The sequence below is a fragment of the Hyperolius riggenbachi genome, chromosome 9, assembly GCF_040937935.1.
Source record: "Hyperolius riggenbachi isolate aHypRig1 chromosome 9, aHypRig1.pri, whole genome shotgun sequence".
Taxonomy (NCBI): Eukaryota; Metazoa; Chordata; class Amphibia; order Anura; family Hyperoliidae; genus Hyperolius; species Hyperolius riggenbachi.
In genome coordinates this window covers 261,661,425-261,805,603 of record NC_090654.1, presented here as the reverse complement: position 1 = coordinate 261,805,603, position 144,179 = coordinate 261,661,425, and the positions used below count along the sequence as shown (strand labels likewise).

Here is a 144,179-nt window from a genome sequence, read left to right as displayed (position 1 = left end):
ATTAACTAATGTGGAAGTTCTTATTCATTACAAAAGTTTAATACAATATTAAAAGCTCCTATTCATTACTATGGATAAATATCAATATCAGCTTCTGTGGTAATTAAATGTAATGTAACGATCATTTAAAGTGTAATGAAACTCAGCATTTCCTCTTTGCTGTAAAAGATTAGTTACAGGCAAAAATCTACTACCATTAAAAAAACAGAACAGCATCAAATATTTCAACACAGCAATTTGTTGTTCAATGGAAAGCTCCTTGCTTCAGTGGGCAGCTTCTGGCCACATCTGAAGAGGTGATAACATTATCTTTTGTTTACATTCCTTTGTCAGATACATTTAGTAAACATTGAAACTGAGATGTACTGAGCTGAGAAGCAGAAAGAGCTGAGAAGTGATCACTAGACAGGTTTTACTATAAAAATACAGCAGCTATGCAATAAAAAAGCAATGGCAGCTTTCAGAGCAGATACGCTGTACTTTGGGAACTTTTAATTTGTAAACAGACAATATTACTTGTGCGCAAAAGCAAATATGATAACTGTATAGGTAATACAAAGTAGAAAAACACATTTTATTGAATGTTGTGTAAGAGTTTTATCCCACTTTAAAACTGTTTTAATGGGGAGACTAAATCATTTGAATACAAAAATATGCATGAATCAACATTTCTAGAAAATATTTACAAAAAAAATAATAATAACTTAATATAAAGAAGATAGCTGATATGTTGGTCACTGCTGAAAGCCAAGGATCCCTCCATGGAGAAGTGCTTTGTACTCTGTACTTAAAGCGGAATATAACCCTGCATTTCAACTTTGCTCTAAAACATTATTTACAGTATATTATATGCAACCAGCATTTTTTTTTTTACTAGACCAGCATTGGAAGGGTTACACAGGGCTTTAAAGTCCCTAGAGATTTCTGCAACCGAATCCGAACTTGAGTTAGATACTTTTTGTTTACAAATATGTGTTTATTATGACTCATCTCTCTCACTGAGAAGGAGCTTGGAGGACAGCCAAAGAGATGTATCTATTGATAAACAGTTACACACTAACTAAATAGAATGTAACCATCTGAATGTCTGCACGGAACTTAAAACCTCTGTGTTTAACCCTTCCAATGCTGGTCTAGTAAAAAAAAAAATGCTTTTTGCATATAATATGCTGTAAATAATGTTTTAGAGCAAAGTTGAAATGCAGGGTTATATTCCGCTTTAAGTTCAATCAGGCTATAATCAGGAGATTATTATAATTACTAGAGATGATCAATAAGAAGCCATTTTTTAATGACTTGCATGAGATATTATGAAAATTGTATGCAGTTTGGAATAGGGCCAGTCAAAAGCACTTCCTATGGATATGGATTGGCCCAATTAAAAAACTGCATACGATTTGTATAAAGTTGGCATGTGAGCCAAAATTATTGACATATTGGCCCATATGCAATTCATTTTTTCACCTGAGTGATCTCCTAGGAGATAATTTTCAACTTCTCTATATACTGCATCTTTAGCATTGTACAATTGAAAAAGTACCCAACAGTTGGTGAAAAAGTACTATCAAAATAATGTTGAGTATTTTCTTGCTTGCTGGTGACTTAAGGCCTCTTTCACAGTGCGACGTTAAAGTCGCACGTTAGAAAATTTTATAACGCAGACTAACGCACAGCAATACAAAGTCTGTGCGACATTCACAATGCACACGTTGCGTTTGTGTGTAACGTGTAGCAATATTTAGGAAGTGCTGCATGCTGTGCGTTTAGCAACACATTTGCTGCGTTATGTGTGTTGCACATGCTCAGTAAGTTTTTTTTTTAATGTAACGCATGCTCAGTTTTTGTTCCATCAGTATGCAACAAAAACGGCACACCTAGAGACATATAACACAGTGCAAAATAACGTCCAATTTCATAACCTACATGCGCTGTGTTAGGGGCACGTTGTGCGACTTTAACGCCGCATCAAACACAACGTCCCATTGTGAAAGAGGCCTAAAAGACTTTTTATGACAAGTTGTAAAAATATCACCTAGGAGAAAACTCAGGAGAAAGAGTTAATTGCATTTGGCCCCTTAATTGCCATTTCTAATCATGACATTATCACACTTTGAGAACTTTGTAAATAAGTGACTCATTATTTTTTTTTTTGCTAAATAACGTTTTTTTTTCTTTTCAAAAAGTATGAGACATAAATGAAAAAAAAAATCAAAATCAATAAGGCTCTAAAACTGATTATTCAGGTTTGTGAAGTTGCATCACAAATATACCAAAGGGAACAACAATCTATATACTAAGTAGAAGGACATTTCTTTTTTTTCCTTTCTGTCTTCATTAAAGAGGGCCATAATCCTGGCCAGCGCAGCTGATTACCAGAATTGGCCATTGGCAGCTGCAACGCTATGTGTGCGGAGTGGCAAGGTAGTCATTGTCTGTGCATTGTCAGACGAATGAATGACTTTCTCGAAAGGTTGCTCTTGGACTCTGCCTTTAAACAGGTCTGTTGTAAAGGCCCTCTATGCAAGTTTTTTTCCCCTCTATGGCCTTTTCTTGTTTAAGTTCTTGCTAGACGGACCCAGACATCTTGTTACAAAATGTGTGTTTTCAATGAAAATAAAAAGCACAATTTTGAGTTTTTTCAATATTTGCCCCCTTTCCCAGCGGGGATGCGCTTTGAGTGGCAGGAGACAAAAAAGTGTGTCTTCAACAAGCCGAATTTAAAAAAGAACATCATTTTCATTATGTAGTCAATCTCAATTACAAGCTAATGTTTTCTCTGTTGAGACTTTTCCCTTTTCAGGGCTTTGTGCGGGGCTCCTTTGTGGGTTGAGAGAAAGGATCAGTGGTCAATAGGGAGCAGAGTGTTGTGTACAGTGGATTTTTGTATCCTTCAGTCTACTACATAATGCTTTTTGTCAGGAGAGCAGCCCAACATCCTGAGCAGATTTGCTGAATTAAACAGCACAGCGGGGATAGGAAACTTGTTGCTAGGTGACTGACAACTGCTGCATGTCCGTGTCTCTAGGCTGGAGGTTATTCTGGCCTTTTCTCCCCACTGCTCAGTCTTGCTTTGTTAGTATTTTTTTTTTTAATCTGCATCTTTAATTGACTCTGTTAATTCCAGGCATTGATTTTTTTTTCTTCTTGGCAGCCAGGATTAAGCAATAATTCAGTGCTGCGTATTGTGGAGCATCTGTCCATAGAGGGCTTTGTCTTGTTGATCCCGGCAAAACAAACAGAACAAACAGCGATGTTTATTTTACATTCAGGTATCTCACGATGTTAGGACACCAGCCATTCCTCTTGGCAGCCAGTAGGCAAAGCGGAGGAGCTGTGTTGGAATTTCATCAGGCTAAAAGGTGCCTTGCTTTTGCTGTTTCCATAAACCAAGTCAATTAGTTCTGTTTCTTTTACAGAGAAAGGCCAGAGATTGTCACAAAGTACCTGAACCCAGAGACTCCTTTTGAGAAGTAAACTTCTAGGTGAGCTGTCCTCACTAAGACGATTCCATCTTTTGCTTTCACCGCAATGCCTTCTTTCAGAAGAATGTTATATCTTTCACTGTGGAGTCTCTTTGTGAGTCTGTGTGAAGTTGACAGCACTGTCAGCACAGCACAAGTGTGAAGTTGCAAATACTTTTTGAATCTTCTATGCCCTTCTTGCTGATCATCTGCCTCTAATACCTTTAGCCATAGACCCTAAATAAGCATGCAGTTCGGATGTTTCTGACCAGGTTTGACTGGATTTGTAAATTGCAAAAAGATCAGCACCAACTGGTATTGTTTAAAAGGAAATAAATATGGCAGCCTCCATATCCCTCTTAGTTTAAGTGTCCTTTAACATGGCACACTACTAATGGTTATGCTTGCGAGCAGTCAAAATTTAAGGTTCACTCTTGGAGTGCATGGAGTGCAAATTGCAAAAATGTGATAGCCGCACCTACAATGGAAGTTAATGGACATTCACATTCCTGTTAAAAATTACCAAAATTGCATTCCCATTTTCGTCTGCATGAAAAAAAAGTACATCTTTCTGCATGAAGTCGCACACCCCTTGCAATTGTGTCATTGATTATCACTAGGAAATAACATGTGCGAAAAATTGCAGACAAACATGCATGGTTTAGAAAGGTTAAAGTAGATATGGGCGATAATACAGCTCGATATCATTTCTAACATTTTACAAGCCAATACATGCCAAGATTCAGCTGAATATAGATAGTGACATTAAAGTGGAATATAACCCAGTATTTCTTCTTTGCTCTAATAGATTATTTACAGCACATAATATACTAACACAATGGTTTTTTTTTTTAGTAAAACAGCATTGAAAGGGTTACATCACAGGACTGACTTTTTCTCCTGCAGGGGCTGCTGCATCCGAACTGGTGATTAGCTTATCTTCTGTATACATTCTTTACTTGATACAATTAAGTAAACATTCTCTGGCTGTGCAGAAACGTATGCTAATGAATCCTGGAGTGAAACACGTCAGAAATCACTGATGGCTGCATTTAAAACAGAATTACAACAGTTATGAATAAAATGCACTAGCAGCTTTCAAAGTAATTAAACTGAACTTTGGGACATTATAATTTATAAATGAATTATAATACTTGTGCACAAAAGCAAATATGATAATTGTATGGGTTATAAAAAGTAGGAAAACACATTTTTGTTGAAAATTTTGTCAGAGTTTTAAACCGCTTTAAACAAAGTGTTACATGTCAAAATGTACATTGCAATAGAGATAGTAACAATAAGCAGTGTATTTACACTGAGTGGCCAAAACATAAGAGGCACCCTCTAATAAGGAGTTGGTCCACCTTTAGCTCTCTTTTTTTTTTTCCTTCAAACTCAGCTCCCATCCGGGTTATATCCTGACTAGTTTTAAGGAATGCTTGAAATCAAGCTCCTCATTTTAGGTTATGTTTGCATCATAGTTTGATAGTTATTTATTTATTTTTCCCATAAAGAAACAGACAGATAATTATACGCCTTACATCTTACAAATAAGTATTATCAACAGTGCTGTATATAAATAACCCGTATCCACTCAAAAGAGTAACCCCCCCACCCTCAGATTTACATACCGCCCTACAACCACACCACACATACTTCTGCCTTCCCAATCACGATCACATCCAACTCACATTCCCCAGGTAGGCTAGTTTACTTGTTGCTGACATGACTAGCTACATAACTGTCATCTAGTCGTGATTGAAACTCTCCCTGATTCCTGAGACGATACCGAGACCAAAGCCAAACACACCTCATAATAATGGTGGAGCGTGTGGCACAGCACAAAAAAAGAAGGCAGGGCATCGGCGGCAAAGAGTACAACCCAATACCTTCTCTAGAGCATCCTCAGCTTTGCCTAGCCCTCTAGCTGAGCCTCGGAGTGGAGCCTACAGCTACATACATAACTTCCACATCTCTACTCAAAGTCATTCAGCAATAGAGGGTGTCCTCCTTGCCACCCTCGCTCCACCGATCACCACCTTTAGCCTTTTTCACTGGTCCACCTTTAGCTCTGATCACAGCCTATATTCTTCTTGGCATGGGCTCAGCCAGATGCTGATATCGTTGCAGAGGAATGATGGCCCATGCTGACATAATTGCAGCTCTAAGTTGGGTCAGAGTTGACGGTAGTGTCTCCACGCTTTGAAGTGATCTTTCAACTTCATCCCACAAATGCTCCATAGGGTTGAAATCAGGGGACAGAGCTGACCATGGAAGCAGGTTAAACTCTGACTGATGTTCCTCAAAACCAATCTGAGGCCGATCGAACATGGTGGCAAGATGCATTGTCTTCGTTCCTGGGCCCACAACAGCGCGTCTTTTCCTATTTTTCTGTAATACCAAAGGCACTCTTGATGGTCTCCTGCTGCTAAAGCCCATCCTTTGCAAAGTCCATCTTGTTGTGTGTTGGCATATGCATTGTGATGCATCAGCATTGTATTCAGCTGTAATTTGTTGTGTTGTTGCCCTTCTGTTGCTGCGGACAATGCCTGCTACTCGCCTTTCACCTCTCTAGTTCACCAGCCTTTTTTGACCAGAATAGTTCTCATCTCATGAAGTTTTTTTCTCTCAATTGCCACTCTCTAAACACCTGAGATACTGTTGAGCGAGAAAATCCTAAAAGAGTCATCCTTTCTGAGATTGTGGAGTGGTGAGGGAGGAGAAAACACAAATAGATCTGGGAGCCCAATCTGGTGCAATATTGTTAGTTGATCGGGGTAATTTCTAAAACAATTAAGGTTATACTCACAAAAGTGTGTTGCAGCAGAGGCAACCACTCACAGTCGCAGGTGGGGAGAAACCGTCCGCACTCGGCCTTTAGGTTCCTAGATGTCGGTGATTCAAAAAATGATTTGTCAGTCGAGGTCTCTCGACTCAATCACCCTTAGTACATAAGGGATATCAACTATGTTTAGAACAGGTTGGAGGCGCCCGGTCTATGTTTCTGGTCGCTGCTATAATGCTAGATTCATTTCTATATACATTTCTATGCGATTGGATACAACAATAGCAAGGTAGTAGTCGTCCTACCTTGTAGATGTGTGACACGGACTTTGGCGCCCAGATACTCGGACTACCTACACTACAGGCATTTTTTACTGACCTGAGGAAGTGGCTGACGGCTGTGAAACGTGTTGTCTAGTGCACCAATAAAATTGATTTCTTAATCTGAACTTCTACTTGTGTCCATACCGTGTCAAACATCTACAAGGTAGGACGACTTTACCTTGCTATTGTTGTATCCTATCGCATAGAAATGTATATAGAAATTAATCTAGCATTATAGCGGCCACCAGAAACCTAGACCGGGCGCCTCCTACCTGGTCTGAACATCCTATCAGAGATGCTAGCGCCAGCTTTTCTGGCACCGACAATCATCCCTCGTTTGATGCTAAGTACACACCATACAATTTTCAGGCAGATTTACCTGCCAGATCAATTATTTTCAACATGTCTAATCTGAATTTTGATCGAGTTTCCAATTTTTGTTTAGTTGTTTTTTTATCGATATTTGTTCAGTTCCATGAAAATGGAATCAAAAAATAGAAAAAAAACGATAAAAAAAATTGGAAAATCGAAAAATCCAACTATATTCAGATTGGACATGTTGTAAATAATCGATCTGGCAGGTAAATCTGCCAGAAAATTGTATGGTGTGTACCTGGTATGAAGTCACTTAAATTTTTCGTCTCCATGATAACTATGTCATCCGAAGCTGAGGGTTCCTTATATGAGCAACTCTGCATTGTTATGTGTATTAGGTGACACATAGATGACTATACAGTGACTGCAGCGTACTAGAGGTCATAAAACAATATCATAACTGCATTGTATGCCATACAGACATGTACATTATTAATAACACAGTGACTGAGTTTACCCAGCAAAGAATGAACTCAGAATTATGGCTAACATATGATGGTGATAAGGGGAGAGCCACTGATAATAGGAAGATAACCCAGAAATATTGGGCATGTTCCTGCATTTATTTTCATTCTATCATCCATTTATATGTCTGTGTGGGATACAATGTACCAATTAAATTGTTTTGTGACCTTGTACTCTGTATTCAATACATAGTGATCTATGTGTCACCTAAAGGTAGCCACACAAAGTCCAACAAAGAGCACGACCAACACCACAGCAGGACCGACTCCACAGCAAACCATTTACAAGACTTGTATTTTCCATGCACCAACCAACTGAACGACTGACTCATGAACATGCTGCGTGCGCAAGCAAAACGACGGACTGCACAACATAGCCACCTTCGTTCAAACAACGTTGTAAACGTGGCCAACTGCACAGCAGAGACACATCTGACGGGCTGGCCTGGATAGCACAATTCAGTGGGGAATCGCTATGTTTAGCTTGAGCAAGTGTGCTGGATGCAGAGTAGGGAAACCAAGTGTAGTATGTACTGGTAGTTGAAATGAAGTATGATAGAGTAATAAGCAATACAAAGCAGGGTTACAGGCAACCACTGTATAGGCAGGTGGGGAGATTAGACCTGACCCCACTCAGGATTAAGAAGTTGCTCTCCGTAGATGAGGGGAAAAGGGAGTAACACCCCTCCACCAAGGGTGGACTTGATATAGCGCAGTATGGATAGAGGCGCCAAAAGGATAAAAGTATTTAAAAAGTTTAAAGCATGAGGAGGCCGTGGTGGACTTACCTCCTCCAAGCAGACACAAAAATTGCCAATGTGTTTGTCATATACAACAAGTTTATTTACATACTCCGGGGGACAATGCAATGCATTTCGCAAGTTTGATCCTGCTTCATCAGGCAATAACAAAGGACCAATGGCATATGTGGTCAGTAGAAGAGCCAGGCACCTCTGTGCGTGTGCTGGATGCACAGCTGCTCGCTGGTGCGCTCAGAAGCTGGAAAGTCAAGGCCCGATTTATAATTTTTCCGTCCCCAGACCAAGTATGTTGGGGCTCCCTTCGATGTGCAGCAGCGCCCCTCCCATTCCAAATGTAGCCCCCTACATCCATGTACTGCAGCCCCTTTCTAACATGTACAGCTTCCTTGGGCATTAGCTTCTCTTTTTAATATACTGCATTCCTCCCCATTTGCAGTTTTCACTTTTATATGTAGCAACCCCTATTTCCCGTCCAGATGACTCTCTGCGCTGCAGCCACTCAAGACCCGGGCCTTTGTGGCGTTTCCAGAAATTTGGCCCTGTGGAAAGTCTGCCAGCAGAAAGGGAGGAGCTCCGGAAGCAATGGGAGGCTGCGATGACCCTCCACTTTGGTACCATGCCCCTTTTTAAAAGGGAAGGTGGGCGTTCTCATTTCCCCCTGCATTCCACACAGCTGAAAAGATTCAGCACCATGGAGAGCAAGTTAGCTCAGCTAGCCACGTAGCGAGAGGTCCTTAGTCACGAGTGAAGATTTGAAGAGGAACTGCAGTGAAAATAACGTAATGAACAAAAGTGCTTAATTTTTACAATAATTATGTATAAATGATTTAGTCAGTGTGTGCTTATTGTAAAATCTTTCCTCTCCCTGATTTACATTCAGACATTTATCACATGGTGACATTTTTACTGCTGGCAGGTGATGTCTGTGGAAGGAGATGCTGCTTGCTTTTATGGCCGTTGTAAACAGCTGCTATTTCCCACAATGCAGCAACGCTCCCACAGTGTGATCTCAGTACCATGGTCCTGACATCACACTGTGGGAGGGGTTTCACCACAATATCAGCCATACAGAGCCCCCTGACGATCCGTTTGAGAAAAGGTAAAGATTTTTCATGGGAAAGGGGGTATCAGCTACTGATTGGGATGAAGTTCTTGGACACGGTTTCTCTTTAAATTAGCATAGCAGAGGCTACGACTACCACGGGGCCACTGGACCAGAGGGACCCTTGCACCAAGGCCACTGGACAAGAGGGATTCACTTGCTGCCCTCCTTGAACCGCTGTATTAGCTTTTCATTGGTGCTATGCTGGTATTGGTGCCATTGAGCAAAAACAATAAAACAGTAAAAACCTAAAAAGTAGACTTAAATATAAAATAAAACTGTGGAATATCTTAAAAGGTCATTTTTAGGAGTAGGAAGATAGATACAATTGTTTATTTCATTCGTTTATTTTCACCTCGGGTGTCCTTTAAAAGGGCCCAGATGGATCTGGTTATAAAGCTGACAGAGCCGTCCAGTCCACAAGAGGTTAAACCCGTCTACATGATCAATGCTACTCTTTGTTTATAGTAAAGGTATGGAAAAGAAAATATATCAAAAACAGAACAAAGACTTCCTATAAAAACTGAAAAAACAAACAAACAGAAATCCTCCTCATTGAAAGCCACATCAATCATATATTTTATACATACTTACAAACTATGCAGGTCTGAATAAAAATGCATGCGTATGAAATAGACTACACGCATGGAAGATGCATAAGAATAGACTGTTAGAGATGTATTGTTGTCGGGTTTTACCACATGTTTTTATTCACCATTCAGACAGACAGAAGAGTTTCTCTAAAATAGTGAATTGTTCGTGTGGTTCACAAACACTATAATAGCACGTTTGTTTCATCACCGGTGACCTTTACTGAGAGATCGGTGATTCACTGTTCATAATACTATGCCGTAATGGGATGAAGGAACTGATCTGCAGCCTTTAGACCTGAAATCCTTCAAACAAGCTGCCCTTGGAATCTGCACATGTGAAGAAATGCTGGCTGAACCCTAAGCAACATGAGGCCTATTTTACACACTGACCTTCCATACCAAAGGCCCATTGTATACGATGTACCCAATTGCATTATAGAGCTAAAAAAAAGCAAGAAGACAGAGAAAGCAACTATGTTTTTTATTATTCTTTTGAATATTTAGAAATAATTTTATATTGCTTTTAAATATTTTTTTTTAACAATAAATGTGAATAAAACATGTTTATTACTAAAAAAATCCTGGCAATGGAAGGTGTTACATGAAATAAAGAGGACAGGGGCCCAACGTTTGTTGCAGTGTGTGTCAAGGAGAGATTCCTGCATGAGGGAGGTTTTTTGTTTGTGGAACTGCAGTGAAAATAACATCATGAATGAAATTGCTTATTTTTTACAATATTCATTTATAGATTATTTAGTCGGTGTTTGCCCATTGTAAAATCTTTCCTCTCCCTGATTTACATTCTGAAATGTATCGCTGGTGGGGGACATCTTTAGTTCTGCCCGGTGATCTGTATGGAATTTTTGTTACCGAGAGTTCTATGCACAGCGAGAGATATTGCTTGCTTGGCAGTTGGAAAAAAAGCTGTTATTTCCCACAATGCAACAAGGTTCACAGACAGCAAACTGTCAGGACCATGGCCATGACATCACACTGAGGGAGGGATTTCACCACAATATCAGCCATACAGAGCCCCCTGATGATCTATTAGAGAAAATGAAAAGATTTCTTACGGGGAAGGGGGTATCAGCTACTGATTGGAATGAACTTCAATCCTTGGTTAAAGTTCCTCTTTAATTAATTGTATTATGTATACATTTTTTTTATAACAAATGTTGCAGATTTAGCAAAATGAAAAAGGAAATACTAGATACATTAATTCAAAGATTCTCATCTCCTGCTCAGCAACATACAGCTGCTGACTTATTCCCCAAACCGATGCGAACAACATCGAACAAAAATGCCAGAGGCGCTATTCGTGACCTTGAGACTATACTGTGTAGTGTGCTCCTATCTGTTTATTGCCTGAGGAAGCGGGAACATACCCGTGAAACGCGTTGCACTGTTTGTTTTGGAGTATATTAATAAACCTGTTGTCATAAAACTGACGGTATCTTGTCTGCTTTGGGGAGGCGAGTCCACCACCACCTCCTGAGGGATTTTAAGCCTTTTAGAACCTTTTATTCTGCTGGCCTCTGTTCACTCTTACATTACCAATATCCACCCCTGGTGGAGGGGTTGATCCCCATTTTTTCCTTATCTACAGAGAGTGACTTTTAATCCTGAGTGAGGACAGGTCTAATCTCCTCACCTGCTTATACAGTGGTTACCTAGGCGGTAACCCACGTTTGTGAGTATATACATTATATACTTTTCATTTCCAACTCCTTGTTTTGCATACTACACTATATTGGGCTCTTGGTGTTTCTTTTGTCTTTATCGTAACATCGAAGAAAAGGAATCTCTGTTTTTAACACATTTCCATTGGATTGCACGTTTTTAAATTATTATTTGTATTATTTATTTTATTTATAAAGCACCCACATAACAGTGCTGCAGAATAGATAAATGGGTTTACATACATGGTAGGACATTCTAGAAGCTCACAAAAAAACCAGATCATGCAAATGATTTGATAACAGTTAGTTCAGTGTCTTTGGTCAAAATAGAGTCTATGTTGGTCCGCAAGAAGGGTGTCATGCCTAGTACACACCATACAATTTTCTGTTAGATTTTTTTGTTAGATTTTCTATTAGATTATTTTCTGTAAAGTACTGGTAGAGCTTGGTCATTATCTCTGGTGCATTGTCTTCTGGTTATCTCCTGCTGAGTAGAACAATGCCTAATTGCTAGGCAGATAGATGGTTAGATAGATAATTTCCAACATGTTGGAAATTATCGATCTGGCAGGTAAATCTCATGCTAGGAATACACGGTACGTCTTGTACCGCTGAATCGAGCCGCTGATGGCTCGATTGATAAAATCCGACATGCCCGATCACCCGCCGGATCGATTCCGCGCTCGATACCGCGGGCAGGACAATGGAAGAAAACGAGCAGAAGATAAGAAGCGCCCGCGGGGACGAGCGGGAATCGATCCAGGCGCCCGCGGGGACACGCCAGAATCGATCCAGCATAATAAACGTACCGTGTATTCCTAGCATAACAGAAAATCTAATGCTGGGAATACACGGTTCATTTTTTAGCTGATTAGATGGTTAGATTTCCGACATGTCCGATCTCCCTTTCGATTCTTTTGCCGCTCGATTGCTGATACAAATTAATGGAAAAACATAAGAAAAACGAGCGGAAGATAATAGAATCCAATGTAGAATTGAGTGGCAAAAATGAGTGAGAGCAGAAACGCTCGGCAGAAACGAACAGTGTACTCCCAGCATAACAGAAAATTGTATGGTATGTACCTAGCATCAGACAATGAGAGTGCGTAATCAAGCTAGAAACACTAGGGGGGAGCTCCCTGCCAGAGGCTTATCATCTAAAGGGTGTGGGTAGAGACACTAGGTACTGGTACTGATGCAGGGGGGTAGGTGAGCATGAAAAGGTGAGTATTGAAGACTCGTTTGAAGGTATTAAAGGTAAGGGCGAGTCTTATCGCTGGTGGGAGCATGTTCCAGAGAGTGGGGGCAGCCCTAGTGAAGTCCTGCCGTCGTGCATGGGAGTGAGATATGTGCTATGCAAACAGGAACAGAGGGGGCTGGCCGGTATGTGCCTGTGGACAAGATCAGAGATGTAGGTTGGGCAACTCAAAACTATTTTTAATGTATATTATATGCCCTTAACAACAGCCGAGGCATCCCTCACACATTTGATAGACTGTCAGTGCATGAGTATACACGCCAGATGTTTCTTGGCTGAGGCAGCTGCTTCTTCTGAGAATCTGGTGTGTGTATAACCAACCCGCCCCCCACCCCTGATGGGTTGGAGAGCAATCTGTCTGGAGGGTTGAAATCGCTGCATTGCTACCGGCACTGTTGGCTCTCCTACCCCCTCCAGCACAACAAAATGCATTACTAAAAAAGAAAAAAAGGATTTTTAACTGTGATTGGTCTTATACATTTACATATTTATCTCATCATGCCACATCACTTCAGGTACCTTTTAAAGTCCCAGGAAATCTCCCACATAAATTTCTGTCCCTCCACTGATTAAAGGGGAATTGTACTGAAAATAATGTAATTAATAAAACTGCTTATTTTGACATTCTTCACTTAGGCGTGTACTCACTTGTTTTTAGCTACTGTAGCTTTGTTTTTTGCTTTTTTACATTTTGTCCTGTGTTCCCCTTTAACAATCGATTAATAATACCTGGAGAGGGGAAATAGTTCAGGCCCATTTTCTGAGATCAGGGTTTGGACTTTAAAAGGGGTATTCTATATTAGATACAGGGCCTGCTCTATCCATCTTATACAAGGGCTGTTCTATACTACCATGCTGAATACATAAGTTATTATCTTCTGCAGTGCTAGTTTGCAAATCACTCTAAACACACAGAATTAAACATCCTGCCATGTTCGGCGGTTATCTGCTCCTGGAACAAAGCAGTAATCAAGCCGTATCCGTACTGGACTATCTTATGTTTTCCTCATCAAAGTGATTATTGATTGGCTTAAAACAAATCTGGTGGCCGACCATATGGGGATATCTCTTATCCTATTGGATTAGCACTAGAATCCAACTATCCTTTATCTGAAGGACTTTAGAATCAATACCTTAACAAGGAGATGAGTGTCAGGCTAGAATTATTAGCTTGAGACTGAGATTTGTTTGCTGGTCCTCTCTGTTGCTGAGGGATGAGGAATAACCCCACACTTGTGGTGCAGAGGCTTTGAGTACAAGACTTGCCCGTTTATAGTGCACAGAGTTACGTTATTTAGATTCAGACAATAATGCTGTTCTCTTTGTTGACCTATTAGAAGAGGTTGACTGATCTTGGTAAATACAGTAAAGGACATGCTACTAAAATGTTTTATAGTGCCCATAATCAGATAATCTGGACTTTCTTTTTAACAAATCTCCTTCAGTGCCCTTTTCCACTAGCGCGCTTGCGCTGGCTGAATCGGAAAGTCGCAAACCGCTAGCGATTATACAATCGCTATGGTTTGCTTTTTAACATAGGAATCGCGGTAGGTCATTTCCACTACCGCGATTCGTTTTTTACAGGAACGCAAAGCGGAGCGATATTTGCCGCGATTTTGCTATGCAGTGCATAGCATAGCAAAATCGCGGCCGCAAACGTCGGGAAATCGCCGGTAATTTTTTAGCTTTTCGATTCAGCAATCGCTAGCGTTCAGCGTGAACGCTAGCGACTGCTAGTGGAAAAGGGCCCTTACTTTAGGATGTGCTAAATAATACTATTTCCTATGTTATATGCATAATTGCATTTAAAGACATGTGGAAGCTGACAAATGTATTTCCTTTTAAACAATGCACATTGCCTGGCTGTCCTGTCGATCCACTGGCTCTGATACGTTTAGCCATAGACCCTGAACAAGCATGCAGATCAGGTATTTGACAAAAATCTTAAAATTTAAGTATAGGATTCAGTGTTCTCCCCAGGCTCTTTTAGCCGGGTGCTCCACCCGGCTGATTTTGGTGAGCACCCGGCTGTCTTCAGCTTGCCTCCTCATATGCTGTAAGCAGAGTTGCACCGGCCCTGCATTCCACCCTCGCACGCCACCCGGCTGCTTTTTCATGCCACCCGGCTGGAAAAAAATTCTGGGGAGAACACTGGGATTACTGCAAAATCGCTGGTTCAGAACCATTGACTCCAGGACCACCAGTCGCAGGCGCACTTTCTTCCCCCAGACAGTCCTCTTACTGAACTCTGAACTCTAACTCCCCCTGCCTGGCCGCAACACTTTAGCCCTTGGGAAGCAACTCCGCAAACGGCACCTAGACTGTATCTGTTGCCCACTCTGAACCATGAACTGTATCATGGACTGTACCTGTTGCCCACCCTGATCTCTGAACCATGAACTCTTATGCAGACCTCCCCCTACACCCTAAATTGATTCACAGATTTGTATATTGTATGTTCTGTATTGCATTGTATCTATTACATAGGTAGTTTGGTTGAAAAAAGACATTCATCCATCAAGTCCAACCAAAAATAAATAAATAAATAAAAAAAATAAAACACCATCCTGAACCTGCACATATCCCAGTCGATCCAGGGGAAGGCAAAAAAACTTTTGTATTGGCTTCTGACGTACTTATACATGTTAATCAGGTCGCCTTCTTTCCAAGCTAAATAAGCCCAGTTTGTCCAACCTTTCTTGGTAAGTGAGATCTTCCATCCCTCTTATTAATTTAGTTGCCCGTCTTTGTACCTGTTCCAGAAGGTCAATGTCCTTTCTATAGTTTGTACCATGTATATTCTCATGTTTACTCTCATGCCGACTATGCCTTGTCTTCTGCCCTTGACATGTGCACCACATACGATTCCGGGTACGCTATCCGGCGTACTTGGCAAAATAAAGATGATTCTGAAAATCATTTTGCAATTACTGTACAAAAGCAATTTTTCCAGAGATTTTACTACCTAAACCCCCTAAACAAAATGAAATTGCTATCCCTTTTGCAATCGCTACAAATGCTGCTGAAATGGCTTTACAAACGCTAGGAAAAATGTTGAGCGATTGCGACCAGCGATCTGTAGTGTGTCCCAGGCCTGAATTCCCCACTTTCAGACTCGTGTGCAAGAGGCCTAAATTATGGCCTAAATTACCGTAATGTTCTCCGAGCGTGAGGAATATTCTGGGAGGATGTCAATTTACAGCACAGTAGGGAGAAAGGCTTAAAAAAGAAACTATTAATTTTCTCCTTTTGTTTAATTTTGTAAAACAAAATGCTGGTGTCACGGCAGTACATTTCTGTTGTTCTCGAGAGTACAAAAGTACAGATTTTGTTTATTTCTTTCTGTTTTGTTTTCACGTGACGTTCAGTGTCTGAATGTAAACATATGTTGTTCTAGGCAGGGCAGAATCGCAGTAATGACTTTCTGATGTGAGAAAAACAGTCTGGGATTACTAATCCCTATTACTGAGAGCAGATGTTGATTGTCCTATTAATCAAAGCAAATCATTAGACATTTAATTACAGTTTTGAAGCCGTCATCGGACGTTTAATTGCTCCGTTCACCTCAAATCTTGTTTCAAGTGAAGCCGGATATAATAGGTAAACGGCAACATCGAGTGCTGGAAGTCATTACTGATCTTTAGTGACTGACTTCTGAAAATAAAAAAGATTAACTGGATCAGAACTGTAATTAAGGGGTTGACTTACCAAGATGGAGAACAGGGCAAAACACTAGAGAATACAAGTGACCAGCAAACCTGGACTTTGTAACTGACAGCTACTAGGTGACCAAATTGGCAACTAGATAGTCATTGTCATGCGTTTTTGTCTTGCATAGACTTGTATGTAACTATAATGCAAATTATATTCAGTTTGGAACTTGACCAATCAAACGTATTTCCTAATGATTTTGGACTGGCCCAATTTAAAGCTACATAAAATTGGCATGTGAGTTATAAAAAATTAGCATCTCAATCCTACAATATAATCTTGTTACAGTAAACTCGGATACATTAGCACTTTGGGTGTAACAAACAAATAAACATATGGGTGTAATGTTGGGCATACCGGTAGTAAACCCGGATATAATATAACTTCGGTTATAGTGAACCTGTTTTTGGCCCCTGCGGTATTTTGTATTCGGCTATAGTGGAAAGTGGGCAGGCACATGTATACAGCTATAGTGGAAAGTGGGCGGGTGCATGCATCATACGTCAGTCAGAGATCCATGAGCGGTGGTCAGGCTGGCAGCCACTTGTAGTCTGCTCGCTATCTGCACACTACTCTGGGCCCACGTGAATTATTATTATTATTATTATCTATTAGATTTATATAGCGCCAACATATTACGCAGCGCTTGTACAATGTACAAAATTACCAGTTCCAAATTCTGGGTAAAGTGCACAGTCAAGTATGATACACAAGGGGGGAGGGCCCTGCCAAAGGCTTACAATCTAGAGGGAGGGGCTGGTGACACAAAAGGAGGGGGTGCATCAAGAAGTTATTGGCAGAAAGGATTAGGGTAGTGTTGAGTTGATGTAGGCCTCCTTGAAGAAGTGAGTTTTGAGTGCTTTTTTGAAGGTGTTGAAGGTGGGAGCGAGCCTGATGGGTAGTGGGAGAGAGTTCCACAGGATAGGGGCAGCTCTAGTGAAGTCCTGCAGTCGTGCATGGGAGTGCGAGATGCGTGGGGTGGTTAAGAGAAGGTCGTTGGAGGAGCGAAGTGGGCGGCCAGGTGTATATCTGCTGACCAGGTCAGAGATGTAGGTTGGGCAGGACTTGTGTAAGGATTTGTATGCCAAACATAGGATCTTGAAGCTGATTCTGAAGTGAATTGGAAGCCAATGAAGGGATTTGCGTAGGGGAGTTGTGGAGACAGAGCGGTGGGAGGAGTAGATGAGTCTGGCTGCTGTGTTCATGATGGATTTTAGGGGGGCGATGCGGTTTTGAGGAAGGCCTGACAAGAGGGAGTTGCAGTAGTCCAGGCGGGAGATGATGAGGGCATGGACAAGGAGTTTGGTAGTGTCTGGGGTCAGGAAAGGCCGGATCTTGGAGATGTTGCGTAAGTGGAAATAGCAGGCTCTAGCTACGGTTTGGATGTGGGAGGTGAAGGAGAGGGCAGAGTCCAGGGTGACACCCAGGCAGCGGGCTTGTGTGGTTGGAATGATTGTGCCGAATTACCTCAAAAGCACTGGTCAGTTCATGAGCTAAAGACTGCAAGCTGCATCTACTGGTGAGACCTATGCTTCCTGTATAAGCTGCTGCCTGATCACTGAAGGAATTGCCTGCCATCTGTGACTTGCTTGTGTATGGCTGCAATGCTACAGCATTATCCAGGCTGAAAAGAGGAGCTCACTATCTGTATTGCACCTGCATTAACTGGTGAGACCTATGCTTCCTGTGCCAGCTGTTGCATGAGTATTGCATGCAAATCCCTGCATATTGAGCACTGTGCATTTTGATCTAACTTAAGGTGGCCACACACCATACAATTTTTTAAATATCTGTTCAATTTAAGAATTGCAATACATTTTTCTGACTGATTGTAACATTTCAAAAATATGACCAATGTACCACACACATATGTTCAATTTTACCCCAGGTATGATACAAATGATTGGAAATTCTGACAAAATTGCTAGGTTGTGTATATTAATAAATTCACAATCTAACACACACCATACAATCTTTAGAAAGTTGGAAGAAAAATATCTGGCATTTCGGATCGATAAAAATTGTAGAAAACGGGAAATCCGATCGGATTTTTCAGTCGAATGAAAAAAAAAAAGCTTTCGATTTTTTCAGGAGATCCGATCGTTTTTATCGAATTACTGTAAAATCGGATAATTTTATTGTATCGTGTGTGCCCACCTTTAGACACTGTTAATGCTGATGTATTGAAAAGAGAAAAAAAATTCTAAATATTGACTGAATTAAGAAGTTCTTTAGTATGACAATTTCTGATATAGTAAACTTTTTGATTCACTGGAGTTTACTAAGAAAGGATACTACTGTGTTTATAACTCTCAATTGGGTCATATCAGAACATAGTAGTGATTGCTGAAAAAGTTATGGTGGCCATTCACTGTGCAACAGCAGCCCAATTTAATATGACCGATTTACTACTTTGCACCACATGACTTCACTGCATACTCTGCATAAAGAGGAACAGTGGTGGTAGAGGCAGGGGGAGATGCTCCGCTGCTAAACTGGCAGCATGTGCAGTATAGGACAGCAGACCAGTGGCTGGAGGTCTGGGGAAAACCACACAGAGGATGGGACTAGTGGGCGGGAGAGAGGGGGGATGGAGCTAGAATGTTGGCGGGAGTGACAGTGGGGTAAAGGTCTCCCATTCTTACATGTGCTTCCTCTATTCTTATATTTGACTATATACAATATGTTTTGTACATGTCTTCAAATAAACAAAAAAACATGCTTAAAAGTGAACCTCCAGACTAAAAAATCTACTCAGCAGCACTGAAAAGGCTTGGTGTTTCTTTAACAGTTTCACAGCATTAGAACTTTGTTTTTCTTACCCAAGCCTCATTTATAGCTGCACAGAAGCGCGTGCAGCTGGGAGGGGTGATCAGGACACAGGCCAGTTGGAACTGTGTCTCATGCTCCCTGTCACCTCCTTTCAACCAAAAAGATAGCTGCCCTAAGTGAAATCACAAACAATTGCCTGTTCTTGTAAAACAGGGTGGGTAAGAGATTATATTACCTATCTATTTTAATTAACATAACTAATGTAACTTAATGACAGTATGTTTGTTTAGGCTGAAGTTCCCCTTTAAGGCTAGAACACATGTCACAATTTTTACAGTGATTTTTCACATCATTTAACAAATAACAATGTTACAAGATGTAGACTCCCGCAGCGATCACTTGTCTTTAAACAACCATCATCACAGTTCCGATCGCAAACGATTGTTCTATGCATTGCAAACAGATAAAGATTCCAGGAGCAATACACCGAATACTTTATACAAAAAGCCACATCTTTAATCTTCAAACTTCATAAAAGGCAATCTTGATATATAAAAAAACACATATACTTATCGGCACATGAAGTATACCAGGAGGTTTGGAGATAGGTGTAAGATTCTTAGAGGGTCTTGCAAGGTATGGCCCTTATTATAGCCAAAGTGAACCTGTGTTTCAGTCGAAGATTATGTGCAGAGTTCTCTTGCTATACAGATTCTAGAAGGCCAGGCAGAGAGTGGAATAGAAGAGAACATTACAGGGAACAGTAAAAGGTCAGAACGCAGCATTATCTATGGGACGTGCAGACTAGCTGTCTGAGCCTGGGATGCCCAGGGCCAAACAATGCCTGGTGTTTCTAAACACCAGTTTCTGAGTATTTAGGGTACAGGGCATCGGCTTCGCGCTTGCGCACTAGACGGATGTCAATCACAGAGTTCTGGATGTCAATCACAGAGTTCTATAGGCCAATAGCAAGCGTTTAATAGGGGTGAAATCTGGAACCCGCCCATATCCCACCTTCGGGGGCGTGTGGTTAGTTAACACTTGTGGGTCTGGAGGTTTTTCCATTTATAAGGTAGATCCGTATAGGTCTGGGGCTAGCGCGCTCATATTAATCAGCTTTGCTCAATATCCGTATTATTACCTGCTGATGTTTGCTTTGCTTCATATGTTTTTCAATATAAGTTTGTAACCAAGATTATACCGAGTATCCCGGTTGGATACAATAAAGATTCTCTTAACTGCTCTGGCGATCAAGTTCTGTGAAAAGTCTGCTAACGGCTGTATACTTTCCGAAGGTGATAAGGACCAGCACTAAGGCTGTCAGGTAGTCACACACAGAGACTAAATATTTGATTATTACAATAGGTCCACAATCGTTTCGCCCTGGGATCTGGGCTTTATCAAGACCATATGAAATAAACGATTGTTCTGATTGCCATAGACTTCCGCCAAAAGTACAGCGATAGCGTCACATCTATCGTGTGCTGCCATTTGTACCCACTGCAGAAGATGGATAAGGGAACAAGCGTTCATCAGATCGCGGTCGCTGGAAGTTCCCCGGCCTATCTTCTGCAGTCTTCACATGGGTACCTAGCTTTAGAGAGGTTCTCTAAAGGTCAGGAATCTTTTTGTCTGAGAGAGCCATAAATGCCCTATATTTTAAAAAGTAATTCCATGAGAGCCATACAATATGTTTCACACTGGGACAGTAGGGCTCACGTTCCCCGTTGCCATGGTGATGTGTATACAGTTGATCCACCGGGCAGTGGATGTGTCAGACACGTCTTCAACTTCTCTTGGGTTTCAGCAACATCAGCAATTTCCCCGAGAGCCAGACAGGAGAAATACCGACTAACAGCTTGTACAATTAGCTAGCTGACTTGGAGGTTGATTCAATTTGTAGGATGAGATCCCCGCACTTTGGCCCAATAGGCTGCCTGTCAAGTGACAGGCAGCCTATTGAGCCAATCAAAGTGCAGGGATCTCGTTCTACAAAGTCACTGGACCTGATAGGGTCCAGAGTGGGACAATTGGAGCAGCCGTTCGTTTTGGGGTAGTGAGAGTAAGTTAGTAGTGCATGATACAGCAGTAACTTTTTACTTCTGCCACACTAAGCTGCGCTGCTTGAGCAGTATAGCAATTCCAAATCCAAAAAAGCTTTATTGGCAGGACCAAATAAATTTAGCATTGCCAAAGCAAAACAAAGCATTAACTTGGGGAGGGGGTTGTGGGAATAAGGGAAGGGTATAGGGGGTTGGGGTATGTAGTCCTTCGGGTGTGGAGGAGTTAAGGGATGAGATATATGGTCCATGGGGGGTATACAGTCCATGTGGTATCCTGTTCCTCTCAGTTGGTGGCAGGCTGTGACATATCGGGTAGCTATTTGCACGGTTGTTTCCTCCTCCCCCAGTAGGATGTAGAGTTTCCTCTCCTCATCTGGGGAGATAAAATCCTGGATCTGGTTTGAGAGTCTCTGGAAGTGGATAGTCCTCACAGGTGCGTATTTGCTGCAGTGTAGCAGAAAGTGGGCCTCATCCTTCAAGACTTCCTGGTCACATTGTCCGCACAGTCTCTCCTCCCGGGGCTTCAATGTCTGTCTGTGCCATCCTGTCTCTACCTCCAGGCTGTGGGCACTCAGATGGTACAGACTCAGGGTCTGTCTGTCTTTGTGGTGGTGTAGTCTCTCCAGATATGGAGCCATTTTGTACTCCCTCTGTAGTGATTGGTAGACAGTGAGTTTCTGGGAATTCTTTATGTCACTTCTCCATTCCTCTATGTATCGTTCCTTGCAGCTTTCTATAGTCCCTTTTATTTGGGCTTTTGTCAGCCTGTGTTAGTGGTCTTGGCTGGGCTGGCTGCTGATGCTTTGCGTGGGGGCGCATGGTATGGCCTCACCCCCCTGGCTCAGTGAGGCTTTATGGTGGTAAGTGCTGGGTTTGCTGCTCTGTATCTGCACCCAGTATGAGAGTGCCCTCTGCTGAATAGTCAACCATAGTAGGAATCTACCTAGCTCTGCCCGACAGGCTGAGTTCGAAGTGCTGTGAAGGACTTGGAGAAGATACAGTACTTGCAGAACTCTAGATGGAAGATTTCTGTCGAGCTGGAGCCCCATTTTGATTGGTCAGGGTAGGTGACCGGACCCCATACCTCACTGCTATAGAGCAGGATTAGGGTGATGATGCTGTTGAATATCTTTATCCGCACTCTCACTGGTGGTTTTAGGTGGTAAAGCTGTCTTCTGATGGCTGCTCCCACTCAACAGCCATGCTTTTGGTGTATATGCAGAGCTTCTGTTTGGGTTCAAGGTGCGTTTGTAGTTCCTAGGGGGGGCTCGGCACATCTCTGATGGAGGCCATTCGGAGGCGGCCTGGTGTTGCGCTGATCCACCTTTTGCGCAATTTTCAATTTCACTTGATTAGCCGCACCCAGGCTATGCATATACATAGGTTAGGATTTAGTTAGTGTTAGGCCCCTCCCATGGAGGATCGACTTCTTCGCAGTGGGAGGGACAAGTACTTAATAGGTTGCATGCAAGCTGTTACAGGAAACCAACATCCTCCAGTGGTAGACAGGTTATGTGTATGCTCGGTGTGTATTATATCCCACAAGTGGAGCTTGCACTCTTTTGCAGGTAGGCACTTGCCTGTTTTTAAGTAGCGCTGTTCATTTCCTTGCTATGATGGCATAAAATGTTCTGCAGGCTTTTTCTTTCAGGACCTTTACTGCTGGTTTAAAGCTCCCTGATTAGTTGATCTCCAGCCCCAGGTAGGTGTAGCTGTTGGTGGACACCAGTGGGGAGCCATTTAATATAAGGAGGAGGTGGGGTTTTTATTCCCATTCTTCCTCTGGAACACCATCACTTTCATGTTCCTTGGGTTGATGGGCAGGGCCCATGTGGTGCAGAAACTCTCCAATACTGCCAGGCTATCCTGTAGCCCTTTCTGTGTTGGGGAGAGCAGCACAAGGTCATCTGCATACAGCAGGAACTGCACCTCACGGTCATGCAGGAGGAGGCCTGGTGCTGGGGAGGATTCCTGGGCTACAGCCAGTTGGTTAATGTATATGTTAAAGAGCGTTGGGCTCGGACTGCAGCCCTGCCTGACTCCTCGACCCTGCTTGAAGAACACACTTCTCTTCCCATCCACTTTCACACTGCATTGATTCCCAGTATATGAACTCTTTAGGAAAAGGCCTGGGTGCCACACCGAGTCAAATGCCTTCTTAAAATCCAGCTGTGGACATGGGTCTTGATGAGGCTGTGCAGTGTGTACATGTGGTCGGTTGTGCGGTGGTTTGGCATGAACCCGGCTTGGCTTTTGCTGAGTACGTCCTGCTGTGTGAGGAAGGAGAGGATCCTTTTATTGATGATGCTGTTAAACAGTTTCCCCAGTGTGCTGCTGACACAGATTCCTCTGTAGTTTGCTGGATCATATCTGTCCCCATTCTTGTTGATGGGTGTTATGAGGCCTTCACTCCAGGCCTGAGGAAAGAAGCCTGCACTCAGGATGAGGTTGAATAGTCTTGCGAGTGCCTCCTGTATGTCTGGGGGGCTGTATTTGATCATCTCTGGCAGGATGCTATCTGTACCGCTGGCCTTCTTACATTTTATCAGCTTTGTTCTTTCTCTTATTTCCTGCACCGTGATTGGTGTATCCAGAGGGTTTTGAAAGTCCTTGATTGTCTCCTCCATGTCCTTCAGTTTTGCGGCTATTTGTTTCTGTTCCAGGGTTTGGGCATTTCCTGGGATGTCTTTGTAGAGGTCCCTGAAGTAGTGGAGCCAGATGTGGCCATTTTGGATATGAAGAGGGCTTTTTTTAGGCTTTGTGCTGATATGGTTCCAGGTCTCCCAGAATGAGTTGTCCTGGAGGGCTCTGTTTTTTCCGCCTGACTGAGGGTGTCTTTGTATTGTCTCTGTAGGTGGTCATGGGCTTCCCTTAGGTCCTGGTTGTTGGGATCTCTGTGCTTTTGGTTAGAGGCTGCCCTTAGCAAATTACGTAGAGCTTTGCATTCACTGTCAAACCATTTTTGGGACTGTTTATTTGTGGATTTCTTGAGGTTGGTCTGCTTGAGTCCTGCTAGTACTGCCATAGTATATAAGATGTTACTGAAGTCCTTCACTGCATGGCTGACACCCTGTTGGTTTGGTTCATATGGGTTGTTATAAAAGTTTGTCAGCAGTTCTTGGATTTTGGCAGTTTTGGTCATGTTGGTATATTCAATGGCAGACTGTTTGGGCCATTTGAAGGGTGGTGGCAGCTTGTAGAGACCGTTCTGTGGAGGCTGCTTTGCGGTTGGTTTATCAGTGGATTTCAGGTACAGAAAGATTTGGTTGTGGTCTGACAGGTGTGTTTCAGGGGTGACTATGAGGGCATTGATATTTATGGGGTCTACCACACTGCTGCCTACGTGTGAGTTCATAGTAAATCTCCCAAGAGAGTCACCCCTGGTTCACCCATTCATTATGTGTAGGCCGAGGCTCCGGCAAAGGTTCAAAAGGGCTTTCCCACTTTTGTTTACTGCCTTGTCATAACTATTTCTTATTGTTTGCATTGGTTCCTGGTAGTAGCTCTCTCCTCCAAGTATGTATGTGTTTCCCTCAGAGGTCAGATAGTCCTTCTCTGTGCCTGTTCTGGCATTAAGGTCTCCATAGATGAGTACTCTGCCCTGAGACTGGAAGTGGCTGGCTTCTCCTTGTAGGATCTCATAGATATCAGGTTTGTAGTAAGGGGACTCTGTTGGGGAGATATATGCTGCACACAGGTACATGTCGGACTGAGAGGTGAGGATGGAGCTGTTTATTTTGATCCAGATGTCAGTTGGCTGTCTCCTCGTTTGATTGCTTTAATGTGCTCTGTAAGCTCCTACTTGTACCATATTAGCATGCCTCCTGAACAACGACCCTGTTTAACGTTCTTGTTTTTCTGTGAAGATACAGAAAATTCCCTGTATCCCATGGGTGCAAGAGATTCATCCTCTGCCCGGGTCCATGTCTCCAGGAGGATTTGAATATCAGTGTTTTCAAGTCTCTTTTTAAAGTCTGGATCATTTGTTTTGGATCAAAATGTTGAGGCATTCAGCCCTTGAAAGAGGGATCGAATTTTGCCCATACACTGCACACAGGTTTGAATCAATTTCAGCATGAAATCAATTCAAAACCTGTGGAGCCGCCGCTTGCCTTCGCTGTCCCCAGGCCTCCCCCCATTCGGGCTCCCACTGCCAGCAGCAATACATCACCTGTCCAGCCGGTGCGAGTCCCTGGGATCCGTGCTGTCTTACTGCTTCCCCTCTTCTCTTCCTGTTTTGTCCTGTGACTAGTGGAAGTTCATACAGTAGAGGGCGCTCTACTGTTTGAACTTCGGCTTGTCACAGAACGTGACAGGAAGTGAAGAGGAGATGAGAAGAAGGCCAGCGGGAAGTGAGACTGCACGTATTCTGGGGACTCGCACCGACCGCACAGGTGATATCATTGCTGCAGCTATGCGTCGGTCGTTGCTGAATCGAATGCCGCTTGCTCCCGACCCGCCGGCGATCAAGCAAAATTTTTCTTTGGGATCGGTTGATTGAATCGACCGATGTCGGATGGCAATCGGTCGATCGGTCAGTGTTTGCCATTAACGATTTCTCAGCAGGTTCGATCACAGTGATTGAATCTGATGTGCATCGGTGGGAATTCGATTCAGTGTATGGGTACCTTTAGTGGTTCCTAAGAACTAGTTTGAGTGGTACTAGTCTAACTCATTCGGGAGAAGGACTGTAATCTGTTATGGTCTTGTGCTGAGCACTGTTTGCCAGGAAGATGTACTTGCCATAATCTCTGTTGCTGTGGGGCAGCTGTTGCTGAGGGAGAATGGAAAACTTTCATCTTGGTTTAGTATTTATGGTCTGGAAACAAATGAACAACAATGGCTAAGCTGACTTTTCTACGTTGATAGGCTCTCAGTGATTGCGACTCCTAAATTGAAAAGAGCATCTGGAACAGAGGACAGGCAAATCCTGTAACTGTGAAGAAAACATAGGGCAGGATCGTACAAATGATTTATTAAGCAGCCAAGGGACACTTGTGCCTAAGATTATCTTTACATAAAAAACCCCACGTCTGAAAGATTCCAGTTCACAAACAGATGTGAGATAAAGAACATTGCAAACTTATGGGCATTTTTTTAATAAGCTTTTGATTTTATTGCCGTCGTCTGCAGCTTCCCTGACTGTTGTCAGCAGCTGTTCTTTGGGTGATTTTAAGAACTGAAGATTGCTCTGCGTAAAGTGATCAGAACTGACTCCCCACTTATTTTGGACTATTCTGCACCATGCAAAGCTCAGTAAACAATGATGCGGTGAGGTGGTCCCAGCAATTCCCTGCTCAGGTCACCATAGAAAAGAGCAGCCAGAGAGACCGCAGTCAGCCGCCAAACACCTGTGCCTGCAGTACTTTGAGGTCTTTCAGGATGTCCCAGCGGCAGACCATCATTATCTGTACACATACATCTCAACGGTCTGACATAAGAAAAAAGGGACACCTTTAACTTCTTCACACAAACTGGACGTATATGAGCATCCAGTTTGTGCTTGTGCGCAACAAATAGGATGTTTAGGCGCTTCCTGTCATTCTGGGGCTGAGCACACCCGGCGGCCGCGAAAGAGGGGATTTGTGAAGGGGAATAAGCGTTCCCCCGAGCCAATTGAAGTGCTGATAATGAATAAACATGCCTTGAATCACGAGGCATGTTCATTCATCAAAGTAAAAGCAACGTACCTGGTAAAAAAAATAACACTTCCTGTTAACTTCCAGGAGAGTGTTTACCGCTATCTAGTGGTCAAAAGTATAGTTAAAGTAAAAAATAAATAAGTTTAATTATTATTAAACCTTATTAACACCCACTTTTCCATGTACTTACAAAACATAAACACTTAAAAAAAGTGACAATTAAAACAGTTACTTTTTGATCTGAACTTTTTTTAAATATATACGATGGAAACTGTTATTTTAGCAACTATAGACTTGTAATTATTGATGGGTACAAAAAAACACACAACAGAAAAAATACACCTTTATTTCCAAATAAGATACTGTCGCCATACTTTGTACTAGGTACATAATTTAAATGTTGTAATAACCAGGAAAATGTGCAAATAAAATGTGTGGGTTTTTATTACAGTAGGATTGTTTATTTTAAAACGTGGGCGTGGAATCGGAGAAATAGTGTATTTTTTATTTTTCCCCCGTTTTACCCTACAAAATGCATAGAAAATAAAGTAATTGCTGAAAACAAGCATTGCCCACAAAAAGCCCAATTTGTGTCGAAAAAAAACAAGACATAGATCATTTAGGTGTGATAAGCAGTAATAAAGATATTGCCAACTAAATGGTAGGAGCGCTGACAGGGGAAAATGTCTCTTGGTGATAAGGGTAAAGTAGCCTGTGGCATGAAGTAGTTTAGACACCCCCCTGTCACACCTCCAGTCACGCCCCCACCTTCCCCTTTAGTCACGCATAGGACAAAAAATTCATAAGCAAAAGACATAGGGCTTGATTCACTAAGACAAATAGCATGCCTTATCAGAGTTAACACGCCTTATCAAAGTTAATGCGCCTTATCCGAGTTAACGTGCCTTATTAGAGTTAACGCGCCTTATCAGAGTAGCATAGCGAGCGCTACAGCACTGGTCTTTCTATCATCATTAATTTTTCTTCCTAATATCAATTGAAAATAAGAAATACAGTAAATTTATTTAAAGGAAGGGAATAAAGTTCAGAGTCATTTTAACACATTTTTCCATAGAAAAATAAATGTATTTACATAGATCGGTACATCAGTCCTGAAAGACAGAAGGATTTGGTTAACAAAACGGGACTGTCCCTCCAAAAAAGGGACAACTGAAAGCAATGTATACATAGGCCTCGATTCATAAAGTATTCCCGCATGCGGAAATGCTGAAAACGGCTCACTTTACCGACCACACAGCAAAATGTGTATTCATAAAGGCTTTTTCCGCATGAAAAGCCGACATTCGCGAGCAGAGTGATAAATCACCGCCTTGCGCGGTGATTATCATAACAAAAGTAACAAATGTCAATTCATAAAGATTAGAGGTAGCGGTATGCAGACGGGGATTACCGCTACCTCTGATGTGGCGAGAAGCATGCGGAATACATTGCAGTGAATGGGACGGACCTCCCAAGCAGCTGCAGCAGAGAACACCGCACGGAGGGACTCGGCCAGCTTCTCCTGTTTCCGCATGCCTACCGACAGCCTAACGCCAGCCTACAGCGGAATATCTCCGCACGCCTATCACAACTAGCAAAATTTTTATGAATTACCACCCTGAAGGCTGAAATACCGACAGTGGTGTTTCCCCGCTCGACTTTACCTTACCAACAGCACTTTTATGAATCGAGGCCATACAGTGATATTATTTATTGAACAGGGCCAGTAAAAATCCTAACAATATGGCTACCAATTTTTACTAAGCTTTCCTGATACTTATGTGGAATACCTAAAAACACAATAGTCCTTATCCTCTACACTTTCATCGTTGAGTGGAATAATGCTGAATAACCAGTCTTATGGGGGCATCCTCCTGTTCGCTTGCATGGCTAACCTGGGATAACAGCAAAATTGTGTCGTTTCCACCAGTGCTAGAGGGGATGTGGTGCTGCTGTTATGATGGCCGATCAAGGGGGCATAGCAAACCAGACATGGATGTTTCTGCCAATGTGCCAAGTGAAGGGGCATGATGCCATTACTCAAAGTGCCAATCAAGGGAGCGTGATTATTCTGTACTCCAAGATCAGAAAATGTGATTTCAGTTTGTGAACATTGCAGATTAAAATACAATTTCCTTGAATTAACCATTCAAGAAAATGATAAATTATGTCAATTCAATCTTATTGACTTGCCATGACATAAACAAGTTGTCGATGTACCTAACCCATGCATTTACATGGGTGCAGTACAACAGGTACCCCATGGTCTCTTCCAGGTATTGGACAAAGAAGTTAGCGTACGCAGGGGCAGACAAACTGCAAATGGCGGTGCCCCTTGTCTGTCTTTACCATGGACATTTGAATCTAAAACTATTTTCACTCAAGACAATTAAGTCAATTTTCAGTCAAGTACTGGTGAACGTTTGCTAAGTTCCTCATGAGTATCATCATAAAATAAAAAATGTCTCACCGTTTCAAGGCAAGCCTCATTCAGGATGTAGGTATACAGAGAGGAAATGTCTCACCGTTTCGAGGTAAGCCTCATTCAGGATGTAGGTATACAAAGAGGAAATGTCTCACCGTTTCAAGGCAAGCCTCATTCGGGATGTAGGTATACAGAGAGGAAATGTCCATCGTCAAGAGTATGATATCCTCTCGGATGGGGTAGTATTTGCTGAGTTTGTCAAGTGAGTCACCACTGTCCTTAAACACTTCAGCCTACAGGGTTGAGATTTTTTTTACATCTGAGCAACTTTCACCTCCCATTCATTTGCCAATAACTTAAGCACTACTCATCACAATGAATTGATCTATATCTTGTTTTTTCCGCCACCAATTAGGCTTTCTGTGGGTGATACATTTTGCTGAGAATTAATTTATTCTAAATCCATTTTAACAGGAATATTAAGAAAGAAATGGAAAAAAATCATGATTGCTCAGCTTTTGGCCATTATAGTTTGAAATTAATACATGCTACCATAATTAAAACCTATGTACTTTATTTACCAATTTGTCCCGCTTATTACACCATTTAAATTATGTCCCTATCACAATGTATGGCGCCGATATTTAATTTGGAAATAAAAGTGCATTTTTTCAATTTGCGTCCATCACTATTTAGAAGTCCATAATTTAATAAATCGTATTGATATACTCCTTTGACATGAATATTTAAAAAGTTCAGACCCTTAGGCAACTATTTATGTTTTTTTTTTATTATTGTAATTTTTATTTTTATTTTCTATTAAAACTTGTATGTGGGTATTTTTTGGTGTGGGAGGTAAACGGGGGATTTTAAATGTTTAAAAATGTATTCATTCAATACAAAGTGTTTTTTGGTGTAGTTTGCTATTTGGCCACAAGATGGCCACGGTCAAAAAGTCCTGGGAGCGACCGATCTCGCTCCCAGGAAGAAGTATGAAGGCGGGGAACTTTTTGATCTCAGAAAAGCCGCAGTGTCTGAAGAGACGCTGTCGGCTTTTCTCCGGGGGGGTCCGATCAGTGAAAGGTATTTATAATCCCTTTCATTGATGACTGGGCTAACGGCCGGCAGCGGGAGCGCACACGGGGGGGCCAGCGGGAGCAAGCGCGACCCGCGGGAGTGCGCGCACCCTAACTGGACATAAATTTTCGTCCAGTTAGGGTGAAGTGGTTAAAATGAAACTAAACTTAGAACTTCCTCTCTGCTCTAAAACATTAGCCACAGGCAGCATGATAAACTTTTTTAGGAATTCATTACAATTTATGGAAATCATAAAAACAGCTGAAACTATACTTGGTTTCACTTCTGCAGCAGGCACTGAAAGCGTTAAGCCTCAGTGTTTACTAAATTGAGAGCTGCCTCTACAGAGCTCTCCTGCAGTCTATTCACAGTTGCTGATAAGAACTAATTAGACACGTTAATCCGTCCGGTGGGGGGGGGGGGTATACTGACAACCTCTGAAAACGTTTGAAACAAAATAGGCAGCATTGCCACAGGTAACAGACACTTCTTTTTCATTCTGATTATTTACTGTTTTCAATTTCACTTCAAACATGTTCTGACAGTTTCCATAATGCACTCCAATCTTGCAAGACTGAATTTCACCTTTAACCGACATCTTACTTTTGTAAATTAGGATTCATGTTGTTCTGTATTAAGTCAATGGAGATTTTTTTTAACAAAATAAATGTATTTGATTTGATAAAATGTTCAATGTTTATATTAAGTCTTCTGATTTTAGCCAGCTCTTGATAGTGTATTGGCCAGTAGCTGTCACTGCTCATATGATGTTATGCACAAATACCGTAACCAGTTCTGAAGCCCCGGAAGAAATTCCTATGCTACCAGCAATCCCTTGTCAAAATCATCAGAGTAACTGACAAACTAGGTAACAAACCAACGACAGATCACACATAGGGAGACCAATCTTGCAATGTGCCAATAGGTATGATAGCATGATTCCTGCATGGCTGTCGCCAACTCACATGTTCTCTGCATTAGATAAAGTGCAAATGTGCTATAACTGAGCTTGTATTTCAGATTGACAACATCTGCACTGGGTTTAAAACACATACAGTGGTGTGAAAAACTATTTGCCCCCTTCCTGATTTCTTATTCTTTTGCATGTTTGTCACACTTAAATGTTTCTGCTCATCAAAAACCGTTAACCATTCGTTAAAGATAACATAATTGAACACAAAATGCAGTTTTAAATGATTGTTTTTATTATTTAGTGAGAAAAAAAACTCAAAACCTACATGGTCCTGTGTGAAAAAGAAATTGCCCCCTGAACCTAATAACTGGTTGGGCCACCCTTAGCAGCAATAACTGCAATCAAGCGTTTGCGATAACTTGCAACAAGTCTTTTACAGCGCTCTGGAGGAATTTTGGCCCACTCATCTTTGCAGAATTGTTGTAATTCAGCTTTATTTGAGGGTTTTCTAGCATGAACTGCCTTTTTAAGGTCATGCCACAACATCTCAATAGAATTCAGGTCAGGGCTTTGACTAGGCCACTCCAAAGTCTTCATTTTGTTTTTCTTCAGCCATTCAGAGGTAGATTTGCTGGTGTCTTTTGGGTCATTGTCCTGCTGCAGCACCCAAGATCGCTTCAGCTTGAGTTGACGAACAGATGGCCGGACATTCTCCTTCAGGATTTTTTGGTAGACAGTAGAATTCATGGTTCCTTCTATCACAGCAAGCCTTCCAGGTCCTGAAGCAGCAAAACAACCCCAGACCATCACACTACCACCACCATATTTTACTGTTGGTATGATGTTCTTTTGCTGAAATGCTGTGTTACTTCTACGACAGATTTAACAGGACATGCACCTTCCGAAAAGTTCAACTTTTGTCTCGGCTGTCCACAAGGTATTTTCCCAAAAGTCTTGGCAATCATTGAGATGTTTTTTAGCAGAATTGAGACGAGCCTTAATGTTCTTTTTGCTTAAAAGTGGTTTGCGCCTTGGATATCTGCCATGCAGGCCGTTTTCGCCCAGTCTCTTTCTTATGGTGGAGTTGTGAACACTGACCTTAATTGAGGCAAGTGAGGCCTGCAGTTCTTTAAATGTTGTCCTGGGGCCTTTTGTGGCCTCTCGGATGAGTTTTCTCTGCGCTCTTGGGGTAATTTTGGTCTGCCAGCCACTCCTGGGAAGGTTCATCACTGTTCCATGTTTTTGCCATTTGTGGATAATGGCTCTGACTGTGGTTCGCTGGAGTCCCAAAGCTTTAGAAATGGCTTTATAACCTTTACCAGACTGATAGATCTCAATTACAGTACTTTTGTTCTCATTTGTTCCTGAATTTCTTTGGATCTTGGCATGATGTCTAGCTTTTGAGGTGCTTTTGGTCTACTTCTCTGTGTCAGATAGCTCCTATTTAAGTGATTTCTTGATTGAAACAGGTGTGGCAGTAATCAGGCCTGGGGGTGACTACAGAAATTGAACTCAGGTGATAAACCACAGTTAAGTTATTTTTTAACAAGGGGGGCAATCACTTTTTCACACAGGGCCATGTAGATTTGGAGGTTTTTTTTCCTCACTAAATAATAAAAACCATCATTTAAAACTGCATTTTGTGTTCAATTATGTTATCTTTGACTAATAGTTAACGTTTTTTGATGAGCAGAAACATTTAAGTGTGACAAACATGCAAAAGAATAAGAAATCAGGAAGGGGGCAAATAGTTTTTCACACCACTGTATGTAAGATTCAGATCAAGTTATTTATTTTACGTTTCCTTAAAATATATTTCTAAATGGCTTGTTTCCAAATAAACTATGAATGTTTGTTATAGAATTAACTCCAAACATTAGAAGCTTAAAGCAGGATTGTCAACCACAAAATTAAATTCCATTTATCCACTGCTCTGTGTTTATTATGTGGTCTACATGCAAGCTGCATTGCAAGCATTCCAATATAATCATACGTTTCCAATATAATCATACGCCTCAGTCAGACTGGCTCTATTCCGGTGCATTACAGGGGAGAGGGAAGCTTGTTATCTCCCCTCCCACATTCCTGCTCCTCAATTATTGGCTGAGGGCAGTTCAGTGTGACTGGTGGCTGAGAAGGAAAATACACCTTGCCCCTCTGCAGAAGCTGCTAAAATACAATGGGCTTGATTCACAAAACGGTGCTAACTGTTAGCACGGCTGTTAGCATGGCTAATAGGGTTAGCATGGCAGGTTTCGCGAGAAAAACGGTTATCGTGCGCAAAAAAATCACGTTCGCGCGTTAACGCAATTTTTTCACGCGCTACCGTTCGCATTCGCACAATAACACTAATTTATTGTGCGAACGCTAGCGTTAATGCGCGAACGCGAATTTTTGCACACAATAACCATTGTCACGCAAAATTTCGCGCAAAGCACTTTTCCCAGCGTGCTAACAGTTAGCACCGTTTTGTGAATCAAGCCCAATCTATGCTGTGTTCACATGTGTTTACAAAGCAAGCTAGAAAAGACAGTGCAGTTTCTAGGAGAAAACAAAAAAGAGTAAGGGAGAAAATGACATCAGGTTTGGCTTCAGTCAGAGGCAGTGAAGATGGAACAGTTTTCTCTTTATTTACTATATAAAATTCACTGAAATCAAAACGTGGACAGTACAACACATATGTTATGTAAGTAGAACAAGTATTTATCTACTTATAAATGTGTGTTTTTCCCCGGGGTAGTATGTCTGTCTCTGCTGCTTTAAAGGGGTTCTGTGGGGGTTGTGCAAGAGAAAAACGGACACTTACCTTGGGCTTCTATCAGCCCCATGCAGCGGTAATGTCCCACGCCGTCCTCCTCCCATCTGCCGTTCTCCGCCGCCGGCCCCGGTCTAAGCGGCATGGGATCCAACTGCGGCTGCGCTAGAGTGGCCGCGCACCCGCTCGCTTCCGCCTGCGTCATCGGAAGCTTACTGCGCAAGCGCAGTACAAGGCTCCGTTGTACTGCGCCTGCGCAGTAAGCCTCAGATGACGCGAGCGGAGGCACGGCAACGCGCATTATTCGTCTGTATGTCAGACGAATAATAGCCCGGTGCCGGCTGCGGTGAACGGCGGATGGGAGCAGGACGGCGTGGGACATTACCGCTGCACGGGGCTGATAGAAGCCCAAGGTAAGTGTCAGTTTTTCTCTTCCACAACCCCCACAGAACCCCTTTAAAGGCCAAATAACTACAGGTTTTGCTGCTAATCTGAGCACATATATCAGTAGTCAAAAATATTGCCAATGTCCCAATTGTCTTTCTTACTGACGTAGTCTGACTCTTAAAGGGGTTCTGTGAGGGTTTGGTAAGGATAAAAACCGCCACTTACCTGGGGCTTCTATCTGCCCCCTGTAGCAATAATGTCCCACATCGTCCTTCTCCAATCAGCTGTTCTGGCATCACCGAATAATTCACGCTGCCGTTCGCGTCCTCGGAAGCTTACTGCGCAGGCGCAGTACGAGGTTTTATTGTACTGCTCCTGCGCAGTAAGCTTCCGATAACGCGGGTGGAAGCGAGCAGGCCGCAGCCACGGCCGCACAGACGCAGTTGGACGGCGTGACGCGCTAGACTGAGGCCGGCGGCGGGGAACGGCGGATCGGAGGAGAACGGCGTGGGACATTACTGCTACATGTGGCAGATAGCAGCCCCAGGTAAGTGGCGGTCTTTATCCTTAGGTTCCCCCACAGAACCCCTTTAAGCCTGGTACACACCATGCAATTTCCTGTCAGATAGATGGGTCAAATACATAATTTCCGACAGGTCCGATCTGACTTCTGATTGTTTTTCTGATAGATTTGCACAGAAGTGATCAGAAAATCGATCAGAAATCCGAACAGATCTGTCGAAAATGATCTATCGACCCATCTAACTGATGGAAGTTGCATGGTGTGTACCAGACATTAAGCCTCTTTCAGACAAGAGGCAGAACTGCATGCTTGCCAAGCAGTTCAGTGCCCCATTTGCCGAACTGCATTGGTAGTTACACCATGCATGTTAAGCACTGACACGCTGTGGAGTTACAGGGCGGCAGAGGACAGCAACATGTTGAGCCTGAGTGCGGCTGTGGCTACACTGAGATCTGACTCTATGGGGGGCGCCTGTCTAGCGCTGGTACCGAGCGATAACAAGGGCCCTGCCATTGCAAGGAGAGTAGCTGACAGGCAGTGAAATCACTGCCTGTCAGTTGCCCGTCTGAATGATGCCTCATAATTCTCAACACTAACCTTAAACCCTTACCTGTCCTTTTTTTTAAGTTTTAAGTGGTAATGTTCTTATACTCAAGCGCTTAAAGTAACATAATATGAGGCTCTGATCAGCAATGTAATATACATTTATTACTGATTTTACTTCTTTTCCAAGATGCACTTTGTGGCGAACATTACGGAAAGTCGTGCGCAATCGCTAACGATTTTCGTATGGTCCTGCACAACTACTGTCAGTCCTGGGTAGAATAAAACACAAATATCTTTCCTTTGCTCTCTTCCACTGACAGCACAGCCCCTCACCCCCACATCCTGTGTCAGGTCAGGAAAGAATTTCACACGTGGCCAACCCCCTGGGCAGAGCCATTTGGCTACACAGCTCATGTCCCAGAAACTAGCTCAAACAAAGAGAACTTCATACGGTCAAACAAAGAGAACTTTAATTTATTAATAATTCAAAATAGGTTTGGCACAGCAAGACAAAAATTACATTTCCTGATACCTAAAAATCAGTTCTATCATTCACCTGAATTACTATTTTCTAGCTATCAGGAATCAGTAGAGAAACCACTTTATCTGGCCTGCGTAGAGCGAATGCAATAGAATAGGCATGTATAGCCTCGTTTAATACAGGGTCGCAGACCGCTTATGAATATAGTCTCGGATTTGCGATGCGCCAATCTGGGGCGGAGTCACACAGATTATTAATAATTGGCACATTTCTTGCTCTGAGTCTGGGGGTGGCAACCTGGCTGCCAGGAGATAACCCTGCCTTAAACCTACTTTCCAGGTAGTGACAGCCCCAAAACTCAGGTCCTATAAAAGTGGGGCGGGACCAAACCTGCCCAGTTCTCCAAATTCCATCGACCAGGAAAGTCCAGGCATGCGTTCCAAGGAGAACCGACGCATGCTGTGTTCAAGGACTCTTAACATGAATGCCTACTTTTAAACTGGACTCTGTTTCTGCCATAACTAAGTAATCAGCCATAACTAAGTAAGAATTTTCTGATTTTATTCCTTTTTATTTTTAAGCTCTGTGTGTATATGTTAATTGGTGTATATAACTGTATGTAATGCATTTTTGTTATTAAACGTTTTAAAAATCGTTTAGCAGTTATGACCTGTTGCTGAACATACACAATCGTACCTAATCTCCTGAAATCGCTACCCTGTGTTTAATAGACGTATACATTTATAACCCGTATGCGTGAATCCGGCTCAGATAGTCCGATCTGACCCAGATTCCTGCATACCGCAAAGGGTTAACAGAGTGTTCTCAAAGTCCTAGTATAATTACAGTAGCGGGCTGTGTAACTCGCTTGGTGGCAGATCTTTGAATTGTATGTGTGAGGTGAATCCGTTGGCATCCAAACGCTCCCTTCGCGAGTCAGTTCATCAAATTGCGAACTCGGGTTACCCTTCGTGATGAACAAAATGACCGTGTGAGAGGATTTCTGATGCTGATCGATTGACCCCAGCCGGTCTGCGACACACTTTATCTACTGCTGCTGTTAACATTGCACTCAGCAGCAGCTGATTTTCTGTACCCACTATTCACAGGGGTTATCAGCACTTGAATAGAGAGGCAATGGAGAGTTTGAGGCAGATTACTCGAGCAGAAACCAGCATAAGTTGTAGCTTGTTTACTATTAGTATAAGCACAATATAACAACTCAGACTGCAAATACTGAAGCAGGTAAGCACCCTGGTAAAAACGTCAATTCTAATAGCTGCGATTTGCAGCAATTCTATTAGCCATGATTAGCGACTATGGGCTTGATCCATCAAGCTGCGCTGCTAAAGCAGTGCAGCTTAATGAGAGCAGCGTAAGCTCAGCACACGCTATGCTCAGGTAGAGCAGCATAGTGACATGTGCTGGTAACTTCTTGTACAGGCCGCTTCAGTCAACCTGCCGAGCCCCGGCATGTCCAGTGGCTTTGTAGGACCTGATTCCGGCGCTTTGATTGGCCCAATAGGCTGCCTGTCACTTGACAGGCAGCCGATAGGGCCAATGGACGTGTGGGGATCACATCCTATACAGCCACTGGACCCACTGGGGCTCAGGGCAGGACGAGTGGAGTGCACTATCGCAGCATAGCATGAGATGAGCTTGCGCTCCTCTCATTAAGCTGTACTGCTTTAGCAGCGCAGCGCCTATCTGAGAAGGGCTTTTGGTTTCCCTGATCTTCACCAATCACCTCAGGCAGCAGGTTTCAGAATGAGTGCTGTATATATACGTAGCATGCACATACATCTTTGTGAGCAACACCTCGGCCTCAAACTCATGATCCACCTCTGACTGCCAGTGAGAACTGGTGCTACAGCTTTTATGGCATTTGTGGTAAGACAAAAAGGAAAAATAGAGAGCCCTTGATAGTGTTACATATTACGATTAGATAAAGCAGTGCTTTATATGGTATAATACTCACAAACCAGGGTTACCACTAAGGCAGGTGGGGAGCCTGACCCTAATCAGGTTAAGAAGTTGCTCTCTGTAGAACGGAAAATAAAGGGACAACACCCCTCCACCAAGAGTGGACAAATTTGCAGATAATAGTAGAACAGGAGTGCCACAGCAGGAAAATATACACTAACAACCTAGTGCCTCTGTTAACTCTGAGTTAGTTTCCGTTGCTCCTTATTTTGCCTGATGAAGCGGGTCACATCTGCGAAATACGTTGCACTGTGGAGTATGTAATAAAGTCTTCTTCTTTTTTTTTTTTTTACCTTAAAGGGAACCTTAACTAAGAGGGATATGAATGTTTCCTTTTAAACAATACCAGTTGCCTGGCTGTGCTGCTGATCACTTTGGCTGCAGTAGTGGCTGAATCACACACCTGAAACAAGCATGCAGCTAATCCAGTCTGACTACAGTCAGAGCACCTGATCTGCATGCTTGTTGAGGGGCTGTAGCTAAAAGTATTAGAGACACAGGATCAGCAGGAGAGTCAGGCAACTGGTATTATTTTAAAAGGAAAAATCCATATCCTTCTCAGTTTAGGTTCCCTTAAATGTGACAAAATCGGGAGGTAACTCCAACACTGTTTTTCTTATTTATCATCCTGTTTTGGCGCCTCTCGTCTACTATTATCTGCAGCTTTTGCGGCATTGTTTCTTCTAGCCATTTCGAGTGCATCATCCTAGTACCCGTGATTGATGGAAAAACATGATACAGAACTTGTTGGCTTCTAAAACTCAATGTTCTTCTCCAGGAATCTGTTAGTAAAGATGTGTCCCTTGCTCATCCAGCCAGATGAACAGCATGTCCATGTTGGGCAAAAAAAAAGAGTTACTCTTCTTACATGAGCATTACAAAACTACAGCATGAAAATAGATCCTTGTTGTGCGAAGAATTAAAATAACAGTTTTAGCCCTCCTTGAGAAGAATTAGAACATAAAGCTTTTAGTCTGAAAGCCAAGCTGCTAATCTAGCAGCAACCTGGGTGTGAGTCAGAATTAAGAGGTCACAGCCCCGTATTCCAAAAATATCAGCTTGATTTCTCATGGCTGATGTGGCTTGTACGCCTTGTGAGACAATGAAATCAACCTGCAAATGCAGGATGGAGGTTTTTTAAATGCTCTTGGCTCTAAGGGCTGGTTCACACTTGGAATGCAAAGCGTAAATTTTGCAGCACAGCATTTTTGACACAATTTCTGATTCCTGTTCAAGAGAACAAGAATCACATCCCAATCACCCACAAAATGCTGCATGTAGCACGTTTGCGATTTACGCAAATTGCAAATGCTGCATCGAGAAATGATCCCTAAGGCACAGAATCCAGACACCATTACACTTTCCTGGGGGGAAAAAATATGTTTGAGACTTGATATTTGGGGGGGGGGGGGGGGGTCCCTGACCCTCTGGTTTGATCCCCCCTCCCCCCTAACTTAAAGTGGTCTGAAACTCAGCAATTCTTCTTTCCTCTAAAGATTCCTTACAGTTTTAAAGCTAAAATTTGTAGCAGAACATCATTCAATACGTTAAAGAGACACTGAAGCGAGTAAAAAACTCACTTCTTCTCTTATATTCAGCCCATGCCCCTGCTAAACCGCCACACAACGGGGGTCTCTTACCCCCCAATTCCCCCCCTGCAAAATCAACGACCAAATTGGTCGTAGATTTTGCTGCTCCTAGAGGCAGGGCTAACGGCTGCAGCCCTGCTTCACAGCGCGTCTATCAGCGGTGCATCGCCGCCTCTCCTCCGCCCCTCTCAGTGAAGGAAGACTGAGAGGGGCGGGGGAGAGGCGGAGATACGCGCTGACAGACGCGCGTGAGGCAGGGCTATAGTCGTTAGCCATGCCTCAATGCGGAAGAGATCCCCGGCGAGGACGGAGGGGATTTGAGGGGTAAGGGACCCCCGTTGTGCGGCGCGATAGCGGCGGTTTAGCAGGGGCACACATGCCCCTGCTGAATATAAGAGAAGATTCTCTTTAAACACAGCACTTTGTCCTGTCATGGAAAGCCTGTTCAGCTTAGGATCCGATCCAAAGTGGAGATAACAGTATCATTTGTTCACATTCCTCACTTGTTACATTGTTTGTAAACAACTGAAAAGGAGCTCTCTGTGAAGCTTTATCTGCTTCAAGCATGCTCACAGTTCAGAACAGCTCACTATAAGATTTTAATATAAAAATAAAAGGCACCTTGAATAAAATGCAATGGCAGCTTTCAGAGCAGATAAACTGTACTTTGGGAACTTGTAACTTGTAAACAGACAATATTACTTGTGCACAAAAAGCAAATATGGTAACTGAATGGGTAATAAAAAGTAGAAAAACATATTTGTTTTTGAATGTTACATAAGAGTTTCAGACTCCTTTAATCTAAACACAGGTACAGCTCCGTCCATGATCATGTAACAGCTAATCTGGTGAATAAGCATGCAGTGCTTAACATGGTATCTTGTTGCTGTAAGGAGGAACCAAATCACCTGTTCAGACTCATTAGTGTCTATGAGGTTTTAATGACCTACTCAGTAGCAGTAAATGAAAAACTAATCCTTATTTTATTTCATTGGCCGAAGAGGATTAACTAATTCGTACCAATGTGCAATCAACCATGTAGTGGGGGAGATTACAATTTCTAATGCAGTAAGTCTTTCACATTTCAATCTGCTATGGTAAGTAGCATTTAAGATTTATTTTCCTGCAATGCTTAAGCGCATTAAAACAGTATTTTTTTTTTTTCACTATTGTTACAAAAAAAAGAGGGATTACAGCTTTGGCATCTCTTTAAAATATCACTATAATCAGATAACTAAAATAAACAGATTTCTATGTATCATGCATGTGCCACATGGAACTCATTAGGTAAGCTAGCATAGCCATAGACATCAAGAAGACAGTTGGACATGCAGGCATAGTCCTCCGACTATCTGAAGACATCCTTAGAGGCAGACATGAAAAGACATCCGAGTTGCCGCAGGTTCTATGTTTATAGTATTAAATGTGAAACTCCAGACTAAAAATCTACTCAGCAGCACTGAAAAGGCTTGGTGATACTTTAACAGTTTCACGGCATCAGAACTTTGTTTTTCTTACCCAAGCCTCATTTTTAACTGCACAGAAGAAAACTGCCCGGGCATTTTTCCCCTGACGCTATGCAAAGCATGATGGGTTTTCTGATGTTGTTGCTCTCGTTCTGCTGTTTTGGTGCAAATGTTATTTTTTTTTTATTTTGAATTTGAGATTTCAAGCCTAGCGCGCGCAGCTGGGAGGGGTGATCAGGACACAGGACAGTCGGAGCTGTGTCTCATGCTCCCTGTCCCCTCCTTTCAACCAAAAAGATGGCTGTCCCCATGAAAAAGATGACACACACACACACACGCACATGCACACGCACACGCACACACACACTATTAGCATGCATGGACACACACAAAAACATTAAATACATATTCGGTACTTATCCGTTAGCCGGGCGCATCCAGCAGGTGGCGCTGTTGATGTTAATTCCAATCATAATTACTTCACGTAAACCTGTTAATGTAAACGCCGGATGCGCCCGGCTTAACAGATCAAGCCGCCGGCTTGCTTCGTGTCTTGCTCTCCTCCCCCTCTTGCCCTCTCTCGTATGAGCCTTGGGGAGGGGACATGCGTGTCCCCCCAGAGTCGTTCGTCGCGGCATTGCGACGAACGACTCTGGGGGGACACACATGTCCCCTCCCCAGTGTTCTATAGGAGAGAGGGCAAGGGGGGAGGAGAGCGAGACACGAAGCAAGCCGGCGGCTTGATCTGTTAAGCCGGGCGCATCCGGCGTTTACATTCACAGGTTTACGTAAAGTAATTATGATTGGAATTAACATCAACAGCGCCACCTGCCGGATGCGCCCAGCTAACGGATAAGTACCACATATTCTTATATGCATGTGACAAGTATCTTAAAGCCATTTTGGGACATAGTTTGCAATATTGTTAAACAGTGGGCTTTATAAAGGTTTCAGCATAAGTTACTTATGTATGGTATTGTGTATTTCCTTTTTTTCTCAGCAGCATGAGCAAATATTAATATATACAAAGGGAAATTGCCCATATTCTTTGATAACTCAGATCTTGCTTACTATTGCCTATTACTTATTACAGAATGCCCAACAGAGTGGGCAGGTGTTGGGCGTCAGAGATTGACAACACTGCCCCATGGAACAACACATAACAAAAGATATTATTCAGTAAGAAATAAAAATGCAGAAAATTAAAACATAGCCTAAGAAGAAAATGAAAGGAATACATTAAATGTAAACTTTTTATTATGATCTTAATAATAAGTAAATGTTCAAAGAATGCAACAGCTCATAATGTATTTAATGACAAAGTTACATTGAGTTTGTAGTTTTACTTCTGGCGTGTATTTGTAAAGCACTTTGCAAGTTTTTGGGTTTTGAATGACACACTGCAGGGCATGCGTATACTAGGCATCACGCTGCTCTAAAGATCTCATGAAAATTCAAACTTGCATTTTAGATCCTTCCAATATGTTCAATAAACACAAAAGCTGAAAAGCCCATGCACACAAACCCTTACATTAAAGGGGCAGTTTAGTGAAAATTATTATTTACCATTAATCACATATCAGTTATTTAATATAGAGAGCATATGTTTCTCCATAGACCTTGAGCTAAAAAAAAAAAAAGTATATGATATCACTTAATTCTGGTTTCGCAGAGAGCTGAGCTGCTTAATAAGCATACTATGCGACGGACGGACTTCACTGAAAGCAGACACTCCAGCTGATTTATAATGCTGGCTAACTCACTACAGAGAGCTGCTGTTCTCACATGCAACTAGCTAAGTAAATAGCAGGCTGCTAATTAGTTACTTATGTAGCAGCCTGTTTGTTTATTTACTTAAATAGTTACAGAGAACAGCACGGATCTCTGTAGTGTGTGGGTCAGCTTTATAATCAGCTGGAGTGTCTGGTATCAGTGAAGTCCGTCGCATAGTATGTTAATGAAGCAGCTCAGCTCTCTGCTAAACCAGAATTAAGTGATATCATCTACTTTTTTTAAAACAAGGTCTATGGATAAACAGTTGCTCTCCATATTAAATAACTGATATGTGATTAATGGTAAATAATAATTTTCACTAAACTGCCCCTTTAAACAATGCTTACAGCAATCTGCCATAGTAATCAACTAGACTTTGGGTACAGTCAATGCAATATAATCAGACCGAAGACAAGATATTGAAAAGTTCCTACCGACTATTGAACTGTACATGTAAGAAGACGTGGATTCGTAAATAAGTAATGGGTTTTAAGAAAAACAGCAACATGAAATAAACACAACATAATGCAGAGGTATGGCGAACTGATCATTTGCAGGCTCATTCACACCAGGAGGTTGATTCACAAAAGTATGCTGTGAGAGCAGTTATCACGCTTTCATGAATCAACCTCCATGGGTGATTGGTGGCTGTGGACTGTAAATGGAATACGTGGCCACCATGTGTATAGGATAGTGCTGCGCTTCACAGCAAATTGCATACTGCAGTGCACAACACATAGCCGTACAATACATGTGAGTGTGCCCGGCCTCTTATATAGGATATATGAGGCCAAAACCAAGTCTTCTGAGGTCCCCAGCCGCCTTGGAGGAGACCACAGAAGACTTGTTGACTGCAGAGCTGTGGCAAGGGACACACAGACTTCTAGGGGCTGGAAGAAGCCCTAAGTCAGTAAAAATGTAATTATGGTTTTGGCCTTATGTATCATATGCAGGGTCGTATGCATAGCGCCACCCCCCGCACTTCACCTAGTGATGTACTCTTCACTTAACAAGAAGTACGTCACTGGGATTCCCGGGTTCGCTGTCGTATTTCACCGCGTTACACGCATGTGCACGGCTGTCGACAACAAATTGAACATTTCTGCATCGTGCATTGACTTCAAAGCATTCCACCGGTGCTACGGCACTGTGGAAGTCGCACAGTAGTTCGCTGTTGACTTTGCTGCGGGTCGACGGTAAGTTGAAAGCTTCCGGCACTGCGTGACGCTGACGTGGTAAGTGTACTGGGCCCCATACACTTTCATTGCTGTTGTATTACTCTGCATGCAGAAAGGGTAATGCAACGTAAAAAAAGTGTATACATTTAAAAGGGGCCTCAACCATCCTTGTATATTGCACTACGGAGTTCATTCACAAGGGGCTGGTAAAATGTGCATGTGCAGATTTTACAAGGCCTTAACCAAAATACACAACTCACATAAGGTAATGTGCGCAACACGTTACACACACATCATGCGTGTTGCTTGATATCTTGTAATAAGTTATGCAAATAGCATAATGCGTCATATACAGTCAATATAGGTGCATAGGAAATAACGTGCATTACGCAAACTACTTTACATGCGTTATGTAATTTGCATAATGAATGCAAAAAATGTATGCGTGCTATCTGTGCTGTCTAGTGTCATGTAAAATGCTACGCATGGTGTGAAGGAGGCCTCAGCAGTTTGCAATGCTATAAACAAAAGCCCTGTAATGTAAATGTACCTAGGGATTACTTTCAGAAAACATTTCACATAAATCAGATAATGCCAATGCTGGTCAGCAATAATTAAATATAAACAGTGAATAAAATTAAACAGCAAGCAAAATTTATAAAGTTTAACTCTGAGCAAAAACTAAAATTCTCAAGCAGACAGTACTCTGTATCAAAGACCCCTTTCTTCCCTGCCTATCTTGTTTGAAAGGTGGAAGCAAGTGGTTCATATTGCCAACTCACATTTTTTGAGAGTGAAAGAGCTGTGAGGAATGTGAAAATGCATAGGAAGCACGAGTGCAGAATCACCCTATAGGCTAATATGAACTCCCCACAGAATCTCTTTGCCTGTGTCTTCGTTCTTCCCCCTCGTTTTCTGCTGAAGTGACACAGCTGTTGTCAGGGTGACGTGTCTATTCATCAGAGGGAGCAGAATCAAGACAGGCAGAGAATGTCTCCTGGCCGGCAATTAATACATTTGCCGATTAGCCAGGGATAAGCAATCCTGTACTGCTCTCTGCAGTGAAAGTAAACACACAGGGAATGCTTGGGAATGTTTCCAAATGTTCTTTTATGTATGTAAAAGTAGTTCTTGAAATTTTAATTTTGGCACTATAATCCCACGTTAAATGTAAGGCGTGGTAATGACAAAATTGGTAAATTACAGGTGACCTCAGGTAGCGGTAGGAGGTTATTTACAATTCATGAGTCCTTTCTTCTTGACCCTGTTAGTATTAGGCTAGTGCTCCACAAGTGAATTAACTATCATCCTTACATCTAACAGGTTGAAAAGAAGTTGATCCAGATTCAACACCAGCCTCCTCCTCTTGACTGACATAAATCCTGCCCACTTTTCCTCGCTATGCAATCTTACAGGTTATCGAGGGGAGCATGGGTGGGTTAGCTCTGACCGAGAGCTTAGATTACAGCGAGAGATACCACTGTACTACTACCAAACATGAGAGAAAAGACCTCAAAGATCATAAGTACCCTTAAACATCTAATAACAAATAATTATTTGGAAGTTACTGTGTAAAACGTTTGGGCGATGAATTCAACTTGTGGACAGCATGGCATAGAAACATGAGTTAAAATAAAGTGAATTTGAGTTTACTTTGTGATGGTTCTTTGGCTGGCTTTGAATTTTGTCCAAAAGGTAACATAAACCCAAAGCCATCGTCTTCATCAGGAATCGACGCAGGCTTTGACGCAAACGAAAACGTAAACGCGTCATCATCTCCTTCCATTGCACCAAATATGCTTCCTGAAAAATATTAACAGAAAAAGTAAATATACCATACTTTTCTCTAAGTAACTACTGTGCCTTACATGGTGATAAAATAACTATAGTTATACTATGTTAGCAAGCCACCATGCGAGAAAGGCTGAGTCATTAAAATGCATAACAATCAAGGGATTCCTTCTCCTAGTGAGATCTTGCTGTCTATGGAGAAAGTAGTGTGTACCATAATGACATATTGTATAAAAGAATGTAATAAATTATTCAGGATATAACCATTATCCTGATTTCAGCATCACTAGCACTTCATATATATATTGATGTATATTTGTATGTAATTACACCTTCACAGTTGTTTGTTTAGCCTGTGATGTTTAATCTGGGCTACGATGTCATGAAGCCTTCTCCTCGCAGTGCACTCTGGAAGTATGGCTGTTGTTTCTGCTCACTTTGGAACACACAACAAACTATAACTGGAGTCCTTGAAAAACAATAAAACATGTTTAAAAAAAAAAATTAAAGGACAACTGTAGCAAGAGGGTTGTGGAGGCTGCCATATTTATTTCCTTTGAAGCAATACCAGTTACCCTGCTGAACCTCTGCCTCTAATACTTTTAGCCATAGACCCTGAACAAGCATGCAACAGATGAGGTGTTTCTGACATTAATGTCAGAGCTGAGAAGATTGGCTGCATGCTTGTTTCTGGTGTTATTCAGACACTGCTGCAGCCAAATAGATCAGCAGGGCTGCCAGGCAACTGATACTGCTTTATAGATAATAAACATTTTGCATGCATAATTAATTCCAAATAATGTATTTTTTTAAATGGGACCCCCCGCAATAAATAAATAAACTGAACCTCAGCTAGGGCTTTAGCAAAAAGCTGAATCATGAAAATGCTACTAAAATTCAATAGACTGGAATGAAATATTTCTGACTGAAGACTCGGTTCCAGTTATAAGACATGTTTATCGTTTATTTTTTTGTATCAGTATTTACTACTTAATGCAGAATGAAGGAATAATCAGGAGTTTGCCTTGCATATTTTGCTCAATAGTATTATGGCTGGCATTTTTCCACCAGGCTTTCTTTTCTATTTTTTATCAATTACATATTTATACTGTCTGCTCAAAAGAAAATGAATAGTAAAGCTGTACGGAACAAATGTTATAATATAATACTAACCAAAGCTTTTTACAGTCGGAGATGTATTTGTATCCGCTGAAGAATAGCTTCCATGCTGAGTATAATGAGTATAAAAAAGATAATTATTAACAAATAAAACACAGTTAAATGAGGGACAGAAAGAATGTTTTTTTTCCCATCCATTTCAAGTTAACAAGCCAACCTACAACTTCATCTGTATACACACAGGCATATGTATATAAACATATATATCCTTACCCAAAGAAAAATATATTTTTACCATTACAAGTATCTATAATTCTCAACAGGTCAAAACAGTTGAAGAACATAACTAGACAATTACCGTATATACTCGGATATAAGTCGACTTCGTGTATAAGCCGACCCCAATATTTGACCCTCTTAAGTTGGAAATGTTTTAATTACTCAAATATAAGTCTATCCAGCAAAGTTTATGGCTGTACTTGAGGACCAGAAGGAGTTAATGTCTGCACTTCATAAAATATTGTAACTATTTACCGCTCCTAGTACCCAAGTGCAACCAATAACTCCTCCAGGCCCCATATGCAGCCATTAACCCTATCCTCTTTTGAACCTCCTCCCACCCACCACTACCTAAAGGGGTGCTGCTGCCCCCCACAGTGCCAGTTTGCCTAATCCTCCTCCCAACACCTAAAGTGGTTCTGCATCTCTTTGCCACCCCCCCCCCCCGTAAACCCCCCACCCCACAACACTGAAGCTGTTAGCTTCCTTGGCTCCTTTCTCCCACCCACCACAACAATGGATGTCCTGTCACTCACCACTTTAGCTCTGCATCCTCTTAATCCCCTTAATCCCCTACGTAATACAATGTAATGCGGACGAACACGGAAGTCCCGTCCCTCACTATAGCGCTGCATCCTCTCACATAATACAATGTAATGCAGATGAACACGGAAGTCCCGTCCCTCACTATTCTAGCGCTGCATCCTCTCACGTATTACAATGTAATGCGGACGAACACGGAAGTCCCGTCCCTCACTACTCTAGCGGTGCATCCTCTTGTATCCTCTGCTCACGCTGGACTGCATGGCATACCTTCCATTCCTGATGTCATGTGGCATCGACGTACACTATGCAGACCATCGTGAGAAGAGGATTCCAGGGGCTGCAGAGCTAGCGTGGTGAGGGACGGGACTTCCATGCTCGGGTGCACTACATTGTATTACGCAGGAGGAAGCAGCGCTAGAGTGGTGAGGGATGGGAATGATGTTTGGGCGCACTACATTGTATTACCGGGGGAGGGGGAAATGGAGACAGAGACACACTATTTAGGTTTTGGTGGGTGGGAGGACAGAGACAAAGAAGGTTACAGATTCAACGCTGCTGGGAGGGGGAGAAAGGGAGGCAGCCCCCCAATACTGGCTGTAAGTGGAGAGATTTAGGACGGACTCGTGTATAAGGCGACCCCCCCCACTTTTAACCTGTGAGTCAGTCCTAAATTTCTCGACTTATAGCCGAGTATATACGGTACTGTATATATACTTGAATACAAGTCGACCTCGTGTATAAATCAATTCCAATATTCAACCCTCTTAAGCTGGATTTTTTCTTTGAGTCAAGTATAAGTCTACCCAGCAAAGTTAATGGCTGCACTTGGGGACCAGGAGGGGTTAATGATGACTGTAATGCATACAGTATTGCTACCATTACCCTTCCTGTCCCTTTGAAAAACACTGAAAAATTTGCAGTGCAATAATATTGTACATGATCGCAACCTTGAAACTGAAACTCTTCAGAAGCGGACGGCGTCCCGCTAGATGCACTAAGGCCTGGGTCTGGGGTGTTCGTCCTCTCTCTTGTCATCTTATCAGTAAGCTCAGCGTGTCTTATACCTTGCACTTTATCTTCTTCTATTCTCGTGCCCTTACTGCACTTTTTTCCTTACAAGGTTGCGATCATGTACAATATTATTGCACTGCTTGCACTTTAAACTTTTCAATGTTGATGCACCTTAGCTTGTATATTTATTCATTGTCAATTGGTCACTTTGTATTGAGAAGTCTTATCGCTTATATCCACATATATTTTTGGCCCCTGTTGCATAATAGCATCATATCAATTTACATTTTTTGCACATTGTGCTTATTATTATTTTTTTTTACTATTTTTGACATGCTGTGACCAGTACCTTGTTTACATTTATATCCGATTATTCTTTGGCATTGAGAGAATATTCTACATGTATTAGTATCATTGCATCCCATTTTGATTGGTATATCATAATATATTATAGTCACAATTGTGGACCCCAGACCCTTCACGTTTTTACATGTTTTTACTCTTTTGATGTTTAAAGGGAACCAGAGAGGAATGATTTTGTAAAATAGAAAAAAAGATTTTATACATACCTGGGGCTTCTTCCAGCCCCATAAGCCTGGATCGCTCCCACGCCGCCATCCTCCGCTTCCTGGATCCGGGCCCGTCACTTCCGGCGGACGCGGTCAATTGTCCGCATCACAGGGGCTCCCTCCATACCTGTATGCATGCGGCTGCGCAGTAAGCAGCCACACGCGTACCTGTATGGCTGGAGCCCCTGTGATGCGGTCAATTCTGGATAGTGAAGTGAAGCATTAATATTGAACACTATTATTTGTTTTACACATTTACAAATGTTACAAAGGAAGGTGACTGTAGTATTTCAGATTTGCTTTACAGTCCAATAAGCTTGAGGACTGGAGATAACTACAGTTTGGTGGACTGAAAAAGCTCATATTGAGGTTGATTCATCAAGCTGCGTCAATATTACTGCACACACAGAGAGCGCGGTAATATTACTCAGCAAGTAGTTATATTACTGTAGTGTACAAGCATAAAGTGATGTGAAAAACTATTTGCCCTCTTCCTGATTTCTTATTCTTTTGCATGTTTGTCACACTTAAATGTTTCTGCTCATCAAAAACCGTTAACTATTAGTCAAAGATAACATAATTGAACACAAAATGCAGTTTTAAATGATGGGTTTTATTATTTAGTGAGGAAAAAAACTCCAAATCTACATGGCCCTGTGTAAAAAAGTGATTGCCCCCCCTTGTTAAAAAATAACTTAACTGTGGTTTATCACACCTGAGTTCAATTTCTGTAGTCACCCCCAGGCCTGATTACTGCCACACCTGTTTCAATCAAGAAATCACTTAAATAGGAGCTATCTGACACAGAGAAGTAGACCAAAAGCACCCCAAAAGCTAGACATCATGCGCAGTAGAGCACGGAGGACGTCCGATGACGTCAGAGCGCCGGCGTGGGACGCAGAAGTTCCGGGCCTTGGAGCGCAGAAGAGCCCGACCTGGCAGCCGGCCTGGCCAGGTCGGGCGCGCCACCGGAGACCACCGGGAGCCTGCGGAGCGGCGGCGAGGGCACCTCCTGCCTGCCACGGGCTGGAGGAAGCCCCAGGTAAGTGGAATTTGATTTTTATTTTTTACCCACCCTCCCTGAACCTTCCCTTTAAGTGTGACAAACATGCAAAAGAATAAGAAATCAGGAAGGGGGCAAATAGTTTTTCACATCACTGTAACTACAGCACGATACGCTCATAGCGCAATAGGGCACGTTACTGTAGTCATGGCCGTACTACTGGAGTATCGTGGTCACACTACGAGAGCATTGCGCAGAAGTTATGCACGTTCGCTATGGTAAAATTACCACACGCTGTGTAATATTACTGTGCGCAGTGATATTAACACAGTTTGATGAATCAGTCCCATTAGTAGTTACAATCAACTATCTTTTGTTATCAGAGCAAAAAATCTTTCTTGCCAAACACTTGAGTCTTCGGGACAGATTCCTTTGACCAAACACTGGAGGAGTTTTGTATATGGCACCCGCCCTACATGAATGGAGAAAACCACTGGACATTTGTCAGCTGAAACATGGCTAATAACAAACAAGTGAAGGACGGGGAGCTCCACAGTGGGAACATAGACTATAGCACTAGGTGAGACTAAAAGAAATCCTTTAGTGCTCCATCCACATCTAAAAGAAGTTTTGACTTTGGACATTTAACATAATCTATTAGTCAGTTTTTTTTACTGTGTTTGCTAAAGAAATATATCCATTACCTGATCTGGAAATTTCACACAAAATGGAGAGTCAAATGGACCAAACTTGGGTGTCTTGGGTGTTGAAGTCTTGACTAGATTAAAGTAAGATGGTTGTTCTGTTTGATCCATGGGTGATGAAGGCCTGCAACAAATAACCCTGCTTAATCAAGAACTGAATGAAGAACAAAATCTGTCCAGAAAGGTATCATTCATTTGTCTAACCCAGAGCTGCTTGAGTATTCTGTTATCTAACCATTTAAATTGTGTGAAGGATAATACTAGGATAATGTCTAAAAAGTAAGTTCAGTTTTAAAGGGACTCCGAGCAGTGCAGAAACTATGGAAAGATGCATATCATTTTAAAGCTCTCTTTCTCCTCTTTCCAATGATATATAAACCACCGCCCTACGCCTTTTAGTTTTCGTTATTTTCGCGATCAAAATTGCTGCGGCCGAGACTTCGATTGCGAAAATAGAGAAAACTAAAAGGCGTAGAGCGACGATTTAGGTGTCGCCAGAAAGAGGAGAAAGAGAGCTTTAAAATGATATCCATTTTTGCATAGTTATATTGTATTACAGAGGGCGACTTTTTCTCAAAGTCAGCAGCTGCATTCTGCAGAAAAAGTCGCCCTGTGTAATACAATGTAACTATGGAAAGATGGATATCATTTTAAAGCTCTCTTTCTCCTCTTTCTGGTGACACCTAAATCGTCGCCCTACGCCTTTTAGTTTTCTCTATTTTCGCGATCTAAGTCGCGGTCGTGGCAATTTCCATCGCGGAAATAGCGAAAACTAAAAGGCGTAGGGTGGTGGTTTATATATCATTGGAAAGAGGAGAAAGAGAGCTTTAAAATGATATGCATCTTTCCATAGTTTCTGCACTGCTCGGAGTCCCTTTAACTCTTCATTTAAAACATCCGCTTTTCACTTACTTTCTCGGTACTTTTTCAGTTACAGACTACAGAAAAGTTATTTTAAACAGACAATAAAAAATGATCTCAGAGGAGAAAACCTATGAGAAAAAGTGAATATAATATTTTATTTTCTGGTTGAACTCAATGGACGTAGGTCTTTTTTGCACCCAAATAACTATGTAACTCTGAATAAAGGTCGCAAAAGTGACAGTTCGAGTGTATTAAAAAAAAAATAAAACTCTCGCACTGTGATCCTCTGAATAAGACTGAAATCACCTAACTGTTAATTAACTAATCTTTCAGCACTCACCACTGTGACAGGTTAGGGACTCAATCATTATCGCCTAGCAGCAGATTTATTGATTTTTAAATTCAGTCAAGGTTTGTTGAATCAATTGTAACATCCCCACTGGGGTACCTTACTAAATAAGGGCAATATCTTCATAAGTTATTTTAACCAAATCCTGCAAAATGGACATTTTAAAAGGTCTGATTTTCCACTTTTTAGTGCAAAACAGATGTTTTAAAACGATCTGTTGTGCAGGCAGAGGATAGGCATGCAGCCCCAGGTGCCGCAAGCGCAACCACTTTACGCCACCTATGGGCGGGGGTTAAGTGGTTAACCACTTCAGCCCGCGGGTTGGTTTCACTTTATGGACGAGAGGAATTTTCACATTTCAGCACTTCTCCCTTTCAAACCCCAATAACTTAATCACTACTTATCACAACGAAATGATCTATAATTTTTTTCTTCTTCACCAATTAGGCTTTCTTTGGGTGGTCCATTATGCTAAGTATTATTTTATTCTGAATGCATTTTAATGGAAATAATAAGAAAAAATTAAAAAAATTAATTATTTCTCAGTTTTCAGCCCATTATAGTTTTAAAATAAAACGTAAAACTGTGGATAAAAAGCCACATATTTTATTTGCCCATTTGTCCCGGTAATTGCAACATTTAAATTATAGCCCTAGTACAATGTATGGTGACAATATTTTATTTGGAAATAAAGGTACATTTTTTCAGTTTTACATCCATCACTGATTTTAAGAACATAATTTATTAATAATATACCCTCTTGACATAAAAATTAAAAACATTTTAGTCCCTAATGTCTAAAGGTGTAATTTTACTATTTGGCCACAAGCTGTACTTGCACATATTTTCTATTGCGTACAATAAGTACGCTAAATAGGAGGTAACGCATGGCTGTGTTACTTGAGAAGTGACGCAGGCATCTTATTGATGCCGGTGATCACAGGGGCCTGGAGGGGAGATGAATAATTGGGAACAAAGTTCCCATTTATTAATCTAACGATCGGTAGTGGGAGTGACGGGAACGAGCGAGCGGGAGGGAGCATGTCAGCACCATTTGAGAATGATCACTGTTTTTAAACAAGCTTTGTCGACCCAGGGAGGAATGGGCTGCCTCTGTTGTAATGAATACAATTTATGCACGCCCCCTGCAGGTTCTGTGTGCTTTGTTTACTCCTCACTCTGCTCTCAGTTTGATTTCAGCTTGTGCAATTTGTGAGGCTGAGGGGGGAAGGGAGCTGCCTGTCACATGATGAGAATCCCTGACTGGAGTGCAGATAATTCACTTTGTAATAAAAACTTGTAGTACTGTACATATATATATATATACTGTATATACATACACACATATTAGTGTATGTGTGTGTAATATATATATATATATATATATATACATATATATATATATACTGTATATACATGCACATATATGAGTGTGTGTGTGTAATATATATATATATATATATATATATATATATATATATATATATATATACACATACATACACACTCATACACACACAAACATCACTTCCTGGTTAGCGGCCATGTTTTTTGTTTGTAAACACTGCTTAAATACTGGCGATTAAAAGCTAGGATCGTGGCGGGGAGCGGCCGAAACTGCAAAAAGGGATCCAGGAGATCACAGTGACTCAATTGGTATATTTTTTTATTGTACAAGTCGGACAGTACAGATTCTCTTTAACTAGATACCTACGATTCAAATGAAGATTTTAAGACATTCTGTATTTTCACATCCAAGTTAAATCCCCGACTTTTGACAGCTGTGATTGGAGCAGGAGAAGGAGAGGCTTCGGGTATGGCAAAAGTATGGGCTGACTTTGATGGTACATAGTCTTCAGGCTCAGATACTTTCCCATGAGACTGATCTCCAGTCCCCTCATAATTTCCAGAGTCAGCCTGTAAATTTAAACAAACCATTCATATGATTATCTAAATTGCTGTTCTTTATGTTCTTTTAGTGTAATTTATTATTTAACTCAAAGAGGTGCCATAACAAAATATATAGTAAAATGTACTGCAAGACATACCTAGTTTTACATTAATTAACCCGGTTTCAGCATCACTTCCTATATCTATATATTGCTGTACACAGGTATGTAGCCCCCCCCCAGTGATATTTAGCCTAGGCTATGTCACAAAGACTACTCCTCCCAGTGCACTCTGGAAGAGCAGGTGTTTCTGCTCACTTCAGAACACACAACATACAAACATTTTGCAGTGATTCTCCTTGCCAGCAGTAAATATGTCACCACCTATGATAAATTTCAAGAGGAACTTTAACCCATCAGAAATCTTAACCATTTCTCAAATAGATCATCAGGGAAATATGTACGGTTGATATTGTGGTGAAATCCCTCCCACAGTGTGATGTCAGGGCCATGGCCCTGACAAATTCCTGTCTGTGAACCTTGTTGCATTGTGGGAAAGAACGGCTATTTCCAACTGCTAAACACCCAGTATCACCTAAGAGCATAGTGCTCTTAGTAAACAAACATTCCGCAGAGATCACCTGGCAGGACTAAAGATGTCATCACCAGTGATAAATTTCAGATTGTAAACCGAGGTGTGGAAAGATTTTACAATAGTCAGTAACTGAGTAAATCATCTATCAATGAATACTGTAAAAATAAGTAATGTTATTAATAATGTTATTTTCACTACAGTTTCTCTTTAAGAATGTAAATCAGGGTGAGGAAAGATTTTACAATGGGCAAACAGTTATAAATATTTATAAGTTAATATTGTAAAATATAAGCAAATTTTAATTATTAAACCTGAAGATGTTTTTTTTTCTTAAAAAGTTTCACTTACCTGGGGAATTTGCCGCCCCTTTGCAGTCATCCTGTCCAGCGGCGGTCCTCAATGATCCTCCGTTCCCTCACTGCAGCGCAGTTTTGGTGTTATCGACTTACAAGCGGACGGCCGCTGCGCTTGAGAGGCCCTGGGCGTGTGATCCTGGTGCCTGGAGCGTCGAGAAAATCTATACGAGAATACGAGAAAATCTCTACTGAGCCTGTGGAAGACACCCCCAGTGATAGGAGCGCAAACAAGGACACGTGCGGCCAGGGCCATGCAGGCGCACTGGACGGCAACCCTACAAACCGAAATGGCGGCGCGACAGAGGAATGGAGGATCGTTGAGGACCGACGCTGGACAGGACGGCTGCAGGGGGTTGGCAGAAGTGAAACTCTTTTTTTTTTTTAAAAAACATCTTCAGGTTCGCTTTAAGTTCCTAAAGAGAACCGTTAGATTGATAAAAAGAACTAAGGGCAAATGAGAGGCAACAAGCAACCTATGACACTTACAGTACAACGTGAAAAACTGCACCAGCCAAATAAGTCCTTAAAGAGGAAGTGTCGCGGAAATCTTAAAATGTAAAACACATATAAATAAGAGGTGCATTTCTTCCAGAGTAAAATTAGCCATAAATTACTTTTCTCCCATGTTGCTGTCATTACAGCAGGTAGTAGAAATCTGACATTACCGACATGTTTTGGGCTAGTCCATCTCTCCATAGGGGATTCTCAGCATGGCCTTTATTCTTTATAAAGACATTCTCTGAAAAAGATTTACATAAAGATGCTGGCCAGCTTCCCTGCTCGCTGTACACTATTTTGGCAGTTCGACAGAGCAACTGACATTCACTAAGTGCTTTTAAAAATAAAGAAAAGCCTTAGAACCCCCCTATGAGAAGATGGGCTAGTCCAAAATCTGTCAGTTATGTTAGATTTCTACTACTTACTGTAAGTGACAGCAACATAGGAGAAAAGTAATTTATGGCTCATTTTGCTCAGGAAGAAATGTACTTCTTATTTGTATGTATTTTAAATTTTAAGAGTTTCGCGACAGTACCTCTTTAAAGAGACACTGAAGCGAAAAAAGAAATGATGATATATTGAATTGGTTGTGTAATACGGATAATTACTAGAATTTTAGTAGCAAAGAAAATATTCTAATATTTTTATTTTCTGTTATATAGTGTTTTTTATAACATTGGATCATTCTCTAATATTTGCAGTTTAGACACTACTCAGCATTCTAAATGGGTTCAAAAGTTCACTGCTCTGTAAAATCTTCCCTGCCAAGGGAAAGAAAGATACATTAATATTGGCCTCAATTCACTAAGCTTAACTCCTGTCTTTAATAACTCTTCTGAGCTTTTTACAGTTATCACCATGGTGATATAATTGTGATAACTGTAAAATAGCTCAGAAGAGATATTAAAGACAGGAGTTAAGCTTAGTGAATTGAGGCCTTGTCTTTTAAAGCTTATCTCAAGTGTCTGGCAGAGTTCTCAGAGACTGTGAAAGTCTTGGAGCTCAATGGCTAATTTGCATAGATAACAACTGGAGTTTCTTAGCTCTTCCTTTAGGGCCCTTTTACACTTACACTCCGGGCGGATCGTTTAGAAACAGCCGTATCAGTCCGCCGACAGTGCGTACACACGCCGGACTGTCGTTGGAACGCCCACCCAGCGGGAGGTGACGACGGAACCTTCGTTGCCTCCAGTCCGGCGTGTGTACGGACCTTAAATCAGTTGCTCTCAGTTAAAACGGAAAGAAAACTGATTTTCAAAGTAATGCCCATGTTTTCCTATGGCACCTTTCACACTTAAAGGGAACCTTAACCGGCGGGCAAAAATAAATTCACTTACCTGGGGGCTTTCCCAAGCCTCCTGCAGCCGTCCTGTGCCCGGGCCGGTCCTTCGGTGCCCTCCGGTCTCCCTCCGCCGCTAAGTTTCGTTTTCGGCCGACTGCAAGTCGTCCTCCAGCAAAGCGCCCTCTTCTTCCGCATTCCCCGTCGTAAAGAGCCGTAAAGCGTGTCCGCATGACGCCAAACGCGTCATGCGGACGCGCTTTACGGCTCTTTACGACGAGGAATACGGAAGAAGAGGACGCTTTGCCGGAGGACGACTGGCGGTCGGCCGAAAACGAAACTTAGCGGCGGAGGAAGACCGGAGGGCACCGAAGGACCGGCGCGGGCACAGGACGGCTGCAGGAGGCTTGGGAAAGCCCCCAGGTAAGTGAATTTATTTTTGCCCGCTGGTTAAGGTTCCCTTTAATGCGTTTTAACTGAAATCTTCTTCCCAATGCACTGCTATGGAAAAAACGCATACCAACGTGCACTAACGCGTACTAACGCATACCAACTGATTAAGCGTAAACGGGGCCTTACTGGAAACAACATTAGACTTGTGTCTCTGCTGCTAATGGTTTTTTTTCTTAGCTGTACTACACATACAAATCATATCATAATTTTTTTTTTTTCGCTTCAGGTGGGATTGCATATACAGCACATTAGTTTTAGGGATTGATGAATAAACAATGTCTTTGTTATGCTCTCCACACAGACAGATCCTAAAATGATAGATCAAACATAGCGTGATACTGTCACAGAAAAATCTTAACCACAATAGCAGTGAATCACCCAGTGACGTGTGAACAACCAGTGTTAGAGACATTGCAAATTGAGACCAAGCTATCCACCTCCAACAATAGAGGCTCAGCAAATTGTAGCCACCTCAGACAACAGGTGGATCTATCGTTTGTGGGTTTGGGAAATCCTCCATGGCAATTACTTCCAGCACCGCCGTAACAATTTTCAACTTTTAATCCAGCTTACAATAAAAACACAAATAAAACATAGTCATGCTCTGTAGTCATTTGGAAGTGTAAGTGCAATTTGAGCAGTGAGAACTGCCCTGTTTTTACATATTACGCTATGGTCTGTGGGTAATTTGCTGCTATTGTGGTTAACCTTTTTTTTCTGTGACAGCACCATGCTAGGTTAGATCTATCGTGTTAGGATCTGTCTGTGTGGAGAGCGGAACAAAGACATTGTTTATTCATTATTCAACGCATGACACTTGATTAAATAGTAATATTCCTGTAAAAATGTCAGAAAGCACACTGATATCTTCTGTATTTGCAGCAATAGCCTTACATAAAATTATTCAGCAGTCAAAGCACTGCACAGATGAATTCAGCTTCACAGCGGTATCATAATATAACTTCACTTTCTCTTTAGAAATAAAATATGACACATCTTAGGTAATTAATTTTGAAACCTTAACATGTATTGTTATCTTGGCAATCAATATCCTTTTAAGATTTTTTTCCTTAGCACCTACACAACCTAGAATATAGCTCACGCTTTTCTCTTTATTTGTACTATTTCTTGGTTTGAAACCTCAGTTAATAGTGTTTTGTGACATGTCTACTACAATATCAGACTCAGTACATCAGATCCAATTTAATTATCTGTAAGTTTGATATAATATTCACTACATGAGTAAAAATAAGCATTTTTTTAAGAAAATTCATATGATTTTGACATTAATTAGATTGTTTTTCTTGTAAATGAACTTCATTAATATTATGGAAGTTTAAAAATGTTCAGATACAAAACACGTATACAAACACGTATCGCAAAAACGTCCATGGAAGGAAACAAAAACTGCAGAAACATACATATGGAAAACTGCATGCTTTTTCTGCAAGGACAAGTGTGAATGGTTCTTTAAACCCCCTTTAAAGGACCATTCACACTTGTCCTTGCAGAAAAAGTATCCATGTAAACCCTTACTAAAATAGGTCCCTATATGTCCCCCAGATTCATATTCTTTTTACCTGGTCTGTGTGCGTTTGCCAAGCTGCAGGAACTGTGCAGTGCCAGTGGGACTGTGGGAACTTTTTTTGAAAGCAAATAACAGAAAGCTCCCCATTTCAGATAAGTCAGAGGCGTAGCTAGGGTTTTCAGCGCCCGGGGACAAAGACTATTAATGCGCCCCCTAAGGTGAAGGGTCGTGACCAAATGTGGGCGTGGTTATGGGTGCTCCACATTTGGTCACGCCCCTTCAAATGTACATGGAGGTTAGCAGGCTCACGCTCACCCACCCTCCCTCAGTATGTACCTTCCAGCATGTTCCAAGACAAATTCAGCAATCATGAGCCCCCCCCATCAAGACAAATTCCGCAATCATGAGTAAACATGAGGCCCCCAACATGACCAACTCAGCAATCATGAGGCCCCCAACAAGACAAATTTAGCAATCCTGAGGCCCCCAACAAGACAAATTCAGCAATCATGAGGCCCCTAACAAGACAAATTCAGCAATCATGAGGCCCCTAACAAGACAAATTCAGCGATCTTGAGGCCCCCAACAAATCATGAGGCCCCCAACAAGACAAATTCAGTAACCATGAGGCCCCCAACAAGACAAATTCAGCAGTAATGAGGCACATGAATAGACAGCATTTCACATAAATAGGCAGAATGCCCCCTTAATATGGTAGACACCTCTCACCTGGCAGCAGTTCCCCAAAATACACTCAATCTGACAGCAGTGCTTCCCCAAAAATAGGTAGCCCCAGGTCTATAGGTGTCCCCAGAATAGGTGGCCAGCAGTATAGATGTCCCCAGAACAGGTAGTCAGGGGTAGAGATGTCCACAGAACAGGTAGCCAGGGGTATATGTGCCCAGTATATGTAGGCAGGGGTATGTGTCCCCAGTATATGTAGCCAGAGGTATATGTGCCCAGTATATGTAGCCAGGGGTATATATGCCCAGTATATGTAGCCAGGGGTATATATGCCCAGTATATGTAGCCAGGGGTATATGTACCCAGTATATGTAGTTAGGGGTATATGTGCCCAGTATATGTAGGCAGGGGTATATGTGCCCAGAGTAGGTAGCCAGGGGTATATGCCCAGTATATGTAGGCAGGGGTATATGTGCCCAGAGTAGGTAGCCAGGGGTATGTGCCCAGAGTAGGTAGCCAGGGGAATATGTGCCCAGAGTAGGTAGCCAGAGGTATATGTGCCCTGTGTAGGTAGCCAGGGGTATATGTGCCCAGAGTAGGTAGCCAGGGGTATATGCCCAGTATATGTAGGCAGGGGTATATGTGCCCTGAGTAGGTAGCCAGGGGTATATGAGCCCAGAGTAGGTAGCCAGGGGTATATGCCCAGTATATGTAGGCAGGGGTATATGTGCCAAGAGTAGGTAGCCAGGGGTATATGTGCCCAGAGTAGGTAGCCAGGGGTATATGTGCCCAGAGTAGGTAGCCAGGGGTATATGCCCAGTATATGTAGGCAGGGGTATATGTGCCCAGAGTAGGTAGCCAGGGGTATATGTGCCCAGAGTAGGTAGCCAGGGGTATATATGCCCAGAGTAGGTAGCCAGGGGTATATGTGCCCAGAGTAGGTAGCCAGGGGTATATGTGCCCAGAGTAGGTAGCCAGGGGTATATGTGCCCAGAGTAGGTAGCCAGGGGTATATATGCCCAGAGTAGGTAGCCAGGGGTATTTGTGCCCAGAGTAGGTAGCCAGGGGTATATGTGCCCAGAGTAGGTAGCCAGGGGTATATGTGCCCAGAGTAGGTAGCCAGGGGTATATGTGCCAAGAGTAGGTAGCCAGGGGTATATGTGCCCAGAGTATGTAGCCAGGGGTATATGTGCCCAGAGTAGGTAGCCAGGGGTATATGTGCCCAGAGTAGGTAGCCAGGGGTATATGCCCAGTATATGTAGGCAGGGGTATATGTGCCCAGAGTAGGTAGCCAGGGGTATATGTGCCCAGAGTAGGTAGCCAGGGGTATATATGCCCAGAGTAGGTAGCCAGGGGTATATGTGCCCAGAGTAGGTAGCCAGGGGTATATGTGCCCAGAGTAGGTAGCCAGGGGTATATATGCCCAGAGTAGGTAGCCAGGGGTATATGTGCCCAGAGTAGGTAGCCAGGGGTATATGTGCCCAGAGTAGGTAGCCAGGGGTATATGTGCCCAGAGTAGGTAGCCAGGGGTATATGTGCCCAGAGTAGGTAGCCAGGGATATAAGTCCAGTATATGTAGGCAGGGGTATATGTGCCCAGAGTAGGTAGCCAGGTCAGGTGTCCCCCTCCCCAGCAAGAGGGGAGCAGCGCAGAGAAGAGCTGCTCTCCCTTCCTCGCTGTCCCCTCCAATGTCCGGGTGGCTGGCAGCGGCGGGCGGAACTTACCTCCGTCTCGTCGCAGCGCCGGATGGATCTGCCACTACTCCGGTCTGGTCCAGACCAGAGCAGCGGCTGTGCACCCGAACTTCCGCCCGGCGCTGGAGCGAGACGGAGGTGAGTTCCGCCCGCCGCTGCCAGCCAAGAGCCACCCGGACATTGGAGAGGACAGCGAGGGAGGGAGAGAGCACCTAAGGTGAGGGAAGGAGGGGGGATATGGCCCCCCTTCCCCACCGTCCGCACAGCTCTCCCTCTTCTCTGCGCTGCTCCCCTCACCCGCCAAAAAAAAAAAAACAAATAAAAAAAACCCCCGCAGCAACATTTTTACTGCTTGCAGGGGATGTCTGTGGAAGGAGATGTGGTTTTTTTTTTTGGGCAATTGAAAACAGCTGTTATTTCCCACAATGCAACAAGGCTCCTACAGTGTGATGTCAGACATCACACTGTGGGAGGGGTTTCACCACAATATCAGCCATACAGACCATCCCCGATGATCCATTTAAGAAAAGGAAAGGATTTCTCATGGTAAAGGGGGTATCGGCTACTGATTGGAATGAAGTTCAATCCTTGGCTACGGTTTCTCCTTAACACTGTTATGTCTGCTACATTTCTTAATAATATACTAGTAAGTATAAAATATTCAGTGTATCTTCTCAGTTTTATTACGGAAGCATGTATTGTGCACGGCATACACAGACGATTATACCTGGGAACAGTAGCCTGAATCCTTAGATGTGTCGGGAATGGTGATGGTTTGTTCTTTTCTGATGTCTCCTAATAATGAAAAATTGGTTAGAATAGTATTTTACTGTTAATAAGAGTTATCCATACATTCACACATCTAGGTGTATGCCCTGTAAAGTGTATCTCTGAAAAAATACAGCTTTCAATTTAGCGCAGATTAAATCTGCTAAAACGGTTATCAGTAGCTTAAATCCCTCTTGGGTTCTCTGTTCCCTGAACACAGTTTTCTTTGGGAAGTTCTCTGAATGGAACAAGTCAAGTGAACTGTCCATGCTTTATTATCTGTCTCTGCTTTAATCTCCTGACATGTTTGCCTACTGAACAGGAGTGACCGCATGTACATAACCGGCTGGGTTAAGGTGGCCACACGCACATAGATTGCTACCCAATGTGGCAAGCAGATCGATCCCTCTCTGATCTGAACCTGATCATAGAGGGTTTGGATCCTTCCACCCACTGCACATAGATTTTCAATACATCTCAGCATGAATTCCATTGAAAATCTCTCTAACCGCAGCGGTTGCATCGATGCAGTGCAATGGTATGGGCCATCGTTCTTCTGCCTCCCCCAATCAATGAAGATTTCCGTCTGGTCCGAATTATAATTTCAATAGATTTTCTGCACAAATTGATCAAAATTACAATATATGTAACATATTGTGTTATAGATTCCCAGAATTCACCAGGACAATCGATGCATGTTTGAGCCGTTTTACCTTAAAAAAACTAAACAGTCAACAAGGAAGGGTAAAGCGGAATTTGAACTTGAACCATGAAAGGGAACCAAGCACCACTTATTTTTTTCCTGGTTTCAAATAGCTATAGGAGCTGCCACCTACCCCCCCCCCCCCCCCCTTTCCCTTGTAGCTGCCCATTATTTATCCAGGGAAATGTGTGAAAATAGCATCTGTGACTTCTCTAAACTCTTTGGCGCAAAGTCTCCTATCTAAAAAGCTGATGAAAGCTTTTGTATGCTCTTTGCTAATGTGTGCAATAAAATAATTACATCAGTCCTTATTTGACTGAAACTTCTGAGGCCTTGGAAGTAGCGTAATAAAACTCTCTGCTAAACTTTAAAATGTAAAAAGAAGAGGTAAAATTGAAGGATTTTGTATTATTAACGAGCCACATTGTTGACATGCATATTTCAAACCAGTTCAGGACCACGGCTTACACTCTCCTAGTGACCAGGCTATTTTTTACAATTTAGTGCTCTGCAGCTTTAACTGTTCGTTGCAGAGCCATACCACTAAGCACGCAAGTGAATCCCCCGCCCCCCTTTTTTTGCCCACCAACATTTTTAAATAAAATTCTCTATTTTTTTATTTCTCACCTCCCTCCCCCCGACAGCCAATCACGGCGATCCTCTCTGATAGGCATCATCCTATGAAAGGGAATCGCGATTGGAGCCTCTCCGGGGGACAGCTGAGTGACACGGCTGTCCCCAGTACAGTGCTGCAGTAGATCACAGCGCTGTACAATGTAAATAGACGCCATCTAACAGTCTGCTAGTGGCGATGGCCGCTAGTAGACTGAGGACAGAGCGGAGCTCCATCACTCAAGCAGGGATGCGCGCGCATCGGCACAGGCGCTCCCCTGTAAAACCCCACCCCAGGACTTGACGCTTTTCAGCGTTAGATGGTCCTGGGGCTTCCACCTTCCCGACGCCTATAGGCGTTACACGTTCGGGAAGGGATTAATGTGCAATTGAGATGCCCTGGGTGCTAAAGATGGCACTTCACTGAAGATCTTTCCACGCAAAAAACTTGTCTGGCTTTTCTAAAGTCACAGAATATGTTTTGGGTGCAAAGTAAAGGTAAAGATATTTGGGATATGTTTTCTTCTCTCAGATATGCTATATTGTGCTATAATTATCTTATTCAGGGGATCAGGGGTGAAAAAACCTGAGGTGCGCATGCTAAAGAATTCCCTCAGAAACTCGGTCTTGCATCTGCCCAGTAGTCAGTGTTATCCTTCCAGAGTTTCTTCCTTTTAACTTCTCTCCTGCCTTCAGCACCTCTCAGCACTCCTCTCACCACTATTGGTTTGCCCTCTTGACCTTTTTTTTTTAATCTACCCTCTTCTTTATTACACATCACCGTTTCTGGTTCCTCTTTTCCTGCGCATTGTATTTATTTGCCCTTTCCATCAGTCTCTGTGCTTGGTTAGCTATACTCTGCCTCTTCTCTCTCTGTGTAAGTAGTGCTGAAACACTGGCTGTCTAAGAATTGCTATAGTAACGACTCCGCTGCTGAGTTCAGATGCTTGGGAATAGCTTGAAGTGGCATCAGCTCTCCGTCTCTGCAGCAAAATGATATTACAAGCTGAATCAGCTGTTACTGTACAGTGCAATTCTATTTTAAAGCTCCACTCCAGGTACAAATGTAGCTGAAGCCTTATGTAGGCACTCAACTGCACAGCCCCTTATTATGAGCTTCTAAATTAGTTGGTGCCAGATAAGTTCCTTTAAAAGGGGTTTGTAACTTCCAAAAATAAAAAATTGCCGAAACAATTGTGTCTGAAAATATATGTAAACCCCCCCCCCTTTTTTTTTTTTTTTTTTAGAAAAAAGGTCCCTACTATATGAAGCCTGTTTTTTTTCCTTTTTACCTAGTCTGGCTGAATTTGCCTAACTGCAGGAACTGTGCAGTGCCAGCAGAATTTTGGGAGTTTTTTTCTAGCTTATCTCAGCATGCAAATTGCAGAAAGCTTCCTGTGTCAGATAAGATAAGTGTAACGATCGGTGAGCACAGAGAGGATCTGATTACCGGTGATCTGCAGTATCACGGGGAATACAGATGTATACCAGATTATACGTGATCTGCAGTATCACCGATAATCCGATATACCAGCTAACCTCTGTTCACCTGAGTAGAGTGTAGTGTTTGGTGTAACAGTAACACAGAGGACTAAGCCTCAATGCAGCAAGGAGTACTGCACAGATTCCTTCCGCAGACCTGAGCTCTCCAAGACGGGAGGAGTCAGACTGACAGTAGGAAGGCTGATCTGAAAGTGACACTCTAGAGAAGGTGTCACTGACAGGACGGGGAACCGCCTCCAACAGTGAGGTCGGTTCTCGAGGTCGGACAAGCCAGGTCGTACACACACGGACAGATAACGTACAGTATCGTAAAGCAAAGGCGGAGTCAAGGTACAGGCAGGGTTCGGCAACAGGGTATCAGAAATATCGAGGTACAAGATCAGGAGGCAGAAACAGAGTCTAAGGATGAGCCGGGGTTCGGCAACAGAGTGACAGAAATATCGAGGTACAGGATCAAAGTTTCAGGAGGATAGTCAGGCAGGCAAATAGGTCATAACAGATAATCACAATCAAACTAGTACTTTAGCTATCAAAAGAATCTAGCTAAGTGTAGGATTACAGCTCCAGCTGGTCTCGGCACACTTGCGGATCTGACTACGGATCTGGGTGCTTCCACGTATGTGATCGCAACGCCAGACAAGGAGCAAGTGAACAGCCAGCAGTATATATACACAAGGACCTTTCCAGGACCTCCCTAATTGCTGGACCAATGGGAGCAGAGGAATTTGTCAGCTGACCCCGCTGGTCAGCTGACTCCCTTCTGACTGTTATTTAAACTCTGCCTCTGTGCGCACGCGCGTGTAACTCTGAATCCAGGTGGACTATGAGTCCCAGCCACACCAGAACTGTTTAGCAAAGTCTTGAGTGCGGGAGCCGCCTCTGATGCGGATTCCGCCGTTACCAATGCGGATTCCGACGTTACTAATGCGGATTCCGCCGTACTGCCTATGTGGCATGCGGCGTTTTTTCCGCGTTGTGACGCCATGCTGGACGCGGAAACAGCCGCCTCACCTTGAGAGACGGCGGCTTTTCCGCGTTTCCTTACAGTATCCCCCCCCAGGAGTGGACTCCAGACAACTCCTACCAGGTTTCTCGGGGTGTAAGGCATGAAACTCCCTCCTTAACTCGTCTGCATGCATGCGTGAGCCCGGTACCCATTGCCTCTCCTCAATGCCGTACCCTTTCCAATGTACGAGGTACTGTACCGAGTTTTGTACCGTGCGTGAATCTAAAAAATTTTCCACTTCATATTCGGGTTGGGCATCTACTAATACAGGAGGAGGAGGAGTGGGGCCCACCTGGACTGCTGGTGTAAGAAGAGACACGTGGAAGGACCTTACCCCCCGCATGCTGGTGGGAAGGTCAACGGTATAAGTAACATCGTTGATCCTCCTGACTACCGGGAATGGTCCCACAAACCTGGGACCAAGCTTGTCAGAAGGTTGTCTCAAGGTCAGGTGACGGGTTGACACCCAAACCAAATCTCCTGGTTGAAATTTCCACTCTAACGAGCGTTTTTTGTCAGCCTGACCTTTCTGACTCTGAAATGCTTTTACCAGATTATTCTTAATGGTCCACCACATGTCCTTAAATGATCTTTGCCAAACCTCCAAGGCTGGAAATGGAGTTTACGCAATTGGCAACGGAGAGAATTTAGGTAGTTTACCGGTTACTATCTGAAATGGACAGAAACCTGAGGAAGAACTCTTTAAGTTGTTGTGGGCAAATTCTGCATAAGGTAAAAATTTAACCCAATCACTCTGCGCCTCGGCAACGTAACATCTCAGAAATTGCTCTAACGATTGGTTGACCCTCTCCGTCTGGCCATTTGTCTGTGGGTGGTAACCCGAGGAAAACGACAGTTTCATGCCCATTTGGTGACAGAATGCCCTCCAAAATTTTGTAACAAACTGGACTCCCCGATCGGATACTATGTCTTCTGGAATGCCATGCAGTCGGAAGACATGGGTGATAAATAAATCGGCCAGTTCCTGGGCCGAGGGGAGTCCCTTCAGGGGCACGAAGTGGGCCATTTTACTGAAACGGTCGACCACCACCCAGATGACCGACATGCCTTCAGACCTAGGAAGCTCTCCCACAAAATCCATGGACAAGTGGGTCCATGGTTCACTCGGGGTGGGCAAAGGCTGCAGTGTACCTACAGATGCCAGCCGGGAGGGCTTGCTTTTTGCGCACACCGCACATTCCCTGACAAACTCTTTGCAGTCAGCTGCTAGCGAAGGCCACCATGCACATCTGGCCATGAGATCTTGCGTTCTAGACGCCCCAGGATGTCCCGCATTTTTATGAGAGTGGACCATCCCCAAGATCTGGAGACGGAATGGTAACGGGATAAACAACACCCCGTCTGGTTTCCCTTCCGGGATATCCTGCTGGAAAGGACTCAAAGTCTCCTTCCAGTCCTCCCAAGTCTCAGTAGCGGCTAACACCACTCTTCGTGGGACAATGGTCTCGGAAACAGAGGGCTGTGCTGTCTCCGGCTCGAAACACCTAGAGAGTGCATCTGCCTTGGTATTCTTACTACCTGGCGTGTACGTAATCAAGAATGTAAACCTCGAGAAAAATAGAGACCATCGAGCCTGCCGAGGGCTTAACCTTTTAGCCCCCTCGATGTATTCCAGATTCTTGTGGTCGGTATAAACCGTGATAGTGTGCTCAGCTCCCTCTAGCCAATGACGCCACTCTTCGAAGGCCAATTTGATGGCTAGGAGCTCCCTGTTGCCTATATCGTAGTTTCTCTCTGCCGGAGAGAACCTCCGGGAAAAATAGACACACGGGTGTAATCTACCCTGGAGACCAGAACGCTGAGACAGCACAGCCCCCACCCCGACCTCCGAGGCGTCTACCTCAACAATAAACGGGAAGGAAGTGTCCACGTGTCTCAGTATGGGCGCTGAGCAGAACAACCCTTTTAAAGTAGAAAATGCATGTAAGGCCTCGGGAGGCCAATGAGTGGTGTCTGCCCCTTTTTTAGTAAGGCTAGTGAGGGGTGCGACTACTGTGGAGTACCCCTTTATAAACCTTCTATAATAGTTCGCAAACCCCAAGAACCGTTGTAACGACTTTAACCCCACCGGCTGCGGCCACTCCAGGGCCGCGGAGACCTTGGCAGGGTCCATAGACAGACCTGAGGTGGAGATTATATATCCCAGAAAGGCAACCGACGTAACCTCAAAAATACACTTCTCGAGTTTAGCGTATAACATATTCTGCCTCAGTTTGTCTAATACAATCCTGACATGGGTTCTGTGTTCAGAGAGGTTGTTAGAAAAGATGAGAATGTCGTCTAAGTAGACTAAAACGAACTTCCCTAACACCTCCCTAAAAACCTCATTGATGAGTTCCTGGAAGACGGCCGGGGCATTACATAACCCGAAGGGCATCACCCTGTACTCGTAATGCCCGTCAGGGGTATTGAAGGCCGTCTTCCACTCGTCGCCCTTTCTTATACGCACCAGATTGTATGCCCCCCGTAAATCTAGTTTTGAAAATATCCTAGCCTCCGTGACCTGTGTGAATAAATCGTCTATAAGTGGCAACGGGTAGCGATTCTTCACTGTGATTTTGTTAAGGCCACGATAATCGATACAAGGCCGTAAGCCCCCGTCTTTCTTCTTAACAAAAAAGAAACCTGCCCCAGCGGGTGACCGGGACGGCCGAATGAAGCCCTTGGCCAAGTTCTCTCGGATATACTCCTGCATGGCTAGTTTTTTGGGGCCAGATAAATTATACAAATGGCCTCGAGGAGGCATACAACCAGAACGAAGGTCAATAGGACAGTCAAACGGGCGATGCGGGGGCAATTTATCCGCAGCCTTGGGACAGAACACATCAGCATAATCCGAGTACTGTTCCGGTACACCTTCCACCTGTACCCTGGTTTGACCTAATGTCAGCCTCCCCAAACATTGCTGGAAACAATGAGGTGACCATGCTGTTAACTGCCCTGTGGCCCAGTCTATCTGCGGAGAATGAATTTGTAACCACGGCATGCCTAGGATAATGGTGGAGGTTGAAATGTGTAACACAAAAAATTGTAACTGTTCCCCATGCAATACCCCTATGGTGAGCTTCACCAGCGGAGTCTGTGACAGGGCACGATTCCATTGCAAAGGGGAATCGTCCACTGCCGTGACCTGAATGGGGGGTCTCAAGAGAGTGAGTGGTAGACCCAACTCCTGAGCAAATTCGAAGTTCATAAAATTAGCCGCTGAGCCGGAGTCGATAAAAGCTTCAGTGGCTACAGACTTATCATCCCATGTGACAGTACAAGGGAGAAGCAATTTTCTTTCTTTAAGGGGTGAGGATTGTGTGCCCAGGGTGTCACCCCCCACTACTCCTAGGCAGACCCGTTTCCCGACCTGTTAGGGCAGTTTCGCACCCTATGCCCTGCTGCAGCACAGTACAGGCACAACTGTTCCGTCTTTCTCCGCCTTCGCTCCACCTGGGTCAGTTTCGATCGATCAATCTGCATTGGTTCGGGCGGAGGCAAGGCCAGAGAGGGTGAGACAGGTGGAGATGGTGCTACTAGGGGTGTAGCAGATGGTGCCGCATAAGATGTCACCCTGACACGGTGACTGCCCCTAGTCTGCCTCTGATGGCGTAGCCTACGATCAACTCGAATGGCTGATGATATGGCCTCATCGACTGTCTTAGGCTCGGGTACAGTTAACATTAGGTCGGAAACCTCCTCCGACAACCCGGACAAGAAGTAATCCATCAGGGCAAAATTGTCGAATCTGGCGGTGACTGACCATCTACGAAATTCTGCCGCATAATCCTCGACCGAACCTCTGCCTTGCCGCAAAAGTTTGAGCTTCCGCTCAGAGGACGCAGCAAGGTCAGGGTCATTGTAAATTACGGCCATGGCCTTAAAGAATTCCTCTACCGAGGTCAGAGCAGTATCGGTAGGAGGTAGGTTGTACGCCCATGACTGGGAGTCACCAGTCAGCAAAGTTTTAATAAAGGTGACCCGTTGGGTCTCAGTCCCCGAGGATCGGGGTCTCAACTCAAAGTACGATAACACTCTACTCTTAAAATTCCGGAAGTCAGACTTGTGGCCGGAAAATTTATCAGGTACAGGCATGCGAATGTCGTCACTAGGAGGGGATCGCACTGAATCAACTGACGTCTGGAGGGTTCGCACTGAGCCTGATAGGGCATCGATTAAGGCTTTGTGCTGGCCCAGTGCTTGATGGATACTGTCCACCGAAGTGGCAAGCACAGTCAGAGGATCAGCGCGTGTTTCCATCTGTTTTTTGGTCTGGCGTTCTGTAACGATCGGTGAGCACAGAGAGGATCTGATTACCGGTGATCTGCAGTATCTCGGGGAATACAGATGTATACCAGATTATACGTGATCTGCAGTATCACCGATAATCCGATATACCAGCTAACCTCTGTTCACCTGGGTAGAGTGTAGTGTTTGGTGTAACAGTAACACAGAGGACTAAGACTCAGTGCAGCAAGGAGTACTGCACAGATTCCTTCCGCAGACCTGAGCTCTCCAAGACGGGAGGAGTCAGACTGACAGTAGGAAGGCTGATCTGAAAGTGACACTCTAGAGAAGGTGTCACTGACAGGACGGGGAACCGCCTCCAACAGTGAGGTCGGTTCTCGAGGTCGGACAAGCCAGGTCGTACACACACGGACAGATAACGTACAGTATCGTAAAGCAAAGGCGGAGTCAAGGTACAGGCAGGGTTCGGCAACAGGGTATCAGAAATATCGAGGTACAAGATCAGGAGGCAGAAACAGAGTCTAAGGATGAGCCGGGGTTCGGCAACAGAGTGACAGAAATATCGAGGTACAGGATCAAAGTTTCAGGAGGATAGTCAGGCAGGCAAATAGGTCATAACAGATAATCACAATCAAACTAGTACTTTAGCTATCAAAAGAATCTAGCTAAGTGTAGGATTACAGCTCCAGCTGGTCCCGGCACACTTGCGGATCTGACTACGGATCTGGGTGCTTCCACGTATGTGATCGCAACGCCAGACAAGGAGCAAGTGAACAGCCAGCAGTATATATACACAAGGACCTTTCCAGGACCTCCCTAATTGCTGGACCAATGGGAGCAGAGGAATTTGTCAGCTGACCCCGCTGGTCAGCTGACTCCCTTCTGACTGTTATTTAAACTCTGCCTCTGTGCGCGCGCGCGTGTAACTCTGAATCCAGGTGGACTATGAGTCCCAGCCACACCAGAACCGTTTAGCAAAGTCTCGAGTGCGGGAGCCGCCTCTGATGCGGATTCCGCCGTTACCAATGCGGATTCCGCCGTTACTAATGCGGATTCCGCCGTACTGCCTATGCGGCATGCAGCGTTTTTTCCGCGTTGTGATGCCATGCTGGACGCGGAAACAGCCGCCTCACCTTGAGAGACGGCGGCTTTTCCGCGTTTCCTTACAATAAGTTAATAACATGCCCACCAGCAAGCAAGAAAATAGTGGTTGTTCAAATACTTTTTGGTACTTTTTTTAACTATGTTGGCCTCAATTCACTAAAGGAAATTCTGTAAAATCATTTTAGTCAGTAATATACCGCCATTGTTCTCCCCAGGATCTTTTAGCCTGGTGCTCCACCCGGCTTTTTTGGTGAGCACCCGGCTGTCAGCGGCTCACTGCCTCCTATGCTGTAAGCAGAGTTGCGCACAGAAGGACAGGCCCTGCATTCTCTCATCACGCCCCACCCGGCTAATTTTTCATGCCACCCGGCTACTATTTAATGCCACCTGGCTGGAAAAAATTTCTGGGGAGAACATTGACCGCATTCAGTATTTTACACTTTTTTCCAAATTCACTAAAGATTTTCCGCATGAGGTAGAGTTTGGTAATTTACCAAACAAACATGCTTTAATTCACTAAGCCCTGCAAGTCACACTTACTAGCTGTGGAGCCGCTCAGCGGTGAGGCAGGGACCTGTGTGTATGAGTCTTGGTTTTCTGTCTGCTGCATCCCCGACATCCCTTTAGATGTGCTGCAGCCACTAGGGGAGCTCCTCTATATAACAGTATACAGATTTCCACATCTAAAGAGATGCAGAAAAGCCTCATAAAATGTCACCTTCCCCTGCTCTGCTACAGTGAAAACTTGCCTTCCACCGTGTCGGATCAAATCAGGATAAGAAGCAGGGCTGTGTGGCTCTCCCTATTGGCTGCCTGGCTCTCCCTATTGGACGTCTGTCAATGTGTTACCGCATGGGTAAGAGCTGAGGAAAATATTGAACACTTTTTCCTTATTTACTGAATGCGTAAATCTTTGTGAATTGCAATTTCTTGACATTTCTTGAGGCATTTACCCCACAAGTTGGTAATTTACCTCACTCGTGGTAATTCTAATTTTCTGTGCGGTAATAGGTTTAGCGAATTGGAATTTGGGAAGGTGATCAGTAAAATCAACTGTTTTCAGCATTACCGAATGCGTTAATACTTTGTGAATTGAGGACAAAGTGCTGAAAGGTTATTTTAAAGAGAAAATGAAAAATTATCTCCTAGGAGAAAACTCAGGAGAAAGTTTTTCTCTTAAAGGAAACCAGAGACCAAAAATAATAAAAGATTTATACATACCTGGGGCTTCCTCCAGCCATGGAGAGGTACGTAGAGAGCGCATTTTCTCTTGCGCAGACTGGCTGCGACTGGCTGAAGTAACGGGACCTGATACCAGAGCTGGAGAAGGCAGAGGATGGCGGCGTAGGAGCGCATGGGGCTGGAGGAAGCCCCAGTATGTATAAATCTTTTATTAATTTTTGATCGCTGGTACACTTTTAAGTTTTCTCCTAGAAGATAATTTTTAATCCCCTGTTTAAAACAACTTTTCAGCACTCTGCAATTGAAAAAATACCAAAAAAGTAGGTGAAAAGGTACTGTCAAAGTTATTCTCGTTATTTTCTTGCTTGCTAGTGGCTTAAAAGTGTTGATCCTTACTGATGTTTTCTGTGTACCCTATCCTACCTGTATCCTGTATGTGCCAAGACCAATTTCGGGCACGACCCAGTCGTGCTTGGCGAAAATAAAGATTCTGATTCTGAAAAGGCATCTTATTAATAAGTAGGGATGGCCCAGCCTTGGAGAACTCATGGAGAAGCACATGATCAGTTTGATCAGCTGATAGATTTGTAAGGCTCTGATTTGCTAGTCATGATCATGTGCTAAACCAGGAAGTCATCACAGCAAATCAGAGGCTTACAAATCTATCAGCTGATCAAACTGATCATGTGCTGCTCCATGAGTTCTCCAGGGCTGGGCCTCTCTATTAATAAGGTGTACAAATATTACCTAGGAGAAACTTAGGAGAAAAATAAGACCCCTCGGACCATATGCAACTAACTTTTTCTCTAACATTATCTGCCAGGATATAACTTTTCCATGTATTTTTAAAATAACTATTTAGCACTTTGCAACTGAAAAAATGGCCAAAAAGTAGATGAAAAAGTTCTGTCAAAAGTATGTTGAGTATTTTCTTGCTTCCTGGGGGCTTACAGGGCATTTTATTGGCAAGGTGCAAAAATATCATCTAAGAGAAAAATTAGGAGAGAAAGTAAATTGCATATGGGCCCTTGTCATTAAAACGCCTTTTAAACCATCAACAAGCAAGAAAAATACTCAAAATAATTTAGCACTTTTTCACCTACTTTCGGTACTTTATAAATTGCAAAGTGCTGAAAAGTTATCTTAAAGAATAGATGCAAAATTATCTCCTAGGAGAAAAAGTTAATTGCATATGGGTCATTGTGTTTTTACTTACCCCGCCCAAGCTTTGCAGGGAGAACAATTTAGAGGCAGAACTGCAGCTGTATTGTGTCACCCAGCAAGTGAGTGAGCTGCTCTACAGCCACATTGGATACTCACCAGCGGACAGCTCTTGCTCAAGTGAGGGGATTAAAGGGGAACCTCAGCCTAACCAAACATACTGTCATTAAGTTACATTAGTTATGTTAATTAAAATCGATAGATAATATAATCTCTTACCAACCCTGTTTTAAAAGAACCGGCAAATGTTTGTGATTTCATGAGGGCAGCCATCTTTTTGGCTGAAAGGAGGTGACAGGGAGCATGAGACACAGTTCCAACTATCCTCTGTCCTGATCACCACTCCCAGTTGCTAGGCAACTAGAACAACATCAGAAATCCCATCATGCTTTGCACAGCATCAGGGAAAAAATGCCCGGGCAGTTTTCTTTGATGGGGCGGAGCTTAGCTAAAATGCAGCTAAAAATGATGCTTTGATAAGAAAAAACAAAGTTCTGATGCTGTGAAACTGTTAAAGAAACACCAAGCCTTTTCAGTGCTGCTGAGTAGATTTTTAGTCTGGAGGTTCACTTTAAGCAATATTTTAACATTTACTCTTTAAAGGGATACTTAAGCCTGGAATAAAAAAAATCAGTTTTACTCACCTGGGGCTTCTACCAGCCCCCTGCAGCTGTCCTGTGCCCTCGCAATCACTCACGGTTGCTGCTGTCCCCAGTCGCCAGCTAGTTTAGTTTTCGGCTGACAGGCTCACTGCGCAGGCCTGGCCACGTGTCTCCTTCTTCGCGTTCCCATCCGCAATAGCGCCCTGCACAGACGCTATTGTGGATGGGAACGCAAAGAAGGCTTTGCGTGGCCAGATCTGTTGGTGAAACAAAACTAGCTGGCGGCAGGGGAACGGAGGATCTGTGAGTGATTGCAAAGGCACAGGACAGCTGCAGGGGGCTGGTAGAAGCCCCAGGTGAGTAAAACTGATTTTTTATTCCAGGCTTAAGTATCCCTTTAAGTGTTTCAGGCTCATAATACCTAAAGAATTGAATATGTTTATTATTTAAAAGCCCTTTTATTCAACAATACTACCCCTTTAACAGTGGGACATGTATAAAATAAAAGACCTCACAGCTTAGCAGCTATGAAACTGACAGACGCTTATTACACCTCTAACATAAACAAACATTTGACAAGACCACATATAAATGAAGCCAGCAGATACTAGAGAGGTGCAATGTGTATGGCCAGGCTTCACACAAGTTGAGCTGGATATCTTTTAATTTTGCCTTGCGTTTGTTTGCCTCTCCCAGTGAGCTCTTCACATGCAAGTTATAAGCCTGATTGATGGAAGTACCATATTTTTTCTCACTGCAGTATGTGCACGTCACTCAGAGGCCAACGAGCAGCTTGCCAACAGCTTTCCTGCATAGCTCAGCTTTTAGTTTCCAATGACATACCGAACAAAGCAATAGAAACCTCACTCCATTATGCCACCAATGTTGTCCCCTTGCTGGGCCTCCAACTAGTTCTCGGGGCAAGAAATTCAATTTGCTTCTTAGTACATCCAGCCCTGACTGACGAACAACTGTACTGTTATGTATACTGTAAGGATTAGCTGGAAAAATTGGCTAACAATTAAAGGAAAAAAAGTGTATGGAAACTAAAAGAGCTAACATATAAGCAAGTTGCTGCATCTCCACATATTCCACACCTAGACTTGCACTTACATTAGCTAGGGCCTAAGTTAATAAATCCATTGCAAAGCTGGGGATCTTAAATGAATACCGTAGGGGGGGGGGGGAATTAGTTGAACTTACCTGGGGCTTGTAATGGTCCCCTGCAGACATCCTGTGCCGGCGCAGCCACTCACCGATGCTCCGGCCCCGCCTCCAGTTCACTTCTGGAATTTCAGACTTTACAGTCTGAAAACCACTGTGCCTGCGTTGCCGTGTCCTCACTCCCACTGACGTCACCAGGAGTGTATAGCACAAGCCCAGTATGGTCTGTGTCTGCACAGTAAGGTCCTGGTGACATCAGCAGGAGCGAGGACACGGCAACGCAGGCGCAGTGGTTTTCAGACTTTAAAGTCTGAAATTCCAGAAGTGAACTGGAGGCGGGGCCGGAGCATCAGTGAGTGGCTGCGCGGGTACAGGATGTCTGCGGGGGACCATTAGAAGCCCCAGGTAACTTCAACTCATTTTCCCCCGACCCCCCTACAGTATTTCTTTAAGTGATCCTTCAAAACAGACATGCATTTATAAAAACTGTCTGCAAGGACATGTGATTTGGCTTAGGTCTGATCAGACCATACTGAGGGTAACTGAAAGTGTAGTAATTTAGTGTGGGATTAAGACTGCATGCAAGCTCCTGAACTGAGAATTGTTTTTGACTGTTAGTTTAAATTTAAACTCCTTTATTTATATTCAATATACCTGAAGGGAAAAAAGTACCCCTCGGGGGTACTTACCTCAGAAGGGGGAAGTCTCTGGATCCTAAAGAGGCTTCCCCCATCCTCCTCAGTAGACGCGATACAGCACTGGGACCCCGGAAAGTCTGCTTGACGGCCACTGCATGCAGGCGCAATAGCAGCTTACCACTCCGGCAGAAGTAGCTGAGCCCTATTGGTTATTTCCCCCTGAGCCCGAGCGGAAAGCTGCTAGTGTCATTATTATTATTTTGGTTAGTTCGGGGTTGCCAGAGCTGGATCGGGATAGCTGAGGAGGAAGTGGGAAGCCTCATTAGGATCCAGAGGGTTCCCCCTCCGTAGGTAAGTATCTGTTTTTTGTAAATTGAATTTGTTAATTGTATGGTCAATACATTTTATATAATAGTTATAGCTCTGTGCTCTCTTAACCTTGTTTTAGAAAGATCTGTTTTTTATTTATTATTAGAGATTCCCTTTAACCTTTTGGGCACCGCGTGTAGTAAATCCTACACCGCACTTGTGGCTGCCTAAGCCTGGTGCGGTGTAGGATGTATGCCCCATGCCATTTGCCCTCACGACGCGAACGTGCGCTCCCGAGAGGGGAGGTTAAGCTGTTATATGACAGCTGACATTTCCCCTCAGTGATGAGGAGCCATCGCGATTGGCTCCTGATCACTACGATCGCTGGTGGATCCTAGTTATCACATTTGGCAGTGGTGGTCTGAGGGGAAGAAGAGGACGGGATCTCATCTTCCTGATGTTCCCCCAGCGATCGTCGCTCCCCTCCACTCTAGCTAGATGTCATCAAGCCGCGACCCGGAACAGGGATGCCAGCCAGAGCGAAGGGGGCTAGAGCTGTTCATCGCTGAAGCCTGGGAGGTGAGTAAAGGCTGCTGGCAATATAGGGGGGGGGGGGGGGGGGACACCTGGCCACATAGGCGACACCATACCTAGCTAACTATACTGGTCACAATGTAAGTCCAGGCTCGCACACCAAGTTCAAGATGCAATGGTCTTCTTTATTGCTTCATCAGCACAAAAATGTGACTAGTCATTAGTCATTACATTGTGACCGTTATGCTATTAGTGCTCTGGCTTGGCACTCCCAGGCTCTGCACCCACCACTTGGGTAAGGTGTGCTACCTCTACCTGTTTCTTAGCTAACTATACTGGGGATTCGGCTGTATGACCCCCCCCCCCCACGTGCGCCCCCCCCCCGCATGTAAAATGGCCTGGTCCTTAAGGGGGGGGAGGTTCGGCCGCAGGTCCCCAAAGGGTTAAAAAAAGCAAAAGAAACAAACAAAACCCTCTGCAGTCTTAAAGATTTTCAAGTTAACACCAAGAAATTCACCAGTCCTTTGGCTCCCCTTACACTGTCCAGTATGACCCAGGTGAAAACCTCAAACTCTGGTCATCTAACTGTATAGAGTAAGTAAAATGGAACAGGGGTACTACAGTCAAAATTTCCCCTTTGTGCCAACAGATTAGCAACACCATAAGAACTTCTAAGAATAAAAAAAAGTGCCTGAAAGGGTTAATATACTTACTTTCACTCAGTCTTCTCAGTCACAGAGTGAGCTGTTCTCGCAGCTGATTTTTTTTTTTTTTTTTTTTGATCACTAGGTGCCAGAGATTGGGCTAAAGCAAGCAAAGCAGAGAGCTTCTGTGTCTCCCCAAACATAGGTAGAAGAGTGATCATTCTATAAATAACCTAGATATAACATACTACCTACAATGTGATCTGGGGGTGACTTGTGATTTATTACACAGATGACATTACTTACAGGTGAACAGAGGTAGAGTATCTCAGTGGGCAGTAAAGAGTAGGGAAGCATGCTTTGATTGTATGTTATGACAAGCTGAAATTCCAGGCAGGGCTTGCAGAACCATTTATGTACACCAGTGATCTCCTTCCTTTTATAATGTGCCTCCTCTTTGCTTAACCACCCTGGAGTTTTGATAAGATCGCCAGGGAGGCTGCGGGAGGGTTTTTTTTAAATAACAAAAAAAACTATTTCATGCAGCCAACTGAAAGTTGGCTGCATGAAAGCCCACTAGAGGGCGCTCCGGAGGCGTTCTTCCGATCGCCTCCGGCGCCCAGAATAAACAAGGAAGGCCGCAATGAGCGGCCTTCCTTGTTTTGCTTACATCGTCGCCATAGCGACGAGCGGAGTGACGTCATGGACGTCAGCCGACGTCCTGACGTCAGCCGCCTCCGATCCAGCCCTTAGCGCTGGCCGGAACTTTTTGTTCCGGCTACGCTGGGCTCAGGCGGCTGGGGGGACCCTCTTTCGCCGCTGCTCGCGGCGGATCGCCGCAGAGCGGCGGCGATCGGGCAGCACACGCGGCTGGCAAAGTGCCGGCTGCGTGTGCTGCTCTTTATTTGATGCAAATCGGCCCAGCAGGGCCTGAGAGGCAGCCTCCGGCGGTGATGGACGAGCTGAGCTCGTCCATACCGCCCGGCTGGTTAAAGGATCTCTGTCACGAAAATCTTCAAATTTAAAATACATGTAAACATACGTATATAAATAAGAAGTACGTTCCTTCCACAGTAAAATGAGCCATAAATTACTTTTCTCCTATATTTCTGTCACTTACAGGAAGTAGTAGAAATCTGACATTACCAACAGATTTTGGACTAGCCCATCTTCTCATGGAGGGTTCTCAGGGTTTTCTTTATTTTTAAAAGCGCTTAGTGAATGGTAGTTGCTCCATCCAACTGCCAAAAAAGTGTGCAGCAAGCAGGGTGTCATGCTTACCGGTCCATGTCATCGGGTAGGCCCTGCCAGGTCCTTACTCGCATGCACGGGCGAAGAGGGGGCCGACATGTTTGTTTACTTCATGGCGTCACACCAGCCGGCGTGACGCGTACTAAGTTACGCGCATGCGCGTCCGCGCCTGATCGGGTCTTGGCGAAGGGTAGTACGCGTGCGCGACCTCATGTTGACGGGGTCACGCATGCGCGTCTTCACGCGGACGTTTGTACGCATGCGCAGCGTCCGGTAATTGGCGCCAATCGGCCTATTTAAACCTGCCTGGCCAGCACATCAATGCTGTCTGTTCGTGCAGCTTGCCAGCAGTTGTTCCTGTTACTCTGCCAGCTATTTCTCTGATTGATACTTGTTACCTGACCTCGGCCTGTTCCTGACCACGTTTGATCTCCGCCTGCCTCGACCCTTAGCCTGTTTACCGCTCACGAAAGTACTCTGCCTGCCTCAACCCTAGCTTGTCTTCTCGTTATGCCTGAACTCTGCCAGCCCTGACCTCGGAACTGTCGACCTCGTTTTGCCTGCTGATTCTTTACCTCACTTTCTCCACATTGCAGTGTTGCTGTTCTCTGAATCACTGTCGGGACTACCTGGAGCGCAACCTGGTGGGCACTAGGCAGCGAAGTCCTTTTGGCCCCAGTGGGCCTTAGGGTGAAGACCCGTGGTCACTTAGACTCTGTGCTCTGGGTGGTTCTCGTCTCAGTGGTAAGGTCAACAGTTTTCCCTGTGAAGCATAACACAGGGTGGCTGGTCAGCATCTTTGTATAAATATTTTTCAGGGAATGTCTTTATAAAGGATAAAGGCCATGCTGAGAATCCCCCAAAAAGAGATGGACTAATCCAAAACCAGTAATGTCAGATTTCTACAACCTACTGTAAGTGACAGCAACATAGGAGATAAGTAATTTATGGCTCATTTTACTCTGGAAGAAATGTACTTCTTATTTGTATGTTTTAAATTTTAAGATTTTCGCGACAGTTGCTCTTTAAATAGTGCATTGTAATTAACCTGTAAGCAGAACACACTGGATATGTCACAAGCATTACGCGTTATATTTACCAGTTTGGCTGACATCCATTGGTTGAAAGCCTTGCTTCTGAGTAGAAACCATTCTAAATCCATTTGGGCATATAAAAAATAAATATTAAGAGAGAGAGAGAGAGAGGGAGAGAGAGAGAGAGAGAGAGAGAGAGAGAGAGAGAGAGAGAGAGAGAGAGAGAGAGAGAGAGAGAGAGTAAAAGTGAGAGAGTGATCCACTGGCGATAAAATATGTGCCTACTTTCAAATGTTTTTTATTTATTACTGTGATCTAAAAGTTTTCAAACAAGTCCTGAAGTAGTTGAAGAAAACCAACTTACACAAATGGAAAAAGTATTATATTTGATGCAGGCCTGGAGCCTATAGGCACGGATGTCCTGGCACCATAGACTTCACCCTCCATGAAACTACAAACCCCCACCGAACTGCACCACAAGTGTGCTGGCTGTCCCAGCTGTCACTTCTCCCTTACTTCCCTTGCCCATCATAGGTAGCTACAGGTGTCCCCAGTATTAGGTAGCTAGAAGTACCTCAGTATTAAGTAGCTAGAGGTGCCCCCGACTGAAGGGAGGTCTCGCCACCAGGATGCAGAGAGCAGGGTGAGTAGCCTCTCATATACACTCTCATCAGGACTCTGAATAGAGAAAGAGGGGGCACTAAGGGAGGGTAGTGAGCCGCCTTTCCATCATCAGGCGCCTGTAGGCACGTGCCTACAGTGCCTTATGGTAAATCAGGCCCTGATTTGATGATATATTTACTGAAAAAAATGATCTAATAACACATCTGCATGTGGCAAAGTATGTGTATTTGGTGTGACCCCTTTATGCAGCAATAACTGCAACTAAAAGTTTGCAGATCTGTCTTGCACATCGACTCACATGAATGTTAGCCCATTTTACAGTATAGAACAACTTAAAGAGGAACTCCAGTGAAAATAATGTAATAAAAAAGTGCTTCATTTTTACAATATTTATGTATAAATGATTTAGTCAGTGTTTGCCCATTGTAAAATCTTTTAAATCCCTGATTTACATTCAGACATTTGTCACATGGTGACATTTCTCCTGCTGGCAGGTGATGTAGCTGCTGCATGCTGTTTTGGCAGTTGGAAACAGCTGTAAACAGCTATTTCCCACAATGCAACAGGGTTCACAGACAGGAAACTGCCAGGAGTACCATGGTCCTCAGAGTTTCTTGTGGGAGGGGTTTCACCACAAACTTGTCTGTTTGTGAAAAGTAATAGATTTCTCATGTAAAAGGGGGTATCAGCTACTGATCGAATCGAATAGTCAATCGTACAGCCAAATCGCTAGATCTAGCCTAGATGTATGGCCACCTTTAAACTTTTTATCTGTACAAGACGATAAATGGATAAGGAGAGATTATTCATTGTAAGTTTTGTAAAGCAACTCTAGAGGCAGACTGATCATTTGCATTTACCTGAAGTGAACTTGATGGTGTGTACTTGTTAGTCCGAATGCAGAGTTCTCATTTTTGTCTTGAGCTAATAGCTCCTGAGAAAATAAAAGCAACAAGCACAGCATTCCACCTTTATGTTATTACTTATTCATAACTTTATTGCAAAGCGGTGTTGAGCTATACACGAAAAACACAAAGACATACCGGTAATACTGTATATCTCAACTTGCTATTCTTTAGGAGTTCATGTTAATCGGTTGTAGACAAAAAAGACACACATACAACTAAAGCTATGTGGAACATATGCTCTGGCCTTCCGCTGAGAGCACAAAGTTAAAGTTCTTGTATATACCAGGCATTTTCTGTGCACTGTTCAATGTCTCTCTATTCAGAGAGCCAGCTGTTCACTACTCTCTGGACAATGACTGGAAAACTAAACACAGAGGAACAGCGTTCAGATCTATGTATCTTGCATGACCCTGAGTTACATTCAAACTACTTATCTGTAGAAATCGCAATTTATAGACTGTTGGGTAACTACTGGTTAACCTTGTTTAGATCTTCAAAAAAAACTTTCATTATTTCTGCTTTCCATTAATAAAAAAAAAACTGAAAATGAAAGTTTTTTTTTTTCCATTCCACGCAATGCTCATTTCAACTTCCAATCGCAACATAAAATGTTGACTGTAAATTAATGTTTTTTAACCACTTGAGGACTATAGGCTTACACCCCCCTAGTGAGTGACCAGGCTATTTTTTGCTATTTAGGCCGCTGCAGCTTTAAGGCCTAGCTGCAGGGCCGTACAACTCAGCACACGAGTGATCGCCTTTTCTTTTCAGCCCACCAAAAGAGCTTTCTGTTGGTGGGCTGTGATCCCTGCAGGGATGTTTATTTTTTTTTTACAAATATTTATTTTCTTTTTTTATTAATAAATGTTACTATTTATTTATTTATTTTAAACTCCGCCCTCCCTCCCCCCGCCAGCCAATCCTAGTGATCGGCTCTCATAGACATCAGCCTATGAGAGTCGATTGCTCTCCTACCTCTCAGGGGGACAGCCGTGACACTCGCCTTAGATCGCAGCGCTGTACACTGTAAATAGACAGTGATCGCCACTGGCAGACTGATCATTCAAGCAGAGACTCAAAACCCCGCCCCAGGGCTTGACGCCAATTGGTGTTAGGCAATCCTGGGCCTGCCGCCGCCCATTGGCGTGACGCAGTCGTTAGGTAGTTAATCTTAATGGACAACTAGTCTTGTTGTTGATCATATAAAGGCCAGGAATCATGACCTTTCATCTGAAAAATGGTGTGAAGCACAAACAGGAATATGGGCAAATATATGGGCAGGTTATTCTTAATAAATCCAGGACAGGTCTGCGGGATCACTTATGTCCTGCTGCTCAAGAGTTCTACTAGAACCAGTACTCTAACAATGCTTGAAGACTGACAAACCATCAAGGGGTTAATGAAAAGAGCACTATGGCAAAAATTAGGCTACTGGGATAACCCTGTTAGCATGTAACTAATATGAGAAGCACCAGATACTAAGCATTTTTCTTTTTAAAGTCTGCTTGAAAGGTTAATATAGACAGTATATGTAGAGATTCTGCCTGTCCTCCCCCTCTGCTGACTTGGGAGCTGCACTGTAAAGCCTTGTACCTACCAGACGATATTTGCGTGGATGTTACCCGACGTCGGGGGAACATCATTTAACATAATCACGTTAAACAATGTTGCCCCCCGTGGCGATCACACATTGTTAAGCGCAAACACAGTAGATCGGTCTAAACCCCCCCGACGCCTCCGCACAAAGTACTGTGATCGCTAACTTCACGTTCGTGCCTGTCTTGTAGGCACGTGACGTCGTGAGCAGGAAGGGGCGTCGCTTAATGACCGTCAGCCAGGGAACGCCGCTGGACCTGTCGGGTGGTGAGTACGCAGCTTTACAGCTAATTGTTCCTCTCTTCGCTGAAGACATTGGAATGCATGCTGGTCAGGGAGTGCTGTGGATGATCACAGATAAGCAAATAAGCAAGGTAAATGACTTAACACTGTGTTTTACACTCAGCTCCAGTGCTGTGATCTTCCCCAGCACTCCCTGAGCAGTCTACATGTCCCGTACAGCTTGAGCAGGGAGAGGAGAGGATACATCAGTTGTTACAGCACAGCCTGAGTAAGGAGGGTGGGAGTACAGTACGTTACATAGCTTGAAAAACGACAGGCAGGATCTCTGCCTATGCTGTCTACTGCCTTTCAAGCCCACATATGAAAAAAAAATTGATGCTTCTAATATTAGCCACATGCTACCGGGTTATCCTAGTAGCCTAACTTTGGTCATAGTGCCCCTTTAATGTTTCCTGAACAACACACATGTCCATGCAATAAATTGTGGAACGCATAAATGTTTTCCACATATGAACACTTGTGGTGTTCGGGAAACCATGCACAAAAAGACATGACGTCAACCATACATTAGCAAAAGGAAATGAGAACTTAATAACATAGGCACACACTAAGGGCTGGTGCACACCAGAGCGGTTCTGGAGCGTTTTGAAAAACGCTAGCTGTTTGAAAACTGCTTGGGTAATGTATTTCAATGGGCTGGGGCACACCAGAGCGGTTCGTTTTTTCCACAAACGCAAACTTGGGGGCTGCAGCATTTCTTAGATTTCTGAGGCGTTTCTGCCTCAATGGTAAAGTATAGGAAAGTGGAAAACCGCTCTGAAAAATGCTAGATCAGAGCAGTATCTGCTTCACAAAAATGCTCCAAAAATTGCTAGGCATGTTTAGAAAAACCTCTCTAAACCTGCCTAGAATAGCTCTGAAAATCTTCTTCAAAAACCTCTAGCGGTTTGTGGATCTGCTGGAGGTTTTTGGGGTGCACTGGTGCTAACACTTCTAAATAAGCATAAAAAGGAAAACCTGATTATCTTCTTCCATTGACTCATCTTGGCTTATAACTTTGCTGACACATTTTTGTGCGTTGTTTCTTTTTTCTTCTTTACCTACTAAAAACATGTACAAGCCATCTTAATGCACAGAACAAAATGGGTAGGATATAAGCTTAGTTCTAACGATACAGTACATATGGTTTGGATAACGTTAAAATGGATTTGTTTTGTTTGGACTTTTACTACTGTCTGTATTTATTCTTACTGATCCTAGGCTGTCCTACAGCTGTATAGATGTTCTCCAGTTCTCACTGTCACTGACATGACAAACTGAAAATGCTATGGCAGCATACCTCCCAACTTTTTGAGGTCAGAAAGAGGGACACTTAACCCCCACCCTTGCCACACCTCTAACCACGCCTCAACACACCCCTAGTCATGCATACCATAAAGATATCATAAGAAAAATATGTTGTTTTATAATTCAAACTAAACTGGTCCTTTTTATCCCAGTTCATTGTCCTTCAAATTAACATTTGCAAATAACAAGTATATCATGTTAAAAGATAGGAATACCTTAAAGAGTAACTGTCGGCCATAAAATAAAAAATCAATTCTTTATTTTTATCTGGTAAACTAGTAATAAGGCTGCTAACCAGGCAATCCTAAAGTCTCTTTTAAAATCTCTATTACTTCTCTTGTTGCTAAATGATCATTCCCCAGTTTACCAGACTCTTTTTTGGTACAAACCAAAATTTGGTACACAAGAAGGAAGTTGCAGGGCATGCTGGGTTGTCCTTTATTACTTCTGTACTTCCCCTCAGACTTAACTAATGCAGCCTGATTGGCTAAAGCCTCTTTCCCTCCTGTTTTCCCTCCAACACCTCTGTTCCTCTCTGATTGGCCAATATTTCTCATGCTGAGACAATGCACTTCCTATAGTGAAGGGCAGGCAAATCAGGCAGAGGAGACTAAGGGAGGAAATTACCGTATTTTTCGGACCATAAGACGCACTTTTTCTTCCCCAAAAGTGGGGTGTAAAAGTGACTGCGTCTTATGGTCCGAATATGACCTCAAAGTCATGCAGTGCGGAATGAGCGAGGCGGTCAAAGTGGCAGCAGCAGAGCTGTGCGAGCAGGAGAGAGATCTGTACTTCATATCGCCGCTCTCCAACAAGCTCCAGATGCATTGCACAGCCGCGCACTAGTTACCCCGGTATTCCCATTATGTGACCATGGGCTGCGGTGTCCTGCGGTCTCGCATCTTAGTTGTAGGGGAATCTTCTAACCTCAGCGCAGAAGCCATTGGGCAGCCGTGATCGGCAGATCTCCGCACGCTGGGAAGGGCTGTATCAGTAAGGACATCGGGTGTCCTGCGGTCTCGCATATCAGACGTAGCAGAATCTTCTAACTTCAGCATAGGAGCCATTGAGCAGCCGAGATCGGCAGAATCCCCCGCGCTGAGTCGCCACTAAACAAGTTCCTTCATCCCCGCTCTGCAATTGTAACTTTAATTGCCGTTCTATTGGCTGTGATGGTCTCTCCGGCGGGATAACAGCTGTGTCTGCGGGCCAATCACTACACTCGCTTGCGCAACCGAGTGCAGTGATTGGCCCGCAGACACAGCTTTTGTCCCACCGGAGAGACCATCGCAGCCAATAGAATAACGGCAATTAAAGTTACAATTGCAGAGCGGGGATGAAGGAACTTGTTTAGTGGCGACTCAGCGCGGGGGATTCTGCCGATCACGGCTGCTCAATGGCTCCTATGCTGAAGTTAGAAGATTCTGCTACGTCTGATATGCGAGACCGCAGGACACCCGATGTCCTTACTGATACAGCCCTTCCCAGCGTGCGGAGATCTGCCGATCACGGCTGCCCAATGGCTTCTGCGCTGATACAGCCCTTCCCAGCATGCAGCGATGTCAGCCTGGGGCAAGCATGACACAACTTCCCTGCACGCAGCATGTGAAGCAGAGACGCAGGGAGGTGAGGGTATCGATGCGAGCACTGGCATATCGGGTGTCTATTGGAGGCAGGGACCCACAGGAAGATAAACCACGCCTACTGGAAGAGCCAGGTCAGCTCTGCAAAGTGTAAGCTTTTTATCTCTCTGTGGGTAAGCTGTTGCGATCTGAACTGAGCCACCTATACATGCATGCATGGTGGCGGTGTGTGTGGTTCCTTATAGTATGTGGGGGAGGGGAGGCACTGTGTGAGAAGAGAGGTAGTGGCATATGTGGGGGCCTGGGTTCAGAAATAAAACACTGTGTGATGGAGGGAGGTGATGCTTTGTAATGGAATGATCAGGAGTGGAGCAGGGGATGTTTAGGCTTCTGGTTTATGGTGGGTACCAGGTAGATGGAGGTAGTGCTGCTGTATAGGGGGTAATAGTGTATGGGGAGAGGAGACAGATGAATGGCTGTTGGCAAGGGTAGGATGGGCTGGAGATGCAGTGAATGGGGGCTGCTGGTGAGGCTGGAATGGGCTGAGGCTGCAGTGAATGTGGGGTTAGTGTAGATAGTGGGAGCAGTGGGAGATGCTTTAGCTGGAGTAGCCACAGGGGTTACTTTAGCTGCTTAATGCAGATTAGGAGATAGAGAAAGTTTGGGGATGGGCAGGGTGATGCTCCACAAGATGCCCCTCACCATGGATGCACCAGGCTTTGTTTTTTGTTTTTTTCCTGGTTTTTGTCCTCTAAACCTAGGTGCGTCTTATGGTCTGGAGCGTCTTATGGTCCGAAAAATACGGTACATCAGAATTGGCTTCCTAATAGCCAAATGAGAAATGCTAAGAAGGATTTTCTCTTTTTTACTGTAGAAAAATCACTAAAATAAAAACATGGACAGTGCAATATATATGTTATGTAAGTAGAGCAAGTATTTATCTACTTATACATGTGTTTTTTTTTTCTGAGATAGTATGGCTGACAGCTCCTCTTTAAGTTATAAGTTTATCATCAATTAATAATGGCAGTATTTGTATAGCGCCTTTCTCCTGTCGGACTCAAAGCGCTTGCGAGGCAGCCACTAGGGCGCGCTCTATAGGCAGTAGCAGTGTTAAGGAGACTTGCCCAAGAAACTCCTTACTGAAATAGGTGCTGGCTTACTGAACAGGCAGAGCCTAGATTTGAACCCAGGTCTCTTGTGTCAGAGGCAGAGCCCTTAACTATTACACTATCCAGTCAATGCATTTTTCAGTAGAAAACTACATGTATTTACACATATCTGTACATGAGTGCTGACAAATGGGGGAGAAAGAGGGACTGGGTTCCCAAACAGGAACTGTCCCTCCAAAGGAGGGACAGTTGGGAGTTATGTGGCAGTAGAATCGTGATAAGATTAATTCAGTTGCTCCAGTATAAAAAGTGAATGTTCTCCACATATGTATAAAAAGTGGAAGGAGCAGCTGAAAGCAATGTCTTGTTCTATGAGAGCATAAAAGTAACACCGAAGTGAAGTTGTTGTTTTTTATGATACAATAAATTGTTTGTATAGCACAGATAGTTAATAGAACATTAATAGCAAAGAAAAAGTCTCATATTTTTATTTTCAGTTATATGGGTTTTGTTTTATATTAATGCATCATTCTGTCATATATGCAATTTACAAACCACACTCTGTATTTTAAACTATGAAACAGAGCAGAGCTTGACCCTTTGATTCTCCTGGCAGCAAAACCTTATCTGAAGCTGTCTCATGTTTCTTTGATGTGTGATCAGTGTCTCTGATTTATAAGTGCTTCAGAAACCAGCACTGTAGCCAACCCAAATTGGGTCAAAGAGCTTAAAGAAGCTCTGTTGCATAGATAACAACTGAAGTTTCGTAACTCTTCCAGTACTGGAAACAATATGAGACTATTTTCTTTGCTACAAATGTTCTATTTCTTAGCTGTACTACACATACAAGTCATTATCTTATACGTTTATTTTTACTTCAGATTCCTTGTAAGAACACTGAAATTAAACTGAGGCCAGGGAAAGTATTGGCTCCATAAATATCTATCATTGCTACAGAGGGAGAAAGGATACAAACTTCTTAGCTAATACCCACTCATTTGAGAAAGCACACTGTGAAGTATCCACAGCCAGTGATGATCTGGTGAGCCATGTCATCTGTTGATTTTGTCAGGACAGCCATCTACCAGAACATTTTATAGCAGTTTATGCATCCCTCTGCTGACAAGGTTTATGGAGATGCTAACTTTATTTTCCAGCGGTGCTTGGTACCTGCCCCCACTGCCAAAATATCAATACCTGGTATAAGCACTGTGCTTGACTGGCCAGCAAACTCGCCTGACCTAAACTCCACAGAGAATCTATTCAAGCTGAGAGAAACCAGAGCCAAAAATTCAGAGGAGCTGAAGACAGCTACCAAGGCATACCGGGCTTCCATACCACCTCAGCAGTGCCACACACTGATCGCCTCCATTCCACACCCCATTGATGCAGTAATTCATGCAAAATGAGCCTTCAAGCTCTGCCCTTTGGCCAATAAAACCCACATGGCTTTCAAAATTTGGAAGGTCCTTTTCAAGTTGGGGCAGCAAATCCTACAGACCTACTGCAATGTACCCATTGCCCAATGGCAAGGGGTTCATACCCATCTTTGTTTGCCTCAAGAGGTGGGAGTAAAGCAATACAATGAGGGGGACATGTGGTGCTATCTGGTCACTATCTTTAATAACTGAGGACCAAGCAGCCATTCCCGCTGAGGTAATAAGGTGAAAGGGTCTTTTAGCAGACCACTTAGTCCTTTGCACCAGTCAGGCTGGATTAAGTTAGCTGAGCACTGAAACTCTAAAAAATTGATACACTTCAGTCAATACAGAAGAAGACTTCAAGCAAATTGACAATACACCAGAAGAATCTGGCAACAGGCAAGATGACAAAGATCCTTCAAGCGACAAAAAAAAACCTGCTGGGTCCAGTTGTCCATGATGTAAATGAGTATCCTGTACTCAGATGGAATATTACATACCTGTGTGATCTGACTGCGATAAGAAGCTGACATGTTTTTGTGGCTGATCTCGCTTTTGAGGAAAATTAGGGAGCTGGAGTTTTCTTAAGAATTTTTCTTTTGACTGATTTAAGCTCGGTCTTTCTTCACTGAAAATTCTGTTAAGAAATTTAATAAAATTGAGCATTAATGTTCCAACATCTTTAGAAGGGAATGCATATAATGAATTGTATGTATGTACTGTGTTTAGTAGATATGTTTTACATTCAATCACTTGTACTGTACTTAAAGATTTTAGCAAAAGTACAACATAAGTTGAAATATATAGATATTGGCATATATCATAATTTTTCAATGTCGACACTTAGAACGTCCAGAAATACTGTATTTTTTGGACTATAAGACTCACTTTTTCTCCCCCAAAAGTGTGTGTGTGTGTGTGGGGGGGGGGGGGGGTGGGGGGGGAGAGTCACTGCATCCTATAGTCCAAATACAGGGATTTGCTGACTTGTGAACGCTTGCCAATACAAATCTCCAACACGCCACAATGTCAGGGACTCCCTGTACTGTGCCCATGCAGAGGCGAATACAGGGGGACAAATGGAGGACACAAAGGGGCATAGAGAAGGCCACAAGGAGGACAAAGGTAGACACATGGGGACACAGGAGAACACAAGGGGGACAGAGGAGGACACAGGGAGACACAAGAGATACAAGGGGGCATAAGGTACAAAGGTGGCACAAGCCACAAGATGTCCCTTCACCATGGATGCACCAGGTTTAGTATATATATTTTTCCCATGGTTTTTGTCCTCTAAATCTAGCTGCGTCTTATGGCCAGGAGCGTCTTATAGTGCGAAAAATACGGTAATATGCATAGGCTGGTAACACACTTGTCTGTTTCTTTATGTGCCTTTTCTGTGTTTGTCATATGGAACTGCCGTTTGCAGGCCAGAGTATGCTACACGCAATATATTTACAGGTGTTTCAAAGTCTATCTTCTACAGTATAATCTCGTTATAATAAACTCTGATATACCGTATTAAGCATTTGGTTATAGTAAACTATCTCTCCAGGTCCCGGTCAATCTCCATTATAAGTCTATGGGAGCAATGTGTGGTATAGTAAACTCTGAAATAAAACTTCAGTTACAGTAAACCTGTTTTTTGGCCCCCTTTGTGACGCTGACTCTGTATATAGTACACAGTGGACAGTGCATGCGTCATATGTCAATGTGAAACCCATGGTCAACTGCTCTCTTTAGGCTGGTTGCAAGTGAATTGATGCTTGATAACCTTTAAAAGACAAGAATGGCACCAGCGCTGGACATACAGTACTGTACAGAGAAGCAGCCTGGGGAAAATGCGGAATAATGTGAACATAAACAAAAGAGAATGCAGTGTTACCACTTCCATGTTGCAATCACTGATAATAGTATCGTCACAGTCCTCCCTCGGGATTGTACGCACTCCTGGGTATCTCTTCCCTTGTTAGAGATGACGCTCCTGGTAGCATGTAGAGCGCAGTACAGGCTACTTTCACTTTGTAGTGCAGATCAGAGCGGGCCTACTCGCTGCAAAACTAAGGAGAAGATAGTGCTAAGACCCGCCTCCAGAGGTATTGGAGCCACTCGCATTACAGATGTGAGTGGGCTTATTATGATTTACTGCATTTTGAAGAGAGGCTTCATGATTGGCTCAAGTGTGAGCAGAAAGTTTTGCAGGTCATGTGCTGCAAGTCCCATCCACCGAGGTATCGGAGCCACTTACAGGAAGCAGGTGGCTACCTCTATTCAGTGATGGCTGTAATTTTGAAAGAGCCTTGAATACTGTACTAGCGATTTGTCCAGCCTGGCTATTCAGTCCTAAGGTATACTTTACCTTGTGGTCCACCAAATGTGCAAGTGCTTGTACTATACCTCCACTGGGAGGACAGAGTTTCTCCATTGCGGTAGAAAATGGCATACTGGGCAATTTCTAGGACAATTTCTGATATAGTAAACTTCCTATATAGGAAACCACTTTTCCTGTTCCCTTGGAGTTCACTATAACGAGGCGCTCAGTGTTGATGATACTGGCAGATGCTGTTTACTCCTATCTGTTATTGCCTGATGAAGCGGGTTTGTATCCCGTGAAACGCGGTGCACTTTATTTGAAGTATCCAATAAAATTGTTTTGACTGAAAATCCACAGTCGTGTGTTATGCTTGGAGGAGGTGAGTCCACCACTGCCTCCTCTATTACCAAGATGGGTTTTTAAGTTCTTTTAGTGTTTTTTTATCCTGTTGGCGCCTCTGTTATCCTATCATCTTCACTATAACGAGTTTATACTGTATTACATCCTCTGGTCCCTGTTGTCAATGCACACTCACTGCCATCATTTAAACCTATCAGCCTGTAGTTGGGCTTTATCAAAATGCAAAGACAAGGCATTCTTTTCTACAATAGGTCAGTACAAGCAGTCACAGATCTTGCACAGGAAGAGAAAAAAAAGAGAAATACATTAGACTGTAGCAACATAATTCATACTAGAACCTACAAGATATTAAGTGCATAAAGGCACTCAGCTAACGATAGTCAACGGATAAACCCCACAGAAGCCTCCTGCGCTGTCCAAGCGACGACCTCTACACATAGCAACGTTCCCATTTGTGTCATTCGCTATCTTCTGTCTCCATGTGCAGTAATTTATAAACTAAAACTACTTGAACAAGATAGGCATGTAACAGCCTCTTCTAGTATGCAATCTCCATGTTCATAATTCAAGTATGGGAAACATAATAAGCACTCGATGGGCTCCTGTAACAGCAGACCTAGTAAATTGGTCTTCAATACTTTTCTTTGCTGAATGATACTTTGGTAATCCTTTTACAGAAATGTTTATATTTTGTGCAAATGAATGTGTGTGTGTACAGTATACAGTATGTATATATATATATAAATATATATATGTGTGTGTGTGTGTGTGTGTGCGCGCTGGTATGACTCTGTATTGATTTTAAACGTATTTATTTATTCAAGTATTTATATAGCGCTGACATATTATGCAGCGCTGTAAAGGGTATATGGTCTAGTCACTAACTGTCCCTCAGAGAGGCTCACAATCTAGTCCCTACTTAGCCTAGGTTTATAAATGATAAGTAATGTAAGTATTTGTGATATAGTCTGAATTACATTTCAATATCTCTTTAAAGTGTACCAGAGCTGAAGAAAAGAAAAAGTTTTATACATACCTGGAGCTTCCTCCAGCCCCATGTGCACAGATCGCTCCCACGCTGCCTTTCCTCCGCTGTCTCCAGCTCCGGTACTGGGTCCCGTCATTTCTGTCAGTCTAAGCCAGTCTGACGTAAGAGAAGTACGTTCTTTGGTAACAGCCTCTGGAGAGATACGTAGAGGGCGCACTTTTCTTGCGCAGACTGTCCGCGACTGACAGAAGTAATGGGACCCGGTACTGGAGCTGCAGACAGGGAACGGCGGCATGGGAGCGATCCTTGTGTATGGGGCTGGAGGAAGCCCCAGATATGTATAAAACGTTTTCTTTTCTTACGTATACCTTAGTGGAAGAAGGTCATTATTTTCTACTAGTGGGAGCTTGCACATATCACTTAAGCCCTTACCACTACCACAACCACCAAAAAATACCAGGCTTCCCCACCGTGCCAGGATAGGAGCTGAACAAGGAGCTTCTGTGCCCATTGGAACTGGGCACAGTACTTTGAGGGTGTGAAGAAAAACATCCTGTGACACCTTGATGATCCCGTCCAATGGTTATAGCTACCTGTTAATTCCTATCAGAGGGGCTCATAATTTCTATCACCACTTTTTCTTCTTTTAGTAGCTAGCGACTTGTACGTGATAGATGGTCTTACTCACCTGGGATGAGAGTCAACCGACTGATTCTTGACTTGTGTATTTAGCTTACGCTGCTTTGCAAGATTTTCAATATGCTGAAAAGATAAAATACATATCACGTTTATGGAGCATCAAGTCTTTGTCATCATTAGAAGATTTACACAGCACAGGAATATACTGAGAAAGTGCGGTATCATGCATTAACCTTTTTTTATTTTAAAATCATAAAACCATGCTATTGAGTCATTGGGCCATATGCAATTCACTTTTTCACCTGAGTTTTCTCCTGGGAGATAATTTTTCATCTTCAGTTTAAAATAAATTTCCAGCACTTTTCAACTAAAAAAAGTACCAAAAAGTAGGCGAGAAAGTACTATTAAAATTATTTTGAGTATTTTCTTGCTTGTTGGTGGCTTAAAAGGCATTTTATTGACAAGTTAAAAATTATCACCTAGGAGAAAACTCATGTGAAAAAGTGAATTGCATATAGGCCATTGTGCATTTTGGCGATCTCTGCTTTCGTCAGATCATCGCCGAAATGCGTAATGACACAATAGCACACTGACACTGGATCCACCTCTCTCACCTGGCTCCTCTCTCAGTAGATTAGAGTACTCCAACTTACACCCACACTGCTGGCCACGGCTTGGGGAGGAAGGACAGTACCAGGCACCGCCTGAGGGAAATCCTTGATTTATTATATGCCGGCAACTTTTACACTCTAGTAAGTGCAATATGGTTGTATGATTTGAAAATAAAAAAGGTAAATGCATAATGCTCCTTTTTCTCCTTAGAGCCCCATCAATGAACCACAGTATTGGAGCTGTGCTCTTTGCTATGCTACCTCAGAAATTGTTACTCTTGGTCCGTTATCCGGTCCATTGCAGGAATATATTGAAACCGGTTAAAAAAAAGGATAAATTCACTTTTAAGGGTAACTATATATGTTTTGGTTCTGCCCTGTAGTAGTAAACCTATGGGATAGGAACCACTTCCTTATCCGAGGTGACCTGAGTATCTACAGTTGGCCTGTTGGAACCCCTGTTCTATGAACAGAATATGGAAGTATTGTACAGTATTTTTCAGGACACGGCTTCTAAACAGCAGTTAACCTAATTCACGATAAATGTTTAATGACAAATTTGTTGATGTTACTAGTACTTCTACAGTGTTGTAACTATCTTTCAACCTGTTACACTTTTTGACTAAACGTATGATGTATATATGCTGATGCAAACTTCAATAAAAGTCTAGAACTAAAGAGTAACTGTAGTTACAAATGTACAGTAGTACAGTTATAATTTTTTTCCATCAGATCCACTTAATGGTAAATGCCACTACTCATATCAATCCTATTAGATCTAGAATAGGTTGGTAAAACATAGTTTCACACGGCAAGGGTTGGCATGTCACAATAATCCCATCATTCCCAGTCTACAGATGTGGGGGCTGGCAGCAATCCCCCATGACTCCTGTAGACAGGAAGTGACATAACAGATTATTGACAGGCTGCCTTCTGCTGCATAAAGTTAGTGTCACTACCCCTTCGTCACACAATGAAAATGACGTGAAAAGCAGTATTCACCATTAAGGGGAACAAAATGATACCTTCAGAAATGTTTGTAAGTACAGTTATCCTTTTAATTCAAAACCCCACTCCAATAGGACAGTATTGGATAGTATTGTTCAATAGGACAATATTGCTTTTCACGTGGCATGGTTGACGTTCACTAGCCTATTACAGTAGAAGCTGAAATTACAATAACCTTGGGGGAGGGGGGGGGGTGTCTAGGAAACCCAGTATTTAAGCACAGCAGAGCTACAAACAGGCTTGGAGGTTGGCTTTCACCACCTTGAGTACTGCCAGCAATTTGGTTGGTTGAGACTGCTGGTTAGATGAGTTACGGATAACCAGTCTCTGTATTCTTGTGAGAAATTGTCATTTTTCCTGAAAATTTGATTGACAAATTGCTGCACAAGTGTCTTTTATCCTCCTACCTGACACCATTATCTCATGTATACCTTGACACATATACATTAACATTCATGAACTGTAAATCTGCAATATGAAATGTTTTAAATCTTTAATGAAGAAAATAGAAATGTTTATAAAATTAGATTTCTAAAAGTCACAATTTGCCATGATTAATTAACTGTGACTAGCAGATATAACCCCGGAACCCATCAGACGTACTTTAGGTTTCAAGTTTTAACAATGTAAGTTCTGAATAAGTAGTATGTGTATGTCGGAGGGTACTTCTGTTTAGTTCGTGGGGAACTTCAACTTGTTGAAGTGAATTCAAAAGATAATTCAAAAGTGAACTAAAAGATAATGCTCGAAAAAACATTTGCACACAGTTTGGACTATTCCTAATAATTATATGTGTTACTGAGCACTTGAGATACACATTACAGGGGGGTACTGTCATTATTAAAGAGATATATAATTCAATAAAGCTGAGAAATACTGTGCTAGAAATATATATATATATATATATATATATATACACAGTATATACTAGTTGATTGCCGGGCGTTGCCAGGGTATGTATTTGGCTGGTGTCGGCTCCACCCACTTTTTCTTACCCTTACACACAATTACTCAATGACCTAGTTTGTGAGCTTTGCGGTCATTGGCATCAATAATTTGCATTGAAATGAAAAAAATCTGATTGGCTGTTTGTGGATTCACCCCCTTTTCTGAATCTGAACCCCAGTCACCCAATGACCAACTGTACCAGGTTTAAGGCTTGTGCCGTTAACAGTGCAATAATGGCAGAAATTAAATATTCCCGTTGAAAGTCAATAGGTGAATTTTGATTGGCTTTTGTAGGCTCCACCCACTTTATTGAATATTAATCCCAGTCACCCAGTGACCAACTGTGCAAAGTTTGAGAACCCTACTATAAACAGTGTAAGAATGGCTGCAGTTTACATTTGTCAGTGAAATTTGTATTTGTCTCCGCCCACTGATGACCCAGCATTGCCCGTGTATGTACTTGGCTGGTAAAAAAAAACTATGTTTGAAGGAGGCGCTATTGGTTAGTTACGCAATCTGTAATGAGTATATGTCACTACCAATATTATGTAGAGTAGAAAAGCTTTTATTGCTAATTAAAATAATTCTCCTGGAGTTAAATTATTTTAATTAGCAATAAAAGCTTTTCTACTCTACATAATATTGGTAGTGACATATACTCATTACAAACTGCGTAACTAACCAATAGCGCCTCCTTCAAACATAGTTTTTTTTGTCATATTGGAGAGGGGTTAAGAGGACACCCCGGATCCTGAAGGATTGGAAGCAGGATGAATCCTCCTCCACAAGTTAGTTAGGACATTTGGTCAGTGGCGCCCGTCATCTACCTACTTTGATGTACTTGGCTGGTGTTGGCTGCGCCCACTTTTCCTAACCCTAACACACAATTACTCAATGACTAAGTTGGTGAGCTTTGCGATCTTTGGCATCAATAATTTGCATTGAAATTAAACAAATCTGATTGGCTGTTTTTGGCTCCACCCCCTTTTATGAATATGAACCCCAGCTACCCAATGACCAACTGCACCAGTTTTGAGGCTTGCGCCATTACCAATGCAAGAATGGCAGCAATTAAATATTTCCCTTGAAAATCAATAATTAATTTTGATCGGCTTTTGTAGGCTCCACCCACTTTTCTGAATATTAATCCCAGTCTTCCAGTTTCCAACTGAGCAAAGTTTGAGCACCCTGCCATTAACAGTGGAAGAATGGCTGCAGTTTACATTTTCTCAGTGAAATGGAAGTAGGCAAAGCAGTGGCTGGATAGTGTACTGGTTAAGGGCACCGCCTTTGACATGGGAGACCAGGGTTCAAATCCTGGCCAGGGTCAGTATCTGTTCAATAAGGAGTACAAGGCCAGACTCACTAACACTGCAGCGTGGCCTCTTGAGCGCTTCCCAGTGGCTGCAGCTCTTGAGCGCTTTGAGTCCAACGAAGAAAAACGCTACACAAATCTTCAGATTATTATTATTAGTAGGATTATAGATACAATTGTTTATCCTATCAGTTTATTTCTACTTCAGGTTTGCTTTAATTGTAAAACATGTATGTGCACGGCAGCATGGCCGATGTTGGAGCCTTACAAATCAATATCAGTGATATTAGCCATATCTACACCGTGCATCTGAATAAAATCTTGTGCAAAAGCAGATGAAACCCAGCAGAGATACTTCAATGCAATTTGGAGCAGTTTGAAAACTTTTGGTTTCTAGAGTGGGCTGGAGTAGAATTTGACAATGGTGGAGTACTGCCACCCAGGGCCGGCTTTGTACTCTTTACCTCCCAAGGCCACTGTCACCAGCCGCCCCCCTTCATTATAGGTATTGAGATAACCCCTCCCCTCTTCCCTCCAGTATAGGTAGCCAGATGACCTCTCCCCCATTACTGGTAGTCAGACGACCCCTCCCCCTTCCCTCTAGTACAGTTAGCCTGATGACCCCCCCCCCCCCCCTTCTTTCAGTATAGGTAGCCAGCCCGCCTACTTCACATTGCAGCAGCCATCAGTGTCACTCATTTCTCCGCTTGTTTCCATTGCAGAAGCTTTCTCTTCCTTTCTGTCTCCAATGCTGCCCAACTCCATAGCCACCGACCACAATGCAAACGTGCACAGAGAGCAAGGTGGCTGCTGCACAGGTGGCTAGCAGCAGAGTACCGCAGTCAGGCGCTCGCCTGATCTGCACCAGTTTAGCCTGCTGCTTTGATGCCCTAGCTCCTGTGGCGCCCTAGGCCTTGGCCTAAATCCGGCCTGCTGCCATCCTTATTTGTCTTGGCTAATCTTGAAAAAATATACCATTACCTCTTTTATACATTGTATCTTAAGCTCGGTTTCATTCACATTCATTTTCAGCTCCAAAGTGGTGTGTGAAACTTCAGAAAGGTGTTGACGCGCTTCATTCGTGCGGTTCTTCACTTTTGCTCTATCGATGTAAGTTAAAGCATAGTAAATAGTATTGTGCTTTGGAACTATTGTGCTATAAAATACCCACTATATAAAAACAGGAGCTCCTCTGATGAATCTAACTTACAGGACATCCAAGGTGACCTGTGATGTGATATGTGACGTGTGTGAACAGTGCCAAGCACACAAATAACTATGCTGTGTTGCTTTTCTTCTTTCACAGCCGGAAAGAGTTAATGTTCAGCCATGCAACTGACAGTTTCTGCCTGGGTCGGACTATAGCGTAACCCTCACTGATAAGGAATTAAAGCCATAAAACACTTCCCTTGCAGTAAATGGCTACTGAGAGCAGGAAAGAGATAGAAAGGGTCACTAGTTCATAGATTTGAGCTGTGGCATACTTTTTATTATTATTATGTAGTATTTATGTAGGGCAGACATCTTCCACAGCGCTATACAGAGTATATTGGCTTGTCACTTAACTGTCCCTCAGAGGGGCTCACAATCTAACCCCTACCATAGTCACATGTCTATGTATGTATCGTGTCGTGTATGTATCATAGTCTAGGGCCAATTTAGGGGGAAGCCATTTAACTTATATTTATGACTTTTGGGTGTTGGAGGAAACTGTAGTCCCCAGAGTAAACCCACACAGACACTGGGAGGACATACAAACTCCTTGCAGATAGTGCCCTGGCTGGGATTCAAACCGAACCAGGGACCCAGCGCTGCAAGGCGAGAGTGCTAACCACCAAGCTGCCTTCAATGAATGTGCCATTGAGCAGAGATAATGAAGCAGTACAAATTTAAAAAGTAGATTCAAATATAAAATAAAACTGTGGGATATATATTTAAAAAAGTCATTTTTGAGAGTAGGAGGATAGATACAATTGTTTATCTAATCAGTTTATTTTCACCTCGAATGTCCTTTGTATACATACAAACCGCGAACATGCAAAACGGGCGTCTGGAGATATGTGTAGCTTAAATAACTGCTAGTATAATATCGGTAAATTTAGTGAAGAAGGAAAGAGGCAGAGTTGGAAAGGGGAGGTAAGGTTGTTGTTCGAAGCCTAATGCATTCGATTCTCCTGTATCTCCCTGATGGTGGCCATGAGTTGTCTTTCTAACATCCTGTCTGGTGCTTCAAATTTCACATCTCTTCCTCTCTCTGGACACATCAAGTAATGTTACAATGGAGGAGCAAGCAGGGCCCAGCTCCCATTTATCTTCTGTGGGTCCATACTGACTTGATGTTGGTCCTATTTCTGACCTGAGAGATGGTTTCCTACAAAGCTTCACCACCCACACTCCTCCTCCAACCCTTGTTTCGGACAGGTCTAAAGGTCCCACCATGTGACTTTTCAGAAATGTTTTTTTTATATAGATTCTTTATTTTTCTTTTTTATAATACATATTATCGCACATTATCAAATACAATGTAATATCAACAATAGATATGTGACATTCTAAAGGTATACAACACATCAGGTAATAATCTCTAGGAGAAAAGCATGGAGGTTAAGGTAATGTCTCACATATTATCAGCACGATAGTGCAAAAGTTCCACTTGTATAGACCCACCGGGTCATCGATAGCAATTTGCAGATTTATATAAGCATATCGAACCTTCCCCAAATATTGCATCATGTTAACTAGTTAACTATCGACCAGATCACCAGCGTCAGAGCATCTGGAGCTCCTGAAAAGGGAAACTACCAGATGGTCTGCGCTAGCGAAAAGCGACAGTATATTATATCCCAATGGGTTCTCAATAGTCATGTAGCAAATCGATTGTGTCAATTTATATTAATCCAGTTCCAGGAATATCACAGTGTATCTTGATATCCATATAATAATAAAAAGAAACAGAAAAAGAGAAAAAGAAAGGAATGTCAACAAAAAAAAAAGAGAGAGTACCATAGTAAAAAATAAAGAAAGAGAGGGAAAAAGGGAAAGGGGGGGGGGGGGGGGAGGTAGGGTCTTTGCAATTCAGAGACGGGCAGGCGCCCTAATGTCCAATGTATCTTCTGTAGGTCCTGACTGACTTGATGCTAGTCCTATTTCTGACCTGGGAGATGGTTTCCTACAAAGCCTCACCCCCCACACTTCTCCTCCAACCCTTGTTTCGGACAGGTCTAAAGGTCCCTACCCACCATGTGACTTTTCAGAAATGTTTTTTTCATGATATTGCGTAACTTTGTGTAAAAAAAATCAGTACACGATGTTTCACAATTAAGACCATGAGAGGCGATTGTTCCTTTTTAAATGACCGCCATGTTGGATTATATCACGGAGGATCGTTCCAAACCCCACTGACTTTTGTCATAATTTTCTACGATGGGGTAAACTATCGTTGTTTCCATGGTCACCAATGATGCTTGCAGATCCGGCCAGATGGATTGGGAAAAGATCGTTTGTTGGCGGAGATCTCAAATTCATCTGGCAGTGGGTACGTAGCTTAAGGCTCTTATGTGTCTACACAACCAACTATCCTGCGAGTACAGCACAACCAGATACTTATTCTATAAGACCTTAACTACAGGCAGAGCTCAGAGCATTGGACAAATGAGGGGCAAATGATCAGTGATATACAGTAGGTGTTATAAGAGACAGGGAAATGTGAAAGGAGATCACTGGGAGTGCAGAGGCATGTTAATAAACAGTTGCTAGGTGTTGAAGGGGTTTCTAAATAGGAAAAAGAGAACAGACTTGTTTTAATTATAATGCATAGAGATGCTTCTGATAAAACAGGGCAGTATTCTAGATGCATACACTCCATGGCATATATACATTAGCTGCTTCTTGTCATTATTAAAGGATTTAAAGGATACAAGTGTAGGGCCCAGTCATTTACAGATGCAAAAGGTGAGGGTCCTGGAAAAAGGAAAACACAAGTAAAGATTACACTTAGGTATTACATTTTCATTTAGAACGGAAAAAAAAGAACCAGGAACTTTAACTCTTTACCTTTTCTTAGATAGATGATCAGAGTGGTCTTTATGGCTGATATTGTAGTGAAACCCCTCCCACAGTGTGATGTCATGACTATGGCCCTGACAGTTTGCTGTCTGTGAAACACTTTGCATTGTGGGAAATGCCCACTGCCATACCTATGCCTGTGCTAAACTTAAATATGCCATACTGCACAATCCTAATGGTACCGGCTGCATTAGCTTACCTTCCTTTCAGAAATATTACATCATTACATCATCTACATCATCTAGCCATCTGGTTCTCCTCTGATACTTCTTATAAACCCTAAACTATATGGGTACGATACTGACTTGCATTGCGGCTACCTTGCCTTGGAACCTGATGCGTGGAAACCTCTATCAGGGACAGAACAAGAAAAAGAACATTACTTGACCATGCTCATTAAAGATGAACTCCAGTGAAAATAATGTAATAAAAAAGTGCTTCATTTTTACAATAATTATGCATAAATGATTTATTAAGTGTTTGCCCATTGTAAAAAATTTTAAATCCCTGATTTACATTCCGACATTTATTACATGGTGACATTTTTACTGCTGGCAGGTGATGTAGCTGCTGCATGCTTTTTTGGCAGTTGGAAACAGCTGTAAACAGCTATTTCCCACAATGCAACAAGGTTCACAGACAGGAAACTGCCAGGAGTACCACGGTCCTCAGAGTTTCTTGTGGGAGGGGTTTCACCACAATATCAGCCATACAGCGCCCTCTGATGGTCTGTGTGTGAAAAGGAATTGATTTCTCATGTAAAAGGGGGTATCAGCTACTGATTGGGATAAAGTTCAATTCTTGGTCGGAGTTTCTCTTTAAGTGTGGCAGTGGGTATCTAAGTACTTTGCTGATAGTCGCATGGAGTTCTACTCACCTATATGGGTGAATCCCAAATTGGGAGAAATCTGTAAAATCCCGGATTCGCAGGGGTATTGTGTACCTCGGAGAAATACTGGATAATGCAAAACTCTTGTCTTTTTCCAACCTAGTTTTCAAGTTCAGTTTACCTGCCTCATACTGCTTTCGATATGTTCAACTTGCACATGCTTTTAAAGCTACCCACACACCAGAAATTGTTGAAATTATTAAAGAAGGTCAAACTAAACATATGGTGGGGAATCTTTACTCCACGATTGTACAGAATAGGGCTGAGGTTTACAATGCCTCTTCCAGGAACAAATGGGTCACTGTAGCACTTAATTTAGATGATGAAGACTGGGGTGATACTACAGGATACTATAGGAAATTGAGGAGCCTCTCCTTGTATTAGGAAATGCCTCACTCAACTGTTTATTATCCACTAATCATACCTTACCCCCTCTTGCCTATCCAGGTTAGACCAACCATCTAGCCTGAATGTCCTAAATGCCAACTCTCCCTCCTTCTATCATGTAATTTGGGAAGGTCCACCTGTTGTGGCCTTCTGGAAGCAAACAGTTAATTTTCTGTTTGATAAAATGGGATGTCCTGCAACATTAGACCCAGCTCTGTGCCTTCTTGGTTTAATAACAGATGAGGAGCTCTAAAAAAACACTGAACTCTTCCTACATCAAACATTACACCAAGTCAGGCAAGAAATGGCGTAACAATGACTTTCAACTGAATTCCCTACGTTACAGAATTGGATAGGGAGAGCTGACTGCATCCTTCCTTACAAAATAATTAATATATGTGTATTAAAAGTCCTTGCCCAAATTTCATTTAATATGGGATGAGTGAATTGAGCGATAAGCCTGTATAGTTATTGTCTGCAACCCCTAAATTGTTAAAGCCCACCACTCTGTTGGGACAATGGTCTACTGTATATAAAATTGTTGGAGAATTTGCATTGAGATCATGAGTTAAAAAAAATGTTTACTGTATATACTTGTGTATAAGCCGACCTGTGTATAAGCCAAGGTACCCACTTTTCCCTTAGAAACCAGGAAAAAAGTGACTGATTCGCATGTAAGCTCCCTCCTCAGTATAGCCCCCTTCACAGTATAAATAGCCAGATGTGCCCCCAGTACTAGGCAGCACCCTCTCCCCATAGTCAGTGTCTTAGGTGCATCTGGGCCATATGGAAAATTGCAGGGCATACTACAGTGCACGGACACAGGACACAGCTGGGAGCACAAACACAGGGAGACAGTGCATGACTCGCATATAAGCCAAGGAGGTAACTTTTCAGCACATTTTCTGTGCTGAAAAATGTGGCTTATACACAAGTATTTATAGTACTTGTGCCATACATGGCTATTCCCTGTGTGACTTAATGATTGTGATTGCGAGTTACTTCTTTCTTCTATTCAACACATGTATGTGTGTACTGAATCCTCATTATATTCAGTTTGTTTAATCTGATCCACTGTAAACACTGTTTAACTGATTCTGTGACACTATTCATGTTCAATAAACTTCTTTGTTGATAAAAAAAAAAAATGATGTCTCCACACATGATAAATATCAGAATGTAAATCAGGGAGAGGAAAGATTTTACAATGGGCAAACACTGACTAAATCATTTTTATATGAATATTGTAAAAAAAATAAGCAATTGTATTCATTACGTTATTCTTATTACAGTTCCTCTTTAAATGGTTAGCATGCTTACTTTGACGTGTTAGGGTCCCGTGTTTGAATCCTGGCCGTGACACTATCTGCATGGCGTATGTATCTTTTTCTCATATGTCCGTGGGTTTCCACCCACATCCCATTAACATAATGGTAAGATAAATCCTGAAGGGTGTGTGTGTGTGTGGGGGGGGGGGAGTATAAAAGTCATAATAATACATCATTTACCCAAAGCATCTGCAATTCTTCTCTCCTTGGTCTTGAACTGTTCATCGTGTTTTAGAACCAAATTCTGGATTTCTTCCAGCTCTTGTTTTACTATATGATAGTTCTTTGAGAGAGTGAATCCCATATACTTCTCTTGGTGCTGTTTAAACACTTCTTTGCATGTATTCACTTGGTTATGGTATTCTTCTCTGCAAAATAAAATAGTTGGAAATACACAACCAGATGTAAATTAAAGTCAAATCTCATAATTGTGCAATCGACTATTCCATTTTATTTTTGAAAGTCCACATACATAAAAACACTAAATTGATTAGTTTGTCACATTGTTTTTACGGACTGCTAGTCATGAGAATGCAGAGTTGTGAAGAATAAGTCTAACTTCTAATTTGCTGGAGTCCGTCCGTAAATCATCTCAGCATTACTGTCTATGGAAGGCAGTCACACGCTGCTTCTCATAAAAATCAAATTAATGTTAAATCTCCAGCTCTAATCTTAAACTGCATGCATTGTCTATAAGGAATGGGAGGAAGTACCCTCCGGTTCCCAGCAGCGGCAGTCCAGCATTTACTCAGTAAAGTCCAGCTAGACACAAAATTGAGCAAGGTAACTTCTAATAGCAATGAGGATAACACATGAATATAAACCATGTGTTGGACAACATACTTTTTATGTGCAAATGGCAGTGCAATACAACCTACATTGTCACTCTTTAACTGCAGGCTGCAGGCAAAGTAGAGTTTGTATGTTTATCCTGTGTTTGTGTGGATTCCCTTTGGAGTCATTCCATGTCAAATCAACACAGTTTTGTATTAAAATCTGCCATGATCTCTCAGATTTTGATGAAAGTTGGTGTATCTAGTGCCGTTACATAGTTATGAATAGACATGGGGGAAAATAAATGACTTCCTTTCCTTCAATAGTTATGAAGTACTAATTATTGTAATTTTCATTAAAAACTGCATTTTCCGGAAATATTAAATTGCCTTTTTCTCAGGAACCAGATGGGCAATTAATTAGTTTAAAGCTCTTTTGCTGGGCATTAACTTGGTATGAGACATGACATTAGGATTTATCAAATTTTCGGGTGAAATATTTAACCTTTCATTCTTTCAAAAAGCAGCAAACATTTTTTTGTAAAAAAAAAAATCAATAAAAAAAAAAAATCACAAAATTGCTTTGCATGACACGCCTACCATCTCAAAGTTTCATTTGGGGATCATAATGCAGAAAATGTGAATTTGATGTAAAATGCAAGGTAATTAATTTACAATAAACAAAAAAAAATGATATAAATTTAAAGTGAATCCGAGGTGGACATTTTTGTAAAAATAAACAAACAAACAAAAAAAAACATTACCTGATCAACAAGGCTAGCCGGATCAGGTAGCCTCAATTACTGACGCACTCTGCCAATCCTGTGGCCAGAAATCATCTACTTTCACCTTTCAGTGACCCCTGGGGTCACAATGCTGCATCTCTGCGTGTCTCATCACAAATCAAGGAGGCTAAGGAACGGCAGGGCAGAGGCAGAGCTGCCCAATGAGAGCTGGGGAAGGGTCGTTAGGAACGCCCCCAGTGGCCGTTTTGCAGGAGTGCCTCTCCTGCAAGGGACACCCCTTCCCCTCAAGATTGCCGACAAGCTGCAAGGTCGGCGATTTTTTTTGGAGGGGGTGCTGACAGCGCAGTGGGGGCGGGTGCAGAGAGTGGGGGAGGGGTGCAGAGGTATGTCATGGACCAGGGCACATGATTCTGTGTCCCATGTGCCCCCAATGCACAGCCTCGGGTACATTTTAAAGGATTTAGAATAGAAAACAGAAACAACAAGAAATCTTATTGAATGTGCCCTTCCATCCCCTCCTAGGCTTGGTCTGAGTACCACTGAACATCGGAGCATGCTTGCACCACATCGGAAATCTTAGGTGTGCAACCGGCCTCAAACCCAACCCATCAATACATGCTGCTGAGAAGCCACACTCCTGCTCAACAGCCAGCAAACTGACCAATTTATTTTTATGTAGCATAATAGACTAGTAAAGTCCTGTTGAACCCTTGCCTACCTCCACCAAACTGTTTCTAGTGCTATCTGAAGCCCGCTGAAAGAGGCTCTCCTCCAGGGGTGATGCCTTTAGGCATAGTGCTACTGGACCTAATGGAATATCTATCCCTGACATTCTATCTAAAAGTATAAAAGTATGTTTTGATTGGCTTTAAAACTATGTGCCTTATATTTATTCTTTTATGGTAGATGACTGCAATTACATTGCATCAAATAAACACAAAGTAATTGTAAGGCAGTCAGACATATATTTTAAGTTCAGACAGTAATGCCTATAAATTGCATTGCCTGTGTTTTTAAGAATTAATAAAGTTACCTTCAAGACTTTAAACTAAAAAAGTTGGACTACTCTAAACCAATTCTACATCCTCAGTTCCAAGTATAAAAGCTGCGTCGCTACATTATTGTTGTTCATCGTACAGTTATTATTTTTAGGATCAATCACTGTTTTTCAAAAGTTGATTGCAAATGTTAAGAGTTCAATAATACCGTAGCCCACTCAAAGGGAAAAAAATACATTTTCCATAATAATTCCAGCCTCTTCTGGGATTCAATTTCCTTTTCACTTGAAAAGGTATGTACCCAAGTGAAGAGGCCTCTGAGTGCTTTGCATCAATTCCTCCATGACAATCAACCTCCTGAGACTCAATGATGACCCAAGCCAAAAAATAGTTTCAAATTGCAAAGTATTGTAGATCTCATAAAGCACAATGGCATATATCCGAAATGGATGAAAATAGTGGTTTAAAAAATATTTATGAAGCGCAAGCCCTTTTAAGCTAGTCTGAATGCTGTACCAGAGGCAGACATAGCAGAGTTGGAATATGGTAAGGTTGTTTTGCCTGCCAAAAGATTTGCAAAGGGACCAGAAAGCCCTTCCAAACGGACAACTCAGTGAACTCACGTCTCTTCACTAATACTGAGGTGATATGAGACATAATGAGCTAGACATATGTATGTACAGTGCCAAGCACACAAATAACTATGCTGTGTTCTTTTTTTTCTTTCTCTGCCTGAAAGAGTTAAAAATCAGGTGCGCAAGCGACAGTTTCTGTTAGGGTCGGGACCGGGTCGGAACTGGGTCAGACTATAGCGTAACCCTCACTGACAAGAAATTACAGTTATAAAGTACTTTCATGCCAGTAAATGGCTTCTGAAAGCAGTAAAAATATATAAAAAAGGTCAATAAATCATAGTTCTATATCTGGCATACTTCAATAAATGTGTTATTGAGCCGAGATAATGAAACAGTAAAAACTTAAAAAGTAGATTTAAATATAAAATAAACTGTGTGATATCTAAAAAAAAGTTATTTTTACGAGGAGGATAGATACAATTGTTTATCTCATAAAGTTTATTCTCACCTCGGGTGTCCTTTAACCTGAGCGTTACGCCGCTCAGGAGGTTTTGCAGCCTAGAGTCCGTCCCCCCCCACCCCCCCCCCAGTAACAATTTAACATATCTCATGCCTGTAAAAGCTTTAGCACTAGGCTAGCTAGTACAGGTTGGCGGCACCCCCAATCGCTGCTGATCCCCCTAATACATTACCCAGCCTGGATCCAGCGATCGGCGCAGCCTCCCCGAACAGCTTCGGTCTTCACTATGGGGAGGATTGCACATGATGTCATGATGTCGCCGACGTCATGTGCAAACCCGATCCTCCCTATAGAGAGACCGGAGCTGTGCGGGGAGGCTGCATGATCACTGGATCCAGGCTGGGTAATGTATTAGCGGGGGGATGGGGGGGGGATCAACAGCGATCGGGGGGTGCCGGCAACCTGTACTAGATAGCCCAGTGCTAGCTAAAGCTTTTATAGCCATGGGATCTGTTACATTTATACTGGGGGACTCCTGGGGCCAGCGAGCGGTATGCCCGACACAGTGTCGGGTAAACTGCTAAGGAGGTTAAAGCTTACTTACATTAGACTTTCTCTCCTCTCTCCCACACTCAAAAAGGTACCCTCCTTTCCCACATCAACACCATAAATGAATACCCCTCTTACAAATCTAAGGTAATGCCAGCTCACTTGAAATAGACCATACTGCTCCAGAGACAAATTAGGTGCATGGCCTGATCGCTGTTCCAGGTGCCGCCATAGGCCACATTGTACATTTGCAGCTATGGTGCGCCAAGTGATTAAATCTGGCATTGTAGCTCAGCTATCCAGCTGGGCTGACTAGTCGGTGCTAAAGCTTCAGCTATCATATATCTGAACTCTGGATATCGGTGACGAGGTTTGGGGATAGGGTAGGCAGAGGTTACATTTGACAGTGTTAAGAGTGAAACGTTCATCCAGTATTAGAAAGCCATAGCAACAGCGGCTTGCAAATTCCTGATCAAAAGCAAGTACAGGTAGGGAATGTACGCTCGTTCTTAACCTGAATTTGTTCTTAAGTCGGAACACTGTGCAATCTCTGTCCCCTGTACCTCCTGTGGGGGCCTCTGTTCCACTGTGCCTTCAGTGTCTCCCTCTGTGCCATCTCTGTCCCCCCGTTCCCTTAGTGTCCCCCTCTGTACAACCTCTGCCTCCACTGTGTTACCTCTGTCCTCCTGTTCCCTCAGTGTCCCCCTCTGTACAACCTCTGCCTCCACTGTGTTACCTGTCCCCCGTTCCCTCAGTGTCCCCCTCTGTACAACCTCTGCCTCCACTGTGTTACCTCTGTCCTCCTGTTCCCTCAGTGTCCCCCTCTGTACAACCTCTGCCTCCACTGTGTTACCTCTGTCCTCCTGTTCCCTCAGTGTCCCCCTCTGTACAACCTCTGCCTCCACTGTGTTACCTGTCCCCCGTTCCCTCAGTGTCCCCCTCTGTACAACCTCTGCCTCCACTGTGTTACCTCTGTCCTCCTGTTCCCTCAGTGTCCCCCTCTGTACAACCTCTGCCTCCACTGTGTTACCTCTGTCCTCCTGTTCCCTCAGTGTCTCCCTCTGTACAACCTCTGCCTCCACTGTGTTACCTCTGTCCTCCTGTTCCCTCAGTGTCCCCCTCTGTACAACCTCTGCCTCCACTATTCCCTCTAAACCACATCTGCCCTCCTGTCCCCCTTTTAGCCTGACCTAGTAATGATCGGAATTTTGCCTAAAATTTTGCAATTGCAGTTATACATAATTACGATTTTAAGATTGAATTTCTTTCACAAAATCCACACAATATTGCAAAGGGTCCTAGCGCTGGATCCAGTGTTGCCAACTCATCCCTTTAATTACTGACACATCTAAGTTATACAGGTTCTGAGGCTACTTACACATAATCGGTGCCTTACCTGCATCTACCTAGCCCCGAAACCTGTATAATTCATATGTGTCAGTAATTAAAGAGATGAGTTGGCAACACTGGCTGGATCACAGGTTGGCTTTAAAATATACACAATGCGTATGCAGAGAATCTCGTTATAGTACACTCTGATATAGTAAACTTCTGGCTATAGTGCTACCTGCTGGATAAGGGTGGATGACTCCTTGTACACACGCTAGATGGTTTCTACTAATCACCCGCTCCTTTATACACTGCAGCACCGGCCCTCTTCCCTCCTCCATAGCAACATACAGATGAAGCCCCTATTCCTGTGGGCAACAGTCCTCGTATTTGTGTACGAGGCTTCACTCTTTTGTTGCTGAATCGATGAGACCAGCACATGTCTACTTTACATTATATACCTAAAAACTTTCTCTTGAAGGAACTTAGTTTACGCCCAGAGGTACACTTTAAAATTCCTGAGTAAGATTGCCTCCTAGTTCAGATAGCATGTTTTACAAACACAATACAAGCCAAGTACTGCCACATGATATTCAGGTTCACAGCTAATCAGATTATAAAACCATTGTTAGTTGCAACGTGGTCTGTATACTGTACATTCAATGGCACGAGTGAGTACTTTGTAGCATTTTAATCAAAATGGAACTCTGATTATTATTATTAGTGGCATTAAAGACATCCTCGAACCCACCAGCAGCTCCTGTAATTTTCCATAAGACTCAGAAGTGCACACATTTATTATTATCCTTCATTTACAATGTGGCAACATATTACGTAGCACTGTACAAAAAAACAGGGGGTGCAAATTAGAAACATAACATGAAAAATACTGGCTATGTCAAAAGAAGAGAGAACGATCCAGAAACTTCAACATTTATTTTAGAGTCCTTGCTTGGGTACATTTTTTTAGGCATTTCATAGAATTAGTAATTACAAAAAATGTGCATTTGAAATAGTTTTTTTAAAGAAAAAAAATATTTTTGCTGCATAAACATTGAAGGTTTAGGATGAAAGCTGACCGTGTTGTGACTGTTTACACCACTAACAATAAATATGCTTTTTAGGAAACTAATTTGGAACAAAAGAACCCCAGGAATTAAGCTGTATACGCACCTCGTGACGCAGGAAGATGGATCCAGTGAAGTCTCCCTTACGACGACCGCTCCCCGATCCATCTTTTGGTTGGCGGGTATGCGCAACTTCATGTGACGGGCGCGAATGAGACTTCAGGCCAATTGCTGTACTTTGCGTGGGAGTCATCCAGAAAGATCTGATCTGCCATGATGGTCGTTATCAACACGCGTCACTAAGCAATGTTCGATTGCGCGCCTGTACCCACTTCGCAAGATCATGGAAACGACCGCTCGTTGCTCAGGAAAAACGCCGGTCTTTGGGGTATGGGCCTTTAGATTGGAAACACTTCCATACACAATAGCCCCCAATCCTTTGGTACATTACCTGGCTGTCCAAATCCTGCATCTGGCTGGATGGACTGACTACAGATTAAAGGGAACCAGAGATGAACGTTTCACACAAAATAAACATATCAGTTGATAGCTTGTAAATAATAAATGCTTTACCTGATAATTTTGCCGCTCTGGTGTGCCTTTTTTAGTGTTTTTTATCCATTATTGCTCCAGGAAAAATCAAATATGGCCGCCGGCTCATATCCCTTCTCCTTCCGGGTTATATGAGTTGTTCTGGATGTGCTGTCTAGGCTATATGAGACTAGGCTGCTATCTAGGCTAAATGCAGCCTTTCATCTATGTGCTTTCATTTTGGTATGATCTGCCTGTAGGAAGTGTCACTGATTATAACTGCAGTTTCATTCCTATGAGAATCTAGTGCACACAGAGCACACAGGGATCATATTACAGCCACAGGGCTTCTCTCTCAGGAGCAGCAGCCCCTCCCAGTCATCACAGCTCTCAGTATGCAAAGCAGAAGATCTAAGCCAGGAGGGGGAAGGCTTGGGCTTGAAAGGACTCCACAGAAGAGTGACTCAGCTATAATGATTCCAGGTCAAACCTCGACTGAATAGTCGATGGATTCTTATCACAGTTGCTAATAGACTAATTAAGCAGATAACAATGAAACTAAAAGCAGGGTAGGTGTTTACTGTCATGTTCCCATTGATAAATGTAATAAAATACATGAGGGTGCTTCATCTCTGGTTCTCTTTAAGGGACCCATCAAGAGACTTGAGTAGCATGTTCTTGGGTTTATGCAAGCTTTAGAGCCTCACAGATTTTCACTTTCTCCCTGCCCCTGCCTCTTTGCCCCACATTTCTTATGTTGCAGATGGTTTGAAATAAAAACACAAATTGCAGGTTTGCGAAAATATGAAGCGGCACCATAAAAAAAGAAGATACTTAGCTATGGAGAGGGATGGCTTCACAGTCTTAAGTCTTCTTTTTGCACCCCTGTCCCCCAGCGAAGTTCAGCATCTTCGCGACTCCTCGGCAGTGTTCGGATGTACTTGCATCCCCGAGTACTTCCAAAGACAAGCGCAACCATACTGTGGATGTGTGCGCCCGGACTCATGCATGCACAATACTGATCCACTCATCTTTGGAAGTATTCGTCGATGCAAGAGTTTCTAAAGATTGCGCAAGAAGGGCCGAAGATATATTCCACCAAGCTGGTCTAAGAACTTCACCGGGACCTGGCGCTGGAACAATGGCACGGAGCGGGGACCGGGAAGGCTCAATGTGACCCAGATCTCTCTCTCTCTACATAGGTGAGTACCTAACTCATATTTTTTGCGCTGTTTCATATTTACCATCTAGTGGACGAATATGGAGCCCCAGAGGGACATTCAAAGATGCTGGTGGGTCCTGCGGGTGACGCACCGCGACTGGGAGGACATTGTGCCAGTAGTGCCTGGCATACAGCACAGACAGTGGTTGTGATGGAAGTTGGGTGCAAATACATCTCCTGGGGATGCGAGACAGCAGTGCCGTGGTGCACACAGCTCAAAACCTTACTCCTCATCACTCAGGATATGGGATCATCACTCTGGCTTTTGCCTGAGTAATGCTCCTACCGCTCACCCATCGCCAACTTAAACCGGCAATCAGATTTGTCGGTAAGCCTCACGTGATGGCCAGGTGATAAGTAGCTTGCGTGCGCAAGCTACATATTCCTCAAATAGGACCAGGCCCAATATGTTTTATCAGTATGTGCGCCTTCAACATGGTTTTCAGGCTAGGAGTTGCAAAGTAATAAAACAGCATTACTACAGCCTGAATTTGATTCCAAGATAAAATAAAATCCATGGTAGAGATTTGCAGAGAAGAGAAGAAGATGAAGATTGGTGAGAGGGATAGTTTCCACATCCATAATGGCGTGTAGAAGTAAGGCTCTCTTTAATGATACCAGACACATGGATATTGCAGTAGTCGAGTATATTCTGAAGCTAAGTGTTTGAACCTAAAGGTGTCATGTATCTGTAGAGCAAAGGAAATTGCAAAGTTAAAGGAAACCTCAGACACAGGCCCAGATTTACCTCACAGGAGCCTATAGACACAGATATCCTGGCACCTTAGACTTCACCCTCCATGAACGTACATAACCCCCACCAAACCGTACCACAAGTGTGCTGGCTGGCCCAGCTGTCACTTCTCCCTTACTTCTCTTTCCTGTCATAGGTAGCTACAGGTGCCCCTGAGTATTAGGTTATCAGAGGTACCCTCAGTATTAAGTAGCTAGAGGTGCCTCCAAGTATTAGGTAGCTAGAGGTGCCCCCGACTAAAGGGAAATCTGGTCAATCGAATGCTTAGACCAGGGTGAGTAACCTCTAATTTACATTCCGTTCGGGACTCTGCAAAGGTGAGGTGGGCACTTGGGGAGGGGAGTGAACCACCTTTCCATCATCAGGCGCCTGTAGGCACTTGCCTACAATGCCTTACGGTAAATCCAGCCCTGCTAAGACATTAGATGTAGCAGCTTTTATACTTACCTAGGGCTTCCTCCAGCCCCATGCATGCTGTGGGCTCCATCGCTGTCCTCTGGGCTGCTCTGTTCCTCCAATGGCCAACCTGGGTAAATTCACCAGTCCTCCCCAGTCATTATCCCAGCTAGCCGGGCGCGCTATGCGCCTGTTGAGTCCCACAAAATCCGCTGAAAGCTGATTGGATATTGTGCGAGTGCACGCCGTGCTCCTATACTGTCCCTTAGACATCCTTCTATTAGCATAGCCCGCCTGACAAAGAGGACCGTTTACATTGATAGTTAAAATTAAAATAAATGAATTTTAATAAAAATAAAAGTAAAATATTAAATTAAAAAGTTTAATATCAGATATATAGCGTAAAGCAGCATAACCACAAGTTACACAAATTACCCCATACTCAAAGAGACTCTGTAACAAAATGTTCAGCCTTATTTCTTCTATCCTAGAAGTTCCTATACCCGTTCTAATGTGGTCTGTCTTACTGCAGCCTTTCCTAGTTGCATAGTCGCTGTAATATCTCTGTTATCGAATCTAATCTTTCCTTTGTCAGCTTTGTCGCTCAGGCAAGAATGTGCTGCTCTGCTGGTGATAGGGAGAAGTTATACACACCCTCTCCACGCCCCCTGCAGGCTCTGTATGAGTCACAGACTGAGCTTCTCTCAGCCTATCACATGCTGGTTAGCAGCCATGTCTTTTGTTTGTAAACACTGCCTAAAACTGGCAATCACAAGCCAGGATTGCAGCAGGAAGTGTCAGAAACCGCACAGAGGGGCCCAGGAGAACATAAGGAGGGTAAGAGGAGAATTGCAAGCATACGCAGAACAGGCAGTGGGACAGGGTGATGTCTTAAATACCCCTGATTAAATGCATAATGGCATAAATACATCGGATGAAGGGCTCCACCTGAAACTAGTAGTAGGCCTAAACAATTTTAGGGAAAGATTCAATTGCAAGATTTCTGTCAGAAATTGCGATTTCGATTTGATTCCCGATTTTCTTCAAATCAAGATTTAATCGCTAATTTCTCAATGTGCACAGTAACAATTGCAAACATGCACTGACAGAAAATGACATTTTGCACAAATTCACTGTGCCTCACTGCAGCAGACAACAGCTATGCAGAACAGATTGCAATGCCACAATTTCACAGTGCCCCACTGCAGACAACAGCTTTGCAGAATAGGTGGCCACAGTCAGTCGCACCACAGCACAGTCATCAGCATTATCATGCTGACACACTGTGCAAAGGAGCTGGAGGCAATACAAGCTTTGATTGACGGGTGTATGGGCGGAGTCTGCTGCCCGTGGTATTACAATTGACAGGCGTGCAGGCGGAGTTTGCTGCCTGCCCAGCTAGTGATGTGCTCGTGGAGGCGCTGGGAGGAGTGAGCCGCGCGAGATTGAGAGCCTGCGAGCGCAGTCTGCTGCCCGCTTTGCTGATAGGTTGCAGTGCACAGGGGGAGAGAGTGAGCTGCCTCCCCTCCATCGCCGTAAGTAAGACCCGCTGCGAGTAACACTCGCTGAGCCCACTGTGACGATCATGGAATCGCTGTTTCCATGATCGCAATTTCGATCCTGAAAACGGTTTATTGTTCAGACCTAACTAGTAGTGTACCTTGACAACCTCCAACACACCAAGTACTGCTAAGACCCATTGGGCTTGATTCACTAAACCATGCTAACTCATAGCATGGACGCGCTAGCATTTTTGTGCGCGTTTTCGTACGCAATCGTGAATTTTCGCACATAATCGCGAACATTCGGGCGCAAATTCACAGTTGCGCGTGAAAATGCACGCAAAACGCCAGCACAGCTGTGCTGAGTTAGCATGGTTTAGTGAATCAAGCCCATTGTGTGCCGTCTTTCTCTTTTGAAAGGTTTGGTGTCATTAATAGTCATTTAATGATATAAAATGTATGAAGATCCTACTTTTCTACGTCAGATGTTTTTCTTGCATTTTCCAGCTGGCTCTGCAGAATTGCTTCCTCTCTTTCAAGATATGTGCAGGAAAACCTAAAGCTGGATAAAAGAAGTTCAAAATCAGGATTCACTTTACTCTTTATTTTATAATGTTCTGTTTTAATTTGGAATGAAACTCACACTTGCCTGTTTGGAAACTTAAAGTGAATCTGAAGCCTGTTTTAAAATAAAAAAACAAACACGTACCTAAGGAGAGGGAAGGCTCTGGGTCCTAATGAGCTTTCCCGTTCTCCTCCTGGTGCCTGCGTTCCCCCGCAGGATCCGCGGTTTGAATCTCCCGCTACGAGAAGCCCAAGTGCTTCTGAAGGCTGCCGAAGTCTCCCCAACCGGGAAAAGAGCAGTCCACGACCAAACTGGCCGTGGACTGCTAACAGGGGAGCCTGCGGGGGACGCGGACACCGGGAGGAAAGCGGGAAGGCTCATTAGGACCCAGAGCCTTCCCTATCCTTTAGCAAGTGTCAGCTTTTTATTTTAAAAAAGGCTTCAGACTCCTTTTAAAGAGGAGCTGTTAGGTATAAGGTCTCAGAGAAAATAAACACATATATCAGTAGCTAAATATAGGCTGTACTTACATTACATATGCATTTCACTGTCCACGTTTGGATTTCACAGAATCTTTATATAGTATTTGCAGAGAATGATGCTCCTGACAGCTCATGGCAGGTTCCATGTTTGTCTGTCTCCTATGAAGCCAAATGTGTCGTCATGTCCTGCCTGCTTCCTGATGATTCACTCACACAAAAGATCGGTAATGTAAAACACTACTGTGCAGTGAATATTAATTAGCCATGTGGCTAGGAACAATAGCGGACTCATGCAGTGTACTCTGCCTGGAGTTTTTTCAGTGCTGTGAGCTGCTGCTTTTGTAACACGAGCCCTGTAACTTATCACTAGCACCCGAGGGGAGGGTCCCAGAATGCTTTGCTGTATGGTATGCGGCTCTCCGCTTCTTAAGAGCTTGGGTCTAATATCCTTGCAGTTCAGCACACATCAAAACTAAGAGATTTTTAACTTCAGTATTGCCTTTTTGGCTTCCTTCTAAACTGTTTAACACAGGAGAATAGAGGTTTAAATTAGCTTTTGCAGCCTGACAGTTACTCTTTAAGGTGCCTATACATTACTCAACTTGGCAGCCGATCGAGCATTTGGCTCGATAATCATTATGGAATCGGATGCAAAACGAGGCCGCTTCAAGCATGCCTGATCAATGATTTGACCAATATTGGGCTGAAATTGTACGTATGTATCGACTGGACATTCTGGAATTTGTCAGGCCGAGGTAGTCGATCGGGTGTGCGGCGGCAATGGAATGCGATTTCGGGACGAGCAACGAACACGATGGAAGTCTTTAAAATATATCAAAGCGCTATAGCGGGGATAATACAAATGTCCAGCAGAGTGCGCTTTCACCAGACTTAGGTAAGTCTTTCTAGAGTCAATACATCAATAGTTAAGCGCACACCTCTCAGTTCCATTAACACCAATGACTCCAAATCTTCAAAGCCACTTTACTGAGTCTTGCAATTTCTACAGCAACCTCCACCATAGACACCCAATAGTGAACAGACTCACCAGACGTATTGGCCACTATTAGACTGGCCATTCATGCACAAGTCCAGGAAGCCTCAGTACTTCAGGATCCTGGTGTCAGCATTGCCAAATACCACTCTCCTCCTTCGTTCTCTTTGCACAAGACCTCTGAAAGAAACCCTCACATATCGTGATACCGTTAACACTATAAAAACTTATTTTTTAAAATCACTCATATTTTCCAGGGTATAAATCACACATAGAGTTTTTCCACGGGCTCTCCCCCGTTGCCAAGCTGGGCCTGATGTTTACTGGCTTACTCCACTTTCTAGCCGTTCGCCTTCGCTTGTTCCACCAACTATAATTTCCTCCACGCTTCCTGGTATGTCCACCTCCACCCCATCGATTTCGTCACTTACTTGTGACTCATCAGGAGCACGGAGATTGGACACACACCAGGACATTTGTAACCCATAGACTGCGGCTATTGGCTGCCTCGCTTTCCCATCCTCCTCTGCACCGATGCGCTCCCATTGGTGGTTCTCACGCATAACCAATTACGTCACACTCCCAGCCTTCCATGCACGCCGAGCGCCTTTTGGCCTCTCTCAGACATCTTTTCTTACACGTCGCTATCCCAGCTAGCTGGGCGCGCTATGAGCCTATTGGGTCCCACAAAATCCGCTGAAGGCCTCTTGCACACTGCAAGCGATTCAGATTCAGATTCCGCTTTTTAATCGTTTTTTACTTTCGATTCAGATTCAGATTTGCAGTTTGCTCCTTGCACACTGCAAATCGGAATCTGAATCGGATGTAAAAACTGATTAAAAAGCGGAATCTGAATCGGTTGCAGTGTGCAAGAGGCCGAAAGCTGATTGGATATTGCGTGAGTGCACGTCGTGCTCCTATACTGTCCCCTAGACATTCTTCTATTAGCATAGCCCGCCTGACAAAGAGGAGGATACCGCTTACATTGATAGTTAAAATTAAAATAAATGAATTTTAATAAAAATAAAAGTAAAATATTAAAATAAAATGCTTAATATTAGATATATAGCATAAAGCAACATAACCACAAATTACCCCATACTTAAAGAGACTCTGTAACAAATTTTTTAGCCTTATTTCTTCTATCCTATAAGTTCCTATACCTGTTCTAATGTGGTCTGTCTTACTGCAGCCTTTCCTAGTTGCACAGTCGCTGTAATATCTCTGTTATCTAATCTAATCTTCTTTCCTTTGTCAGCTTTGTCGGCTCAGGCAAGATTGTGCTGCTCTGCTGGTGATAGGGAGACGCTATACACACCCTCTCCACGCCCCCTGCAGACTCTGTATGAGTCACAGACTGAGCTTCTCTCAGCCTATCACATGCTGGTTAGCAGCCATGTCTTTTGTTTGTAAACACTGCCTAAAACTCGCAATTACAAGCCAGAATTGCAGCAGGGAGTAGCAGAAACCGCACAGAGGGGCCCAGGAGAACATAATGAATAGCATGGTATGCTTTTTATTGTAAGAATTTCAGAGTACAGATTCTCTTTAATAGGTACATCATACTGAATCATTAGCATATAGCAGCATAACCACGAAATACACAAATGATCCAATAAGTGACAGCTACATGCCCAATATAGCTCTATCCAGCTGTATAGGATCCATTACATAGCATATGTTACTTCAATTTATCAAACCAGTTATTTACAATTCCACTATTTTCATCTTATTTTAATGATCAGCGATGAAACAGTCCTCCCCCAGGTTGGAGGCACCCCATGCTATATATCCGCCGGGTTTCCCTTCTGGATATCTGCCGTACCTTATGACACCCCCTCCACCCATATGTCACTTTTTCAAGCCCGCAGAAATACAGCCCCCGTGGGGACACAGTTGTGTTGTGTTCTAAAATGTTCTGACACACTAAGTGTACCAAATCCCTTTTTTACATTTCTAATTTGCTCCTGCACCCGTCTTCAGTGCTCTTGTGGTCCTCCCCACATACTGCTTTCCACAGTCACACCACAATAGGTACACCACCCCAATCATATTGCACGTAATGTCCTGCAAAATGTTAAACTTGGCCTGATTGGTAGAGGACACCACCTCATTTTTCCTACTACCCTTCACCTCTTCACATGCTTGACAACCTCTGCATGGAAAAAAACAATGTTGCCTCCAAAATGGACCCTCATTCTTCTTTGGTCCCTCTACCAGGCTGGGCACCATAATTTGTTTTAGATTCAGCGCCCTCCTGTAAATAAATTGGGTTTTTTCTGGTATAATTTTCTGTAACACCCTATGTTCCTTCAAAATATGCCAATGCCGTTTCATAATTGCTTCCATTTGCCTATGTTGGCATAAATATTCAGAAATGAAGGGTATATTATTTATAATTATATTTGTTTATCTCTACACCCCCCCCCCCCCCGCCCCCCAATTAAGCTGTCTCTATTCTTCCTACCCACCTCAATAACCTCTGTATACAGTTTCTCAACCCCATAACCTTTTTTCCAAAAATCTCTCCACAAGCTTATGTGACTGTGACATATAATCCTCAATTTTCGTGCAATTCCTTCTCACCCTTCTCCTGGTGTGTGTCCAACCCCCATGCCCGATGAGTCACAAGTAAGTGACGAAATCGATCGGGCGGAGGTGGACATACCAGGAAGAGTGGAGAAAATTATAGTTGGTGGAACAAGCGGAGGCGAACGGCTAGAAAGTGGAGTGAGCCAGTAAACATCAGGCCCAGCTTGGTAATGGGGGAGAGCCTGTGGAAAAAAACTCTGTGTGTGATTTATACCCTGGAAAATGTGAGTGATTTTCAAAAATAAAAGTTTTTATAGTGTTAACGCTATGTGAAGGTTTCTTTCAGAGGTCTTGTGCAAAGAGAACGAAGGAGGAGAGTGGTATTTGGCAATGCTGACACCAGGATCCTGAAGTGCCTAGGCTTCCTGGACTTGTGCATGAATGGCCAGTCTAATAGTGGCCAATACGTCTGGTGAGTCTGTTCACTATTGGGTGTCTAAGGTGGAGGTTGCTGTAGAATTTGCAGGATTCAGTAAAGTAGCTTTGCAGATTTGGAGTAATTGGTGTTAATGGAATTGAGAGATGTGCGCTTAACTATTGATGTATTGACGATGGAAGTCTTGGCACTGTTTGCCCTATATATAAATATGCCCCCCCCGCCCATGCATTTAATACTTTACCTGTCCTCTGTTTCCGCCGTGGTCTCCATCTCTACCTCTCCGGACAGGTAAAGTATTAAAGGCACGGGTGGGGGGCACATTTACATTAGAAGAACAGTGACGGAGGCGGCAGATGTGGTGTCACAAGACCGATTCCTGAGACGTTTCATCTCTCAGGAATAGGTCTGCTAGTGTATGAGCAGGCAACAGATCTCTCTCTGATCCGATTCGATCAGAGAGAGATCTGTCTCTTGGTCGATCTGCCCATACATCGTCTGATGTCTGGGCACCTTTAGTGGTTGTAGACTTTTTTTCTGCCTGTGACAAGCTGTAAAATGATAACCCCCTTGTAACGATCGGTGTAACACAGAGAGGGTCTGACTATTGGCGATCTGCAGTATCACCAAAAATACAGACATATACCTGACCATTGATGATCTGCAGTATCACCGATAATCAGATATATTACTAACCTCTGGACACCTGAGTAATATGAGTGTTTGGTGCAACAGTAATACTTAGAGTAATGCACCTGCTGAGCAGGTGATGAGAAACAGCCTGGAATACTGCTTATGCTGACACAGGAACCTTCCTGAGATTCTCCAAGGGATGGAGTCAGGCTGAAGGTAGGAGGAACCTGCACAGGAGACTATCTCCTAAGGGAGATAGATAGTTCCCAAGGTTGTATCAGATATCAAACAATGCCTAGTCTTGGTGTGAGGTCCGTGGTCTCTACACCCTGGAACTAGTCTGATGCACAACATAAATGACAATACAATTCCCTAGTCTGGGGTGTGAGTTCCGTGATTATCAACACCCTGAAACTAGTCTGAAATATAACATAAATGATAATACAATTCCCTAGTCTTGGGTGTGAGGTCCTTGATCATCAACACCCTGGAACTAGTCTGGAGCATAACATAAATGATAATACAATTCCCTAGTCTTGGGTGTGAGTTCCGTGATCATCAACACCCTGGAACTAGTCTGGAGTATAACATAAATGATAATACAATTCCCTAGTCTTGGGTGTGAGGTCCTTGATCATCAACACCCTGGAACTAGTCTGAAGTATAACAGAATGATAACACAGATTCTGACAATAAGGTCTGAGTGCTTCCACGTAGTGATCGCAATGGCAGACAACCAGTGAATGACCAGCACCCAGTATAAATAGCACAGTGCTCACCAGCGCCTCCCCTAAGTGCTGGACCAATGGAAACTGATTGAATCGTCAGCTGACCGGCTTGGTCAGCTGACTCCCTTCTGGCTGTCATAAAAATTCTGCCTCCCAGCGCGCGCGCGTCCTTCTGAACCTGTGTGGACTATCAGTCCCAGCCACACCAGACGTGTTGTGTACCACTCGCCGCGCTGGACGCGGAACCAGCCGCACCGCTATCAGGGCATGCGGCGGTTTCTCCGCGTTCAGCCATACTAGCAGATGTAGGCCTATGCGTGCAAACCGCCGAGTTAGATGCGGAATCAGCCGCCTTGTTCTGAGCACATGCGGCGGCTTTTCCGCGTTCTCACACCCCTCCCCCTAACACACATACTGGGGATGGTATAAGTGAGCCCTGGGTGCTATCAGTGGTAACTGTTTTATACAAAACTAAAAAATATTGGTCCTACAGTATTAACTACTAATACTGAACTAAATATTGATGTGTTGAGACCAGTGGATGTTGAAGATTGTTGTGTTTATTTACAAATTAAATCAAGGCTAAATATGTCACTTACAGTTAGGGTAGTTATACTTAAAGGGCACCTGAACTGTGCTTAACAATAAATGTCACTAGTTAAGCTACTGAAACCCCACTGTCAAAATTGCATGGCGGTTTCAACCAAAACCTTACCGAACCAGCCCCCAGCTCTGTGTTACCCCCTTCCCCCCCCCCCCCCCCGCAATGGTGCAGCGGCCCAGCTGCAGCTGACTCCGAGATGTGTGCAAGCCACGGAAACAGAGTTGGGAGTTTGGCAAGGCTTTAAAGCTTCAGCAACTTAACTAGTTTATGGGTGAGTGGGTGAGTAAAATTCATTTTTGATTTCCAATTCTACTTTAATATTAGATGTTCCAAGACTTGACATTTATTATTATTGAGCACATTTCAGGTACTCTATACGTTTGACATATACTTGTATTATTGACTTAAAAAGTCAAATTTTGAGATATGAGCATACCACTTCCTGAGGTGTATTCACTAAACATTGTTAACATTTACCGGTACATGTCAAAACTGCAAATGTAAATTTTATGTGGACTTTACGCAAACCACGTAACTCATGTTATAAACACACACAAGGCATACCTGGCCAAGCACGAGGCTTCTTACACCTTGGCACATTACTGAAAGTAAAGTTGATGAAGCCTCTCTTTACACCTATGGAAGTGTGGACCCTACTCCACAGAGCCTGTGAGGTCCCTTCTTGAGCTAGGACTAACCCTGATCCCCACCACTCTTTTTTTTTTAATATCCACAGAAGTCAGCACCCTGAAAAACCAGAGCTACAGTGGCTTGCAAAAGTATTCGGCCCCCTTGAAGTTTTCCACATTTTGTCACATTACTGCCACAAACATGAATCAATTTTATTGGAATTCCACGTGAAAGACAAGTACAAAGTGGTGTACATGTAAAAAGTACAATGAAAATCATACATGATTATTATTATTATTTATTGTATTTATAAAGCGCCAACATATTACGCAGCGCTGAACATTAATTTAGGTTACAGACAATATTTAGGGGTGACATACAGCAATATGACAATACAGGAATAATAGAAAACCAGATCACACAGCACAGTATGAGTACAAGGTAATGCTTAGTCAGTCACTGGATTGAGCATGGAGATTAGGCAAGTTAGGTTCACTCAGATGCATAGCATGGGTGCACAGTAATGGAGGTGTATGATCAGGTAGGACACAAAAGGAGGAGGACCCTGCCCAAAGGCTTACAATCTAGAGGGAGAGGTAAGGACACGAATGGTAGGGGACCAGAGTTCAGCTGTAGGTTTAGAGCACTTGTGAGGGGTAGTAGGCCAGAGTGAAAAGGTGAGTTTTGAGGGCTTTCTTGAAGATGTTGAAGGAGGGGGCTGCCCTAATGGGTGGAGGTAGGGAGTTTCATAGTGTTGGAGCAGCTCTTGAGAAGTCCTGGAGGCGTGCATGGGACTGGGTGATGCGGGGGGCGGTTAGGCGAAGTTCATTGGAAGAGCGGAGTGAGCGGCTAGGTGTGTACCTCTGAGTAAGATCGGAAATATAGGTTGGACAGGTTTTGTGGACCGATTTGTAGGTCAGACACAGTATCTTGAATTTGATTCTGGACTGGATAGGAAGCCAGTGGAGGGATTCTTGGAGGGGATCTGCCGTGGTGGAGCGATGGGAGCAGTGGATAATTCTGGCTGCCGCATTCATGATGGACTGCAGTGGGGCTGTTCGGGTCATAGGGAGACCAGACAGCAGGGCATTGCAGTAGTCAAGGCGGGAAATTATGAGGGCATGGATGAGGAGTTTGGTGGTGGCAGAGGTCAGGAAAGGGCGAATCTTACAGATGTTACGAAGGTGGAAGTTGCAGGACTTTGTGAGGATTTGGATGTGGGAAGTGAAGGAGAGTGCGGAGTCCAGGGTGACACCCAGACAACGGGCTTGAGAGGTAGGGCGACTGGTAGTGTGGTTAACAGTGACATGCACATCTGGGAGGTTCGTGGATGGCCGGGGTGGGAAGATCATAAATTCCGTTTTGTCTAGATTTAGTTTCAGGAACCTAGCGCACATCCAGGAGGAGATGGCTGATAGGCAGGAGGAGACCTTGTCCATGGTAGTGGTGGATATGTCAGGGGTGTGGAGGTAGATCTGGGTGTCATCTGCATACAGATGATAGTTAAAACCCATGGAGGAGATAACCTTGCCAATGGAGGATGTGTATAGGGTGAACAGTAGGGGGCCAAGGACCGAACCTTGGGGGACTCCCACCGAGAGGTGGTTGGGGGTGGATGAGGACTCATTGAAGGCGGTCGTGAAGGAGCGGTTGGAGAGGTAGGATGAAAGCCAGGACAGGGCGAGATCGTGAATGCCCAAGGACTGGAGGGACTGGAGGAGTAGGGGATGATCTACTGTGTCAAAAGCTGCTGAAAGGTCAAGGAGGAGGAGAATGGAGTGTTTACCTTCAGCTTTAGCTAAGGCAAGGTCATTGACCACTTTGGTGAGAGCAGTTTCGGTTGAGTGGGCAGGCCGAAATCCAGATTGCAGTGGGTCTAGGATTGAGTTGGCATTGAGGTACTGGGTCAGGCGTTTGTGAACCAGACGCTCCAGGAGTTTTGAGGCAAAGGGGAGGAGGGAGATAGGACGGTAGTTGGAGGGTAGCGAGGGGTTGAGGGAGGGTTTCTTGAGCAGGGGTAGTACAGTGGCCTGCTTGAAGTCTGAGGGGAAGGTGCCTGTGGATAGGGAGAGGTTGAACAGGGTAGTGAGGACTGGGGCCAATTCCGTGAAGTGAGGCTGGAGTAAATCAGAAGGGATGGGGTCAAGGGGCGAAGTAGTGGTATGGGAAGTCTGCAGTAGGTGGTTGACTTCCTCGGTGGTAGTAGGAGTGAAGGTTGTGAGGGGAGGATAGGGTGGAGGATGAGCTGGTTGGGAGGGGGTGGGAGGTGAAGATTGGAGATTGGATATTTCTTGGCGGATGGAGACAATTTTGTTGGTGAAGTGGGTGGCTAAATCTGTGGCAGAGAGGGAGGAAACTGAGGGTGGGGGGGTGGGTTTAAGCAGGGAGTTGAAAGTGGCAAAAAGACGCCGGGGATTGGAAGCTTGTGCTCCGATGAGCTTGGTAAAGTATTCCTGCTTTGCATGAGCAAGGGCAGTGTGGAACTGCAGCAGGTTGGTCTTGTACTGTAGGAAATCCTGGTTAAGTCTAGTTTTTCTCCATTTCCGTTCAGTGGCGCATGATTCCAAACATTTTTTACAAATCAATAACTGCAAAGTGGGGTGTGCGTAATTTTTCAGCCCCCTGAGTCAATACTTTGTAGAACCACCTTTTGCTGCAATTACAGCTGCCAGTCTTTTAGGGTATGTCTCTACCAGCTTCGTACATCTAAAGACTGAAATACTTGCCCATTCTTCTTTGCAAAACAGATCCAGCTCAGTCAGATTAGATGGACAGCGTTTGTGAACAGCAGTTTTCAGATCTTGCCACAGATTCTCGATTGGATTTAGATCTGGACTTTGACTGGGCCATTCTAACACATGGATATGTTTTGTTTTAAATCATTCCATTGTTGCCCTGGCTTTATGTTTAGGGTCGTTGTCCTGCTGGAAGGTGAACCTCCACCCCAGTCTCAAGTCTTTTGCAGACTCCAAGAGGTTTTCTTCCAAGATTGCCCTGTATTTGGCTCCATCCATCTTCCCATCAACTCTGACCAGCTTCCCTGTCCCTGCTGAAGAGAAGCACCCCCAGAGCATGATGCTGCCACCACCATATTTGACAGTGGTGATGGTGTGTTCAGAGTGATGTGCAGTGTTAGTTTTCCACCACATATAGCCTTTTGCATTTTGGCCAAAAAATTCCATTTTGGTCTCACCTTACCAGAGCACCTTCTTCCACATGTTTGCTGTGTCCCCCACATGGATTGTGGCAAACTGCAAACAGGACTTCTTATGCTTTTCTGTTAACAATGGCTTTCTCCTTGCCACTCTTCCATAAAGGCCAACTTTGTGCAGTGCAGGACTAATAGTTGTCCTATGGACAGATTCCCCCACCTGAGCTGTAGATCTCTGCAGCTCGTCCAGAGTCACCATGGGCCTCTTGACTGCATTTCTGATCAGTGCTCTCCTTGTTCGGCCTGTGAGTTTAGGTGGACGGCCTTGTCTTGGTAGGTTTACAGATGTGCCATACTCCTTCCAGTTCTGAATGATCGCTTGAACAGTACTCCGTGGGATGTTCAAGGCTTTGGAAATCTTTTTGTAGCCTAAGCCTGCTTTAAATTTCTCAATAACCTTATCCCTGACCTGTCTGGTGGTTTCTTTGGACTTCATGGTGGTGTTGCTCCCAATATTCTATTGGACAACCTCTGAGGCCCTCACAGAGCAGCTGTATTTGTACTGACATTAGATTACACACAGGTGCACTCTATTTAGTCATTAGCATTCATCAGGCAATGTCTATGGGCAACTGACTGCACTCAGACCAAAGAGGGCTGAATAATTACGCACACCCCACTTTGCAGTTATTTATTTGTAAAAAATGTTTGGAATCATGTATGATTTTCGTTCCACTTCTCACGTGTACACTACTTTGTATTGGTCTTTCACATGGAATTCCAATAAAATTGATTCATGTTTGAGGCAGTGATAGGACAAAATGTGGAAAACTTCAAGGGGGCCGAATGCTTTTGCAAGCCACTGTATGTGCAGGGCACTGGTGGATAGGCACTTTCTGGAGTATGTACCTTTCTGAACCTACAGCCCTTCAGTGAATGATGTCAATTGGGATGAAGTAGATTTTTCAGTGGTTACAATTTTTCTGTGTTTGTGATTTATTTTCATAAAATTTTTCTCATAAGTATGGTTAAACCATGTTTTATTTGAGTGCAGGGAGATGCAAAAAGACGTCTCTCTATGCACTAGATAAATCTGGAAGAATGTAATAAATAAATTCCCGATTACCTAATTTTCCTCTTGGGCGTGTAGATCAGGGTCCGGCTATTGCCAGCACCCATATTATGTTTTTGGTTTTTTTGGTTTCGTGATGCAGGTCCCAACTATTGCCAGTATCCAAACCACACTGGCAAGCATTATGTTTTACAGGGCGACGAAATCCAGCTCAGCACGGGTGCCAAAATAACCTGACTCACTATTTTTCACCATTGTAACTGGAATGTACAGAATATATTCCAGTACTTTCCTGGGAAGAACAAAAATGGGGGGGGGGGGGGGGGGTGGTACAGAAGTGTGGTCACACTGTGTTTCAACCCCCTTTAAAAAGAACTAGAGACGTTGGGAAAATTATTTTTATACATACAGTGGGTTGCAAGAGTATTCAGCCCCCTTGAAGTTTTCCACGTTTTGTCACATTACTGCCACAAACATGCGTCAATTTTATTGGAATTCCTCGTGAAAGACCAATACAAAGTGGTGTACATGTGAGAAGTAGAACGAAAATCATACATCATTCCAAACAATTTTTACAAATCAATAACTGCAAAGTGGGGCGTGCGTAATGTGGAAAACTTCAGAGGAGCCGAATACTTTTGCAAGCCACTGTACCTGGGGCTTCCTCCAGCCCCATAAGCCAGGATCGCTTCCACACCGCCGTCCTCCACTGCCTCTATCAGACGCGGCCAATTTTCCACATGCATAGGGGCTCCCTCCATATCTTTACGCATGCGCCTCCATGCTACGCAGGCGCATGCGTAAGGATATGGAGGGAGCCCCCGTGCATGCAGAAAATTGGTCGCGTCCGCCGGAAGTGACGGGACCCGGTACCGGCGATAGAGGCAGCGGAGGACGGCAGCGTGGGAGCGATCCAGGCTTCTGGGGCTGGAGGAAGCCCCAGGTATGTATAAAAGCTTTTCCTATGTTTTCATTTGCTTCGTCTCTGGTTACCTTTAAAGAGACACTGAAGCAAAAAAAAAAAAATCTGATATAATGATATGTATGTGTAGGACAGCTAAGAAATAAAACATTAGGACCAGAGACATGAGTCTAATATTGTTTCCAGTATAGGAATAGTTAAAAAACTCCAGTTTTTATCTATGCAAAAAAGCCATTGAGCTCCACGACTTTCAATGTGGCATAGAGCTCTGTTTTCTGAAGCTTGTTATTTTCTTTTTCTCTCCAGAGGAAAGGTCAATAGTTCACAAGAATGCTCTGTAAAAACATTTAGAATGCTGAGTTGTGTGTAACTTGCAAATATTAGAGAATGATGCAATGTTATAAAAAACACTATACAGTATAACTGAAGATAAAAATATGACAATATTTTCTTTGCTACTAATCTTCTAGTAATTATCCGTACTGCACAACCAATTCATTATATCATAATTTGTTTTTGCTTCAGTGTCTCTTTACGTTACACTACTCACTTACATAGCAGCTGTACTGTATTTTTGCAGATCTAGAATCGTTTCTTCACACGACTTTATATCCTTCAGTAATTCCAGGATCTGCTGTTTTTCTTGCAGGCATTTTGCAGCATACCCTGTTATTGTAAAGCACAGAAATTCATGAATATGCACTCTTTTAGGCTTTAAACCAAAATATGGCAAGTGTAGACGAACCACACGAGTGAAACCTAGAAATGCACCATTCTGCAATGATGCTTTTTTACTACTGCTGAACTGCATTTCTGCAATAAAGATTAATGTATTTGTGTTTCTGAAAACAATTTCCTACATTTGGAAAACATGGTGCAATAAACAGCTAAGCAGTTCACAATACAGGTCGTCCCCGACTTACGAAAGCCCGACTTACGAACGACCTGCCGATACGAACGGCATGGATTCTCTGTTTCCATGGGAACAAGTAAAAAAGAATTATTCAAATTGGACTTGTAGTTTTTGAGAAAATCGATTTTAAAAAAATCAAAGAAAAAATGACTTTTAAACTTGTATAAACAGGTACAAAGGGCAGAGGTGACACAGAGGGGGACACTGGAGACACAGGGGGGCACAGAGTAGGTACACGGGACAGAGATGGCACAATGTTCCGACTTAAGAACAGATTCAGGTTAAGAACGAGCCTACAGTCCTTATCTCGTTCGTTAACCGGGGACTACCTGTAGTTGTGTGTGCTTATCCACTCCTTTCACTCATATGTATTTCATTACTGTTACAGTGTTATCCCCAGGTTCTTTTAGCCGGGTGCTCCACTCAACTACCGTAGTTTTGGTGAGCAGCCGGCTGTCACTGGCTCACCTCCTCATATGCTGTAAGCAGAAATGCACACAGAAACCCCCGGCCCTGTATTCTCTCATCTCGCCCCACCCGGCTACTTTTTCATGCCACCCAGCTACTTTCTCATGCCACCCCGGCTACTTTTTCATGCCACCCAGCTGGAAATAATTCTTGGTGAGAACATTGTTGTTATTAGTATAGAAACATATATTCATGTTTTTTTATACTGACACTTTATGTATTTACTATTTAACTAGTATCACTTATCATATGGTAAATATTATGTTTGCTTAACCCATTCAGGTTCCGTGGTTTTCACGAGAGAAATGTTCACCTCCCATTCATTAGCCTATAACTTTATCACTACTTATCACAATGAACTGATCTATATCTTGTTTTTTCCGCCACCAATTAGGCTTTCTTTGGGGGGTACATTTTGCTAAAAGCCACTTTACTGTAAACGCATTTTAACAGGAAGAATAAGAAAAAAATGGAAAAATTCATTATTTCTCAGTTTTCAGCCATTATAGTTTTAAAATAATACATGCCTCCATAATTAAAACTCACGTATTGTATATGCCCATATGTCCCGGTTATTACACCGTTAAAATTATGTCCCTATCACAATGTATGGCGACAATATTTTATTTGGAAATAAAGGTGCATTTTTTCCATTTTGCATCCATCACTATTAACAAGTTTAAAATAAAAAAAATATAGAAATATTTCATCTTTACATTGATATTTAAAAAGTTTAGACCCTTAGGTAAATATTTACATGTTTTTTTTTTTTTTATTGTAATGGTTTTTTTTATTTATAGTAAACATTTTATTTGGGTAGTTTTGGGAGGGTGGGGGGTAAACAATAGATTTATAATGTAAATGTGTGTTGATTTTAATTCATTTTTATTTTCAGGTGTAGTATTACTTTTTGGCCACAAGATGGCGGCCATGAGTTTGTTTACATGACGTCACTCTAAGCGTAACACACGCTTAGAGTGGCGCATCAGGAAGTGAATGGCCAGAAAAGGCGCAGCTTCCGAGAGAAGCTGTCGCTTTTTCAGCGGGGGAGAGGAATCAGTGATCGGACTTCATAGTCCGATACATTGATTCCCTGACTACCGAATCCGCGGCCGGGAGTGCGCGTGCACGCGCGCGATCGGCCGCGGGGGCGCGCGGTAGCGCACATGGTTTCTGGACGTAGTTTCTACGTCCAGAAACCAAAATAGGTTAATTACCATTATTTAATGTTTTTGTAAGTTTTCACTATGCATTTACCAATGTATTAATAGCAATAGGCTTTCTTTGAGATTGCGAAAAGCAGTGTCCAGTGTTTTTTAATAAACTATTTTTGTATCTTGTAATAGTCCTTGTCTTGTGGTAAGTTTTTCTTGCCTTTTAAACTCTTTTTAATCATTTCCTACATCCTTTGCGGTGAATCTGAATGTAAACAGGTGGTATCTTGTAACATGGGTTCATTTACTTTTCTTGTTGCATTTGACTCGGTTTATATATTTGAGGGTATTTTTTAACAATCATTGTAAAAGAAACTACAGAGCATTTTTTGGCAACTGATTCTTTACAATATACAGTAGCTTGCAAAAGTATTCGGCCCCCTTGAAATTTTCCACATTTTGTCACATTACTGCCAAAAACATGAATCAATTTTATTGGAATTCCACATGAAAGACCAATACAAAGTGGTGTACATGTGAGAAGTGGAATGAAAATCATACATGATTCCAAACATTTTTTACAAGTAAATAACTGCAAAGTGGGGTGTGCGTAATTATTCAGCCCCCTTTGGTCTGAGTGCAGTCAGTTGCCCATAGACATTGCCTGATGAGTGCTAATGACTAAATAGAGTGCACCTGTGTGTAATCTAATCTCAGTACAAATACAGCTGCTCTGTGATGGCCTCAGAGGTTGTCTAAGAGAATATTGGGAGCAACAACACCATGAAGTCCAAAGAACACACCAGACAGGTCAGGGATAAAGTTATTGAGAAATTTAAAGCAGGCTTAGGCTAAAAAAAGATTTCCAAAGCCTTGAACATCCTACGGAGCACTGTTCAAACGATCATTCAGAAATGGAAGGAGTATGGCACAACTGTAAACCTACCAAGACAAGGCCATCCACCTAAACTCACAGGCCGAACAAGGAGAGCGCTGATCAGAAATGCAGTTAAGAGGCCCATGGTGACTCTGGACGAGCTGCAGAGATCTACAGCTCAGGTGGGGGACTCTGTCCATAGGACAACTATTAGTCATGCACTGTACAAAGTTGGCCTTTATGAAAGAGTAGCAAGAAGAAAGCCATTGTTAACAGAAAAGCATAAGAAGTCCCGTTTGCAGTTTGCCACAAGCCATGTGGGGGACACAGTAAACATGTGGAAGAAGGTGCTCTGGTCAGCTGAGACCAAAATGGAACTTTTTGGCCAAAATCCAAAACACTATGTGTGGCGGAAAACTAACACTGCACATCACTCTGAACACACCATCCCCACTGTCAAATATGGTGGTGGCAGCATCATGCTCTGGGGGTGCTTCTCTTCAGCAGGGACAGGGAAGCTGGTCAGAGTTGATGGGAAGATGTATGGAGCCAAATACAGGGCAATCTTAGAAGAAAACGTCTTGGAGTCTGCAAAAGACTTGAGACTGGGGCGGAGATTCACCTTCCAGCAGGACAACAACCCTAAACAAAGACGGCAACAATGGAATGGTTTAAAACAAAACATATCCATGTGTTAGAATGGCCCAGTCAAAGTCCAGATCTAAATCCAATCGAGAATCTGTGGCAAGATCTGAAAACTGCTGTTCACAATCGCTGTCTAGCTAATCTGACTGAGCTGGAGCTGTTTTGCAAAGAAGAATGGACAAGGATTTCAGTCTCTAGATGTGCAAAGCTGGTAGAGACATACCGTAAAAGACTGGCAGCTGTAATTGCAGCAAAAGGTGGTTCTATAAAGTATTGACTCAGCGGGCTGAATAATTACGCACAACCCACTTTGCAGCTATTTATTTCTAAAAAAAAATTTGGAATCATGTATGATTTTCGTTCCACTTCTCACATGTACACCACTTTGTATTGGTCTTTCACATGGAATTCCAATAAAATTGATTCATGTTTGTGGCAGTAATGTGACAAAATGTGGAAAACTTCAAGGGAGCCGAATACTTTTGCAAGCCACTGTATGTATATAAATACTGATACATAGATAAGCTCATAATGACTGTACTGATCATGATTTTAGGTACTCACCTGATGAAGTGATTTCAATACCACAAAAAGCATTGTCCCGTGCCATTTATAATTGTGGCTTGCTTTGTCCGTCTGATCTTTGGAGGAAAATTCATCCCCTTATAGTCCATATTATTATTTGAAATAAAAGGCTCATACTCTATTGTCACTACTAGGGATGGACTTTAAATTCTGTGCAGACCACAATGCATTATAAAAACTGCTTAAAATGGACCCAAATTAAAAATACAAGATTTCAGAAATAAAATCTATTTTCTAAATTATAATAATAAATAGCAGCCTTTTTTCAGCTGCATGCTGACAAATATACAATATTTTACATTTATTGGAGGAACCCCTCCCTTCCTTTCATATTGCCGGGACAGAATCCGGCAGACTGGTGGAGGAGATAAAAAAACAAAACACAGGCTGGTACTGATGATGTCACAAGGGAGGTGATCTCAGCTTGTGTGAATTTCACATAGATGACGCCCCTGTGAGGGAGGGTAGCTGATGACAAACACACCCATGATCTAAAACCTCCTACTAAGCTCAGAAGTAATGGCTGCCACCTGTGTAACCCTAGTTATGAAAAGAGAAGAGTGAAAAGCATGCGCTGAAATGCTCATAGGCTTGAAGGAGTGTTTATTTATCTTTGTATGTGTCAGAGTGATGCACCTACATATTTTGAATTAAAGAAATGTTTGGTTTGGGTGTTCTTTTACACTGCAAAGCGCCGTGCAATCTGTTGCCACTACAAATACAGTACAGACAAGAATATTAAATAAAACCAATGAAAATCAACTTGTAATTGATCACAGTTTGCATTTCTCCATACTTAACGTTTAAGAACAATAGGCTTTCATTCGTGCTTATTGCTGCAGACTTACATTTGATACATTCTTTAGTATTTTCCTTTTTTCGAGCTTCCTGTTCAGCCTGAAAAACTGAAGAATGCGCAAATATATTGAAATCCGTAGAAATCACCATCTATGTATACATGTTAACTTACATACCACATTCTAACAGCAGCTTGTCAAAGACGCTCAGGTTAACCTTATCCATATTAAACTGCAATTAAAAAACAAAAATGTAACACACATATCTTAAAGTTCAGTGTAAACATAAAAAACAGCTTTAGGGGACGACGTATTGCATGCATTTCGGCTGGTCTCCCTCTGTATAAGGGAAAGACTTACCCAACTTTATATTATTCATCAGTCATACCTCACACCCTCCAAGGTGGACAAATTTGTCACCTAATCCAACATTTTAGACAAAGACAAGACAAATAACATTTATATTGCGCTTTTCTCCTTGCGGACTCAAAGCGTCAGAGCAGAGCAGCAGCCACTAGGGCGCGCTCTATTGGCAGTAGCAGTGTAAGGGAGACTTGCCAAAGGTCTCCTACTGAATTAGTGCTGGCTTACTGAACAGGCAGAGCCTGGTCTCGAACCCTGGTCTCCTGTGTCAGAGGCAGAGCCCTTAACCATTACACCATCAACCATCTGATCTGGGAATGCCCACCCATAGCCGCTTACTGGAAGCAGATTGTCCAATGTCTGCACGACAGGATGGGTTGCCCTGTGATATTTGACCCTGCTCTTTGCTTACTTGGTCTCATAACTGATGAAGCACTCCAAAAACTAAACTTTTTTATGTCCCAAGTTCTATTCCATGACAGACAAAAAATAGCTCTTAAAGGACCTCTGCCACAAAAATCTTAAAATTTTAAATACATGCAAACACATACAAATAAGAAGTACGTTTGCTCCAGAGTAAAATGAGCCGTAAATTACTTTTCTCCTATGTGCTGTCACTTACAGTAGGTAGTAGAAATCTGACAGAAACGACAGATTTTGGACTAGCCCATCTTCTCATAGGGGGTTCTCAGGGTTTTCTTTATTTTTAAAAGCACGTAGTGAATGGTAGTTGCGCCATCCAACTGTCAAAAAAGTGTGCAGCAGGGAGGCTGGCCAGCATCTTTGTATAAATCTTTTACAGGGAATGTTTTTATAAAGAATAAAGGCCATGCTGAGAATCCCTCATGAAGAGATGGACTAGCCCAAAACCTGTCAGTAATGTCAGATTTCTACTACATACTGTTAGTGACAGCAACATAGGAGAGAAGTAATTTATGGCTCATTTTACTCTGGGAGAAATGTACTTATTTGTATGTTTTAAATTTTAAGATTTTCGTGACAGTTCCTCTTTAAGTGGCTCTCTGCCAAGACACCTACTTATAAGAGATGGAGGTTGATCCAACGATCCCATATAAAAAAAACGAGTCTATTGACATGGGAAAGCTCCCAGTAACTTTTACCTAATCTGGGATCAATGGACTGAGAGATAGCCACTCTATCCTTTGCTCCCCATTATGTCAGTTTGTGCAACACGTCTACCTACTGCATTACGTATGATTGCTTATAATACGCATGTGAAATTATTTCTAAAAGTCTATGCTCACTTTAAATCTGATCTAGTATTTTTGTGTCATTCATTGTGGTTATTATGACTGTACTGATAATGTACCTGTACTCTTTTGTTACTGAACACTGTGGCCTCGATTCATCAAGCATTACCGCATTCGGTAATGCTGAAAACAGCCGACTTTACCGAGCACTTAGAAAAATGTCACTTCATCAAGGCTGTTACCGCATGGAAAGCTGAAATTACCAAGCAGTGAGGTAAATTACAGACTTGTGCGGTAATTACCTCAACACATGTCAGTAATTTCAACTCATCAAGGGTACAGCATGCTGTAAAGCCAAGTTTCATGGTCAATTTTCACCGGCTTCTCTGTGGTAGAGAAAACCAGCTTCGAATGTCTTCGGTGTGGGTATCCCAATCATTGACAGGAGCAGGGAGCGAATAGAAACAGACCCTGTCTCCTGCAAGTCTGCATGATCGCATCTGATAGGATCCCGCACGCTTCTTCGGCGGGTCTAGCTTTCCTACCCCCAGGCAAAACAGAGAGATCACGGAACAAAAGAGGCTTCCCCTGCGGCCGTACATGTTTGAAGATGCGGAGGAACTAGTGGGGAAATCACCTAAGCATGGCATGTGTACTGTCTCCTGGAAGTTCTTCTAAGCCGTGGCAAGTAAATAAAATGTTAAGAAAGACTAATGGACAGTTTCAAAGCAAGCAGAGGCAGTATAACAAACAACAAACATGCACATCTAAAGAGATGTGGGGATGCCTCTTCTATCTATTGTAATGCTGTCTCTGCACGAACAGCTTGTAACAACTCACACTGCTCTGCTATTACTTTGTGAATGGGCTTAGCTAAATTGACGAACTTCGACCGCACCTTTGAAAATATTGACAAATTAGCAAAAAAAAGTCTAAAATACCGAATTCTGTATTTTAACGACGTTTTTTTTTTTTTAATCATAGAACAGTCTTTGATGAATCGAGGCCAGTTTCTCTAATCTGCCTAGCACCGATAGTGTTGTAAAAATACTGTTTGCTGTTTTGATAAACCCTTTATTTGGCTAAAAAGAAACAGAAAACAGAACTGGTAAAGGTTGGATCAACAATTGAAGATGAATATCCTTTGTGCGTATAGACAATGTTTTCCTGCATTGTTTGTGAAGTTAGTTTGTAACAATAAGGAAAACTCTGGAATCTCAAGTGATTATGCCCACCACAAGTCAGTTAAGAACAATCGTTTACTTGTCTGGAATAGCTCAGGCATTAAATGGAATCAGTTGCTGACTCATCCACGAATTGTCCGTGCTGTGGACAAGTCCCTTAGCAATAGGCTCAAAGAAAGTCTTGCAGCTTAACCACTGAACCAAAGTGTAATTGGTGTAAGATCTCAATACATTTCAGTTGTAAAGAGAGCTGATAGCTTTGAGTGGTACGGAAGAACCCATCTTGTTTAAACATTAAAGGAGAACTGTAGTGAGAGGTATATGGAGGCTGCCATATTTATTTCCTTTTAACTAATACCAGTTGCCTGACAGCAGTGTTGCTTGCAAATTTTGCCCAAGTCATTTTCGCATCCCGTATTCGAATTCGGCCAATTTTCGCAAAAATCTTCAGAAATATTCACGTTTTTGACCAGCAGCGAAAATTACAGAAACTTCGCTATATGCAGACGTTTATGCCCTTATGCAGAAAAATTTCTGCAATAATCCGCTAAATATGTGCATGGGTGAACTAATACATGCGTACATTCCACCTTCCAATGCGGAATTGTATACGTATAGAAGGGCAATAATATTTCTGCACATGCGCAATGATCCGTATAGACGCAGTTACCGCACACGTAGTTGACTTCGCAATACATGCGTCAACTATGCGTAGCGGGCGAAGCTTCGCATAGCGGTACTACGACTACGCAGAAATACGTACGCGATGAACTACGATTTTAATGCGAAAATAACGGACATTAGGCAAAAATTAACGAGGAAATATTCGATCGAAAATTCACCTGTCAAAAAGAAATTATTGCTTTTTTCTGCGAAAATAATTTTTGCATTTTCGCTCATCACTGTCTGGCCGCCCCGCTGATCTATTTGGCTGAAGTAGTGGCTGAATCACACCAGAAACTAGCATGCAGCTAATCTTGTCATATCTGTCAAAATTGTCAGAAACACCCGAACTGCTGCATGCTTGTTCAGGGTCTATGGCTGAAAGTATTAGAGGCAGAGGATCAGCAGGATAGCCAGGTAACTGGTATTGCTTAAATGGAAATAAATATGGCAGCCTCTATACACCTCTCTCTACAGTTCTCCTTTAAAGCCTAAATCTAGGCAGGTATGAAGAAGCTCTTTATGTACATTAAAGAGAACCCGAGGTGGGATTTAATTATGTTAGTGGGGCACAGAGGCTGGTTGTGCACACTAACACCAGCCTCTGTTGCCCCATGGTGTGCCTCAAGGACCCCCCTGCGCGCCGCTATACCCTCCGCAGTGCTAGCGACACACAGCGTGTCGCCAGCACAATGTTTACCTATGCCGTGTCTGTTAGCGCCGCTCCCCCGCCTCCTCTGTATCGGCGCTACCCGCCCGCGTCCCTTCCCTCCAGAGGAGGCGGGGGAGCGGCGCTGACTGACACGCATAGGTAAACATTGTGCTGGCGACACGCTGTGTGTCGCTAGCACTGCGGAGGGTATAGCGGCGCGCAGGGGGGTCCTGGAGGCACACCATGGGGCAACAGAGGCTGGTGTTAGTGTGCACAACCAGCCTCTGTGCCCCACTAACATAATTAAATCCCACCTCGGGTTCTCTTTAACAGGTCCCTAATAGGCCTGAACGATTTATCGTTTTTAGACCGAAATCGCGATCACGGAAACGACGATTCCGTGATCGCGAACGTGCCGATTTCTCACGATTTCCCCCCCCCTGCTGTGCAGCAGTGTACCATTTCAGGCCGGCAGTCTATCTCCCGCTTGCCGCTCCGTAGCGGCGACTTAGCGGCTCTCACTATCTCCTTCCTTGTGGCAACCTCCCACCGGCGCCCACGTCATCACCCTCCGCCTTGCCTAGCATGTCATTGGCTGGGAGGGCGGGCGGCCGCAGCAGGCTCACACTCTTTCGCTCCGCCCAGCCTAATACCTCATCAGCTGGGCGGACGGCAAACTCCACCCACAGGCTCTTTCCCTCCGCCTAGCCTAGCGCGTCATCAGCTGGGCGGGCGGCAGTACTGTCAGGCAAGAGTTCGTACATCAGATCAGACAGATCACGCTGACACCCTGTATGTACCTGTACCTGTGTGTATGCAAGATGATGTGTGCTTGGCAGTGTGGGCACTGTGCACTTGCGCTGAGATGACTGTGAGCTGGACTTTGTGATTAGAATATATATATATATATATATATATATATATATAAATATATATATATAAATATACATACACTCAAGTGCACAGTGCCCACACTGCCAAGCACACATCATCTTGCATACACACAGAATATGCATAATAAATTCTATCTCATAAGCCAAATTGTGGTTCTGTTGTGTTAGGGCCTACTGCCAGTAGTCTTGCAGCAATCGCGTTGTGATCACGCGTTCCCTAATCTCCACCTTTTTTCTCTAGTCTCTCACCTAAATTCACATAATGCAGTAAGGTTTACAAACATGACACTGTGACATTATACCACCAATTTGATAGTATGATGTTATTTTCTGTCACTGCATGTTTGTAAATGTTACTGTGTGAATTTAGAGCTAAAGCTGGATTTGAAGAAAATTGTGAATCGAAATCGCAATTTTTGACAGAAATCGTGCGATTCAATCTTTTCCTAAAATCGTTCAGGCCTAGTCCCTAATCTATTGCAAAATATTTGAGTTAACAGTATTATCACGCTTTAGTGAATCGAGCCCTATGTGTGGGTTACGTTTGGGGAACACCAGTGCCAGTATATACATTATGTGTGGGCAGGGGCGTAACTAGAAATCAATGGGCCCCCCTGCAAAACTTTGGATGGGGCAGGGAATTGTACACAAGACCCTGCTGCACACTGAATAGGGACAGTCTATAAATTTTTGTCTGCAAAACTTTGTATGATTCCTTATCAATGGCTGAGCAGACACAGTCATTAGAACAATTGTGTAGGGAGCAGAATTTTTTTCTCTTTGTACCCTTAGTTGTCAGTCTCTGGAAAATAAACTTCTCCCCCCACAGGGCCTCCTACGGCTGCATCCCTTGCACGGTATATAGTTACGCCCATGTGTGAGTACGTTTGGGGAACACCAGTGCCAGTATATACATTATGTGTGGGTACATTCGTGGGACACGTGCCAATATATACATCATATGTAAGCACATTTGTGGAATACCAGTGCATACCTCCCAACTTGATGAGAAAGAGGGCCACTTAAGCCACGCCCTGCCACACCCCTGATCACGCCCCATCACACCCCTAGTCACGCATATCATAAAGTTTTCATAAGAAACATGCGTTTTATAATTCAAACCACACTGGTTCTTTTTATCCTGGTTAATTTACCTTCATATTAACATTTTAAAATTAGTAATATATCAATAATATATCAATTTAAAGGATAGGAATAAAGTTTAGAGTCAATCAAACACATTTTTAGTAGAGAAATATTTACATAGAAAGAGGAACAAATGAGGAAAGAGGGACAGGGCTCCCAAAGAGGGACTGTCCCTCCGAAAGAGGGACAGTTGGCAGCTATGCCAGTGTCAGTATATACATTATGTGCACTAATGTTTGAGTACAGGCTGCATACATTAGCCTGTGGTACACTGAAAAAAATAAGAATGTGCCAAAAATGTTGCAAGTGAGACCAATGGCAAATGAATGCAACATAGGCATTAAAATGCCTGAAAAGTATCCACATTAGTGTACACACTTCCCCAGCCTAGGCAATGGTCCAGCGTTTATGAGGTAAAGAACTCTCAGAACTGAGTTCCAACGTGAAGCTTTCCTATCCCTTACCTAGACCTGTGAAACTCCACCAGATATACAACTCTCTCCCTCCTCAGGCTGTGAAGGAGCCGCCCGCAACCAGGCAACAGGCGAGCTCCGACCTCAGCTCCGCCCCTCACAGCAGAACAGGCGGGAAACCTGCCTCACTGCAGGAACGCACCACACACGCCTCGCGCCAGAAATACATCACGTGACCTACGTCACGTAGGTCCCCAGCAGTGGCGGCTGTGGGTGGGAATCCGCGTCCCTCCAGCGCTCCTCCTACTTCAGCCTTAGGTCACTAAGCTGCGGATCCATCCTCTGTTCGCTGCCGTGTGCGCCACCTGCAGGTGGCAATGATGAAGGAAATGCAGCCTCTGCTGGCCCGTGTATATGTGGGTGATGGGACTGGTAGTGCTTCTTTTGGGTGGGGTTGGGGGGCGCAGGTGTGTGCGTGTGTTGCTTGTCATGGGGCTACACTTGCTCCTTGTGGGAGGGAGAGGAGATTTGGTGTCTGTTGGTGTGTCTACTACAAAATGTGTTTTTTTTTACTCTAAACGTTATTCCCATCCTTTAAATTGATATATTACTAATTTTAAAATGTTAATATGAAGGGGAATTAACCAGGATAGAAAGGACAAGTGTGGTTTTAATTATAAAACAACATGTTTTTCTTATGAAATCTTTATGGTATGCTTGACTAGGGATGTGAGGGATGGAGGCGTAGTCAAGGGTGTGGCAGGGGCATGGCTTAAGTGGCCCTCTTTCTCATCTCAAAAAGTTGGGAGGTATGACAGTGCCATGGTGCTGAAGGACAGCAACACAGCACAAAACCTTACTCTCCATCACTTGGAATATGAGTGCATCACTAAAGTGCACCTGCAATGGGCCGTGTGGGTGTATTTATACTTACCTGGGGCTTCCTTATGCTTCATTAGGTGTGTGGGGTCTCTCGCCGTCCTCTCTGGTTGTGTGCTTTTGCACATGCCCAGTTGCGGGTGCACCCCTGCTGCACCCCTGCTGCACACTCGTGCCTGGGAATGTTTTTTTGCACCTGCACAGTACTACTGCGCAGGCGCAGAACGCTCCTGGCTGCGAGAGTGCAACAGGAGGTGCGCACGGCCGAGCCGTGCATGCTCAGTACAGCGTGGGCGGCCGGATTACCAGGGGGATTCACAAGAGGACGGCAAGGGACACCATGCACTTAATAAGGCTGGAGGAACCCCTAGGTAAGTATAAATACACCCATATCAGGTTCTTTTTAATGTTCGTAACACTTGGCCATCACACGAGTAAAATTAAACTAGCGATTGGATTTGTCAGTAGTCCTTGTGCGATGATCAGGCATGTGCAAGCTACTTATCACCTCAAATAGAGTCACGCCCTATACGTGTGATGTCCAAATGGGTGGGGGTAAGTGGGCAGGCAAAAAAAAATAAAATTCTGGAACTACAGTTTACATTTTAAAATGTAAAAGTACTTTATATACTGGAATATAAATAAGACTACTTTTTAACCCTTGAAAATCCTCTGAAAAGTCAGGGGTCGTCATACGCCGGGTGTCATTGATGCCGGGTGATATGCCCTATCCTGTTACCACCTCTCAGATCTCACTGCTGAGGACTGTAGTGAAGCGGCGCAGGCGCACATGTGCAAGATCTGAGAGACGGAAGAGTAGGTAAATAGGATATAAGGGCGGGCCAGAAGGCTGAAAGAGGCGTGTTTTATGGGCACAACGCCATCTATTCTTCCATACCGCTCTGATAAACAGGTAGACAAGAAGAGCTGACCTATCCACTTAGGGAGAGTTGACCAATCCAACCAGTCACCTATATACTGGGTACCACATACAGTACAGCACCAGTATCTGTTCATACATAGCACCAGTTTATGTTTTTTTAATTTGTATTTGGTGTGCGTTGGAAGAGGGGTAGTCTTATACAACGAGTATATCCCAAACTCTATATTTTAACTGGAAAATTTGGGGGGGTCGTCTTATATGCCGGAATATACGGGTATTAACCTTCCTGGCGGTAACCCCGAACGTAGGATTTACTTAATTTTTTTTTTGCTGGACGCAGCTAGCACTTTGCTAGCTGCGTCAGCACACCGATCGCCGCCACCCTGCGCTCGATCGCCGCTATCCGTCACGGCGCGCGCCCCCCCCCCCCCCCCCGACCCCATACGCTGCCTGGCCAATCAGTGCCAGGCAGTGCCGAGGGGTGGATCGGGACTCCCAATGACGTCGCTGACGTCATCCCGCCCCGTCGCCATGGCAACGGGGGAAGCCCTCCAGGAAATCCCGTTCTTTGAATGGGATTTCCTGGTCGGAGATCGCCGAAGGCTATCGAAGCGGGCGGGGGGATGCCGCTGAGCAGCTCTGGGCTCGCTACATGATTTAAAAAAAAACTGCTGCGCTGCCTCCTGGCGGAATTTTTTATACCGCCAGGAGGGTTAAAGACACCACACATACTGTAAAAAAAGCATCTGACACAGATAAATCACTTTATTAGAGAAACATTGTTTATCACCGTTAGCGTAGCTAAGGCGCTATGGGCCCTAGTACAACTTTTACATCCCCCCCCCCCCCAAGCACTCTATACATAACAATTGATACAGCGCACCAACAACCTGCCAAGGACAACCACAGTATGAGGGGTGCAAAAAGGGATGGGGAACAGCTTGTTAATGATTATTATCATTCTAAGCATTTATAGAAGTGATCATTCCAAGCACAGGACCAATACAGAGCTAATACTGCAGCGGAGGGAGGGCTCTACGGGGCCCCGGTGCAGTCGAGACCTCTGCAACCCCTATTGCTACGCCACTGTTTATCACCACTTATTTATTTGCTGTAAAATGCCCACCACAATAAATGTGCATAGACAGCTACATTGGTCTTTACAAAGACAGAACATTATTTGTGAATGCTTGGCTGCCTTTGCTAAACAAAAACTCAGCCGTTCTCAGCACATAGTGAGCTACACATGTTGCTCAACATGAATGCGTGTTGTAAAAAGAAGCTTGAACATGATCTGTGATTTAAAAAAAATCTCTGACTTTGTCCCTGGGCATTTAGACAATCACATTGGCAGTTCACACCCTTAAAGTGCTTTTTAGCATAGATTCCCTGAACAATGTCAACGCAGGAGGTTTGGTTTGTGTGTGTGGCAGGGAAGTGTAGATTTTATACCTCTAGATGTGCCAGGCAGTCTAGTTTTCCTTTTTTATGTAGAACAATAGTGTTGTATAATGTTGTCAGAGGTTGATTCTTCTACGTTAGTTCAATCATATTTAATGAAGATAGCGAAGATGGATTAGAAATTCTATCAGTTCATAATGTAGTGAATCCCCATTGAGGAGATTTTACCTCACTTCCTGCCCTGGTGACACCCAGGGATTTACTGTAACTTCCTTCCTGCAAGCAGAGGCGTAGCTATGGTTTTCAGCGCCTGGGGACATAGACTATGCTTGCGTGCCCCCCCCCCCCCCTACCGGACAAAATGGGCATGGACACGCATCAGAATGTGGGCGTGGTCATGGGTGGAGACAGATAGACAAATGCTGTTTAGATAGCCACATGTGCCCTCTTCCCCATAGATAGACAGTTGTGCCCCCTCCCCCATTTAGATAGCCAGATGTGCCCTCTTTAAATAGCCAGATGTGCCCCCCTTCCTCCTATTTATATAGCCAGATTTGCTCCCCTTCCTCCAGTATATATAGGCAGATGTGCCCGCTTTTTCTGCTGCTGTAATGTTTCTGCACTCCTCTGCAGAGGAAGGGAGAGAAGCAGGGGCACCTCAGGCAGCCAGCAAGCTGCCTCTCATGTGCAGCGTCTGGGGACATATGTACCCCCATGCCCACCCATAGCTACGCCTCTGCCTGGAAGGAAGTATTTCATGGACAGGCATCGTTCAAGGCAGGGATGTGGAGTCAGTACAGAAATCATCCGACTCTGACCCTTCAGTTTATGAAACCACTATCTCCAGGTACCCAAAATGGCTCCGACTCCTCGACTCCGACTCCTTAGTCTGGAACTTACTAGGGCTGTGGAGTTGGTACAAAAAATCATCTGACTCCTCAGTTTATGAAACCACCGACTCTGACTCCAGGTACCAGAGGCGTAGCAATAGGGGTTGCAGAGGTTGCGACCGCATCGGGGCCCTTGGGCCAGAGGGGCCCCAAAGGGCCCTCCCTCAACTACAGTATTAGCTCTCTATTGGTCCTCTGCTTATATAATAATCACTTCTATAGATACTTTGAATAGTGGTAGTCAGTAACACACTGTTTCCCATCCCCTTCTTGCACCTCTGACACTGTAGTTGCCATTGGCAGGTTTTGGTGCGCTGAATCAATTGTTATGTATAGAGTGCTTGGGGGGCCCCATTGTAAAACTTGCACCGGGGGCCCACAGCTCCTTAGCTACGCCCCTGGCAGGTACCCAAAAATTCCTCTGACTCCACAGCCCTCCCGCAGCGAATTTGTAACCTGTGTAATCCAGTTGTAATTACTTAATATAAATAAATCAGAATTGGCAACTATAGAGCATGGGGAGAGGTGTCCCTGGGGGCAGATTTGGCTGCAGGGGGGTTAAAGGGGTCCCTGGTTACCATTGCCCTGGGGCCATATCGGAATTTGAACCGGCCATGTTATTCATGCACATGAACAGGACACCGTTCAGCTGCTCCTACAAATCAAATCAAAATAGCTATTTCATGTTACGATCTATGTGGGTGATATTAGGCACCTTCTCTTTAAGGCTTCTTGCACACCAAGACGTTGCATTAGGTGGCACGTTAAGGTCGCATAACGTGCACCTAACACAACGTATGGTGCTGCAAGAGCCGACGGTAGAGTGAGCCGCGTTAGGCGGCTCGAGTCCTATAATGTCTCCCAGAGTGGCGCTGATTGGCCAGCGGGACCACGTGATGCGGAGCGAGACACTCCGCATCACGTGGTCCCGCCGGCCAATCAGCGCCCGCCAGTGCAGTGAATATTAAGTAGCCATGTGCGCGGCTACTGTAGCTGGCTC

At 43.3% G+C, this 144,179-nt stretch overlaps 1 protein-coding gene across 2 annotated transcripts; it reads right to left on the bottom strand.

Annotated features, from left to right (window-relative positions):
• Nucleotides 1–43,211: 43,211 nt before the first annotated feature.
• C9H14orf39 (chromosome 9 C14orf39 homolog) lies at nt 43,212–139,318 on the bottom strand. Of its 2 annotated transcripts, XM_068254427.1 has the most exons (18): nt 139,178–139,316; nt 132,779–132,833; nt 132,653–132,709; nt 127,717–127,828; nt 114,886–114,975; nt 103,692–103,879; nt 100,760–100,802; nt 97,824–97,944; nt 93,010–93,083; nt 89,160–89,296; nt 84,214–84,299; nt 81,310–81,383; nt 79,891–79,943; nt 62,024–62,091; nt 54,035–54,237; nt 51,108–51,231; nt 47,050–47,104; nt 43,212–45,888 (listed from the first exon to the last, which is right to left on the bottom strand). In XM_068254427.1, the coding sequence occupies exons 2-18, from the start codon at nt 132,825–132,827 to the stop codon at nt 45,713–45,715; spliced, it is 1,710 nt and encodes a 569-aa protein (XP_068110528.1). In that variant the 5' UTR covers nt 132,828–132,833; nt 139,178–139,316; the 3' UTR covers nt 43,212–45,712. The 2 variants fall into 2 exon arrangements, with proteins under 2 accessions (XP_068110528.1, XP_068110529.1); XM_068254428.1 differs by lacking the exon at nt 114,886–114,975 and having other exon boundaries at nt 139,178–139,318.
• Nucleotides 139,319–144,179: the final 4,861 nt, after the last annotated feature.

What these genes read in the sequence shown, in the direction of transcription:
- C9H14orf39 (XM_068254427.1), bottom strand. Translation starts at nt 132,827, where the DNA reads ATGGATAAGGTTAACCTGAGCGTCTTTGACAAGCTGCTGTTAGAATGT. An exon ending in TACTAAAGAATGTATCAAAT is followed by an intron (nt 127,829 to 132,652) that starts GTAAGTCTGCAG and finishes TTACAATAACAG; the next exon opens with GGTATGCTGCAAAATGCCTG. An exon ending in TCCGACTGTAAAAAGCTTTG is followed by an intron (nt 45,889 to 47,049) that starts GTTAGTATTATA and finishes AATATTTTTCAG; the next exon opens with GAAGCATATTTGGTGCAATG.